Source organism: Ranitomeya imitator, chromosome 9 (assembly GCF_032444005.1).
Source record: "Ranitomeya imitator isolate aRanImi1 chromosome 9, aRanImi1.pri, whole genome shotgun sequence".
Taxonomy (NCBI): domain Eukaryota; kingdom Metazoa; phylum Chordata; class Amphibia; order Anura; family Dendrobatidae; genus Ranitomeya; species Ranitomeya imitator.
Genome location: NC_091290.1, coordinates 50,744,583 through 50,888,761, shown reverse-complemented (window position 1 = coordinate 50,888,761; position 144,179 = coordinate 50,744,583). Strand labels below are relative to the sequence as shown.

Genomic DNA, 144,179 nt, shown 5'->3' with positions numbered 1-144,179 from the left:
TCACTGCTCTTACAGTAAAGAATCCATAATCTCACTGCTCTTACAATAAAGAATGCATAATCGCACGGCTCTTACAGTAAAGAATCCATAATCTCACTGCTCTTACAGTAATGAATCCATAATCTCACTGCTCTTACAGTAAAGAATCCATATTCACTCAGCTCTTGCAGTAAAGAATCCATAATCTCACTGCTCTTACAGTAAAGAATCCATAATCGCACAGCTGTTACAGTAAAGAAACCATAATCGCACAGCTCTTACAGTAAAGAATCCATAATTGCACTGTTCTTACAGTGTCACACTTCTCTTACAGTAAAGAATCCATAATATCACTGCTCTAACAGTAAAGAATCCATAATCTCAGTGCTATTACAGTAAAGAATCCATAATCCCAGTGCTCTTACAGTAAAGAATCCATAATTGCACTGCTCTTACAGTAAAGAATCCATAATCGCACTGCTCTTACAGTTAAGAATCCATAATCTCACTGCTCTTACAGTAAAGAATCCATAATCGCACTGCTCTTATAATAACGAAACCATAATCTCACTGCTCTTACAGTAAAGAATCCATAATCGCACTGCTCTTACAATAAAGAATCCATAATCTCACTGCTCTTACAGTAAAGAATCCATAATCGCACTGCTCTTACAGTAAAGAATCCATAATCGCACAGCTCTTACAGTAAAGAATCCATAATCACACAGCTTTTACAATAAAGAATTCATAATCACACTGCTCTTACAGTAAAGAATCCATAATCTCAGTGCTCTTACAGTAAAGAATCCATAATATCACTGCTCTTACAGTAAAGAATCCATAATCTCACTGCTCTTACAGTAAAGAATCCATATTCGCTCAGCTCTTACAGTAAAGAATCCATAATCGCACTACTCTTACAATAAAGAATTCATAATCTCACTGCTCTTACAGTAAAGAATCCATAATCACACTGCTCTTACAGTAAAGAATCCATAATCTTATTGCTCTTACAGTAAAGCATAATAAGATCACTCTTTAACCTTTGTCTTTGACTGCTTTCTCCCTGAGCGGCACGACTCTTGTCCATGGGCTATTTCTAATATTAAAAGCTGAGGTCTACTCGCATAAAGTGAGCCGATCTGCAATGCCAATAACTTCCTGTAGATAAGAGAGGTGCTATTTCCACCACCCCCCAAAAAAATAATATAGCTTTACTTTTCTAATTTTATAAAAACCCTTTAAAAAGAGTATATACCCCAACCAACAAGATGAATAAGGCTTCCATTCACTTAAAAGCGTATTCCCATCTCCCAAGATCCCATCCCAATATGTAATAGCTATAATAATAATATTAGCAATGAAATTAGAAATGTAGCATAGTTCTTCTGATTCGCTATGTCACCTAGCCCATGTGCAGGGCATTGCAGTAGCTAAGGTAGCTATAGTTACGACCCCTCATATAGTGACAGTTGGTTGTTAATGAAGTAACCATGGCTACCTGAGGTACTGCAATGCCCTGCACATGAGGTAGGCGACATAGCAAATCAGAAGAACTATACTACATATCTAATCTTGTTGCTAATAATATTATATTTACTACATATTGGAATAGGATCTTGGAGATGGTAATACCCCTTTAATGACATGGGGTAGGCGACATTGCGAATCAGAAGAACTATACTATATTTCTAATTTCAATGCTAATATTTATTTTTATACCTACTACATATTGCAATAGGATCTTGGAGATGGTAATACCCCTTTAATGACATGGGGATCAGTGATTAGCATGGGGTGCAATGACTCACATATCTTTAAATAGAAAAAGTCATCTGTAAAGGGACAGCTGACATCTGCTCCAATTTTCTAGAGCCACGTTCTTACCTGGGTTATGCCTGAAAATATAGTCAGGACCGAAATTTGTATCTCTTAAAAGTCTATTCTTTGCACTGTAAGCACTCCTCATTAACGAGCACGCATCCATCACAAGATAGCATAGAAAGATGCAAGAATCGTGGCCGGGAAACTCCATATGCTCAGTATTATTGCCGACCCCGGCCTAAAGCACATACATAGAACTATGGTCAGTGGGCGATTTTTAAAGGGACTGTCCATTTTATCTTTATTTTAACAAATATGTTAAAAACCCAACAAAAAATGGACAATAGAGCTAAAAAATTGTATACATTTATTAAGAATAAATTAAAAATAAATCAGGTAAGCAATAATAAATAGCCAATGAATGGAGACACAAGAAATATTAAAAGACACAATAGATAAGATAAACAGGCAACACACTAATGCCCCGTCCAGGTGAAAAATGTCGCAGGTTGCAATCAAAGTAGCCACTTAATAAAGCAAATATGCTGCATATATAGTTAATCTCAAAATAATGTATAAAAAATGATATAGAAACTAGCAGTATTAAGTATGTAGGCTAACAGTTCATGGAAACCAGTCACCACCCTAATATCGGACCAAAATATCAATAACGACAAGATGAATAGTACCGGCAGCAACACAGTATCTATGGTTCCACAGCGAGACCAAAAGAATAATAAATGCGCCAAAATAAGAAATAGTACAATTAATAAAGAACACATGCAAACAAAAAAGTTGTAATGAATAATAATGGATGATATTTGTTGATACTAAATAGTTAATATATTAAATATAAAGCGCAAACTGCCAATAGTCCAATATAACTAACCCCAAAGAGTAAAGCCAGAAATAGCCAAATTCACATACAATATCCCCCAACCACAATGGTTGCTCAGATCAGTAAATACTTTAGGCTAACATAGATTTGACACATAAGAAGTAAGTCAGAGAAGGAGATCCAAATAGACACATGCCAGAAAAAGAAAGAGAAAACTACGGGGCCAAGGATGATAAGGGAAAATGACAAGAGCACATGAACGAACCTGCACCTGGACGCGGGAGGGGAGCCCCGACGCGCGTTTTTGCACATTTGCTTCCTCGGGGAGCGTAATGTCAGGGTCAGTATTACCGTCTTATATACCCAGTGATGAACTGAATGTAAGAGGCTGTAGCGGCAATTCCAATGGCGCCGCCGTGACCGGAAGCAGAGGAGTCGGCGTCCAACGTCACAGAGTCATGCCTCCCACTGGTTGGGTGATATTGTTCCCTATAATTTATTGCATTTTGCACTTTGCACTGTATTATATGATTTACTTACCCTGATCAGTTCTATATGCATTGGCCATTTATATACTCTACTAGATGGTGGCCCGATTCTAACGCATCGGTTATTCTAGAATATGCATGTCCACGTAGTATATTGCACAGTCCACGTAGTATATTGCCCAGCGACGTAGTATATTGCTCAGTCATGTACTATATTGCCCAGTCACGTAGTATATTGCCCAGCCACATAGTATATTGCCCAGTCACGTAGTATATTGCCCAGTCGTGTAGTATATTGCACAGCCCATGTAGTATATTGACCAGCGCGTGTAGTATATTGCACAGCCCACGTAGTATATTGCACAGCCCACGTAGTATATTGCCCAGCCCGCGTAGTATATTGCCCAGCCCGCGTAGTATATTGCCCAGCGCGCGTAGTATATTGCACAGCCCGCGTAGTATATTGCCCAGCGCGCGTAGTATATTGCACAGCCCATGTAGTATATTGCCCAGCCCGTGTAGTATATTGCCCAGTATGCGTAGTACATTGCCCAGCCCGCGTAGTATATTGCCCAGCATGCGTAGTACATTGCCCAGCCCGCATAGTATATTGCCCAGCCACATAGTATATTGCCCAGCTACGCAGTATATTGCCCAGCCACATAGTATATTGCCCATTCACGTAGTATATTGCACAGCCCACGTAGTATATTGCACAGTCCGCGTATTATATTGCACAGCCCACGAAGTATATTGCTCAGCCCACGTAGTATATTGCACAGCGCGTGTAGTATATTGCCCAGGCCGCGTGGTATATTGCCCAGCGCGCGTAGTATATTGCACAACCACATAGTATATTGCCCAGCCTGCATAGTATATTGCCCAGCACGCGTAGTATATTGCACAACCCGCGTAGTACATTGCCCAGCCCACGTAGTATATTGCACAGCGCGCGTAGTATATTGCCCAGGCCGCGTAGTATATTGCCCAGTGCGCGTAGTATATTGCACAGCCACATAGTATATTGCACAGCCTGCGTAGTATATTGCCCAGCGCGCGTAGTATGTTGCCCAGCGTGCGTAGTATATTGCCCAGCCCGCGTAGTATATTGCACAGCCCGCGTAGTACATTGCCCAGCCCACGTAGTATATTGCTCAGCCCACGCAGTACATTGCCCAGCCCGCGTAGTATATTGCACAGCCCGCGTAGTACATTGCCCAGCCCACGTAGTATATTGCCCAGCCCGCGTAGTATATTGCACAGCCCGCGTAGTACATTGCCCAGCCCGCGTAGTATATTGCTCAGCCCACGCAGTACATTGCCCAGCCCGCGTAGTATATTGCACAGCCCGCGTAGTATATTGCCCAGCCCACGTAGTATATAGCAATGTGGGCATCATATCCCTGTTAAAAAAAAAGAATTAAAATAAAAAATAGTTATATACTCACCTTCCGTTGGCCCCCCTGGATCCAGGAAGCATTTACCGACGCTCCTCGCGCGCTCCGGTCTCAAGAGTGCATTGCGGTCTCGCGAGATGATGACGTAGCGGTCTCGCTAGACCGCTACGTCATCATCTCGCGAGATCGCAATGCATGGACCGGTCACCGGAGCGTCGCGAGGAACGGTAAAGGCGCCGGAAGTATATGATGATTTTTTATTTTTTTATTATTTTTAACATTAGATCTTTTTACTATTGATGCTGCATATGCAGCATCAATAGTAAAAAAAAGTTGGTCACACAGGGTTAATAGCAGCGTAAACAGAGTGCATTACACCGTGGTCCATTAGCGCTGCCATTAGCCCTGTGTGAGCGCTGACTGGAGGGGAGTACGGAGCGGGCACTGACTGCGGGGATGAAGGAGCGGCCATGTTGCCGCCGGACTGCGCCCGTCGCTGATTGGTCGTGGCAATGGTCGTGGGCGTTTTGCCATGACCAATCAGCTACTTGGATTTACATGACAGACAGAGGCCGCGACCAATGAATATCCGTGACAGAAAGACAGAAGTGACCCTTAGACAATTATATAGTAGATGTGAATTTGGCTATTTCTGGCTTTACTCTTTGGGGTTACTTATATTGGACTATTGGCACTTTGCACTTTATATTTAATATATTAACTATTTAATATCAACAAATATAATCCACTAGATTGTGGCCCGATTCTAACGCATCGGGTATTCTAGAATATGCATGTCCATGTAATATATGGACAATGATGATTCCAGAATTCGCGGCAGACTGTGCCCGTTGCTGATTGGTCGAGGCAACCTTTATGACATCATCGTCGCCATGGCAACCATTATGACATCATCGTCGCTGTGCCCGTTGCTGATTGGTCGAGGCCTGGTGGCCTCGACCAATCAGAGACGCGGGATTTCTACGTCGATGCTGTGCCGGTCTCTGATTGGTCGAGGCCTGGCGGCCTCGACCAATCAGAGAGCAGGGATTTTCAGGACAGACAGACAGACAGACAGACTGAAAAACCCTTAGACAATTATATATATAGACTAGATTGTGGCCCGATTCTAACGCATCGGGTATTCTAGAATATGCATGTCCCTGTAATATATGGACAATGATGATTCCAGAATTCGCGGCAGTCTGTGCCCGTTGCTGATTGGTTGAGGCAACCTTTATGACAGTGTTCCCCAAGTCCGGTCCTCAAGAGCCACCAACAGGTCATGTTTTCAGGATTTCCTTAGTATGGCACAGGTTATGGAATTTTTGCCTGTGCAGGTGATGCAATTATCACCTGTGTGTGACGCCCAAGAGACCGGGGTACCCAGCACCGGACCAATGGGGTCTGTCTGTTGAGGGGGGTGTCACGGGTGGCTTGACCCGGTGCTGTGGCCTCAGGCAATGCACAGTGTAAAGGGTATCGTGAGGGAACAGGCACTTACTTGATCAGCAGCAGGTTCTCCCAGCGGTGATGATCCCAATCCTGGATAGATGGCTATTGTCCAAATGAAAGACTGAGGCACTGAAACGTTTAACCAGTTTACTTTAACAAAAAAGGATTTACAACCAGTCCTGTCACCGGAGTCTGTATGGGAACTCTGAGTTACTTTGACCCTGCCGGGGTCTTCGCCTCTTATTGTACGCAATATCTGTGTGGCCCTGCTGCTGTATGTGAACTGGCTGCCGGTCCAATCTGTCCCCTCCGGGTCCTGGTTCGACGGGCAACCCGAGTCCTTTTATCGGCTTACCCCCTCTGGGAGTACCGCTGAACTCTGTGTCTGTTGCTGCGTCCGACCCTAGTGAAGCTGATATCACCTCACGTTTTTCCGGTTGCTGTATTATATGTAATGAATACAGCCACGGATCCGGTATCCGTCTTTGCGCCTGTTCTGGGTAGTGATTAATGCTACCCGGTTCTCACAATGTCCTTTTTCTCTATCCCTCTTCTCCTCAGGCCGGTGATTTAGGCCTGGTAACAGTCACAGGGCTGTTAGAGATTCAACTGTATGACCTCTCACTTTCAGCTCCTTAGCCCAACTGCCATTTCTTCTCTCAGACCAGAATGGATCAAGGGGAGTCTCTGGAGCTCCCCCTTCTGGCCGGAGGTGGTAGTGCAGTCTTGCTACTTTAGTATTTGTATTTACTGTCAGTAACTATTTTTGTGGCAAATACCCCTAGGGGTGCCACATTCCCCCTTAGTTAAGAACAGTACTCCGGGACTGTGGGACAATAACATTTTGAAATAACAATTAATATGTACAGAGTCTTAAAAAGGAAAAGTTACAAAAACCACTCAAGGAAACAAAAATAGAGTTCTGTAAAAAGTCACTTCAAATAGCGTCCATTAATACAGTTCTATCCTTGAAGGTATTAGGAAAGGCACTGTACTTAGTGTCCAGGAATTTAGTACCATTTTTCCAACGGAGTTATCAATATAAAGTCTAAAGAAAGTTCAAAAAGAGCAAAAAGCAAAGTTCAAAAAGCAGTCTTTCCGGAGCTTTGATTTAGTGCCTCCGGGCTGATAAAAAGTTCCAGAATATGCAAGAAGTTCATACAGACAAGTCTCTGTAGGCACTGGGCTTAAACGTTGCAGACTGATAACAATGACTATACTACATTTTCTGTTTAACTATATACGGCATAACATATATACAATTCACATTATGAGCTTTATAGTTGGTAATCTGCATACCTGGCTGGTAATTGACCCTGGGTACTACGCTGTGATCTACGTAATAGCGGTGTCTCTTCATGTGGTGTACTACTGTCTACTGCGGATGTAGTATCTGCCCGCTCTGCTAAAGATAATTCCACGACTATGGAGTTGGCAAGTCCACCGTGAATGGGATTACTCTGACCAGGAATCTGTTCTTCCTGGCCTGGAACCTCCTGTAGTACGGGGTCAGCCTCTTCCTGTCTTGGGACTTCTGGTATTGGGTTCGGTGTTGGGTAAAAGGCCACCATGGGAACCACTACTGCACCATGGTATGTTAGTAGGGTTTTGGGAAAGTCTCCTATACAGGTGTGATACACTTCCTCTTCTTTTTCCTTTACTGGTTGAACCTGTATGGGTTGAATAACTTCTGGTTCTGGCTGGACAACGTCTGGCTCTTTCAATGCTTCCGGACACAATTTAAGATTGTCTCTTGACACTAGTACAGATGTTAAGCCTCCGTTTTTGCTAATGAGACACATTTTAGGATTATCCACTCTTGTTGGTAAAACTGTGTAGGGTACGGCTTCCCACTGATTGTCCAGTTTATTGGTTCGACGATTTCTCTTGAGCACTTGGTCACCCGGTCTTAATGGGGTCGCTAGAGCATTCTGGTTGAAAGTTCGCTCTTGTCTTTCTCTAGTTTGCTGAAGGCTTCTTTCCACACTCTCTTGCACTTGGCGATACTGCTTTTGCCGTATGATATCCCAATTGGAGTCTTGAACTTCCGCGTCTGGTTTCAGAATTCCCATTTCTAGATCGATTGGTAATTGGCCGGGTCTTGCACGCATAAGGTAAGCTGGGGTGCAGTTGGTGGAGCTCACCGGGACATGATTATACAGATCCACCAAGTCAGGCAATTTCTCTGGCCATTGATTCCTTTCTGTCTCAGGTAAAGTCTTTAGTAGGTCTATTACAATATGGTTCATCTTCTCGCATAAGCCGTTTGTTTGTGGATGATAGGCCGTCGTCCGGATCTTTTTGCAACCATACATATTACAGAATTCTCTGAAGATCTCTGATTCAAAGGCTGTACCTTGGTCGGTGAGAACCTGTTCCGGATATCCATGGGGTCTACAAAAGTACGTTTGGAACGCTTTGGCTGCTGTTTTTGCTGTCAGATCTTTTACGGGTACTACTACCAAGAAGCGTGAATAATGGTCCACGATGGTCAAGGCATAGACATAGCCAGACCGGCTTGGTGTCAACTTCACGTGGTCCATGGCTACAAGTTCAAGTGGTTGTTTGGTGATTATGGGCTGCAGTGGTGCTCTTTGGTTCTTTTGATCGTTTCTTCTGAGGTTGCACGGGCCACAATTTCTGCACCACTGTTCGATTGATTTTCTCATCCCGACCCAATAAAATCTTTCTCTTAGAAGTACTTCTAACTTTTTCCAACAGAAGTGACCAGCACCATTATGGTAAGCTTCGAGGACCATCTTGACATCTTGTTTAGGCACGATAATCTGCCAAACCAATTCATGTGTTTTCGGATTGGTGTACCTTCTACAGAGCTTCCCTTGATACAGGAACATTTTGCCTCTCTCTTTCCAGAGTTGATGCGTCTCTTCTGGGGCATCCTCATCGGGATATGCACTTTGCTCAGTTAACAGTTCCTTCACCAACTTCACAGCCGGATTGCTGTCTTGGGTGTCAGCCCATCTATGGTGTGCTAACGGATTTAAATTCACCTCTTGTTGTTTCTGATAGGTACTTGACTGATGATGTTTTGCCTTGGGATGATGGAAGGCTGGTAGTTCAATTTCTTCAAGCTCCCCCATTTCTTCTTCTACATCTCTCAAGTGTGGCATCCGGGATAAGGCATCGGCATTTCCATTCTTGCGACCTGCTCGATACTTGATCTTGAAGTTGTAATTAGATAACCGGGCTATCCATCGCTGTTCTAACGCACCTAATTTGGCTGTGTCCAGGTGGGTCAACGGATTGTTGTCAGTATAGACAATAAATTCTGCAGCGGCCAGATAGTGTTTGAAACGTTCAGTCACAGCCCAAACTACTGCCAGTAGTTCCAATTTGAAGGAGCTGTAATTTTCTGAATTTCTTTCAGTAGGCCGGAGCTTTCTACTTGCAAAGGCGATGACTTTCTCCCGACCTTCTTGCTTTTGTGACAGCACCGCTCCTAGTCCCACATTACTGGCATCGGTGTAGAGGATGAAAGGTTGATGGTAATCTGGGTATGCCAGAACCTCTTCTCCGGTTAGTGCCTTCTTTAGTTGTTCAAAGGAGTCTTCCCTTTCGTCGTTCCACTGAAAAGGAGGGTTTCGGTTTGAAGGTTTCTTCGTCTGCCCTACCAAGGTGTCTTGCAAGGGTGCTGCCAACTTGGTAAATCCTTTTATAAATCTGCGATAGTAACCCACCAATCCCAGGAATTGTCTCACTTCTTTTGCGCTGGTAGGTCTTGGCCAATCCCTTATGGCGCTTATTTTCTCGGGATCTGGTGCTACTCCCTCCGAACTCACGATGTGTCCCAGGTACTGTACCTTTGGCTTGAGAAGGTGACATTTGGATGGCTTGACTTTCATGCCATACCTGGATAAGGCTTCGAACACTTCTGCCAGGTCTATTAAGTGTTGTTCGTAAGTCTTTGAGTAGACGATCACATCATCTAGGTACAGGAGGACGGTCTCGAAGTTCTTGTGTCCGAGGCAGCATTCCATCAGCCGCTGGAAGGTACCGGATGCGTTGCAGAGTCCGAACGGCATGCGATTAAATTCACATAGACCCATTGGTGTGGTGAATGCCGTCTTTTCCTTATCTCGCTCAGCCACAGGGACTTGCCAATACCCGCTTGTTAAGTCTAAGGTGGAAAAATAATTAGCAGATTTCAAAGCAGTTAAGGACTCTTCTATCCTAGGCAAGGGGTAGGCGTCTTTATGGGTGATGTTATTAATCTTCCGGTAGTCTACGCACATTCTCATGGTTCCGTCCTTTTTTTTGACAATCACTAGAGGGGCCGCCCAGGGGCTACAGCTGTCTCTTATTACCCCAGCCTGTTTCATCTCCCTCAGCATATCTTTTGCACATTGATAGTGAGCGGGCGGTATGGGTCTATATCTTTCTTTTATTGGGGGATGGTCACCTGTGGGGATTGTGTGTTCTACCCCTTCTATCCGTCCGAAGTCCAATGGGTGTTTACTGAAGACTTGTTCATATTCCGTCACTAGCCTATACACCCCTTGTTTTTGATGGGTAGGTGTTGAATTTATGCCCACGTGTAGCTGTTGGCACCAATCCTCCATTTCTCCATCTGAGCCATTGCCTTCCACCTGACAGGTTGGTTCTAAGGGCTCAATGGTTGTGATGGCATTGTTGTCAACAGTATATAGCTTTGCCATTGTAGCATACCTTGGCAAAGTGACCTCTTCCTCTCCACAGTTCAAAAGTCGTACCGGCACTCGTCCCCGGTGTACCTCGACTATCCCTCGTGCTGTGAGTATAGTGGGCCTGCTGTCGGTGTACACTGGTTCTATTAAGGCTTGATAATCTCGTCCCTTAGTACCAATGGCTGCTCTACACCATACCAGCATTTCTGTTTTTGGTGGGATTACAATAGATGTTGGATCACTTACCCTCACACTGCCGATTTCTCCACCTGCAACTTCTACCTGTTGCCTTAACATCAATACTTTTATTTCCCTCCGGAGAACTCTCTGCTGGCAGGATTGGGCAGTTTCAGCAATTTGCTGTAAGACAGAAATGACTTCGGAAAAGCAGTTCTCTAACACATTCATTCCTATCAATACAGTTGGTTCACAGTTCCGCCGGTCAACATCAACAACAATTATACCCTGTTTCTTCAATTCTACTTTACCAATCTTTATGGTCATCTCCCTGAATCCTAGTTTCGGTACCAACTTACCATTACTGGCCCATATATCTAGTTCAACATCAGAGGGCCCATTATCAATATCTGCATCAGCCCAGTACCTCTTATAAAGGATATACGGTATAGACGAAATCTGGGAACCTGTGTCCAGCAAAGCGTTGAGGGGCATTCCGTCCAGCACGATAGGGATAATGGGTCGTCCTCCGATGTACCTGTCGTGCCAGGGTGTTGGGCCTTGAAAGTTCATTCCTGCGAAGCGGCCCGCATTCCCAGGGGATTCCCGTTTAAATCACAATCTCGTGCAAAGTGGCCTGGCTGCTGGCAACGGCGGCAAATGGGCTGTCCATCCGGTTGGTAGCGGTCGCGGGGTCGTCCTCTCCATGTCGGGTATCTCCGGGGTCTCATCCATGGAACACCTTCTCTACGGTTTGACAACTCCATCTTGGGTCCTCTCATCTCCTGCATGGTTTTAGCCATTGAAGCAACAACATCAGTTAAAGAGTCAAGCTTTTGTTGAAGAGCCTCATTAGTACTGGGCCCCAGGGGCTTAGCAATGGCCCCGGACATAGCTGATGTCACTGGTACTCCATGTTGTTGAGGAGCCTCTGCCATGAGTTGCGCAGGATCCTGATCCCGAGGTGCTTCTGCCAGCTGGAGACGTATAACGCTCTCCTTTAATTGGGCAAATGTCAATTCAGGGTTCTTAAAAACAAGCATGCTCACATGCCCCCGGTGAGAAGGGGTGTAGAGTCCCTCAATAAATTGATCTCTTAGCAGTTTATCCGCTCCGGTGTTAAAAATGGGTTCAGCCAGTGTAAGTGATTTAAGGGCTTCCTGCAGGTTTAAGGCAAAGTCTCTCACACCCTCATTAACTTTTTGTTTGCAATTAAAGAATCGTACTTTAGCTTTGCTGCTGGCAGTGGTTTCAAATGTAGCTTTTAATCCAGCAAATATGCGTTCAACAGTGCCTTTTAGATCAGCTGCCCAAGCTGTGACTTCTCGCTTAGCATGGCCACTTAACTGCATCATAAGGAGACTAACACGCTGAACTTCACCCACGGGGAACATGTCAAAATGGGCCAGCATCTTTTCTCTGAAATCGTCAAGGGTATTAGGCTCACCTTCATACATTGGAAGCCATGGGCCACCCGGGGTATATGGCATCAGCACCGGCATGATGGGCGCCACTCCTTGCACCGCTGCGCTACCGGACTCTCTATTGACACTCTGTCTTTCAGCTGCATTAGCGTCGCCGGGTGCTGCGGCGTCTCCGTGCTGCGACATACTGTGCCCCCTTAGTTAATCCGGACCCTTCCGGTCCTCCGCTTCCGTCGGGATAGTGTAGATTCGTTCCGCTGTGCAGCAGGATCGATTTTCCCCTTGCTCTGATGTCAGAGCGCTCAGCTTGGTGCCGCCCACAATGACACGCCCCCTGCTGCTCCCACCCACCGCGCTCTGTAATGGCGGATTCTGAAGTTTTTCAGTTAGACTGGGGCTCAGTTGATGGCGTAGCTCAATTAACAGTCTCGTGCCCAACGGTTATGAAGTGATTACCTCAGGGGATGGCGGCCATCTTTACTCCATTATAACCAATGGGGAAAAGTCACTTTCAATAGTTTTCAATGGAGAATGGATTTTTCTTTAATAAAGTCAATTTCAAGATTTTTCATCCAAGTTTTCACAGTTTTGGGCTCCAATCACGGCACACAATACCCGGTATACGGGCTGGCTAGATCCTGTTCGTGACGCCAATTGTGACGCCCAAGAGACCGGGGTACCCAGCACCGGACCAATGGGGTCTGTCTGTTGAGGGGGATGTCACGGGTGGCTTGACCCGGTGCTGTGGCCTCAGGCAATGCACAGTGTAAAGGGTATCGTGAGGGAACAGGCACTTACTTGATCAGCAGCAGGTTCTCCCAGCGGTGATGATCCCAATCCTGGATAGATGGCTATTGTCCAAATGAAAGACTGAGGCACTGAAACGTTTAACCAGTTTACTTTAACAAAAAAGGATTTACAACCAGTCCTGTCACCGGAGTCTGTATGGGAACTCTGAGTTACTTTGACCCTGCCGGGGTCTTCGCCTCTTATTGTACGCAATATCTGTGTGGCCCTGCTGCTGTATGTGAACTGGCTGCCGGTCCAATCTGTCCCCTCCGGGTCCTGGTTCGACGGGCAACCCGAGTCCTTTTATCGGCTTACCCCCTCCAGGAGTACCGCTGAACTCTGTGTCTGTTGCTGCGTCCGACCCTAGTGAAGCTGATATCACCTCACGTTTTTCCGGTTGCTGTATTATATGTAATGAATACAGCCACGGATCCGGTATCCGTCTTTGCGCCTGTTCTGGGTAGTGATTAATGCTACCCGGTTCTCACAATGTCCTTTTTCTCTATCCCTCTTCTCCTCAGGCCGGTGATTTAGGCCTGGTAACAGTCACAGGGCTGTTAGAGATTCAACTGTATGACCTCTCACTTTCAGCTCCTTAGCCCAACTGCCATTTCTTCTCTCAGACCAGAATGGATCAAGGGGAGTCTCTGGAGCTCCCCCTTCTGGCCGGAGGTGGTAGTGCAGTCTTGCTACTTTAGTATTTGTATTTACTGTCAGTAACTATTTTTGTGGCAAATACCCCTAGGGGTGCCACATGTGCAATACTAAGGAAATACTGAAAACATGACCTGTTGGTGGCTCTTGAGGACTGGACTTGGGGAACACTGCTTTATGACATCATCGTCGCCATGGCAACCATTATGACATCATCGTCGCTGTGCCCGTTGCTGATTGGTCGAGGCCTGGCGGCCTCGACCAATCAGAGACGCGGGATTTCTACGTCGATGCTGTGCCGGTCTCTGATTGGTCGAGGCCGCCAGGCCTCGACCAATCAGAGAGCAGGGATTTCCAGGACAGACAGACAGACAGACGGAAAAACCCTTAGGCAATTATATATATAGACTAGATTGTGGCCCGATTCTAACGCATCGGGTATTCTAGAATATGCATGTCCCCGTAGTATATGGACAATGATGATTCCAGAATTCGCGGCAGACTGTGCCCGTCGCTGAGTGGTCGAGGCAACCTTTATGATATCATCGTCGCCATGGCAACCATTATGACATCTACGTCGATACTGTGCCCGTCGCTGAATCAGAGACGCGGGATGTCTACGTCCTTTATGACATCATCGTCGCTGTGCTCGTCGCTGATTGGTCGAGGCCTGGTGGCCTCGACCAATCAGAGACACGGGATTTCTACGTCGATGCTGTGCCGGTCTCTGATTGGTCGAGGCCGCCAGGCCTCGACCAATCAGAGACGCGGGATTTCCAGGACAGACAGACAGACAGACAGACAGACAGACAGACGGAAAAACCCTTAGACAATTATATATATAGATTATTATTCATTACAACTTTTTTTGTTTGCATGTGTTCTTTATTAATTGTACTATTTCTTATTTTGGTGCATTTATTATTTTTGTGGTCCCGCTGTGGAACCATAGATACTGTATTGCTGCCGGTACTATTCATCTTGTCTTTATTGATATTTTGGTCCGATATTAGGGTGGTGACTGGTTTCCATGAATTGTTAGCCTACATACTTAATACTGCTAGTTTCTATATAATGTTTATATATTATTCTGCTGAGATTAACTATATATGCAGCATATTTGCTTTATTAAGTGGCTACTTTGATTACAACCTGCAACATTTTTCTCCTGGACGGGGCATTAGTGTGTTGCCTGTTTATATTATCTACTAGCTATTGAACCCGTTCTATGCCCGGGTGGCTAGCATTTATATTGGTATATGGTCTCCATCCTGGTATGTGCTGCTCCATCCTGCGTCCCCATCCTGTCATGTGCTGCTCCATCCTGCGTCCCCATCCTGTCATGTGCTGCTCCGTCCTGCGTCCCCATCATGTCATGTGCTGCTCCATCCTGCGTCCCCATCCTGTCATGTGCCGCACCCATCCTGCGCCCCCATGCTGACATGTGCTGCTCCATCCTGCGCCCCCATTCTGTCATGTGCTGCTCCCATCCTGCGTCCCCATCCTGTCATGTGCTGCTCCATCCTGCGTCCCCATCCTGTCATGTGCTGCTCCATCCTGCATCCCCATCCTGTCATGAGCTGCTCCATCCTGCGCCCCCATCCTGTCATGTGCTGCACCCATCCTGGGCCCCCATTCTGACATGTGCTGCTCCCATCCTGCGCCCCCATTCTGACTGTGCTGCACCCATCCTGCGCCTCCATTCTGACATGTGCTGCACCCATCCTGCGCCTCCATTCTGTCATTTGCTGCTCCCATCCTGCGCCCCCATCCTATCATGTGCTGCTCCCATCCTGCGCCCCCATCCTATCATGTGCTGCTCCCATCCTGCGCCCCCGTTCTGTCATGTGCTGCTTCCATCCTGCACCCCCGTTCTGTCATGTGCTGCTGCCATCCTGCACCCCCGTTCTGTCATGTGCTGCTGCCATCCTGCACCCCCGTTCAGTCATGTGCTGCCCTATTCTGTCATGTGCTGCTCCCATCCTGCGCCCCCATTCTGTCATGTGCTGCTCCCATCCTGCGCCACCGTTCTTTAATTTGCTGCTCCCATCCATATGCCCCATACACTGCTCCATAAAGGTTTATGGCCCCCATAAGTTGCTCCATGGTATTATATGCCCCCGTACACTGCTCCATTATGGTTGATGGCCCCATAAGATGCTCCATTGTATGCCCCTTATCAGGTGGCGTAAGTAACAAATAGCTGTGGCATGAAGTGCCACAGCCTCATGCCACAGCAATTTGTTACTTGCGCCACCTGATTCCTTTCCGCCGCCATTTTCTTGGTCCTCCTGCTGGCGGAATCGGTGCCTGCGCAGTCCACGCTTTCCGGCGCCATTTTCTTGAAGACACACTGCAGTGTGTCTTCAAGAGAATGGCGGCGGAAAGCGTGGACTGCGCAGGCACCGATTCCGGCAGCAGGACCAAGAAAATGGCGGCGGAAAGGAATCAGGTGGCGTAAGTAACAAATTGCTGTGGCATGAAGTGCCACAGCTTCATGCCACAGCAATTTGTTACTTGCGCCACCTGATTCCTTTCCGCCGCCATTTTCTTCGTCCTCCTGCTGCCGGGATCGGCGCCTGCGCAGTCCGCGCTTTCCGCTTTCTGCAGTGTGTCTTCAAGAAAATGGCGCCGGAAAGCGCAGACTGCGCAGGCGCCGATCCCAGCAGCAGGAGGACGAAGAAAATGGCGGCGGAAAGGAATGGCGTAAGTAACAAATTGCTGTGGCATGAAGTGCCACAGCATAATCAGGGCGCAAATATGTGCACGGTGTCCCCCTGCTCCCGCCAGTCCGCGCCATTTTGTTTTCCTGCATGCGCAGTCTATAAAGGCTTCGGACAGAGTGACGCTCCCAGCCTTATATTATAGATTGTGTCTTTTAATATTTCTTGTGTCTCCATTCATTGGCTATTTATTATTGCTTATCTGATTTATTTTTAATATATATATTTTTTATATATTCTGAATAAATTTATACAATTTTTAGCTCTATTGTCTATTTTTGTTGGGTTTTCAGTGTATTGATATGGCGGTGCTTATGTATTGCTTATGTATAAACTATTGTTTAGTTGGTTTATTAAAAATGTTAAAAAACCCATTTTGTGGCACTTATTAATAGTGAAGTATTACACGTTCTCCTCCCGGGATTTGTTGGTGTCACCTTCCTTACAGGTCTACTAGTCTGGAAATGGCTGGCGGAGGAGCATGTGACCCATCCATCAGCCTCCTCCAATTAAAAGCTCTGGTATTAGGAAAGCTGTTTTTCAATTGGTGGATGCTGATGGACAGATCTAGTCACATGATCCTCACATCAGCGGCCATTTTCTGGACAGGGGAGGTGTGCAATCTGTGGGGAAGTTACACTGCCTTGCGAAAGTATTCGGCCCCCTGGAACTTTTCAACATTTTCCCACATATCAAACATAAAGATACCAAATGTAAATTTTTGGTTAAGAATCAACAAGTGGAACACAATTGTGAACTTGAATGAAATGTATTGGTTATTTTACATTTTTGTGGAAATTCAAAAACTGAAAAGTGGGACGTACATATGGGGGTTGCAGGATTATGTGGGGGTACAGATGCAGGACTATGTGAGGGTACATGTGGTGGTTGCAGGGCTATGTGGGGGTACATGTGGGGGTTGCAGGGCTATGTGGGGGGTACATAGGAGGTTGAAGGGCTATGTGGGGGGTACATATGGGGGTTGAAGGGCTATGTGGGGGTACATATGGGGGTTGCAGAAATATGTGGGGGTACAGATGCAGAACTATGTGGGGGGTACATATGGGCATTGAAGGGCTATGTGGGGGTACATATGGGGGCTGCAGAGATATGTGGGGGTACAGATGCAGAACTATGTGGGGGGTACATATGGGGGTTGAAGGGCTATGTGGGGGTACAGATGCAGAACTATGTGGGGGATACATATGGGGGGTTGAAGGTAGTATGTGGGGGGTACATATGGGGGTTGAAGGGCTATGTGGGGGCACATATGGGGGTTGCAGAAATATGTGGGGGTACAGATGCAGAACTATGTGGGGGGTACATATGGGCATTGAAGGGCTATGTGGGGGTACATATGGGGGTTTCAGAGATATGTGGGGGTACAGATGCAGAACTATGTGGGGGGTACATATGGGGGTTGAAGGGCTATGTGGGGGTACAGATGCAGAACTATGTGGGGGATACATATGGGGGGTTGAAGGTAGTATGTGGGGGGTACATATGGGGGTTGAAGGGCTATGTGGGGGTACATATGGGGGTTGCAGAAATATGTGGGGGTACAGATGCAGAACTATGTGGGGGGTACATATGGGCATTGAAGGGCTATGTGGGGGTACATATGGGGGTTTCAGAGATATGTGGGGGTACAGATGCAGAACTATGTGGGGGGTACATATGGGGGTTGAAGGGCTATGTGGGGGTACAGATGCAGAACTATGTGGGGGATACATATGGGGGGTTGAAGGTAGTATGTGGGGGGTACATATGGGGGTTGCAGGGCTATGTTGGGGTGTACATATGGGGATTGCAGGGATATGTGAGGTTGAAGGGCTGTACACTATAGCTGACAACTTGCTGCATCAGCCACGATCAGTGTTTGCAGTGTCCAAATCTGTTTAGCCCCTTAGATGCTGCTGTCAATAGTGACTACATCATATAAATGGTTAGCAGAGTGTGGGGGCTTCCTCTTTATCCCAATTGGTGCCCTCAGATCACGATTGTGTGATCCTGATGTTTGCCATGGCAATTCATGACCAAATAACGACCTTAGAGTCTGACGGCTGTAGTAATCTGTTCAGAAGTTAGAGGCATTTAGGTGGTAAAAATACACATTTTCATTTCTGTCATACCACTTTGCATTAATTCCTGATAATCACCTGAAGGGTTAATAAACTACCTGACTGCAGTTTTCAATATGTCAGGGGGTGCTGTTTTTAAAATGGTATAACTTTTGGGGGTTTCCCAATATATGGGACCCCTAAAGTCACTTCAAACATGGATAAATTTCCTTGAAAAATGAAAAATTGCTGCTATATTTTTAAATCTCCTAAAATGCTAACAAAATAAAATAACATTTTACAATCGGTGGTGATGTAAAGCCGACATGTGGGAAATGTTATTTATGAATGTTTTGCTATGATATGACTATCTGGATTAAAGGGATAATCATTTAAAGTTTGAAAATTGCTAATTTTTTGCCATTTTCCTCAAATTTCTGATATATTTTTTTATAAATAAACACAAAACATACCAACCTAAATTTACCATTATCATAAAGTATAATATGTCATGAAAAAACAGTCTCAAAATCACTGGGATTTGTTGAAGCGTTGCAGAGTTATTACCACATAAAGTGACACTGGTCAGATTTAAAAAATGTGGCTGTCACTAAAGGGTTAATCTGATCCTATCGGCTGATCAGACTCGCTCAGGCCATTTTTGGGAGGGGAGAGGAGGGAAGGGGGATATGGGCAGTGCTGTAAACTACTGTGTGGGCTGTGCTGTATACTACTGTGTGGGCAGTGCTGTATACTACTGTGTGGGCTGTGCTGTATACTACTGTGTGGGCTGTGCTGTATACTACTGTGTGGGCAGTGCTATAAACTACTGTGTGGGCTGTGCTGTAAACTACTGTGTGGGCAGTGCTGTAAACTACTGTGTGGGCAGTGCTGTATACTACTGTGTGGGCAGTGCTGTATACTACTGTGTGGGCAGTGCTGTATACTGCTGTGTGGGCAGTGCTGTATACTACTGTGTGGGCTGTGCTGTAAACTACTGTGTGGGCAGTGCTGTAAACTACTGTGTGGGCAGTGCTGTAAACTACTGTGTGGGCAGTGCTGTATACTACTGTGTGGGCAGTGCTGTATACTACTGTGTGGGCAGTGCAGTATACTGCTGTGTGGGCAGTGCTGTATACTGCTGTGTGGGCAGTGCTGTATACTGCTGTGTGGACAGTGCTGTATACTACTGTGTGGGCTGTGCTGTAAACTACTGTGTGGGCTGTGCTGTATACTACTGTGTGGGCAGTGCTGTATACTACTGTGTGGGCAGTGCTGTAAACTACTGTGTGGGCAGTGCTGTATAATACTGTGTGGGCAGTGCTGTATACTACTTTGTGGGCAGTGCTGCATACTACTGTGTGGGCTGTGCTGTAAACTACTGTGTGGGCTGTGCTGTATACTACTGTGTGGGCAGTGCTGTATACTGCTGTGTGGGCAGTGCTGTATACTGCTGTGTGGGCAGTGCTGTAAACTACTCTGTGGGCAGTGCTGTATACTACTGTGTGGGCAGTGCTGTATACTACTGTGTGGGCAGTGCTGTATACTACTGTGTGGGCAGTGCTGTATACTACTGTGTGGGCAGTGCTGTATACTATTGTGTGGGCAGTGCTGTAAACTACTGTGTGGGCAGTACTGTATACTACTGTGTGGGTAGTGCTGTATACTACTGCGTGGGCAGTGCTGTATACTACTGTGTGGGCAGTGCTGTATACTACTGCGTGGGCAATGCTGTAGACTACTGTGTGGGCTGTGCTGTATACTACTGTGTGGGCAGTGCTGTATACTACTGTGTGGACAGTGCTGTATACTACTGTGTGGGCAGTGTTGTATATATATATAATCTGATTTCATATAGTTTAAAAATGTATGTGACACATTCCCTTAAAGATAATTAATAGGTTAGAGTAGAGTAGGGCCCTGCCAATAGAGTCTACCTTGTCGTGGTGACAGGCTTAAAAAATCTTTTGGTCAAAACAAAAGCTGATGGCTATGCATGTGATATGGTGTTAATGTGTGATTGGTGAGTACGTGGTGCAGAAGTGGAGATTTTCCAAAAAAGGGTGGAGGGACTGTGGAAAGTTTGCAAGGTGGAGGCGGAGCTAGGGTGGAGGCAGAACTGGGGCGGAGTCTCAAGGGGGCCCCGAAAATTTTGCCAGTATGGGGCCCCGAAATTCCTAGTGGCAGCCCTGCCTCTGAGCTCAACTCGTTTCTTACCTTGGTCCATGTGCAACATGTGTGATTCCTTTAGACCTCATCATTTCCTATAAATAAGACCCAATGTTACACAATCTTAAAAATAAACATACTACTATAGTACATGTGCTTTAATATTCTTTTCTCAAAACTAAGATGTCGGATTCAGTGACTTTTTTTTCTTAGAGGGTTTGGAATTCCACGTTCCATTTATTTTTCCTCGTGCACTCCACTGCTCCATTCATTCTGTAGGGACGGATGGAAAATGCTGAATGCTGAACTTGGCTAACTATTGGGATCAGTGGGGGTGCTGGTAGTCAGAGAGCCAAAAATCAACTAGTTTTCAGCTATCTTCTGAACATGGGAATAACCCTTTAACTGTTCTGTATCACCAGGATGCTTAACATTGCAACCATCACTTCTTTATATCATTTGTGGAAGATGTACATAAATTACACTTTGTGTCTTACAGAAGGTGGTGGTAGAACGTCATTACTCTTCGAGTCCATGATATTTCATGCCGTTATTTTGTCTGTGATCTACAAGTATCCACAGATCCTTCCATACAAGTGGCTCTCTTAGTTTTACTCCCACTAGAAAATATGTAATTTACATATTTTTAACAACTAGGTGCATAACTTTACATTTCTCCACATTGAGACATCTGCCAAGTGGATGCCCCAATACTCAGTTTCTACAGTCAGCAGGATTTTGTAATGTATTAACAGAGGCATGTATTCGTAGAGTAGCGACGTTCTACTGCCATTTTACAAAGCATTAGTGCGACCTCATCTGGAATATTCAGTTTAGCTCTGAGCACCAAATCATACAAAGGATGCCCTGGTGTCACAAAGGTGTCATGTCCGTCCCCCTGGAAGATCTGGAGTTAAACAGTCACGTTGGGTAATGAATCACAGGTCTTCTTTAGAGATGGTGTGATTTGTGTCCCATATTAAATGAATTTAGTTTCCTCTGATGCTGCTCAGAAGCATGCAGCTCAATTTCAGCTGCTTCTGATCTGGTCATTACCTCTTCCTATAAAAACTGGTCAGACCTTCTTGTTCCTGCTGGTGAAAGATTTTTCTTCCTGTGCTGTGTGCTAAAGCTAAGTGGTTGTAGTAGAGTTGTAGTAGTACTCTGTGGTTTGCTGTAGTACGTGTGTGTTTATCTCCTAGTCCCTGTTCCCGTTTAGTTTATTCCTCCCTGTCCCTATCCTCTTCCCTGTTGTTGGTTACTGCTTTTGTACGTTACAGATTCCTGTTATCCCTGTTTTTTATTGTTTATCTTACATTTTTGTCCCAGGACTCATGGGTTGGGGAGGGAACAGATCAGGGTTTAACAGCAGCATAGTAAGGACGGAGACTCAGGCCTCTCTACCTCCAAGAGTACCCCCAGTACAGGGATAGTTAGGGTCCCAGTTCCAGAAACAGTTTGAGACCGCCCCTTCCTTATTGAAGACAGTTACAGTGTGACAACTGGAGATAGATGAGATAAAAAGAGCCACAAAACTGATAAAGGACACAGAGGATGTTATTTATGAGGAAAGACTAAACAATTACATTTATTTTGTCTTGAGAAGAGACAAATAAAGGGTGACATGATTAACTTATGTAAGTACCTAGCTGGCCCATACAAGGCGAACCCTGAGTTACCCAGGCCAGGTGTGTTCCAGTGACATTTAATCATTGTATAGTTATATTAATTTGGTAATAATAATACGTGGGCATTATACAGAAGTATTATTTGGTATTGCCTAATCTCCAGCACAGAACACGTGAAAAAGAATCATGACTGTTCCCCAATAGCTATGATATTTTATAATACAAATGTGTTGGCACTGCAGTTTAAAGCTGTTCATATGCAGGTGGATGCCATCAGCAAGCAGGATAGTGCTTTTCTTATAGGTGCATTGTAAAGGGGGGCAATCATTGGCCGATCATCTTCTTTCGAATCCTTGAACAGGTGGGACCTGTACTACCATAACACAAGGAGTAAACTGTTGGAACAAGATGAACTAGAATTGTCAATGTATTACTACTAGACAACACACCCATTATTCATTGCTTTAACGAGAGACCATAATAGCAATTATACTCCTAAATCCACTAAAATGTTTTATGTTGTTGCTTTCTGCCAAAGACAATATATTTTGTTCTTGGACTATTCACTGGCAGAACATGAGTTGAATGGCCTCTTGGCTTGCCACTTTAATTTAGTCCAGTTAATTCAGTTTAGTCCCCATATATAAAGTACATTTGACGTTCTCTGTGGACTGGTGTAAATTCCTATGTTTACCCTTATTTAAAATGGTGCCCTTGTTTTAAATCTTATACATTGGCTATAATTGATCTCTTATCAACTTGAATAAGCGCAATACTGCATTTTACCACACGGTGGTGATGTTCAACAGAGGAATATCATACAATTCATTGCCTATGTCTGCGAAACAGCCTCTTCAGAGGGGACGAGGACTTGGACTCTAGTGCCACCTATTGGATGTAGCAATGCTAAAAGTCAATATCCATCATTCAAAAAGCCTTGTCACATGATTTAGGATAAGAAGCAAAACGTGAACCTCCATTTGCACATTTCTGGGTGTTTGCCACTCATCAGTGCAAAGCAGGAGGTCTGATTTGGTTGGGTGAGAGGCCTTTGACTGGGGGCGTAAGGGAGAACATTTCCCATTGTGCAGAATGTCAATACAGTGTAAGGGTACCGTCACACTATAACATTTCGATCGCTACGACGGTACGATTCGTGACGTTCCAGCGATATCGTTACGATATCGCTGTGTCTGACACGCAGCAGCGATCAGGGATCCTGCTGAGAATCGTACGTCGTAGCAGATCGTTTAGAACTTTCTTTCATCGCTGGATCTCCCGCTGTCATCGCTAGATCGGTGTGTGTGACACCGATCTAGCGATCTAGCGATGCGATCCAGCGATGCGTTCGCTTGTAACCAGGGTAAACATCGGGTAACTAAGCGCAGGACCGCGCTTAGTTACCCGATGTTTACCCTGGTTACAAGCGTTAAACTAAAAAAAAAAAAACAGCACATACTTACATTCTGGTGTCCGTCAGGTCTCTTGCAGTCTCTGCTTCCAGCACTGTGACTGCCGGCCGTAAAGTGAAAGCAGAGCACAGCGGCTGTGCTTTCACTTTCACTTTACGGCCGGCAGTCACAGTGCGGGAAGCAGAGACTGCAAGAGACCTGACGGACACCAGAATGTAAGTATGTGCTGTTTGTTTTTTTTTAGTTTAACGCTTGTAACCAGGGTAAACATCGGGTAACTAAGCGCGGTCCTGCGCTTAGTTACCCGATGTTTACCCTGGTTACCCAGGGACCTCGGCATCTTGGTCGCTGGAGAGCTGTCTGTGTGACAGCTCCCCAGCGACCACACTACGATTTACCTACGATCACGGCCAGGTCATATCGCTGGTCGTGATCGTAGGTAAATCGTATAGTGTGACGGTACCCTAAGAGGTGGAGAATCTGGGAAGCAGAAAGGCGCAAATATGGTCTTAACTGATAAACAGCAGGAATCAAGGGAAGTAATTACGCTCAACTGGTTCAGTTGCACCTAAGCAACATGTAAGGCGCATAGATCAAATGCTGCAGGACACGGGTCCAAAGATCAACGACAAAGATGAATCCAGGTATCATGTGTCACTTTCTGTGCTGCTGATGAAGACTGCCGGCAAGATGATATTCTTGGAAACTTTATTTAAAATAGGTTTGAAAGTCAATGCGTTTTTAAGTCACGCAGGACAAAACTTTTACTTTTTCATCATACCGCCGAACAAAAACTGGAATAGAACACGATCAAAAAGACAAATGTAAATAAAAATGGTATCTGAAAACATCATCTCACATACGGCTCCATCAGCGGAAAATAAAAAAGTTATAGCTCTCAGAATAAAGCAATGCAAAAAAAAATTTATTTTCTATAAAATAGTTTTTATTGTGTAAAAGCGCCAAAACATATAAAAAAAAAACTATAAAAATTAAGCTGCCTTATCAAGTTTATCACATGTGGAACGGCTTAAAAAAATTCCTGAATTACTGTTTTTTTTCATTCTGCCTCAAGAATCGGAATAGAAAGCGATCAAAAAATGTAATATGCCCTTGTCCTTCAAAAAATAAGCCCTCACATGACTGTCAGCTGAAATATGGAAAAATTATAGCTCTCAAAACATGGGATGCAAAAACTAGTTTTTGCAATAAAAAGCATCTTTTAGTGTACGACAGCAACCAAACATAAAAACCCTATAGAAATCTGGTACCCTATAGAAATCACGGACCACAAAAATTTGGTCTATTAGCGTACAGCCCAGCGGCTGAATTCTCATCAGGCCAGATGGTCCTTGTTCTTCTCCCGGTTCCACTTCACTCTCCATTATCTCGCCGGGGAGAAGAACAATAGTGCTGACGCTCTCTCTCGCTCCCTTGTGTCAACTGAGGAGGAGGAAGAGGAGCCTCGGCTTATTGTCCCTTCAGAGAGTCTGAGAACCGTAGCCCCGATTTCGCTAGAGTCTGTGCCTCCGGGTAAGACTTTTGTTCCCATCAATTTGCGACCGGAGGTGCTCTCTTGGGCTCATTCGTCCAGAGTGGGTGGACACTTTGGGGCAAAGAGGACATCTGAGTTGCTGGCGAGAATGTACTGGTGCCCACATATGGTTCGTGACGTCAGAGACTATGTTCGGGCATGCCTCTCCTGTGCCAAAAATAAGTCTCTCCGACAATGGCCAGCTGGATTGTTATATCCTCTGCCAGTGGCAGACAGGCCCTGGGATATGGTCGGGATGGACTTTGTGGTGGGTTTGCCCAAGTCACGTGGCTGTACCGTCATTTGGGTGATCACCAACCATTTTTCTAAAATGGTGCATTTGGTGCCGCTTCCTCGGCTACCTTCTGCACGGGCCTTGGCAGCGTTGTTTATTAAACATATCTTCCACCTTCACGGTATGCTGGACAAAATTGTCAGTGACCGGGGTCCCCAGTTTGCGTCTCGGTTCTGGAGAGAGCTTTGTCATCTTCTCAGTATTGAGTTAAATCTCTCTTCTGCGTATCATCCCCAGACGAATGGGTTGGTAGACAGAGCCAACCAGACCATGGTCACATATCTACGACATTTTGTCTCTGCTAGGCAAGATGACTGGGCATCCTTGCTATCGTGGGCAGAGTTTGCTCTGAACAATGCTGTAGCTGACTCCACTGGACAGACTCCATTCCTCCTTAACTATGGTCAGCATCCGCGGGTACCTGTGCCCATGCCCGTGTCTTCCGCCGATTCCAGGGTGGCAGACTGGGCTGTGGAGGCACGGGACATTTGGGATCGCACTCAGGATGCCATTCGGGCTTCCAAGGAGAGAATGAGGTCCTCCGCCGATGCACATCGGCGCCCCGCTCTGACCTTTGCTCCTGGCGACTTAGTGTGGCTCTCCGCCCGTAACATCAGGCTGCGAGTTGAGTACACTAAGTTTGCACCTTGCTACTTGGGTCCTTTTAAGGTCCTCGAACAGGTTAATCCTGTGGTCTACCGTTTAGCCCTTCCGCCTCGCCTAGGTATCACCGACACCTTTCATGTGTCCCTTTTGAAGCCCGTATACATGTCCCGGTTTTCCGAGTCATCTGCTGGGACATCGGGTTCGTCTACGGACGATTACGAGGTGAATGCCATTCTGGGGTACAAGGTGGTACGTGGCAAAAAAATGTATCTGTTGGACTGGAAGGGCTGTGGTCCTGAGGACAGGTCTTGGGAGCCTGCTGAGCACATTTGGGCTCCGCAGCTCCTTGCTGCCTTTGAGCGTAGCGAGGTCCAAGGAGGGGGGGCCCTAGGAGGGGGGTAATGTTAGGGGTCGAGTTCCCGCTTCTGCACAGGGGGAATCTCGGGCCGTTTCTTCTGCGGTCTCCCATTCTCCTGCCGCAGTGGAACCTGCTCAGCGGAGACGTCGGTCCTTGCGTCTGGCTCAGTCGCACTCTGTGCTTAGGCTTGCTGTGGCTTTTCCATCTTTTGCCATTAAAGCCAATGCTGGGCAGTAGCGACCGGACGCTTTTGGGACTAAGTCCTGCTTTTTCCCTTCTGAGCATGCCCAGGGTGAGATCTCCCATTGGAGATCGAGGGTCACATGCTCAGATGCTGCAGCGGTTCCCATTGGTCCTCCTGGAAGGTCCTGAAAGGGCTAACTTCTGTGGCAGCTGCCCATTGGTCCTTTATTGGAAGGTCCTGAACGTACTGCAGCTATATAAGCTTTGCATGACCGCACGGCCATGCGCTAGTGTACAATTGTATACGTGTGTTTGTTGTGAGTGCAAGTCGTTCATTAAATACCCCTACCCTATTGTATGACGGTTCGCGTAAGGTGTATGGCTGCTATCTAGCGCCCGACTAACCACTCAATGTGTTACACACGAATCAGCGTCTATTGCTGTGACCGCCAGTGCGGCGCCACACGCCAGTAGTGCGCATCCTGACCCACGTCTGGGTGCTTAGTGGTGTCTGCCAGCACGGCACAGTTCGCACTTCGGTGCTCTAACTATATCAGTTACCTCACACACCCAGTTGCGGTGTTGTGCGAAGGTAGTCTGAACGGACTTCAACCCTGAGTCTTGGGATTGAGTTCGCTGACTCCTTGCTTGCACTCATTAGTGCGGTATTGCGGACCTGTGGCTTTACAGGGTTCGCTTCCACCACCATATAGTGCTGCCATTTACTAGCAGCAGGTTTTCACCTGCACGGTGGACCCCGGACTGCGAATGCACCTATTAATATTTCATCTTATACTTGGTGCGTTCCGCCAGTCCTAACACCATGAGTCCAGTGAAGTTTAAATCAAACTCACCCGGCTGTATGATCATATAAAATACCAGCTGTAGGGATGTTTGCTTAGCCTGGGGTGTGGACTGGGATGATCCTCTGTCCTTTCCCGATTTTTCAGTGGAATCACTCATTTTAGAGGGTCCACTACTCTTTTTGCTAGTGTCACGTGCCGGTGACATTAGCTTCTCCAGTGGGCACGCAGTATTATCACTTGGGGATGACATATTGGCGCACATACTAACGCAACTGAGTGCTTTATATAGTGGAGGTGAACTCATATACCCATATTTTTTTTTTTTTTTTTTTAAATTACCCCAGCTGTTTATCCGCTCCGGATGGGACCGCCTTAGAACCGCCGTGCTATGTGCCCCGGAATAGTGTCCAAAGCAGCAAGTCAATCCTTCATTACAGCGCTCCCGGAAGTATACTCATCTACGTCTGGGGCGCACTCCTTACCGCGCATGCGTCCATACTGGATGTCGGCGCTATACAGCAGCTCCTCTTACCGGATCTCTACCAGGTACTTCTCGCGCTGCTCATGCACATCGCTCTCTCACCGCCGGGCCTCTGCCAACCAGGCTTGTCACATGCTGGTGCTGCGGTTACAATAGCGAGTCGGTCCTTCAAACAGAGTCCCAGCAGGGAGACTGTTGATAGCACATGGGAAGCCCTGTTCCTCATGTGTTACAGAGGAGCGGGGAGCCCGCAGGAACATTCCCCCAAACCTGTTACCCGCACTGGAGCCCCTGCCGCTCAGCCAGAACTGCACAGGTGGCAATCCAGGCGGGTTTTCCTCTTCAGGAATCTTCTCCATAGGTTCCCCTCTAGGAACAGGAAACCAACTGAGGAGCGAGGGGGGTCGGCCCTTTTATCTCTCTGTAGGTTTCCTGTTCCTAAGGGCGGATCCCCTCTCTCAGTGGGTGCAGTCGTGGCGAATAGAAAAAATATGTTTCAAAATTGTGTTGATGTAAAGTAGACATGTGGGAAATGTTATTTATTAACCATTTTTTATTACATAACTCTGGTTTAAAGGGGCATAAAAATTAAAAGTTTGAAAATTCCAAAATGTTCAAAATTTTAGCTAAACTCCTGATTTTGTTTTCACAAACAATTCATATCCAACTAATTTTACCACTGTCATGAAGTACAATATGTCACACAACTGTCCCAATCAGCGGGATCTGTACATTCCAGAGTTATTAACACAAAGTGACACTGGTCTGTATTGTAAAATTTGGTCTGGTCATGTAGGTGGAAACAGGCTTGGGGTATAAAAGGGGTTAAAATCTTGTCAATATGAATTCCCATACTGGTGCATTTTTATGCTCATATTTCAACTGTATGAATTGGTTAGATTAGCCTATAATATATCCTCCTCTTCTCACTTCTCTTTTAGCAGATGCCTTTTTTTTGTAAAGAAATTACTAAAATTGCGTTAAAACACAAAACATCGCCCACAGGTGCAGATTACACCCTTAAAGCAAGGTCAGAGGCATGTGGGAGTAAAACAAATGTAAGAGATAAACGCTAACTAGGAAACCACTGCCAGCCAAAAATAATAATCCATGTTCCACACATTATATAATAGGTAACCTAACAGCACAGGAGCCACGTAGCAGATTCCAGGCGACATTCCGGAGGGTGGGGGATCAGTCAGCAAAGTTCTAGGAAGGATTTATTTACTTCCAGTTAAACAAGAGTTTAAAAAAAAAGTTGCATTGATAACACATGGCAGGTCTCTTGGTGGATGAGCTGATCACATTATGTATTACTGATCCTTTTTGTATACTCTGTGTAATCCCCTATCTGCAATTATTACTCAACTATTTATCATTAACCCCGAAACAGCTGTCTGTGGATGGATACCATGCTTGGCATAGGTGGCTTTCCTTCATAGGATGCTGCCCTTCCCGTGGTTGTTCCTTCCCGGGGAAAGGCCTGGCTATTCACTGCTTGCGTCGAGAAACACGTGATGGTGTCTCCGCAGCTTCTTTACATGCATCTGCATATTTCCCATAAGGGATGGGGGCAGTGTTCTGGAATCACTGCGTTGAGAAACACGTGATGGTGTCTCCGCGGTGTTGGATGTTTTGGTCTCCCCGAGGCCAATCATCTGTGCCTTTATAGCCTTTTTACTAGGCACTGCTCCTAATAGCCAGATTCCTACTCCACACTGATGAGGGGCAAAACCACGAAACAGCTGTCTGTGGATGGATACCATGCTTGGCATAGGTGGATTTCCTTCATAGGATGCTGCCCTTCCCGTGGTTGTTCCTTCCCGGGGAAAGGCCTGGCTATTCACTGCTTGCGTCGAGAAACACGTGATGGTGTCTCCGCAGCTTCTTTACATCCATCTGCATATTTCCCATAAGGGATGGGGACAGTGTTCTGGAATCACTGCGTTGAGAAACACGTGATGGTGTCTCCGCGGTGTTGGATGTTTTGGTCTCCCCGAGGCCAATCATCTGTGCCTTTATATATTTATCATTAACATCGCATATTGGAGAGGGATTCATTACTATTCTGCTAAATTCAAGCTTTCATGTACAGTAATGGACAAGCCAATAGATATGTGATGTTAAAAAGCAAAAGAAAAAAGTGAGCCGCACAGCCTTCCTTCTTCCGGCAGATCAGCAGCAGTGAGTGGTGACAGACTGACTTCAGTATAGGGGGTGCTCGCATGGAAGATAGATGCAAACATGTAGATAAGAACAGAAAATGCGGCAGCACTCACCCATCTGTGGTCCAATTCTTTATTCAAAACATGAAAAAATACAGCCTTGCGGTCCGAGGGAGTGCAGATGGATGGGAGGTGAAGCGCTTGGATCAGCGCGAAACGGCCGTCGTCGTTCACCTGCTCACCTCCCGTCCATCTGCACTCCCTCGGACCGCAAGGCTGTATTTTTTCATGTTTTGAATAAAGAATTGGACCACAGATGGGTGAGTGCTGCCGCATTTTCTGTTCTTATCCAGATATGTGATGTTACCCTATGGCTATTTGTGAATGGTGCATCTATGTACACATGTTCCTGTGAAACTTTTTAGACTAGCTCACCCACCAATCTTTTTAGTTTTCTGTATATGTTTTTTCGGTGTTTGCTAAAATTGTATGATTTCTAAAAAAAAATAAAAATCAAATCTTTATTAACACATAGTTGCATTTTTGTTCCTGGTACACATTTCTTTGTTTTGGTTTTGTGTTCACAATAACTAATTTTTACCAGGGGTGTCCAAACTTTTACATGCCACTGTATGTGCAGCAGTCACCCAAATTTGTATCATCCCATTGCAAGTTTAGATACTTGTAGCGGTTTGAGTATACAACATATGCAGGCTTATGCGGTGGAGGGACTCCATATCATAAAATCACACTGTGTCTGCTGTAATGGAAGTTCTCAAAAGGAGACCTGACCTATAAAAAGTAGTCAATTTGATCGAACCGATCAGCAGTGTAAAGTATGGAGGAATGACTGTAGCATGCCGAGCTTGTGACTGAACAGGAAGTGGACTTTAGACTTCCTTTGCAAGTTACATTACGTACAGCCAAGTTACAGTCACTAATCAGATGTGTATCCTTGTTTTCTAAAGCAGATATATGTATAGAATTTATTTTTTGGGGGTAACAAGGCTCATCACTTGGGAGCGAGAAGAGGAACAGTTTCCATTTAAAGGTCCAGGTGGTTTATTTCTGTCCTCAAACCACATCACGTGAAAAATCATATTCAGCACTTGTCTGGCACACAGTGAAACAAGGTAAAAAGTCCATACAATAGTGCGGGTTCGGCCACTTGCGTTTAGAGTCCAGCTTCTTAGTCCTTTAGCAAAGGCACTCAATCCTGGAGGTCTGCACACCCCCACATGTGAGAGACAAAAACAGGCCTAATTTTTACAATGTGAACCACACCCAGGAGTGCAGATATTGTGATCAGTCGTCCCGCCTAAGAGTAGGTGCACACCTTCAGTAATTTGCAGCGCGTTGGATGTCCGTCTCCACAGGCAAGCCATGGGCATCGGTGCACGTATAGTGGACATGGGATTTCTTGAAATCCCATCCACTATGCTGTAACATCTGGAGGCTGCGGGTTGGACGCTGCGGAGGTGCGCAGCGCCCAACCCGCAGAGTTTACCCAAACTCTTCAGCAGCTCATAATCATCCCAGCCCCATTGTTTCTGATAAACCCCTCTTAGTACAATGTGTACTAAAGCATTACTTCAGATTTGTATCACAGAGGACAACCACCTTTATGATACATATCTGCCATCCACTGTGTGTCCAGCACGATTATGTCAGATTACACTTGGACTAAAAATACGCTGGTCTGCACCTGCCTATAGGAAAGCTCATTTCATTTCCAAGTATCGGCTTACCTAAACAGGCAGCAAAAACCCGACAAACGAGCAAAACGTTCGTGAAATTATTTTATGCAGCTTTAATAATCATTGTCACGTGTAAACAGGACAGGTACAGAGAAAACATTTTACCATATGGGGACAGAACGATAATCTTAGCCATCATTATGTGCACATAGGATGTTTGTGTCTGAACAAGCCGGTAAACAAAGACTTGCATGTAGCAGATCGGCTCGTGTTAAAAGGGGCATGAGGACATGTTCTCTCATGGACAATCTGCAGATTTTCCATTGTGGAATAAAACAAATTATGAGAACCACTGGTGGCCGAAAAAAAACCAAAAAAAACAATTACAATATGTATCTATGCAAGTAGCGGAGATTTGGTAAAAAGCTCACCAAATTCATTGGTGCTGTGGATTTTCTGCCCTAGGGGGAACATATCCTAAGGAAGTGACCAAACCGCGAGCCCATTCACAGCCGTTCTTCATTATGTACTCGAAACGCTAAATGGAAAAAGAATAAGGAGCCATCAGCAGCAACTTGGTGACTGCTGGCGGCAAGATTTTTATTTATGCATAAAAACTATAGGTCCACATATAGGACACAATGGAAAGAAGTAAACGATGCATAATTTTATGTAAATTAATTGAGTGCAGCCAGAATTTTATCTTTTCTCTCATAATGCGTTGTGTATTTTTTTTTTTTTTTTTTTACACCATTTTTTAGGGTTTACATTTGATAGAGACAAGACCGCCGGTGAGCAGCCGAATAGCGGGCAGATACGAAACAATCATTTTGCCTTTGGATCGCAGACATTAAATCTCTACAGGGAGCACACGTGTGTACTCTAGTCTTCACCTTCAGGGGATCCTGTCATAAGACAGGCCCAAGCAAGGCAATGGCATCTGAGAATTAAGATTCCACCTCCACCCAGGAATGTGAAGCTGGCTTTTTTTTTTTCTCTCTTTTTGGAGAGTTCCCACACTTAACCCCTGAAGGTCAAGTCACAAGCAAACAACGTCAGCAATAGAATTCGAAACGTTTATTGTTTACCGGAACACTGTGCTGTATTTTACAAGGATGAAACAGGAAGGAACAAAACACATTGGAAAATTGGAGCAAGTCAAGGACATAAGCAGAAAACATGGACATGACTACCCTGAGATTAAAATTAATAAAAAAAAATAAACAAAAAACAACAAACTACACAGTGTTTTCTCATTTTGCAAAAATCCTAGGGGAGGAAGGGAGTCTGACGCTCAATCTACCCACAGCTGCCCAGGCCACCCACACACACACACACACACACATTTACCAACATTTACCCTGGGAATTTACATTACTAACAGCCCACACCCACAAGAGCATTTTATAATATTTACCATCAAATATAGACCAAAACATATTAGGCACATGATTCAGGAATGGCTCCTTATAAACTAGGGCACTTAAAGAAAACAACAAAAACACTACAGCTATTTGGGTCAAGGTGTCAAAAATGTCATTCAGTAGATTTTTCTTATTTTAAAATGCGGGTAATCTTGGTGGTGACTAATTTGACCTCCAGTAGATCCACAGGGGGGTGGACGGTCAGCTTTACTAGTCTCCTCAATAGTATAAGTCTAGTTGTTAGACTGGTCATTACCAAGCTTTCCATAGAAAATTATATAACTTAAGAAGTAACCAGGAACTTCTATTTACTGCATTTTCCTCTACTTTGGCAGAAAACCTTCTTTGGAGGAGTTCTCTGATCTCTACTACAACGATATGCTTAGTATAGAAAATCTTTTCTTTTATTCCCCCTTTAAAAATGTATGAATAAATTAATTAAAAAGGGTTTACCCGCAACTTGAAATGCCTTAATAGGCCCAGGGAAGTATAAAAAAAAATTAGAATATAATTCATGCTCACCTCCTGGACTGGTACTGCGCCCATTGCCAGTCCACTTGGAGCAAATCTAGTGGGACACTTAACATGAGCGTTGCAGCCACTATGGAACAGCGGTCCCAATCTTTGTAGAGTACAGACCGGTACATATATTTTAACATTTTTCTTCCCTCCCTATTTCCATTAAATAGGGTTTGTCCAGTAGTGTAAACAGGGTGTATCCAACACCGATTGCTCAATATCAGACTATTGGGACACGTCACATTGACAAACTGGCATTTTGCAGTTGAGCATTAGCCAAAAGAGTATGTGTTACTGCTCAACAGTACGTGTTCGCATATATTTAATATACAAACCCAAACTTATCAAAAAGGTCAACTTTAAGTTTTACATAGAAGCCCATACATTAATTTCATTTTTTAATTTTTTTTTTTTTTTTTTTTACAAAATAAAAAGCAGACTAATCCATTTTTTTTTCTATCTAAATACAAACTGCCCCCACAAACACGGCTTTACTGTATTTAGAGTGCCAAAAATAAATGCGTGGTAGGGGAAGTACTCAGATAATCCATGTTCTCTTAGTGATCTTCTGAGTAGAAGAAAGTAGGCACTTGTGTAGTTGGCAGAAAACACATCATGGGCTTAGAAAGTCTTCCTTCCGGTATCCCTTCTGTGAAAGAAGAGCAAGACATTGAGAGGTGGCATATTTGGCATTTGACCAACCTGTAGGACAAAGAAATGATGGCATTACTCACCGCTTTAAAGTCACGGTGGAGCTTGCTGTACTGCCACATATTTGTAAGAAGACTGCAAGCAGCCCTGGAAGTCTTGTCACTGTCAGAACTAGAGAGGAGAGAAGTGTTGGTAACCCGACAAAACTATATAGATCGTCTGCAAGAAGGCAAGAATAAAAGGCTAAACCCCCCATAAACAGCCCAGTTAGCATTAGCAAAAGATTTTTAGGCCTCATGGACATAGTCTTACTGGAGTTATGGGCAACCTTCGAGCTGTAAGGAAGCAGATAATAAATTTAAGGCCCTAATGCACTTCTGTTGGCCTTCATTTTCATTCCCAGACTTTTTTTCTAGGGTCTTCTCACTAGAGACAGTTTGAGAATAAAGGGCTCAAGCACTTGCTGATCCTCACGCCAATACCTTGTGAACCTCATACCATTTGCCTTCTCCCTTAGGGGAGACAACGTACTGACCTCAACAGTTTCCTCCTTTGTTACATCCTCGATGAAAAACCCAAAACTGTCTATAAAGCTAAAATCCCTTCATCTGAACATTGATGACCAGGGAAAGCTCGATAATTTATTATTGGTGCCATTAAAATTCCCTTCTTTATTTCTGTAAGTTAAAGATGCATTTCAGACTCAGATTTTCATCAGTTTAATCTAGAGTTTAGCAAAAAGATTCACAGGATCCTGGACTAGTGGCCATGTTGGAAGTCCAAGGCCACCAGACCAGACATCTGCAAGCCTCATCCTACAAGCCAGCCTCCCCTGTCATATTCTGATTTGTTCACCAGATGCAATGTCATCATTGCATGCCTACTAGTCGGAAGAGGTGCCAAGGATGTTGGCAGGCAAGAGGAGGTTCGTAGGGCTCTGGTCCGAATGCAATAGACTACCAACATGGCAGCCGGACCAGGGTCCTTCCAAACTTTAGTTTGTGTGATAGTCGATGGAATCAGAGTCTAAATTTATTTTATTTCCTTGTAGATTGTAAGCTTGCGAGCAGGGACCTCACCCCTAATGTCATCCCAATGGATGTCCAGATTATTTACTCTAAAGTTACACCATATATGGGACACCGTGATGAAACATTCATAGAGTGATGTGACCACACAATAAATGGGTACATCGATTGCCTTCTACTTACCCATCTCTTTTCCTCTTTATGTACATCAATTTGCTGAGTCCATTGAAGTATACGATATCTCGGGCCGCCAGAGGTCCAGCTACAGTCAGGTTATTGAGGACTGCAATTATGTTCACTATGACCTCAGCAGGAGGACTCTTATCTGTACTTTCACCAGGAAGCTTCTCCAGAAGATGGCTTACAAGCTTGGTGGCTGAGGCATCGAGAGAAAGAGGAAAGAGAACATTTTATACACCTACAGTACCTTTATGGATAAGTATTCTAAATAGAAAGTGGAGGAAAAGTCGCGGGAGCGTCATATAGTCAGCACTCACACATCTCATCCTTGTTTTTGGCGTGTCTAGACAGGTTCCGGATAAGACCTGTGAGAGAACGCAGTTGGCTGTGATCTGCAGTCCTCAAGCGATCCAAAACTGGGTTTAGAATACGTTCCTGTTCCAATGCCACCTGGCTTAGAACAGCTGCCCACTGTGAAAATACAAAGACACATTTAACTACGGAGGGGTTTAAACATGGCTTCCAAGAAGTAGAACAAATACAACTGGATCAATTTATTGTACTTGTTCCCCTTAAGCTGGACAAACACTTAAGATCGCTATCAGACAGTTTCCCTGACTCTACACGCCCCGCACCAGATACGGCCAAGCTTGCCTTTTATTTAGGGCTCATTCACTTGGCAGAGAGGCTGTACGAGACTCCCTCTATCAGCCTTCAATGGAGAGTAGGTTTTCATTTGCACGGAGCCATTCTTCCTTAGAAGAAACGCTTCATATGAAGAGAGACCATTTTAGGGCAGATTCTTACAGTATTATGCCCAGAATACATCTTTATAAAATTAGAGGTATAATAATAATAATAATAATAATAATAATAATAATAATAATAATAATAATAATATTTTTATTATTATTATTAATAATAATAATAATATTATATGGGATGGGGGTGAGGTGCAGAAAGGGCCATTTTAATGCAACAGCTGATTAATTATGGCCACAATAGGGCACTGTGCATGAGCACGTCAATGTGTGTGGCCATCTTTAATGCTAGAACAGATGTACATTGCCAGATCCAATGAGTGGATTGGCAAAACTGCACAAAATTAGCATTAGGGAGACCCTTGCTATACTGTATAAATAGATTTTGCCATCTCAAAAGTGCAAAATTTTTGTAAAATTGTTGCTTTAACCTTGGATCATGAAAAAAAAAAAAAAAAAAAAAAGGTTTTTCTAGAATAAAACAAAAAAAAAAAAAAAAACGTTGTTACTTCCAAAAGCGGTGCCCCATGAGTCCACAACCTGTTTGTGGTACTCCAGCTCTGTCTCATTCAACTCAATAATGGGTGTGCAAGTTCACACAGAACCAATAGACACTGGCATACATGTAAAAAAAGGCATAATCTGGCCAAATATTTAGTGAACGCAGATCAACTCCACCTCTCAATAATTAATCAATTGACGCACCTTAAAGATAAACTTGGAGCCAAACTACAGCAGAGTGACTTTTTATAGAAGACCTGTGTCTAGGTAAAGTGTGTTTTTTTTTTTCTTTTTTTAAATCCGCCATACAGATTCAGAGATAGTGGCATTTATAAATAGTGTGTATAATATACAATTTTTTATGGTTTTTGCTATTTGAATTGAGCTCAGGGGAGCAGCGGTAATAAAATAAGAGAAAAAACTGGTCACTTGACCTGCTGACAGACGCGGTGTCAACAACTGTGACAAGACGGTAGCTGGGTCTGTCAGCACAGTGTGCAGAGCATGAAGCAAATACCAGGAGACAGGGCAGTACACCAGGAGATGTGGAGGGGGCCATAGGAGGGCAACAACCCAGCAGCAGGACTGCTACCTCTTCATTTGTGCAAGAAGTAATAAGAGGCCCTGCAAAATTATCTCAAGCAGGCCACTAACATCCATGTGTCTGCTTAAACTGTCAGAAACAGACTCCATGAGGGTGGTATGAGTGCTCAGTGTCCACATATGGGTATTGTGCTTACAGCTCAGCATTGTGCAGGGCGATTGGCAGATTCAACATTGGCGCCCTGTGTTATTCACAAAAGAGCAGGTTGACACTAAGCACATGTGACAGGCACGACAGTCTTAAGACCCCATGGAGAACATTCTACTGCTTGCAACATCCTCCAACATGAGCGGTTTGGCAGTGGGTCAGTAATGGTGTGGGGTGACATTTCTTTGGAGGGCCGCACAGCCCTCCATGTGCTCACCAGAGGTAGCCTGACTGCCATTATGTACCGGGATGAGATTCTCAGACCCATTGTGAGACTATATGCAGGTGCAGTGTGCCCTGTTTCTTCTGATTCATGACAATGCTAGGCCTCTTGAGGCTGAAGTGTGTCAGCAGTTCCTGGATAATGAAGGCATTGATGCTATGGATTGGTCAGCCCGTTCCCCAGACCTGAATTGAATTGAGCACATCTGGGACATCATGTCTCATTCCATCCACCAGCACCACATTGCACCACAGACTGTCCAGGAGTTTACTGATGCTTTAATCCAGGTCTGGGAGAAGATCCCTCAGAAGAACATCCACCTCCTCACCAGGAGCATGCCCATGCAATGTACGGAGGTCCTTCAGACACATGGAGGCCACCACTACTGAGCATCATTTCCTTTTATTGAGGCATTTTCACTGAAGTTGGATCAGCCTGTAATTTGATTTTCCACTTTGATTTGAGCACTACAAATCCAGACCTCCATGGGATATTAATTTTAATTTACATTGATCATTTTTGTGTTTTATTGTTCTCGACACATTCCACTATGTAATTACTAAAGACTTGCAATTGGAATATTTCATTCAGTGATATCTAGGATGTGGGATTTTAGTGTTGCTTTTATTTTTTTGAACATTGTATACTGTAATTGACACCAAAATGTTATCCATGCCCCCTTTTCTCATCATTTGTACGTTTTGGCAAAAAAAAAAAAAAATCATGTAATAAATGGCATAATACATTGATAAATCTGGCTTAGGTATTATGCCAATGAAGCATCATAATGAATAATGTTCCCCTCTGGATAAAAGCAAACATATGAGCTACATACCCTGCGGTCTCCGGCAGTGATGTTCTGTAGAGCCCCCGCGGCTGCCTCTGTGGTGTGCCGGTTTAGTTCACACTGCTGCAGCAGCCGGTTGTACAGGTTGACTATCTGTGGGTGCCAGAGCAGCTCCATTCCCTTTGGATCCCTCGAGATCTCCGCAAAGGTTGCAAGATCTGAACCCTGCTGCTGCTGGTGGACAGAACAGAAAAAAGCATACATATTATGCAATGGAACTGTAACAAAAAATACAAAAAAAGTGATGATACCGGTAAGTGACGATTATCACAGCTATACTCAATATATAGGGAACAGAGAATTACCTCTTTAAGTTTGCGGCTCTGAGGGGTGAAACAGCCCATGGCGTCTCCAGCTAAGGTCTTTCCTCGCTGGGCACCTTCTAGCCTTTGCAGGTAAGATGGTGGCATTTCATCATAAAGTCGGAAAGACAAGTTCCTCAGTACACACACTGCATTTTCCACACTCTGGAAAAAGATAAAAAATTAATTGCTTTTGTTTCTAGTCAAAGTTTCCAGATATGTCCTATGGAGGTATATTCTATTAACCTGCTCACAATGCCTCTCCGAAGGCTCCGTTACTAGGGCTGCTTGTTGTAGTTTTGATAAAATCCCCCATTCTCTCTGCTGTAGATCTAGCAGCTCTCTGAATGCTGAGCTCTGTATGACCCCGCCCACACCACTGATTGGCAGCTTTCTGTATACACTGGAGAAAGCAGCCAATAAATGGTTGGGATGTGGTTGGACTAACTGGCAGCAGGTTAACTAGTCCTCTAGTGATAATCTCCTGCTGATAAAACCCTGATTTTATTGAAACACCAACAAGCAGTACAGTAAGTGATACACTGCAATCAGGCTTTTAGCCTCTACTGTATATTATGTTGCTCTCCCATTAAATAGATAAAACCTGCTGACATATTCCCTTTATCCTACACTAACTGCCTCTCACCTTGTCTTCAGATTTTCCAGCTTGTAATGCCTGGTTTGTGTAGCCAACCAAGGACTCCAACAGACCAGAGCTGTCACGCATCTTCTGACGCGTCTCCTCACTGGCTGAGCTCAGGTTTCTACATGAGAGAAAGACAGAAAACTGACAATTTACAGCAATTCAAGCTTTCACAGTAACCTTACCCAACCATGCATCACCCTTAAAGAGGTATTCCCATCTCCAGCATCCCATCCCAATATTAGGTATAATAATAATAATAATAATAATAATAATAATAATAATAATAATAATAAATTAATATTAGCAAATACCTCCAATTACAAATGTAGTATAGTTTTTCTGATTTGCTATGTCTTTCGTCATGTGGAGGCATTACAGGACCTTAGGTATCTATGGTTACGACCACTAGCTGTCACTATGTCAGTGGTCATAACCATGGATACCTAAGGTCCTACAATGCCTGCACATGACGAAAGACAAATATAATCAGAAAAACTATACATTTCTAATTGGAGGTATGTGCTAATATTATTACACCTACCAAATATTGGGATAGGATCTTGGAGATGGGAATACGCCTTTAAATCCACAACTAGAGAGAAAAAAATAAATACAGCGGCTGAGGCTCTGCTTACATCCTATAATGGTACCCATGATGCAGTGCCAGATCCATCGTACGGCAGATACAAAAGACCTGGTTTCTTCCAATACAATAGAATCTACATTGGTGGCACTGAAGCTGGTGTGAACATAGCCTTAGAAGAGCTTATCAGAATTATTATTTTACCTGAGGAAACCAGTGGCATTATAAAATATCTCCGATTCTGACGCATTCTGTTGGATAAGAGCAGATCCTGGTGAGCCAGACAGTGGGGACAGCACACGGTCAGTTAAGGGGCCGAGAGTATCACGTGCCAGTCTAGATTTCAGGTTGTCACTTGATGACAGATTCCACAAAATTCCTGCAAGATGTGTGAAAAAAATTTTACATTTTTGAACACCACGTGAGTAGGTTTGCATCAGGAAGATCCATCAGTGTAACGATAGCCCCATGTACATGTACCCTCGTTTCGTCCAAGCGTGCATGTACCATCAGCAGAAAGAGGTAAATCAACTGCCAGACACCTCTGCTGCTTGTTTCTTATCTCAGGGGTGTCAAACTGCATTCCTCAAGGGCCGCAAACCATGCGTGTTTTCAAGATTTCCTTAGCATTGCACAAGGTGCTGGAATCATTATGTGTATTATGCAAAATCCCAAAACCATTGTGACAGTCTGGGTATGGGAGTACTAGAATAGTACACCCCCCGACAAACAAGTCCGCTCCACACAATACATATCAAAGGAGGAGAATAAGGAGCATATCATGGACAATATATAATGAAATCTTTATTAATACATAAAAATGATTAAAACACGATCAGTAATAAGTCACAGCGTATAAGTTCCAATGAAGGGCCGAAAGAGGAGAGTCCCTCCAAAATACCCCTAAACATATGATAGGGAGAGTCCCGCATATAATGGATAAAGCACACAATATGCTTACCAGGAGCACTATACAAGACAGGTAAGTGTCAGGTAGAGCAGTAAAGTCAATCTAGCTATTCAAAAGCAACACCCATGTGGGCTGCAGATGCATATGGTCAAATAATAGCGCAATACCAATGTACACTCACCAGACAGTGCAGAGGGGTGCAGAGGAGAAAGCGGCGTTGTAGTGCCGCGAAACGTGCGTCGGGGGTCTCTCTTTCCGGCTGTGTCTCCCCTCTGCACTGTCTGGTGAGTGTACACTGGTATTGCGCTATTATTTGACCATATGCATCTACAGCCCACATGCAAATAACGCAGGAGGCCATATACGTCCATATAGGAGCCATATCAAAGGGGTCATAAGCAGAGTGTCAGCGCTGTATGCATACCTGCTGGTAGGAGGATTTGCCTTGAGACAGGATAACCCCGACGCGCGTTTCGCAGCATGGCTTCTTCCAGGGGGTCGTAGTTATATGCACTGACACTTTACCCTGCACCTATGTGGTTACTTGATAGCTGGCACAGTCCCATACCCCTTGGCTACCTTAGCACCACATATAGGTATAATTACGTGGCCCCATATCTAATACATTATAGTAGCCTTCAGTAGGCATACCAACTCTTATTTGTCACCCATAGACACTTATGAGTTCTTTACCATATATATAGGTTGTTGAGATTTATCCCACTGGTTATGGTTGCATTTTATCTGTGGTCATTCATCTCTGTAATCCAGAGCTTGCTGGTGCATGTGCATTTAGTGATCAACTTTTTCATCCTCTTACATAGATTTATATTTTATGGATTGCTTTGGGTCCATTTTGCAGTGTTTCCCCTTGTTCTGTAAACATTTACATATGAGCTGCATTTTTGTCTTTTAATCATACTTAATAAAATTTCTTATATTTTATTCTTGGTTTGTTACTTCCCTTCTTGTTTGGATATTTATTTCCTAACATTGTAGAAGATATTCTATAATTTTTTTATGGAGGGATTCTAATTGTTAATTAGATGTTGGTATGTCCAAGAAAGCTATTCATATATCATCCCATCGGTAGCGTGTAGGCACGATTGTAAAGTAAGAAACTAAATGGGTATTTCCACCACCTACATTTATGGCATGTACACATGGTATGCCATATATGTATAGCCCTGTCAGTCCCAACAATGGGACTTGTAGTTATCTTGTGAATGGAGCCCCAACGAAGGCCTCCGTTTGTGAAGCGGTGCTCAGAATGCTCATACAAATGGGAATTCCAACCACTTTTCCATTGAACATGTACAGCAAGGAGTAACGCATAGATAGAACGTACCCGTTACATTCTTCCGGAGTTCATCATCTGGTTCTTTGAGTGCCCGCAGAAGCTCATTTATACCATTTTCTTCCACAAGTGCAATCTTATTATCTGCACTGTCGTAGATAAGGTTACGCATGGCCCCTGTGGCGTGACGCTGAACCTCTTGGTTTGGATTATTAAAGAGCTTCACCAGCATTGGTATAGCTTGGTAGCTCCGAGCCTGGGAAGGGTATAGAATAAAAAGTTGGATGGATAGAGCCAATGCTGAATTCTATGGACTGCAGCCAGAGTAGAATACACGCGTATTCGCCAATAGCTCACCTGCTTTTTGGCTTCTGCATCACTGTAGCACCGATGCTGGATGTAAGCTGCTCCCGTGACCTGTAGGTTTGGGTCCTCGTCAGCAAGATATTTCACAGCAGTTGGCATGTTCATGTCATCAAACCTGAACAGCAGGATAGTTTGCTTTAATTATATTGGTTAGGCCATTTGGTATTACAAATAACGCCAACTTTGTCTTCGATGAATCTGACTTTTCCAAATGGAAAAAGTGTGCACTCAAAAACCTTGTAGTGATAGTTGTGAGGAACAATCAAAGCACTAACAGTGGAGCTCTAGTGAATGGTGCCAAGCTACAATATAAGATGCCGCCTATAAAGAATGACACTGTTTCGTGGAGAAAGGAAGCCAGGCCATCTTCAGATCTCATACAACCACTAAATAAATAAAATATGTCTATATTAAATTTGTGCCATACATAGATTTTCTCTTTGACTTACCCACTTGCAAAAGAATGTTGACTCATCAAACTTTTGTTTCCATCAAACACATCCATGCCCCGGATTTCTTGCACTTGATGTGAAGACTCTGCCAAGCTCCGCACGGAGGGGGCCCGAGAGGTTTGTTCAATGACGTTACTTACATAACTAGAGCCTACAAGATTTTGCTGATGCTGTTGCATTTGCTGCGGGGCAACCGAAGCCAGTGTCCCATAAGAACCAGATGCCACACGAGCACGGTTGGAACTTTGGAAACGTTGTAAGGTGCGCATTGCAGGCGCACGGATCGTGCGAGTCTGTGCCACCTCTGCTCTTTCCACCCACGAGGTTCCACCATCCTGGGCGAGGTTGCCAGAGAGAGACCTTTGTAGCGTCGGTCCCGCACTTGCAGAAGACATTTGACGTGTGTAGTAGCCTGAACGGGAAGATCCCTGGTCATATCGCTCATCGCCATCGCCCATACGCAAAGACCTGAGAGACATCGTATCATATTCCCTTTTGCTTGGGTACACTCGTTCATGGTAGGAGTTTGGACGAGAGTATTGACGTTGTGGTTGCGGCTGTGGAGCTACGCTGATTCTTTGTGTTCCCCCAATATCCACAGCAGAGCGGGAAGAGTAGCTTGTGCGCATACCTCCCATTGTGCTATACCCAGAGGATCGAGCAGACTGCAAGAAACAAAGCAAAAAGTTGGGTGAAGCAAGCAACAGAAAATTGTATTAGTTCATCATGTTTAACCCCCGGGCCATTTTCACTTTTTGTTTTTTTCTCCCCTTCTTCCCAGAGCCACAACTTTTATATTTTGTGGAACGAGTTGTACTTTTGAACGACACCAATGGTTTTAACATATCGTGTACTAGAAAACGGGGAAAAAAAATCCAAGTGCGGTGAAATTGCAAAAAATGTGCAATCCCAGTGTCGCTTTTTTTTTTGTTTGTTTTCCTTTACCATGGTCACTAAATGCTAAAACTGACCTGCCAGTATGATTCTCCGGGTCATTATGAGTTCATAGACCCCAAACATGTCTAGATTCTTTTTTACTTAAGTGGTGAAAAAAAATCCCAAATTTTTGTAAACAAATGGAGCCATTTTCCGAGACAGTAGCGTCTCCATTTTTCCCAATTTGGGGCTGGGTGAGGGCTTATTTTTTGCACACCAAGCTGGACATTTTTTATCGATACCATTTTGGTGCAGATACAATCTTTTGATCGCCCGTTATTGCAATGTAGCGGCGACCAAAAAAAGTAGCTCGGGCGTTTTGAATTTATTTCCTGTTACGCTGTTTAGTGATCAGGTTAATTCTTTTTTTATATTGATAGATCGGGCAATTCTGAATGAGGCGATACCAAATATGTGTATGTTTTATTTATTTTTATTTTTTGAATGGGGCAAAAGGGGGGTGATTTGAACTTTTATATTTTTTTATTTTTTTCATATTTTTTAAAAGCTTTTGTTTTTTTTTTACTTTGTGCATGTATCAATAGTCTCCATTGGAGACTAGAAGCTGCAGTCGACCGGTCGGCTCTGCTACATACAGGCGATGATCAGAAATGTAGCAGAAATGCTCACTTGCTATGAGCACCGACCACGGGGTGGCGCTCATAGCAATCTAGCTATTACAACCATAGAGGGTCTTCTGGAGACCTCTGGTTGTCATGCCAACCCATCGGTGACCCACAATCATGTGACGAGGATCACTGATTGATGGGTGGGATTTCCAGCGCGCTTGCCGTAAGCGCGAGTTAAATGCCACTGTCAGATTGACAGCGGCATTTAAAGGTTTAACAGCCACTGGTAGATCGCGATTCCACCCGCAGCTGTTAAGAGGCACACATCAGCTATTCAGCGCCGCAGCCCAAATCAAAAGGTAGGGATTCCGACGTGGGCATGCTATTACGCCCAAAGTTGGAAAGGGGTTAAAAAATAAAAAAGGGTTGCCTCATTAAGATAATCCATGTCTAGTTCCTCCATTATGGAATATGGACATCCTGCACTGGGGTTCTCTTCTAGGAGCGAGGACAAAGAATCAATCTGTATGAGCAGCTCGTTTTTGCTATGTAATCTGACAATGACATGATGTAGGGACAAAGACCTTGATTCCAATGATGCATTGTTTAGTTTAGTAGGCGCAGCAGTTATGATACACTCACCGTTTCCTCTTCTGCAGATCTAGCAGAGCTCTGAATGCTGAGCCCTGTATAACACCGCCCTCACCTCTGATTGGAAGCTTTCTGTCCATATACAGTGTACACAGAAACCTGCCAAACAGTGCTGGAGGCATAGTTGGACCAGGAGGAACAAGACACCTAGTCCTGTAGTGATAATCTACTGCTGATAAAGCAATGATTTTATTGAAACATCAGAACACAGCCTAGTAAGTGACATCACTGGAATCAGGGTCTCTGCCCCTACATTGTTCGGCTCTCGGATTACATACCAAAAAAACCTCACCAGATTCATCTTAACCATCTGAACGGAGCAGGCAATACTACTTTGTTCTTGGCACCCCTGAATGTCATGATCATCAGGAGAATACCAACATTAGTACAACGGGGTCTAGTCTGATAAGCCATAAAACAAAAACCAGCTAGTATTTGAATTAGATCATGATTATATTACAGGATATTTGTGCTACATTTACAGAATCTCACCAGATCCCTCCACCGCCACTGGCTTCCCGTTACAGGCACTTACCGACATCTTTGGATCACTGCTGAGGATCTGGGAGCGGGAGCTGTAGGTATTTGGCACAGTGCCATACTGCTGGGATCGAGAGGAGGAGGAGTAGCTCTCTGTGAAGAGAAGGGAACAAGACTTGTCAAAAGAGAAAATGCCTACAATTAGAAAAGAAAACAGCACCACTGTTGACCAAAGGTTGTGGCTGGTACTGCAGCTCACACGGATTTCTTTAAATGGCTGAGTGCCTCCACCTGACAACTTATACAGAAGATGCCAACCCAAATACTGTTCTCCCAAATTAGTAATATCAAATAAAACCTGTACCATAAAGCCATTTATCCTGGATGCGTCACCTGCAGTCTGACAAGTAGCCATATTATTACTTGTCAATCACTTGTCTGGAGCGCCGTGGGAATGCTTACATCTAGATCCTCACATTCTGTGCAGTTACGAGGACTCCGCTTTGGGGCATGCATGCAGAGACTACTGTTTGGTTTACGGTCTCAAATAAGGACTACAACGTGCTGTCAGTCACGTTTATGGATTTACCCGAAAAAGAAGCGTTAACCATTTTGCATTCTTGATCTCTGACCGAAACGTCAGCAAATCCTGTATGCATGCATGTGAAGGCCAATTTTTTAAAAAAAGGCATACAAAAACTAAAATAACTACAGAATATTTTATTTTCTCTTTAGAGAAGTGGATAGAGAGTTGACTATACGTCCAGGACCAATTAAAGTTTTGTGAGAAAAAAAATTCAGTATAACCCATGTTTTTATCATTTAAACCGCTGCTTTTTCTTGGGTTTTCAATCCAGTGGGCGGGCCCATGAGTGATTGGGACCGCCCACTGGACTGTATGCGCACTTATACACAGAAAGCTGTCAGTCACTCATAGGACCGCCCACTGGACTGTATGCGCACTTATACACAGAAAGCTGTCAGTCACTCATAGGACTGCCCACTGGACTGTATGCGCACTTATACACAGAAAGCTGTCAGTCACTCATAGGACCGCCCACTGGACTGTATGCGCACTTATACACAGAAAGCTGTCAGTCACTCATAGGACCGCCCACTGGACTGTATGCGCACTTATACACAGAAAGCTGTCAGTCACTCATAGGACTGCCCACTGGACTGTATGCACACTTATACACAGAAAACTGTCAGTCACTCATAGGACTGCCCACTGGACTGTATGCGCACTTATACACAGAAAGCTGTCAGTCACTCATAGGACCGCCCACTGGACTGTATGCGCACTTATACACAGAAAGCTGTCAGTCACTCATAGGACCGCCCACTGGACTGTATGCACACTTATACACAGAAAGCTGTCAGTCACTCATAGGACTGCCCACTGGACTGAAAACCTGAGAAAGAGCAGAAGAATGATAAATATAGTTTAAACTGAATCTTTTCTCCATAAAACTATGTATTAATCTTCTTGGCTCCTTCTGCTCTGTACCATGATGCCTTCAGATGCATTTTCATGGTGACTGGTTTCCTTGAAATATTAGTTTGTTTTTGTTGATTTTTTTGGCATATCAACCTGTCCTAAAAATGAACAAAAAAAACAAAAAAAAGTACACACTTGAGATTTGGGATTTCAGGTAATCCGGTCTCTGAGAAGCCTTACTGAAAACTCTTAAAAAGTTGTCTAAAAAAAAAAAAAAAAATCCTCAGTTTAAAAAAATAAATCAATTAAAAAAAAAATGCTTTAACTAAAGATTGTGGTAGGAAATAAATACAGAAAAAAAAAACAAAAAAAAACACTGCCAACATTTTAGGAAAAATATAAAAGGTATTGAAGACAAATTATCAAACGTGTCCGACTCCAATTTTGTATATGATAAAAATATAGACGTACTGGATAGATCCATAATTTGGAGCAAAGCGACAGAGGGCTCAAATCTGGTATGGTTGACCGTAAAGCTGTTATTTAATGTGGCACACAAACATCATTATTATGGAAAAACATTCAGAAAATCTCGTTCACATAGTATCACCTCCATACGACATACCCCAATTACATATTGCATGGAGAAACACCTGGTCGATAGTCATTGTAAAACATTCATACCGTCTCCTCGGCACCGGATATGTCTTCCGGTTTTCTTTATCGCTCATCTACCCTAAAGGCACAGAGCAATTTACCTTTGCTTCAATAAATATGGTTCTCTCATAAATGAGATCCCTAGTTACCGTGAACACAGAAAACCAAACAAACTACAGAATGCAAATCATCTTCTCAAACTATAAGAGGTGGACGCTTTCCTTAATCTCCTCTGAAACCAGTACGAAAAAAACGTTCTAGAAAGACATCCATAAATCACGTACCATGCAAACTCTTCCCATGCAAATCCATCCATGCTTCTTCGGATTTAGGTACTTGGTCTACAAACTTCAGCATCTTAAGTGCACCAAACCTCCAAAGTACGGTAAGTGAGCTCCTCACCGAAGAAACCCTGGCCCTATGGAGTGAGGTCTTACTCTTATAGAAGGGACATCATCATCTACGTCCTGCCTGTGACAGCGTGCATGCCAAAAACACATAATACAAAATATTGCCCAAAATGGTGAGATCAGAGACCATACAGTGTCACCTCAACCTGAAACTGTACACAATCATGGGACAAGTTGCAGAGTGACTAATACAACTGAAATCTTTAGGTTCATGTGTAGAAAAACACCGGATTTTTTTATTTATTATACTTTTACAGCACCATCATATTCCACAACACTTTACAGACAATATCATCATGGTCCCCTAGGTTCCCCATCAGTATGTCTTTGGAATGTGAGAGGAACCAAACATGGGGAGAACATATAAACTCCTTGCAGATGTCGTAATTGGTGGGATTTGAGCCCAGAACCACAGCACTGTAAAGCAACAGCTTGTTGTTATATTGTTTTTGGTACCAGTTACATTATGACCCGGTAAATAGTCGTGCAGTAGATGGGGCAGAGACACGGACAAAGAGCATGCTTTACATATGTGGTGTGACAAGTCACTCGTGAAGTGATGGCGTCAGTGATGTATAACCAGAGTAGTTTCCTTCAGCACACTAGGTGTTGAGAGGATGAAATGAGAGTTCTGTTATAGGTTGGTTTTAGTGGACCTCCATAGAGCGGGTGGGAGGGGGTCCACCATATCTCCACATGAAGAGTCCTGACAGGACCGGTGTGATGTCAAGATCATGTGATCAGTCACATGATGGAGGAGTCACAAGTAGTGATGAGCGAATATACTCGTTACTCGAGATTTCCCAAGCACGCTCGGGTGACCTCCGAGTATTTTTTAGTGCTCGGAGATTTAGTTTTCATCACCGCAGCTGAATGATTTACATCTGTTAGCCAGCATAAGTACATGTGGGGGTTGCCTAGTTGCTAGGGAATCCCCACATGTATTCAGGCTGGCTAACAGATGGAAATCATTCAGCTGTGGCAATAAAAACTAAATCTCCGAGCACTAAAAAATACTCGGAGGACACCCGAGCGTGCTCGGGAAATCTCGAGTAACGAGTATATTCCCTCATCACTAGTTATTAACTCAATAGTCATAAAACTCAGACATATAAGTAATCTCTGTACCTGTTATCAGTGGTCATGCCTCAGAGCAGATGTCTGCGATGTATCATTTAGCCTTCTCAAAATTATCATACATCATATAGATTTTAAATCAAAACAAATTATATGTGGCATGTGGGTTACTGTTATGAAAGGTAATTTAGTACCACAATGGACATAGAGGTCAGCGCACATACAGTGACCTGGCAATAACCCAAAAAACAAGAACGAGCTCTGAGACGTGGGAACTCTGTTGATCGCAATCCCTAATCCTCTCCAACACACTAGAGGCAGCCGTGGATTGCGCCTAACGCTCCCTATGCAACTTGGCACGGCCTAAGAAACTAGCTAGCCTGAAGATAGAAAATAAGCCTACCTTGCCTCAGAGAAATACCCCAAAGGAAAAGGCAGCCCCCACATATAATGACTGAGTTAAGATGAAAAGACAAACGTAGAGATGAACTAGATTTAGCAAAGTGAGGCCCAACTTTCTGAACAGAGCGAGGATAGGAAAGGTAACTTTGCGGTCAACACAAAACCCTACAAAAACCACGCAAAGGGGGCAAAAAGACCCTCCGTACCGAACTAACGGCACGGAGGTACACCCTCTGCGTCCCAGAGCTTCCAGCAAGCAGAAAAAAACAAATTGACAAGCTGGACAGAAAAAAAAAACAGCAACAAATAGCAAAGAGGAACTTAGCTATGCAGAGCAGCAGGCCACAGGAACGATCCAGGAGGAAACCGGTCCAATACTAGAACATTGACTGGAGGCCAGGATCAAAGCACTAGGTGGAGTTAAATAGAGCAGCACCTAACGACTTCACCACATCACCTGAGGAAGAAAACTCAGAAGTCGCAGTACCACTCTCCTCCACCAACGGAAGCTCACAGAGAGAACCAGCTGAAGTACCACTTGTGACCACAGGAGGGAGCTCTGCCACAGAATTCACAACAGGTTACGTTACAAACGGTGTGGGTATGCACATCTGTAGTTTCTTATTTCCTTATTGCTTATAGCCAGCATCTGACAAACAGTGCAATTTTTGTGCCTCTTTAGTTGTATTTGGGTATATTTTTAGGCTAGTTTCACACTAGCATTTCCCTGATGTGCGGCGGGCTGCGGACTTCCTCCGTGAAGCCCTGCCCTCCGCCGCACCTCCGCTGCTAGCTCCGCCTACATCTGCATGCGGCCCGCATGCGGCCTGCGTACCTGTATTTAACATTAGGTACGCAGGTCGTGCGGCTGTATGCGGATGGTGCCTCATGCGTCGTTTTGACGATGCGGTGACCAGCGGAGAGGGGGCGCAAAGGGGGTGGGAGGGCGGTGTTCACATAGATCTTTATTTTAAACACAATTATTCATATCTTCTCTACAGCAAACGCTGCTGCAGGGAAGATATGAATCACGGCTTCAGCACCAGTGGGGGGGACAGCGCTTACTGTAGCGCTGTCTCCTGCATGGCACACGGACTGCACATGGACAACGCCCGTGTGCGGTACGTGTTTTACACGGACCCATTGACTTTAATGGGTCTGTGTAATCAGTGCGCTCCCACGAACACTGACATGTCTCCGTGTTTGGCACACTGAGACACGGTCCGCAAAAAATCAATGACATCTGAACAGATGCATTGATTTTAATGTGTCTACGTGTGTCAGTGGCTCCGGTACGTGAGGAAACTGTCACCTCACGTACCGGAGCCACTGACGTGTGAAACCGGCCTTGGGCTTACACTGGTTATGCACATGAGTGTCTGGCCAAGTGCCATTTCTCACGACTCCCCATAAACAGGCATGTCTGGCTCTGCGTAATGCATGTCTGGCTCTGCCTAATGTCAATGTCTATTTCATTGAGAAGAGAGAAATAAGCTGGTGCCAGTCATCTACACCAGCCTGCACGAATAAAGAATTAAGCATGTTGAAATCTGACATGCCCAAACCTTCTTGGCACCTACAATTGGGGAGTTACCGAGAACAATATGCATTAGGATTGCCACAAATTGGCAGGTTCAGCTGGTTTTGAGTTCATTTACATGGCCACCATTAGTTAGCGGAATAGATGGCCAACATGTGTTTGCAGTTAATTAGCATCTTCTCATGAAAATTCACTCTACCCCTGGCATTCTCTCATCCTCTGAAAAAAAAAAAAAAAAATGTGGATCAGAAAATTAAAGCGATTCTAGGAGACTATCCAAAGCATCATCAATGACCCATTAGTAGGCTTATCCAGTAGATCAGACACAAAAAAGGTTTGTTTTTTTAGGACAAGAGTAACACTAAGGCTGTGTGCACACGTTGCTGATTTTTCACGTTTTTTTCGCTATAAAACCACAAAAAAAGCTTACATTATGCATCCCATCATTTAGAGTGAATTCTGCAATTTTTGTGCACATGATGCGGTTTTTCAGCGAAAAAAACGCAGCATGTTCATTAATTTTGAGGATTTTTTGCGGATTTCCTGCTATATAATGCATTGGGAAATGTCCGGAAAAATCCGCAAAAAAACGCACCAAAAACGCAGTAAAAATGCGCAAAAAACGCATGCAGATTTCTTGCAGAAAATTTCAGGTTTTTCTCAGGAATTTTCGGCAAGAAATCCTGAACGTGTGCACATAGCCTAAAATGTAGCTTGCCTACGAAGTTCTACATCAACCGAGAAGCCTTTAGTGCTCGTTTGAGGCTCCTTGGATACCAGCTTGGTCAGTGATTTCTCTGAATACCCTGCAGTGGCTGGAAGAGTTATACAGGTCCTTCTCAAAAAATTAGCATATAGTGTTAAATTTCATTATTTACCATAATGTAATGATTACAATTAAACTTTCATATATTATAGATTCATTATCCACCAACTGAAATTTGTCAGGTCTTTTATTGTTTTAATACTGATGATTTTGGCATACAACTCCTGATAACCCAAAAAACCTGTCTCAATAAATTAGCATATTTCACCCATCCAATCAAATAAAAGTGTTTTTTAATAACAAACAAAAAAACCAACAAATAATAATGTTCAGTTATGCACTCAATACTTGGTCGGGAATCCTTTGGCAGAAATGACTGCTTCAATGCGGCGTGGCATGGAGGCAATCAGCCTGTGACACTGCTGAGATGTTATGGAGGCCCAGGATGCTTCAATAGCGGCCTTAAGCTCATCCAGAGTGTTGGGTCTTGCGTCTCTCAACTTTCTCTTCACAATATCCCACAGATTCTCTATGGGGTTCAGGTCAGGAGAGTTGGCAGGCCAATTGAGCACAGTAATACCATGGTCAGTAAACCATTTACCAGTGGTTTTGGCACTGTGAGCAGGTGCCAGGTCGTGCTGAAAAATGAAATCTTCATCTCCGTAAAGCATTTCAGCCAATGGAAGCATGAAGTGCTCCAAAATCTCCTGATAGCTATCTGCATTGACCCTGCCCTTGATGAAACACAGTGGACCAACACCAGCAGCTGACATGGCACCCCACACCATCACTGACTGTCGGTACTTGACACTGGACTTCAGGCATTTTGACATTTCCTTCTCCCCAGTCTTCCTCCAGACTCTGGCACCTTGATTTCCGAATGACATGCAAAATTTGCTTTAATCAGAAAAAAGTACTTGGGACCACTTAGCAACAGTCCAGTGCTGCTTCTCTGTAGCCCAGGTCAGGCGCCTCTGCCGCTGTTTATGGTTCAAAAGTGGCTTTACCTGGGGAATGCGGCACCTGTAGCCCATTTCCTGCACACGCCTGTGCACGGTGGCTCTGGATGTTTCCACACCAGACTCAGTCCACTGCTTCCTCAGGTTCCCCAAGGTCTGGAATCGGTCCTTCTCCACAATCTTCCTCAGGGTCCGGTCTCCTCTTCTCGTTGTACAGCGTTTTCTGCCACATTGTTTCCTTCCAACAGACTTAAGGTACTGTCACACTAGACGATATCGCTAGCGATCCGTGACGTTGCAGCGTCCTCGCTAGCGATATCGTCCAGTGTGACAGGCAGCAGCGATCAGGCCCCTGCTGGGAGATCGCTGGTCGGGGAAGAAAGTCCAGAACTTTATTTCATCGCTGGACTCCCCGTAGACATCGCTGAATCGGCGTGTGTGACACCGATTCAGCGATGTCTTTGCTGGTAACCAGGGTAAACATCGGGTAACTAAGCGCAGGGCCGCGCTTAGTAACCCGATGTTTACCCTGGTTACCATCCTAAAAGTAAAAAAACAAACACTACATACTTACCTACCGCTGTCTGTCCTCCAGCGCTGTGCTCTGCACTCCTCCTGTACTGGCTGTGAGCGTCGGTCAGCCGGAAAGCAGAGCGGTGACGTCACCGCTCTGCTTTCTGGCTGCCCGGCGCTCACAGCCAGACCAGAGAAGCAGAGCGCCGAGGACAGACAGCAGAAGGTAAGTATGTAGCGTTTGTTTTTTTACTTTTTAGGATGGTAACCAGGGTAAATATCGGGTTACTAAGCGCGGCCCTGCGCTTAGTTACCCGATGTTTACCCTGGTTACCGGGGACCTCGGGATCGTTGGTCGCTGGAGAGCTGTCTGTGTGACAGCTCTCCAGCGACCAAACAGCGACGCTGCAGCGATCCGGATCGTTGTCGGTATCGCTGCAGCGTCGCTATGTGTGACGGTACCTTTACCATTGAGGTGCCTTGATACAACACTCTGGGAACAGCCTATTTGTTGAGAAATTTCTTTCTGGGTCTTACCCTCTTGCTTGAGGGTGTCTAAGATGGCCTTCTTGACATCTGTCAGGTCGCTAGTCTTACCCATGATGGGGGTTTTGAGTAATGAACCAGGCAGGGAGTTTATAAAAGCCTCAGGTATCTTTTGCATGTATTTAGAGTTAATTAGTTGATTCAGAAGATTAGGGTAATAGGTCGTTTAGAGAACCTTTTCTTGATATGCTAATTTATTGAGACAGGTTTTTTGGGTTATCAGGAGTTGTATGCCAAAATCATCAGTATTAAAACAATAAAAGACCTGACAAATTTCAGTTGGTGGATAATGAATCTATAATATATGAAAGTTTAATTGTAATCATTACATTATGGTAAATAATGAAATTTAACACTATATGCTAATTTTTTGAGAAGGACCTGTAGGTAGTTTCCTATGTGAATGAGAATAGAGGTTAATTGGCATTTATGGGGCAATTCTTGGTCTTGTGCACATGAATGAGCAAATTCACTGAAACCCCGACTAATCTGGGCAGCAGGGTATAATCCATCAGAATTGGAAAGGAATTTGTGTTTTTCCAATATGCGAGTGTTGAAATGTAAAATAAAGTTGGGTTAGGGGATATTGCATGCAATCGTCATTATTCAGAAAGGAAATCCTGCATATGTGCATGCCCCAAGGCCTCCGGTGTCGCTCTATGTACTAGACTCAAACAACATTAATATCTAGCAGTAAGGCAGTGTTCCCCAACTCCAGTCCTCAAGAGCCACCAACAGGTCGTATTTTCAGGATTTCCTTAGTATGGCCCAGGTGATGGAATTGTTGCCTTTCTAGATGATGCTATTCTCACCTGGGCAATACTAAGGAAATCCTGAAAACATGACCTGTTGGTGGCTCTTTCTATCTTCAGTACTAAAATGGCTGGACTTAGACATAGGGCGCGATTCATCAAAATTTTCAAGACAGAATTGGAGTGCAAAAACATTGAAAAATTGCAAAATTTAGACATAACTCAGAATTGCCCCAAAGTTTTTGGACTTGGTGTCTTGATACCAGCTTCGCTGAAATGCCTCGTGGGGCGTAACGCCACAGCTCCTATAATTTGTGACGAGCACTGGTGTTCTGTAATCCAGAAATTTAGCTTTAGTCCATTACTGGGTTAAGATCTCTGGTGTAGCACATGGAGACGTGCACCACTCAGTAGGCGCTCCAGAATCCTGAAGGGGCATGCACTTCTTCATGAACTAGGAGCATCTGACTCAAGCATACCCCCTTATCAAGACCAGCGTAAACAATGCCGGTCTTGATGAATCAGGCCCACCTCCGTGATTTTGCTTGGACCATTCAGTTTGCAAAATTTACACACGTGTGAACAGCCCCATAGAATATCATAGCAAGATGCGCAAAAAAACTAAACGTGTGAGTGAACCCCTAAGAAGAGACTCACAAAAGGTGTAGAGCACCACAAAAGAACAAAATGGTTTCTTTTTAACAAAAAGACTCCACCAAACACAATCTCCTATTGTTTAAGAAGTTCCCCAATGATAAGCTATATAGTCCCTCAGAGGAGAAAAATCTACAACAATAAGTGGAGGCAGCCTGGCAACAAGTATAGACTTAGTCATGCCACAACAGGCGAAATAAAGGAATACAATATTCACATTGAAGGTAAGACATACTCACCAGTGCTAGGTCTCCCAGGTAGAGACAGTGTTTGTAACAATTCCATGCTTTATAAATCAGGGTGGCAAGACAAAAATAAAAATCAAGAAGGTGCTGAGAGATTTAGTACGCAGAGAAATAGTGGAGATTAGATTGATGTGACATGTATAGGAGACTGTGCTATTTTGCTTGTGCTACAGACTAATGGCAGGCACATCAGTGTAGGAAAGAGATATCCAAAAATCCTAAAAATTGTCAGCTGAAACCGAAACAGGAAGCAAGAAAAGTGTGCATGGCTAGTGGTATTTTCATCAGCAACAAAAAGTGTTCAGGACAAGGTAACACTTTTCTGGGCTCTAGGGGCCACTTTTCAACAGAATAGCCAAAACCAGGAGTGGAACAAATAGAGGAAAAGTATAATAGAAACATATAGAAACATATGCACCGCTTCTGTATTTATCACCCACTCCTGGTTTTGGCTTACAGATACTGATGTAAAATACTGACCAAATACTGTGAGTGTGACGGCAGCCTTAAGATGTTTGGAAATATTCTGACTCCGTAACTTGGCTGCGCGTGTGGGGCACTTGAGACACTGTTTCTGCAGATGTCTCCATGAACCAGTACTCATGAAGAGATTTCATCAGATACAGTAGCGTAGCTACCGGGGGGGCAGAGGGTGCGGGCGCCCCGGGCCCCGCGCTCTGAGGGGGCCCACCCGGAGCTACGCCACTGTAACTGCATCGGCGCGCGCAGCATGCCGATACAGTTACATTCTGCGGCAGAGCAGGGAGAATCAATCTCCCTGCTCTTCTGCTATGGGGCCCCAGAACAGGCGGGGAGGGCCCGTTGCCAGCAGTGCGTCCCCCGCCGTAATCGCATGGTGAGCTGTATCAGCAACTAGTCGATACAGACCACCGCTCCTTCCCCCATCACTCGCAGACGCCGACACTGAGTGGGCGCGGTGACGTCACCGCCCTGCGCCCGCTGTCAGGACAAGAGCGGGAGCAGGGAGCGCCGCTGGAACAAGGAGGAAGAGAGGGGAGTATTGTGGGGGTTTTTTTTTATGGGGGCTGCTGCCTAATACACTACAGGATCTGCCTATGGGGGGTGCTGCCTAATACTACAGGATCTGCCTTATATACTACAGGATCTGCCTATGGGGGGGTGCTGCCTTATACACTACAGGATCTGCCTATGGAGGTGCTGTCTTATACCACAGGGTCTGCCAATAGGGGTACTGTCTTGTACTATGTTGAGGACTATCTGGCATATTATACTATATGGAGATTATCTATGGGGCCATCATAAAGTGTGGGCATTACAGTGAAGGGGCCATTATACAGTGTTGGAGCCATCAAACAGTTTGGAGTCTACTAAGGGGTCAGTATACTGTGTGGGTGGTACTACACAGTGAGGGAGCATCATGTTGTGTATAGGGGAGCTATACAGGGGGAGACTCTGGACATTATTAAATGTAAGGTGGGCACTTGTTATAGGGGAACTCGGGTTACTGTGATTATCAAAGGGGCACACAGGGCAATATTACTTTCTAGGGGGCAAAATATGGGCAGTGTTTTCTAGGGCACTTGCACCTGGCATCACTATATTATAGAGGGGGTGCTATAGAATTTACACAGCAGGTGCAGTAATAGGGACACATACGGCAGCAGCGGCTCAGTATTGGGGTATCAGGTGCAGTAATAGGGACACATACGGCAGCAGCGGCTCAGTATTGGGGTATCAGGTGCAGTAATAGGGACACATACGGCAGCAGCGGCTCAGTATTGGGTACCAGGTGCAGTAATAGGGACACATACGGCAGCAGCGGCTCAGTATTGGGGTATCAGGTGCAGTAATAGGGACACATACGGCAGCAGCGGCTCAGTATTGGGGTATCAGGTGCAGTAATAGGGACACATACGGCAGCAGCGGCTCAGTATTGGGGTATCAGGTGCAGTAATAGGGACACATACGGCAGCAGCGGCTCAGTATTGGGTACCAGGTGCAGTAATAGGGACACATACGGCAGCAGCGGCTCAGTATTGGGGTATCAGGTGCAGTAATAGGGACACATACGGCAGCAGCGGCTCAGTATTGGGGTATCAGGTGCAGTAATAGGGACACATACGGCAGCAGCGGCTCAGTATTGGGGTATCAGGTGCAGTAATAGGGACACATACGGCAACAGCGGCTCAGTATTGGGGTATCAGGTGCAGTAATAGGGACACATACGGCAGCAGCGGCTCAGTATTGGGGTATCAGCAGGATGAGGAGTTTTTGCAGGTTGGGAATAGATGATGATGGGGCTGGAATGTGAGAGGTGAAATGTGTCCTTGTTGTATTCTCTGCAGACGAGTCCTGGCTGGAAGAAGTGGTCATGTCGGTCTGGGCCAGATGGAAAAGATGGGAAAAGTGAACAATTCCATCAGAAAGGACGTCAGTGGTAAGACATTATCTATAACTGTGCTGTGATCTCTTATATGTTCTGTAGGACTGTATTTACCACTGACCGTATGGTGGTAATATCTATGTTGGTCGTTGTATAGAGATTATCTTCAGTAACAGCTGTCATCTGCAGAGGTTCTCCTCCACTTTTAGGGCGCATCACCGAGCTGTAATCAAGGTTACCTGGTTAGGGGCCCACTCAGACGCTTGCCCCCCTGAACCAAAACCCTAGCTACACCTCTGATCAGATCGCTTAACTTGATGGCAGGAGTCACGTTTGAAGATTCCATAATAATAAATTTTTTAAGCAGGACACAGTTGGCCATAGACAAATACGTTGCTTCTGCTTTTCCTAAACAAGCAAAGACCAGTCAGGTTGAATTGGTACCCTAAAATACCAGACAAAACACTGTCCTAATAACGGATCCCAAAAGGGCCAGTAGAAGAATCCATTTGAAGAGACTTTATAGCCAACAACTAACCCCACGCATCATATCAATTCATTTATAATCTTATACGTTTGTTTGATCAACGTATAATACAAAGATTGTGAATGTGAGTGTGTGCAATTTCTGTAGAGATGGAGATATTGTCCCCCTTTTTTAGACCGACTGGCCGCGGATTTCCTGAATCAAACTCGATAGCCTCATCTACTATATAATTGTCTAAGGGGTACTTCCGTCTGTCCTTCTGTCTGTCTGTCTGTCACGGATATTCATTGGTCGTGGCCTCTGTCCATCATGGAAATCCAAGTCGCTGATTGGTTGCCACAAAACAGCCACAATCAATCAGCGATGGGCACAGTCCGGAAGAAAATGGCCGCTCCTTACTCCCTGCAGTCAGTGGCCGGCGCCCGCTCCATACTCCCCGCAGGGTCCCCGGCGCCCGCTCCATACTCCCCGCAGTGTCCCCGGCGCCCGCTCCATACTCCCCACATTGTCCACGGCGCCCGCTCCATACTCCCCGCAGTCAGTGTCCCCGGCGCCCGCTCCATACTCCCCTCCGGTCACCGCTAACACAGGGTTAATGCCGCTATTAACCCTGTGTGTCCCCAACCTTTTACTATTGATGCTGCCTATGCGGCATCAGTAGTAAAAAAAGTAATGGTAAAAGAACAAAAAACCTGCTATACTCTCCCTCCATTGTCCGCTGAGGCGCTCGCACCTGCCGCCATCTTCCTTTCCCAGCGATGCTTTGCAAAATTACCCAGAAGACCTAGCGGTCTCGCGAGACCACTAAGTCATCTGGGTAATTTCGCAAAGCATCCTGGGAACGGAAGATGGTGACAGCCGCACGCCCATCGACACAACGCCGTTGGATCCCAGGAGGTGGAGAGACAGGACGCTGAGGAGCAGCGACCAGAATGGTGAGTATGTTCAACTACAAGGGGCCCTCGGATCGTTAGGCAAGTATGTTTATTTTTTATTTTTTAACCTGTAACATACGTGGCTGGGCAATATACTATGTGGCTCTGTGCTGTATACTACGTGGCTGGGCAATATGCCACGTGGCTGGGCAATATGCTACGTGGCTGGGCAATACACTATGTCGCTGGGCAATATACTACGTGGGCTGTGCAATATACTATATGGCTGTGCTATATACTACATGGCCATGCATATTCTAGAATACCCGATGCGTTAGAATTGGGCCACCATCTAGTAGGTATATATGAGGTGTCTGGGTTTGGAGACCTGTGACCAGTCCGTACATCACAATCCATACATGCACCATGTTTTTTCTAACTTCGGAATTCGAACATACACCTAAAATAAAAATAGCATGATGGTTAACCAGTAGTAATCTTGCTCCATTCAGCCATACATATTTTATTCCATATTGGCCCTTGCAATTGCATATTAAATTATTAAAATTAAATAGCACCAGGCAAACGATGATCGATCATTCTTGGAAAAATCATTTCTGGACTAGTGACTATTTGATGAAACTGTTAAATTAAAACAAACATCTGACAAGATGATGACTGTACAGTCACTGGTCACCTTCGGGAGGGAGTGAGAGGGGCCCGATGCTGCATGGCACTGAGCTCCTCTCACTCCCGCTCGTAATCTTGACTCGGTGGTCCTATAGCGGCTTCATACTCTACCACTATGGGCAGTACACCCCTGCCTGCAGGGGCACCCCTCCACCTTTGGCCCCGATGCCGTTGCACCAGCAGTATGTCCGCTCCTGCCTACTTCATAGACAGCACACAGCACCTGTTGTCAAAATGACAGATGGAGGAGCACATGACCAGACTTGTCCATCAGCCTCCTCCAATTGTAACAGAACATTTGGTAAAACATTTTTGTCTATTGACAGAGGATAATGTACAGGTGCGGTCACCTCCCTCCACGAGCAGCCAGTTTGTGGACAGAGAGCGGTTTGTGAGGAAGCGAAGGCTGCGCTAACAAATCCAGGAGAACTTGAAATCCTGATATATTAGTAAATGCCACAAAATCATGTAAAGTTGAGAGGACAACGATCCCTATATAGAGGTTGTGAAAGGCCGGGTTACCGAGCACTCGAAGATACGCAAGATCTTATGTATTCACTGTCGTCATGGAAATCATTGAATACATTGCGCAATGTCTGGAGAATTCCCACAACCCCCTTCTGTTTTTCTCTCGTCAACCAGAGCAGATTACTAATCCGTATTATCCTCTAGTGCTGAATCAGCTAGAAATATTCCTGCAAAATGTCAAATGGCTACTAATGCACTAGTCACACCGACCAAACCAGTTAGACAACCTTAGCCGCAAACCGGAGCGACTAACAGAATGCCGACCAGGAACATTACCAGAGTACGCTTGGGTGCACAGGACATAATAAAGTAAGCAGATTTATTTTATGCCATAATGTTAACATCTCTAATCTTTTTTAAGTAATAAAATATTTATTGTTTTATAAAAAAAAGGAATAGAGGATTCCAATAAAGCTGGAATGGCAGCTTGCCCAAGAAACCACTTCTACACGTCTCAACAGAAGTTTGGACTGCATGACCAAAACAAATAAATCTAAAAAAAAAAAAATAACCCAATTCAAGAATATTTACTAGCGATCTTTTTTTGTCCAGACATGCTCTGTAATAAAACATACAATTGTGGATGGTGCAATCTGCCACAGCTTCTATTGAGGTCACGGAAAACCCTGAAGAAGCAGCATTATTAGACGGTAAGAGGTTTGCACACTGTTTTTGCACCGAGCCCTCTGATCCTCAAAAAAAGAAAAAAAGTATGCATTATCTACTGCACTCAGGATTCAAAGATGATCACAACGCGTCAGATCTCAGGACGGGCTGTGTGAAGCACGAGGCGGAGATCACGTTAGAGCAGCGTCCTGTTAGGCATCATGAACGGGTCATTCCCTATCCACAGGAGAGCTTGCTGATCACTGGGAATCTGACCGCTGGGTCCCCAAGAACAGAGATTTTCAGCTGTATTGTGAGTGGAATAAAAGGTGCGTAAGTTCGACCTCTGGTCCATTCAATGTCAGTGGAACTGCCGAACACAGTGCCGAGCTTTCTCCAAGAGTTTCATAGACCATGAATGCGCATGTCACCTCTATTGCAATCATGATGGTTTAGCAGATCGATGACGGTCTCAGAGGTAGGACCTGCAGCCATCAGCAAGTTATCAGTTATCCTGTAGATTGAGGATAAATTGTTTTTTGGGGGGAAATAAAGATTTAAATCACATATTGTTTATAGATCAGTCAGCAGCAAGAAGTATGATCACCGTTTTCAAATTGCCTCTTCAGGGAAAAAGAGGACTTGAACTCTATAGCGCCACCTGTTGGAAGTAGCGATCCTACAAGTCACAATCAACTCTTTAACGAGTCGTGCAATACAACTTAGGATAAAAGCCAAATTAGTATCTCAATTCGCAGACACGGTGTTTCGGGCTGTTGGCCCTCATCAGTGCGAAGCATGAGAACTGATTGTTATGACCTGGTGGTCAGGACAATAATGGACCTGGTGGTTAAGAACACACGGAATGACCTGATAGTTACTGATAATAAAGTCGAGCTCTGGGATGTGGGAACTCTGCTGACCGCAATCCCTAAACCTATCAAACACACTAGAAATAGCCGTGGATTGCGCCTAACGCTCCCTATGCAACTCGGCACAGCCTAAGAAACTAGCTAGCCCTGAAGATAGAAAAATAAAGCCTACCTTGCCTCAGAGAAATTCCCCAAAGGAAAAGGCAGCCCCCACATATAATGACTGTGAGTAAAGATGAAAATACAAACACAGAGATGAAATAGATTTAGCAAAGTGAGGCCCGACTTACTGAACAGACCGAGGATAGGAAAGGTTACTTTGCGGTCAGCACAAAAACCTACAAAAAGACCACGCAGAGGGCGCAAAAAGACCCTCCGCACCAACTTACGGTGCGGAGGTGCTCCCTCTGCGTCCCAGAGCTTCCAGCAAGCAAGACAAAAAATTAAATAGCAAGCTGGACAGAAAAATAGCAAACCAAAGAAATACAAGCTGGAACTTAGCTTCTGATGGGAAGACAGGTCACAAGAACGATCCAGGAGTGAACTAGACCAATACTGGAACATTGACAGGTGGCATGGAGCAAAGATCTAAGTGGAGTTAAATAGAGCAGCAGCTAACGAATTAACCTCGTCACCTGTGAAACTCAGAAACACCCACCAAAGGAAGTCCATGGACAGAACCAGCCGAAGTACCATTCATGACCACAGGAGGGAGCCCGACAACAGAATTCACAACACTGATTTGGCTAGGCGAGAGGCTCTGGACTGGGGTCTAAGGGGTATCGTTTCTCCTTATGGAGAGTGACATACCATCTCTGGCTTGTCAAGGTAAGGAGGCTTATTCGCCGTGCAATGCTCCTCTAGGAAATATAATATGCAAATTGCCTCTTCTGAGAAAAAGAGGACTTAACTCTATAGCGCCACCTGTTGGAAGTAGCGATCTTACAAGTCACAATCAACTCTTTAACGAATCAATAATTTGGGTTTTATCCTAAGTCATATTGCACGACTCGTTAAAGAGTTGATTGTGACTTGTAGAATTGCTACTTCCAACAGGTGGCGCTATAGAGTTAAGTCCTCTTTTTCTCAGAAGAGGCAATTTGCATATTATATTTCCCAGAGGAGCATTACACGGCAAATAAGCCTCCTTACCTTGACAAGCCAGAGATGGTATGCCACTCTCAATAAGGAGAAACGATACCCCTTAGACCCCAGTCCTGATCACCGTTTGGTAATTGTTGGAGGTGGACCCTAGTCAAGCCGGATCAGAGGACTTCAAATTTTCTACTACCTGTTGATATCTTCTCTAGATTAGTAGGCCCAGACGTCTGTCGCAACTGCAACGTAATGATGTTACAGGGGCCTGCTTCTTTTTTTTTTTTTAAAAGAGGTACCCAGGATGCCGGAAGGTAGTAGGAAGTTCACAGAGCTCTGGTAGAGTTGTCGCGGAGTACCGGCATGGTCGCTGAACCAGAGTCCTCTGAATAATAAAATACTCATTTAGTCGCCATCCTTCTAGATCCACTTTGTATCCCATCTGGACTTACCCAACCAATAGCACTCACGGATCAGTACATTTTATCAGACTTTATGTTTATTCTACCCATGAACACCCTCAAAAATTGAACAGAAATACCCCTTTCAAGCAAATTGCGGCAAACTAATCCAATTTGTAGTCGGATCTGATTGAGTGTCATATATGGGCTTCTTTGAAAGTATAATATTTCTGTAAAAGGTAATGGTGGCTTCACTTTATGCTTTTGGAAACGCGCCTTCTGTTTTGATTAAGATTTTGAAGCCCAAGCTAGTAACTGATCTAAAGGGTTGGCAAAGTATAAAAGACTAACTATTATTTTTTTTTTCCTGCTAGATCCATTTCTGGCTTGGATTTAAAAAATAAAAAAATAAAATAATATAAAAAAACATTGACGTGATGTTTTTCCCATAAATGTTGCATGCAAGTCCAACCAGTTGCAATAACAATCAAGTTCACCATTGCATCTATGAGAAATTTGAAAGTTGGACATGAGAATTAAATGGGACAATGGTCACAAAAAGTTCTGTAATGTGATCAGCCATTCAAAATGTCCAGAATGGTCTCTGACGGCATCATTTGCAGCCAGGTACATCCCACGGCTGCCTGTAACTTGTGTCAGTCTTTAGCATTGTTCTAGAATTCTGTTCATCAACTAGCAGGATCAGGGTTATAGTGCTATCCTATAAGTCAGTGTTCCCCAAGTCCGGTCCTCAAGAGCCACCAACAGGTCATGTTTTCAAGATTTCCTTAGCATTGCACAGGTGATGGAATTATTGCCTGTGCAGATGATGCAATTATCACCTGTGCAATACTAAGGAAAAGCTGACAACATGACCTGTTGGTGGCTCTTGAGGACCGGAATTGGGGAACACTGCTATCAGTGTTTGGACTAGATTGTGGTTGGACAGATAACTGGAAGAACTTTTTTTTTTTTTTCAAAGTGAAGAATGTGATTGACTAAGTAACTCAACAGCTGTGGCTGCAATCTATGGGGTTTCCATGACCTTACAGTAGTTTCATGTTATTCCTGGGCGCAGTAATAAAAACTTTGTCGTTAGAACAGAACAGTGATGTTTGTCCCTTTAGCCTACAAGATATTGAAACATGATCTGTTTCTGTGATGTCTACACAACACTGCTGAATAATACTATGCAAAAGATTCTAGGGAGAAGGTGACCTAGCAAGACTCATTTTACATATACAAAACAGCAAAAAGTGATCTATCCGGAAAGATGAGATTGTAAATAGGATCTGGAAATGATGAAAATAAAAAATGCACGAGATACAACTTATAGAATATTTACTTTGTTGTGTTTGTTCTCCATGCCAATTAGAAATGTAGTACAGTTCTTCTGATTTGCCGTGTTGCTTACCCCATGTGCAGGGCATTGCAGTAGCTTAGGTAGCCATGCTTATGACCACTCAGTGACAGCTTATTAGTGGTTAATGGTTGTAGCCATGAATACCTAAGCTACCACAATGCCCTGCACATGGGGTAACTGACAGTGAATTGGAAGAACTATAAAACATTTCTAATTGGAGGTACTTGATAATATTAATACTACACCTACAACATATTGTGATAGGATATTGGAGATGGGAATATGTATCCCTTTAAATGTACTACAGCTCATTACAAATTATTTACCAAACTCACAATTTTCTTATTAATGTCATAGTAGTACCATGTAGATACAGACAAAATAGGTATCAGAGCACCACTGTCCACTGGGGCTCCTCCCATGCTGCACCCATTTTTATTTAATAAAAACCAAAAGGTAGAGTACATTACTTTTACAGTGCTGTCAATGATAATGCAAACATGCTCCCTTCACCCCTCCGCCATCAGAGAAGAGTATAGACCCCACCATTTACATAAAATGGTTGAATTTAAACAATAAATGCACACAGTCAATGGCGTGTCCGAAAGAGCAAGAGTACCACCACTTGGATTTGGTCAACAGCAATTGGGTTGCCGACTGTAAACATGAGATTGCGCAGCACGGTGGCTCAGTGGTTAGCACTGTAGGCTTACAGCACTGGGGTTCTGGGTTCAAATCCAACCTAGGACAACATCTGCAAGGAGTTTATAATGTTCTCCACATGTTTGCGTGGGTTTCCTCCGGAACTCAAGACATAATGATGGGGAAAATAGATTGAGAGCCCCAATGGGGACAGCAATGATGTCTATTCAGAAGCAGCCATATTTCACCGACTCCGCTATAGCTTGTCGAATAAGCCATGAGCCAACAAATGCTCTCATCTCTACACAAGAACGCTTGGCGGAGCTGAGCACTCATGCGCTGTCAATAGGGAGGAGAAAACAGCCGTCAAACATTCCTGCCTTACCTCCCCTGAAACAAAAGGTTTTTAAAATTCCAACTACCAAGGAAGTCTGGAGACCTCCATACCTATCAGATGGTCCTCCATATTGTCAGGTCAGCAGACTCCCCTAACATGCATGGAGGAGCCATCCTGAGCGTCACATCAATGGGCCATGAGGACCATATCATTCTCCTGCCAGGCGGCACAAGTTGTCATGTAGCTGGACCCTACGGTGTATTGTAACAAGAAGACTTTCATGCATTGCCTCTATACTGTATGTACAGAAATACTACCTTAATTATTTCGACATATGCCAGTAAGCCAATGCTATAAGTGAAACCTCCCCTGATAAGATATCACATAAGAATATCACATATCCATGGCGGAGAACCTGCTCCATCATGTGTAGATAAGAACGAGCTACCTACAACTTGTTTAGATTCAAATAGTTGGAGCGATCTACCAGTCTTTTCCGGTCCACCATTTCCACCACACTGCGGCCGACCCTACATATACAGACTAATATACATGCATGATAGAGGATACAGACTTTGCATGATTTATACACACACATTCAAAGACATATCCATAGTGACTTCCACACACACCCAAACACTCCCTCAAACAGCTGGGTGCAGACTTTGCCTCTATTCATGGGGGAGTTTCCCAGAGAACAAACTCAAAGCTGATAAACTAGTGAATGATTTGTAAAAGGCGGGATGGATGGAGGGAGGCATGGAGCCTCTGCGTGGAGGTGCACAATCAATCAGAACAGTAAAAACGGCAGGGCTACACAATTACTCTCCCCTCTCTGTGTAGTATGGGAGACGTATTAATACAATATTTGTTTCCGAAAGATCTTCTGGCCAACAACTACCAGACTCTGCTGGTGCCTCCTTTGGATCCAGATTAATTACCAATGTCAGGCAGTAGGATCCGACGTGAAATACGTAATGTCTATGGGCAGATTAAGATATTGCTGCACATGCTCTCTTGGAAAAAGGTGCTTTCATATAGCATTCTGGCACATGTTCGGTGGCCCCATCGGGGCTTACATCTGACCTCCCTTCAAAATGGGATTCAGATGTATGCGCCAATGACGGGGCCATAGACTAATGGTGCCTGCAGAGTGAATGTGTCATCTCCCGGGCATCATTTTTGAGCATGTACACCTACTGGAGGCATTTTTGCTGTGTAGCCATACATATACTTAAGTATAGCCATGCTCTGCACCCAACCAGTTCATTCCATTTTGGCATGAAGCCACCAAAAGTTGCAAAATGTGCATTGCGCAAAAGTTTTGTAACTTTTCCAAGCATTTTCACCCGTATACTGCCATGAAAGCTTTGATGAATCGCAACCGATGCCTCTGCACATAGATTCTGCCTAAAGTGCTCCACTGACACTGTAAAGAGTAACTAAACTATTTTTAGTCCAGCATGGAAAGTTATGCTTTTCCACAGTATTTGCCTTTCTTCAGCTGCATGGATATCGGAACGTACTCATTTGGAGCACAGGTGATGGCAGTGAAAGGGTCAGCTTAGCACCTGTGTCTTACGACCTTTGGGGATCAACTGATGCAGGAGATTGTTCTGATGAGTACACATCACTGTCATCACCCATACTCCAAATGAGTCGGTTGTAATACCAATGTAGCCAAACGCAGAACGCAAAACTGGGACGATAAAGAAATAAGGTAGAAGAAGAATCAACGCCTTTGAATTGTGGTGCTGGAGAAGAATGTTATCAATATAAGAACAAACAAATCAATTTTGAAACAAATCGAGCCAAACATGTCACTCGAAGGTAGGATCACCTACTTTGGACATATCATATGAGGACAACAATCACTGAAGAAAGACATCATGGTCAGAAGAATAGAAGGAGCAAGACGAAGAGGAAGAGCAGCAACCCAATGGCTTGATACTATCAAGTCAACAGTGGAGAAGACCCTGGTGGACATACCTAGGCTTGCACAAGATCGATCTTCCTACAGATCGTTGATCCATCAAGTCGCCATGGCTTGAGATTGAGCCGACAAAGGCAGATAAATAAGACTGGGGAAAGGCAGGGGTTGGAAAGCCTTTTGAATGCAATTTTATTTTTTACAGAAATGAAGTCAATTTTTTTTATTAAGTGGTTTGTGAAGTTCCATAATTTTCCATTATAGATGAGATTATTAAAAAAAAAACAAACACAAAAATGAAAGTTTAGTTGCACAATGGGAGGGAGAGGATTTGCCAACATGAAGCGAGAAGCTTTTTGCCAGGTATCGGCAGATCTTTTGCACCCTCAGCAGATATTGTACAATACTGCGGCCTCTTTTTTCAAAATAATTGATAAATGGTATAGATAAGCAATTTGATTAATACTGCCCAGGTCTATTGTCAAGTTCTTCATGGCTAGGCATTCAGCCGGCATCTTTAGCATTTAATGGACTCTGCAACGTCAGAAAGCCATGTGAGGTCTAGTGAGCACCAAAGATGCCAGGAATGGACGCGAAGACCTCCTGCCACGGAAGACTGGACACCAGACAAGCACTGAGTGAATAGATTTCTCTTTTCCAGTAAATGGACATACTTTTGAGAAATGTAATAGAGTCATAAATGAGGTTGTCTGTCTCTAACCCCCTGCTGTCACCACCCAAACAGCTGGAAGATGAGAGGCCCCTTAAATTAGTGGTACATGGGAGCGCTCTGTTGTTGGTGTCCGCTCCTGGTGCACAGGTACCGTAGTAGTTGCCAAAAGGAGCCCAAATGCACCTCTATCAAATAATAAGGTGCCAGGAACATGGTAGGTGGAGACCTCATTATAGATTTTTGTTTGAGGCCCAGAATCTTTACGTTGTAACTCAGTTAAAGGACTTGCGTTATTTTTCAACGGCCTTTGGCTCGATCTTGAGCCATGGCGACTTGATGGATGGACAATCTGTAGGAAGATTAATCTTCTGCAGGCCTAGATAGGTCCACAAGGGTCTTCTACTCCATTATCTTGAAAGTATCAAGTCATCAGGTTTCTGGTTATTCTTGTTCCTTCTATTCTCCCAACCATAATGTCCTTCTCTAGTGATAAAGGATTTGCATATAAAACAAAAATAAACAGGACTCCTAAACATCTGGTATCTGGTTTCAATGCAATGCTGATTTACTGTACACAAAAACTGCAATACAATAGGCGATCAGCTATCCAAAGATTCTAGTGAATGAATACTGGTTCGGTTTCCTAGCAGCCTCCCATAGGTTTCATTGGTATTGTCTGGGGATGGCAAAGAACAAAGGAGACACAGTAGTGCGATTAGTGCCAGGGTAAAGGGCAAGTGAGCAGAGGAAGTGATAACAGCTCTCCAGCCGCACCCTGACTGATCCCAACAGACTGGAGAGGTAGGGGAGCACAGTGGTCAGACTGCATGTGAATAGGGTTTTACAGAAGTGATCTGCATGGAGAGCTGATTTTTATTTTTTAATGCAAATCTGTGGTAAAATCCACATTGAACATTGGATTTTTCCACGGAATTCAGAGGAAATATTTGACCTTACAAAAAATAAAAAAACAAAATCAGACCATGCTATATACATTTTAGTTTAATGAATATTATTATGCCACTGATATTTAATGATAGAGTCTTGTTAGGGTATGTGCCCACAATCATTAAATGCTGCAGATTGGACGCTACGTATGTTAACGCATATTATATAGGATTTGAAGAAATCCCATGTTCACTATGCATCTAGAGACGCCCGCAGATTTCCCACGGAGTCGGACATGTGGCGTGTCTCTTCAGACTGCAGCATTTAAATGACTCTTGCAACGAAATTTCACCCGTACAATATATTTGCCACCGTGAATCCGCGCACTTCAGTGAACACATGCGGATTCACCTGCATTCAATAGACGACAACGCTTTGGACGCAGCGGACATGCACTGCGTCCAAAGCGCTGCCAGTTCGGCTCGTGTGCACATACATATTATTTGGTTACCTCTGCTTAGTTTTCTGGTCATCTTTTAGGTCTGTTTTTTTTTTTAAAGTGTGTTGGATTAAAAATAAATGTAGTAATGAATCAGCACCAGCTCATTATTATTTACTGGTGTAATTAGGATGTTTGTGTTAGGGAGTGGTTAGACAGCCATAAAAATTGGACCAGAGTCCTGGTACGGTGTTGTCCGGAGGAAGAGGTCCTGCATGACCTCGAAATGCGTTGACTTTTAACCTGTTTGAAATAAAGCTTTGAAGATCATCCGCCGTTCATCTTTATCAGCATCGCAGATTTGGACACATGCACCCAGTTTCACCATTATTCTTGTCTCTGGACCCGTGTCCTGCAGCAGCTGATCCATGCTTGTTACATGCTGCTTTGTTGCAACAAAACAAGGCGAGCGTAGCTTTCCCTGATGCACCCCATGTTTTTAACCAGTTTTAACCCTGTTTGTGCTTTATTTACGCTCCAGATTATCTACTCAAAATGGAACAAACAGAAGCAATGTCCAAGCGGAAGTGTGAACAGAGCCCAAATCAAGAATTCTCCCACGCATCACCCGTACTCTGGAACTCTCTACCCCAACATAGACTCTCGCCTACCGTGGAAACCTTCAAAAAGAACCTGAAGATCCACCTCTTCCGACAAGCCTACAGCCTGCAGTGACCACCGATCGACCAAACCACTGCACGACCAGCTCTATCCTCACCTACTGTATTCTCACCCATCCCTTGTAGACCGAGTCCTCGCGGGCAGGGTCCTCTCTCCTCCTGTACCAGCCGTGACTTGTACTCTAAGATTACTGTACTTGTTTTTTATTATGTACACCCCTTCTCACATGTAAAGTGTATTATTATTATTATGTCTATTTAGGGTTGTGTTCCCAGATCTCCTCTCTGTGACAGAGCAATTTCCTAATATACTCTAGACTAAAATTATGACCTGTATACCATGTGTTGCATTGAACTACATTGGTATGCACAGGCTTATATTAAATATAGTGCAAATAAAAAATAATAGAATTATTCTTACCGTTAATTCGGTTTCTAGGAACCTTCCACGACAGCCACTTCGGAGGTTGTCTTCCCCGCCCTAATAGGGGACAGGAACACAAGAGGTTAAATACCCCTCCCCTTCCTGCACCGCCAGTGTTTTCCTGGACACAGTAGCATGTATAGTTACCACAAAAGTGCAGGAATCATCCAATAAGAATATCAGGTAGGGAGGGAAATTAGTGCTGTCGTGGAAGGTTCCTAGAAACCGAATTAACGGTAAGAATAATTCTATTTTCTCTAGTCACCTTCCACGACAGCCACTTCGGAGTAGTACCAACAGCTAATTTCTCTAGGGAGGGACTACAGCCTGCAGAACAAGTCTGCCAAATGTTAAATCCCTATTGAAATTTAGCCGGTAATGTCTGGTGAACGTATGGATGGACGACCAGGTGGCGGCTCTGCATATCTGCTCTGCTGAGGCATTCCCCCTCTCTGCCCACGATGTTGCCATTGCTCGGGTAGAGTGTGCCTTCAGAGAGGCAGGTGGATCTAGTCCCTGCGATGAATAAGCCAAGCAAATAGACTGTTTGATCCAGTTTGCGATGGTGTTTTTTGCCGCCTTCTTTCCCTTATTTCGTCCGGAGAACTGAATGAATAAATTTTGATCAATTCGCCAGGCTTCAGTTTGTTGTAAGTAAAATAGAACCACCCTGCGAACATCCAAGGTGTGGAAGGCCTGTTCTTTAGGGTTGGAGGGGTTTGGGCAAAAAGAAGGAAGTAGAATGTCCTGATCTCTGTGGAAATTTGAGACCACCTTGGGTAAAAAGGATCGGTCTAGTTTTAGTACAATGCTATCCGCAGTGACCGTTAAATAGGGTTCCTGTATTGACAGGGCCTGTAATTCACCAATACGTCTAGCCGTAGTGATTGCGACTAGAAAGATTGTTTTCAAAGTTAAGTTTTTTATGGATATAGCATCCAGGGGTTCGAATGGATCCTGGGTTAGTGCGTTAAGTACAGTATTGAGGTCCCAGGAGGGTACCCTAGTACGGAGTGTAGGACGAATTCTGGATGCGGCTGTCATAAATCGCTTGATCCAGCGGTGATTGGCTAAATTTGAGTCAAAAAAGCTACTAAGGGCCGATACTTGTACTTTGAGTGTGCTAGGGGTAAGGCCTATATCCAAGCCCTTCTGTAAAAATTGTAAGATCCTTGCTATATCAGGATTGAAGGGGTCTGGAACTTCTGGGAAGCACCAGGACGTAAATTTTTTCCAGACCTTAGTGTAGATGGCATTGGTTACTGCCTTTCTGCTTTTTTGAAGGGTCTGGATTACGTCATCTGAGAGTCCTTTAGCTTTTAAGATTGTGGCTTCAGTAGCCATGCAGCCAAGTTCAGTCTGTTTAGGTCCGGATGTAGTAGAGGACCCTGGTGTAGGAGATCGGTCTTTTGAGGTAGAAGGCAGGGACCTTCCAGGGCCATATCTAATAGGGCGCCGTACCAACTCCTCCCGGGCCACAATGGGGCAACCAAGATTGTGGTCACTTCGTCTGTCCTGATTTTTTGCAGGGTTTTCGCCAGCATGGGAATGGGAGGAAAGGCATATGCAAGGTTGAATTTCCACTGGTGTGAAAAGGCATCTATTCCCTGTGCCTTGTCTTTGTAATGAAGGGAGAAAAATGTTTCCACCTTCGCATTTTGCCTGTTGGCGAATAAATCCACCTCTGGAGTACCCCATTTTTCGGCTAGGGACTGAAATACTGCTTGGTTTAGGGACCACTCTCCCGGATGAACGTCTTTCCTGCTGAGGAAATCCACCTGAGTGTTGTCCAATCCCCTCAGATGTACTGCTGTGACCGATAGAAGGTTCCTCTCTGCCCAGAAGAATATTCTTGCGGCCACTTCTTTTAGAGAGGCATACTTTGTCCCCCCCTGATGTCGTAAATAGGCCACTGTGGTCATATTGTCCGAGTAAATACGAACGTGATGATTTTTGATCAGTGCTGATGATGCCTTTAGGGCCTCCTCCACAGCTTTCAATTCTCTTAGATTCGAGGAGCTGCTGCTGATGTCCGATGTCCATTGTCCCTGAAAGTGGAAACCCTCTACCACCGCACCCCAGCCTCTTTTGCTGGCATCTGAGCGGAGTGTTTTTAGGGGAAGGTGGTCCCAGCTGACCCCTCTCTGGAGATTTTGATAATCTAGCCACCATTTTAGCGCCGATTTCACATGGCCAGGGAGAAGAATCTTCTGATTCAATGGAGTCTGTCGTCTCCTGGAATGTAGGAGAACATAAGTCTGGAGAGTTCGTGTGTGAGCCTGGGCCCAGGAAACCGATTGTATACATGCGGTCAGGGACCCTAGTACAGACATCGATTCTCTGAGGGTCGGTGCACGCTGGCCTCTGAATTTGGTTACCTTGCGGACAAGGTTGATTTGATGATCTTTGGGTAGAAAAGATGTTCTTACATCCGAGTCCAGTAGCACCCCCAGGAATTTTCTTCTTGTGGAGGGATGGACCTCCGATTTCTCCAGATTTGGGATCCAACCCAGGGTTTGTAATATCTCTAGGGACTTTGATACGTCTGTTTCCAGACGGGAGGCAGATGGAGCCATGATAAGCAGGTCGTCTAGATACGGGACTATGCATATTCCCTGCTGACGGATGAAGATTATCGCTTCCGCCATAATCTTTGTGAAGACCCGAGGGGCCGAAGAGATGCCGAAGGGGAGAACATTGAACTGAAAATGTTTGATTTGGTGACCCTTGGAGACTGCGAACCTGAGGAATTTCCTGTGCTCTGGATGGATTGGCACATGGTAGTACGCATCCCTCAGGTCCACAGTCGCCATCATCCAACCCTGACCGATGAGGGGAATCACGGATTTGACTGTCTCCATTTTGAATCTCCTGTATCGGACAGAATCGTTTAAGGGTTTCAAATTTATGATAATTCTGTTCTTCCCCGACGGCTTGGTTATTAGAAAAAGGCGTGAATAATGACCACGTCCTTTCTCTAACTTCGGCACCTGAGAAATCACATTTGATTGTATTAATTTTTGTAGATCTTGTAACAAGGAGTTTTGGAGATCTGGGTTTTGAAGGGAGGTTATCTTTACGCAATGTGGGGGTGGTCTCACGAATTCTATTTTTAATCCTTCTTGAATGGTACGAAGGACCCACTGATTTGTGGAGATGTTTTGCCACTCGGTGAAAAATCGTGAGAGTCGACCCCCGACCGGAGTACAGTCATTGTTTATCTGGGGTTTGCTGGGCCTGAGGGGCCAGGATATTTTTTCCCCTGCCTCCCTTAGGATAACTCCATCTTCCCGTTTTGCCTTTTCCTCTCTGTGAGGTTTGATCACGGGAGGGACGAAAAAAGCGTTTTTTTGGGGTCTTTTGCTCAGGGAGAGATTTCTTTTTATCTGCCGCCTTATCCAAAATATCGTCCAGGACGGGTCCAAATACATTATGACCCTGAAAGGGTATGCTACATAATTTGGACTTGGAGACAAAATCGCCTCCCCAGGATTTTATCCAGAGTGCTCTCCTGGACGAGTTAGAGAGAACGGCAGCTTTCGCGGCTACTCGAACCGATTCAGCAGATGCATCGGCTAGGAACCCTGTAGCTTTCTGTAGTAAGGGTAGGGAGTCTAAAATCTCCTCTCTTGGGGTGCCTTGAGTCAAGTGATCCTCAAGTTTGCGTAACCAGATAAATAGAGATCTGGCCACGCAAGTAGAGGCTATATTAGATTTTAGCAGATTTGTGGAGGTGTCCCAGGACTTTTTTAATAAACTCTCTATTTTACGATCCATCGGATCCTTGAGTTGCGAAGAGTCCTCAAAGGGGAGGGCAGTTTTTTTAGTTACCCTAGACACCTGAACATCTACTTTCGGGGTCTCCCATAAGGAGTTATCCCCATCTAATGGGTACCGGTTTTTCAGTTCCGATGGTATAGTCAGACCTTTTTCAGGGAGGTCCCATTCATGCAGAATTAGATCTCGTAAGTTCTTATGCACCGGGAACCCTTTTTGGTCTTTGGGTTTCAGACCCTCAAACATCTCATCATGTACTGTGAGTGTAACTTCTTCATCCTCTACCCCCATGGTGCTTCTTACTAAACCGATTAGTTCACTCATGTCCTCAGAACTAAAATAATATTTTTTGTTTTCTGATCTACAGGTGGGGGTAGAAGTGGAGCCTTCGTTTTCCCAGTTATCCTCTGAACCTGAGGACTGGATTTCTCCCGAGTCCGGGTCGGATTCTACTGGGGCTTTTTTCCTCTTTTTTGGAGGGGGTGGCTGAGGCACCGACATCTGCGAGAAGGTAGCCATAGAAGAATGGACCTCATCTTTAATGAGGGATCTAATGCTATCCAACAGCGAGGGTTGTTCGGCGCGCAGGACCTCATCCGTACAGGATTGGCAGAGCTTTTTCCCGTATGTTGATGGGAGTTTGGCCGTACACACTTTGCATTTGCGGCTTGACTTTTTAGGGTCGGAAACCTTTTCTCCCTAAGAGAGAGAGAGAGAGGGTTTGCTAAGCCACTTAGAGGAATATCTATATATACATATATACATAAAAGCACATATGTATATAGGGGATAGCTGGGCCCAACACCTGCTACTTACTTTGGTAGGAGGGGGAACGCTGGCATCTGCAGATGCAGAGCAAGGGGGTCTGTCACTGTCCATGTCCGTTAGGTTGCTAACAGTCAGACAGCTTACCTTGCTACCCGGATCTTTTTATAAGGATCGGTGGTCCAGCGTGCAGTGCTCCTCCCCCCCACGTGTGGCCCGATTGGGGTAGGTCCAAGAACGCCCCCGACGCTGTTTGTATGGCGTGCTTCTGCTGCTGGACGCCATTGCCGGCCGGCGTGCGCTCCATGGCACGCTTCCTGGTTGAACCGGAAGTGGCGCGCTTTAACCCGGAAGTCATCAGGCTCTCCGGCCCCAGCCCGGGACGCGCGCCACCTCCAGCGCTGCAGCTGTGGAGGAGGGAACCGGGGAGCTGCAGGAGGCCCCCGGCAAGCACATCACCGCCCCGCATTGCCCCCAAAGGGAGCGCCGGAGGGGCGGGAGGGTCCCGAGTCGCTCCGAAGAGAGGAGACGGGAGCGGCATTATCAAGGAGGGAAACCCGACCTTCATGCCGCCCGGCTTCTGGGTAAGTGGAGCTCCGTCGCCGGCCACGGCAGCCCCTTCAGAAACTCTTCATGCCCCATAGGGGACAGGAAAACACTGACGGTGCAGGAAGGGGAGGGGTATTTAACCTCTTGTGTTCCTGTCCCCTATTAGGGCGGGGAAGACAACCTCCGAAGTGGCTGTCGTGGAAGGTGACTAGAGAAACAACAATTAAGGTACCGTCACACTGAACGATATCGCTAGCGATCCGTGACGTTGCAGCGTCCTGGCTAGCGATATCATTCAGTTTGACACGCAGCAGCGATCAGGATCCTGCTGTGATGTCCTTGGTTGCTGCAGAAAGTCCGGCACTTTCTTTGGTCGCTGGACTCCCTGCAGACATCGCTGAATCGGCGTGTGACGCCGATCCAGCGATGTCTTCACTGGTAACCAGGGTAAACATCGGGTTACTAAGCGCAGTGCTGCCCTTAGTAACCCGATGTTTACCCTGGTTACCAGTGTAAAAGTAAAAAAAACAAACACTACATACTTACCTTCCGCTGTCTGTCCCCGGCGCTGTGCTTCTCTGCACTGGCTGTGAGCGCCGGCCAGCCGGAAAGCACAGCGGTGACGTCACCGCTCTGCTTTCCGGCCGCTGTGCTCACAGTCAGTGTAGGAGGAGTGCAGAGCACAGCGCCGAGGACAGACAGCGGAAGGTAAATATGTAGTGTTTGTTTTTTTTACTTTTACGATGGTAACCAGGGTAAACATCTGGTTACTAAGCGTGGCCCTGCGCTTAGTAACCCGATGTTTACCCTGGTTACCGGCATCGTTGGTCGCTGGAGAGCTGTCTGTGTGACAGCTCTCCAGCGACCAAACAGCGACGCTGCAGCGATCGACATCGTTGTCGGTATCGCTGCAGCGTCGCTCAGTGTGAAGGTACCTTTAGGCAGCTTCTCAATAAATGTTCCTCTTTGTAGAAGAGCATGACACTGCACCATCAGCTTTACAAGGTGCCTTGGCACAATGCCAGCTGAGCAACTTTTGCTACCTTGGTCCAGATCCCGCTCAAGTAAAAATCAGCTCTGTGTTATGGCTTGGTGAGCTAGACACCTTTTCCCCAATTGCTTAATCTTTCTCAAAGCTACCTGAAATGGGTCTCAGAACAAACACTGTACAACAACGAGTTTGACTGCATTGTTGAGATTTGTCATTTTAGCTTAGAAGAAAATCTCTTAAAACTGACCCTGCCTTAGGGCTCACCATTGGTCTCCTGACCCCAACTGATAACCACGTATATACCCATAAAACTGGAAGTTTGAGTCAGGAGACCGACTGTCAGTCAGGTATTGTGATGTTCATACACTGAAATATGGAAGTCTGAATCGGGACTCAGGGTATGTGCACACGATGCGGAAAACGCTGCGGATCCGTAGCGTTTCCGCAGCTGCAAGTCCGCAGCAGTTTCCCATGAGTTTACAGTTCAATGTAAACCTATGGGAAACCAAAAACGCTGTGCACATGCTGCGGAAAAAACTGCGCGGAAACGCATCGGTTTACATTCCGCAGCATGTCACTTCTTTCTGCGGATTCCGCAGCGGTTTTACAGCTGCTCCTATGGAAAACCACAGTTGTAAAACCGCAGTGAAAACAGCTGTAAATCCGCTATAAATCTGCAGCAAAAACGCAGCATTTTTGCCCTGCGGATTTATCAAATCTGCTGCGGAAAAATCCGCAGCGGACAAGAATACGTGTGCACATAGCCTTACAGCATGCCATCAAGGGTTAGTATATTGTCGCTTAGGACCAACTATAGCAAATTTCCTTCAACCTTTGGGAAATCTGGGTGATAACCAAGGCAGATGCCACAGACATTGGAAGCCCCTTCCACTAGTGGCATATACACATCAGCCACGATTCATCATCGTGTTTTTGAAAGAAATCTTGCATAAAACTCTAATAAGTGGCAACATTTTTGTGCAAACATTTTGCATCTTTTGGACTATTCATTACAGTTTCTCCCAGCACTGCCAAAATGTGACTCCACAGCCAGAGATCATAACATTTGGAAGACCAGCTCTCCCATCATGTTTATTTTACTCAGTACTTAAAGTTTTCATAAAATAATAATTGAACAGTCTACAGCCGGGATCTCAAACATGCAGATACATGAAACTTTTAGTGCCCACAGCAACTTCCAGCATTTCTTGTCCCTTCCCTTCTCCTTCCCTCATTCATTTTATGTGTGAGACATGTAATGACCGACAGTCTGCTCTCCTAATCTATATGTCTCACACTAGTAACTCCCCATTTCATGTAAAAATCTCTGGAGACAGATTCTCAGGGAGATCTAGGTCCGGTCCATAGATCTTAACAGCTTACTTACATATTAAGGAAACGTATTTCTCTGGAATAAGACATTGGATCACAGATATAAAATATGTCATTTTATGCAGCTTCCTATGACCTGTATGCCCATGTAGATGACTTAGGAGGGTTGATCCTACTGACAGATTCCCTTTAAATGACTATCAGATACTGAATTTCCAATGCAGCAGCTAGGGGTTGGAGAAGAAGGCACTGTAGCACACAAGGTTGGCTAGAAGTGAGAAATTCATGATTTCGATTTGTGGGTAAATATTGGATCATAAGCAGTCTTGCCAATTAGGATGGAGCATCCCTTGTAAAGGCTTCCTACTGTACTGGATTCATGGATTAATTGTAGGCAAACTACACTCAGCTATGTCATTTTCTAGATTTTTGCAGAAAATATCGCTTAAGCAAGGAATAAATACCCTGCAGCATTTTAAGCCCTCCTCATTGTGTCTTGTCAACGGTCTTATTACAGGGAATCACCGTGCTTTTAAACATTTGTATAACTATCAATGACAACTTAGCCAAAGGGAAAGAGATTCCTGATGAAGAATTTCCTCCCTACGGATTTTGTACCATGTTTTCAATAGCAGACAAACCCTAATATTTGGCAGTTCCATATATAGGGATGACATTTGTCAAATTGCTTCAGAATTATGATTAGAATGTAGTTTAGCTTGTACATTTATTAAACTGGCCGACAAAATTCGATTAAAAGGGCTTTCGAGCTATGATCACTTCATTTCAGGTTGCAGTTCCCTTCTTGACTGTGAAGTTCCGTTTAAACCACCATTGATCTGCTGCTCGTTTTCTGGTCAGCGGTCATTTAATAGCCTGTTAACACAGGCCAAACACCAAGGGAGGACCGACAGAAGAGGGCTTCTGTGCAAGAATACTATATGCAGGTATGGACTGGGGCTGAAATTCAGCCCTGGCATTTGAAATCACACAGGCCCATGTTATCCCCCTCCACCAAGAACCAGGTGGGATATATCACTAATATTACCCTGGAAGAAGGAAAGATTTACTACAAGACCAATATTTCAAGCGATACCCGTGGCCTGCTGGGGTAAGTGACGGAGTCAGCGACTTTGTGTTCCATCACAACTCTTTACAGTATGGGTATCTTGAGAACTCCGATTCTGTTAACAATGTAGCAGACAAGGCAGCCCATGACCAGACAGGCCCTTCTGGCATTTGCCAGAATTGTCAGATTGCCAGTCCGGTCCTGACTATATGGACCCTCTGCAGTCCAAAAGGGTGTCTAACAGCTGTTGCTTTAGAGATGGTAGTGAGCCCCTTTCCACTTGTACAGGTTGCCCCAATGGTGTGTGTCAAATCTCTGCCAACCGTTCAAGCGTACACTGTACAATCTGTAATGGATCCCTCAGTGCACATAGGCAGCCATTGCTCTGGGCAGCTCAAGTGCACAATATGCTGTCGGGAAGGATCTTTTTGTGCAACACAAAATGGACGTGGGTTTTGCTAATTCACAGGGTGATCAGCGGCATGTTTAGATTACAACGTTATCAGAAAACTAGCTACCCTAGTTCACGATAATTTCCCTCGGGATCAATAAAGTGTATCATATTGTATGATCTTGATGCGTAAATGGTTCTTAGGCCGGGGTCACACTTGTGAGTGCAATGCGAGAATCTCGCATGAGTCTCTTGCATCAATACCCGGCACTACCGCCGCCACGTGACCGGAGTGTGCGGCTGCATGCATTTCTATGCAGCCGCATGCTCCGGTCCCAAGTGCCGGCGCCAGTTCTTGGGTATTGATGCAAGAGACTCATGCGAGTTTCTCGCATTACGCTCGCAAGTGTGACCCCGGCCTTCCAGAGTTTTGCTTTCGAGAACCTGTGATCAGATTTTTGTGACTGCTGAAGTTTCAGGTTTATTCTGTTTGACCAATAGCATCATGTATAAACTATAATGTATGTATATACACACACATATGGTCTCTTGGGCGATGAGAAGATCAATAGTAATAAAGATAGTTGGGGGACTTGCTGGGCATTGGGGCCTATGAGTGTCATGCACTGTCATAGCTACTCTCTTAGATGGCGCTATTTTTCAACCAACCATTAGGCTATGTGCACATGTTGCGGAATGGGGTGCAGAATTTTCTGCACAAAATCTGCATCTCCTGGCAGAATCCGCAGCTGCCGATTTGCCGTGGTTTTTATGCGGATTTGCCGTGGAATTTATGCGGATTTTGTGCAGATTTTCTGCAGTTTTTCCCACTGCGGATTTCTATCGTGGAGGGGTGCAGAAATGCTGCAGATCCGCACAAAAGAAGTGACATGCACTTCTTTTAAATCCGCAGCATTTCCGCACAGCTTTTTTTTTTACCCATTGATTTACAACGGGTAGCACGGTGGCGCAGTGGTTAGCACTGCAGCGCTGGAGTCCTGGGTTCAAACCCCACCAAAGACAACATCTGCAAAGAATTTGTATGTTCTCTCCGTGTTTGCGTGGGTTTCCTCTGGGCCCTCCGGTTTCCTCCCACATTCCAAAGACATACTGATAGGGATTCTAGATTGTGAGCCCCATCGGGGACAGTGATGATAATGTGTGCAAACTGTAAAGCGCTGCGGAATATGTTAGCACTATATAAAAAGATTATTATTATTTTGTACTGTAAATCACAGTGTGGATCTGCAGTGTTTCTGCGCAGAAAAATCCACTGAGGAACCGCACTAAATCCGCATCGTGTGCACATAGCCTAAAAAGTGTCCAAAATTCAACCTCTGAATGCATAAAAAAAAACCTCAGACATTTCCATTTACTTTTCTTTTTTTTTGTTCCTTTTTAAATAATTTAGTCATTAGTTCAGGCTTTAAACACTATTAGGGCTTGTCAAATGTTCCCGTTTATTGGACAGGTAAACGATAATTAACGATAATAAAAGGTCAAAAAAATACAATCTATAGGAGATCTTACAGGAACCACATGGAGGAAACGTTATAAAAATACTATATCCACAGTAGCATAAAACTACAAATATAAGGCCACATTGTACACATAGCTGATACATAAATATATCACTCTAAAGGGTGGATATACCTTTGTTGAAGTTAGGGTGGAGAAAATTATTGTAGGAGATTACAGAAACAAGAGTGCTCCGAATAAAAACAGCACATGGAAGGGGCAGCCCCAAAAATGTATAAAACTGCTACACTATGCAAGAGGAAGAGAAGGAGCCAATGTGACGCAATCATAGTATTAGAGCACGCTGAACATGCTCGGATAACACCTTTTCTGAGCTCGCTCGCTCTTCGCCAATGTTGAACCATTCCATGCTGTATGGCAAGCCAAGTATTTCCTGGAATAAATTGTGGTGCCCTACAACTAACTACAATTATGTCCACGAATCCTGGAATACTGACTATGTATCTTCACATATATGCTAGCCACCTTTTTGGAAAGCATCCACTATATGTATCTTCAGTGAGCTAACTAAAGAAGAGTGAGATTTTTCAGTCTATTTCATAAGCGGACATATTACTGCTCATTAATGGATTTTGGAACTACAACAAATTCTTCTACGCCAAGGTTAAAAAAAGGAAATTATTATTTGGAAATGGTGTACTGGTTGCTGGAGAATTGTCTAATTCTCACCCTTTCTAATTAGAAATTATGCAAATTTAAAACAGTTAAGGTACCTTCACACATAACGATTTCGTTAACTATATCGTTGCAACGTCATGCTTTTTGTGACGTAGCAACGATCCCGCTAACGATCTCGTTATGTGTGACAGCGACCAACGATCAGGCCCCTGCTGGGAGATCGTTGGTCGTTGGGGAATGATCAGGACCTTTTTTTGGTCGGAGATCACCCGCTGTCATCGCTGGATCGGCGTGTGTGACGCCGATCCAGCAATGTGTTCACTTGTAACCAGGGTAAATATCGGGTTACTAAGCGCAGGGCCGCGCTTAGTAACCCGATATTTACCCTGGTTACCATTGTAAAAGTTAATTAAAAAAACAGTACATACTCACATTCCGATGTCTGTCACGTCCCCCGCCGTCAGCTTCCCTGCACGGACTGTGTCAGCGCCGGCCGTAAAGCAGAGCACAGCGGTGACGTCACCACTGTGCTCTGCTTTACGGCCAGCACTGACAGTCAGTGCAGGGAAGCTGACGGCGGGGGACGTGACAGACATCGGAATGTGAGTATGTACTGTTTTTTTAATTAACTTTTACAATGGTAACCAGGGTAAATATCGGGTTACTAAGTGCGGCCCTGCACTTAGTAACCCGATGTTTACCCTTGTTCACCAGGGGACTTCGGCATCGTTGAAGACAGTTTCAACGATGCCGAAGTCGTTCCCCTGATCGTTGGTCGCTGGAGAGAGCTGTCTGTGTGACAGCTCCCCAGCGACCACACAACGACTTACCAACGATCACAGCCAGGTCGTATCGCTGGTCGTGATCATTGGTAAGTCGTTTAGTGTAACGGTACCTTTAGCAGCCTGCTAATACCAGGCTAAGGACTGAAAGTGATAAGGCCTACAGCCTGATGGCCTTGCTCCTGTAGGAAGATTAATTTACCAAGCAGTAAACTAGACAGAAGAAGATTCGACACCTTTGGAATGTGGTGCTGAAGAAGGTTGTTATCAATACCATGGATGGCAAGAAGAACAAATCAATTTTGGAACAAATCGAGCCAGACATGTCACTCAAAGCAAGGATCCCCAAGCTATGACTTGCCTACTCTGGACATTTCATATGTAGAGAGCAATCACTGGAGAAGGACATTATGGTTAGAAGAACAGAAGGAACAGGTCCAAGAGGAAGATCAGCAACTCAATGTCTTGATGGCTCATCTCGGCATGCTTAGCGTGTCAACCTCTTCAAGGAGAAATTATACTTCTTGGATGCCATCAAGATAACCGTGCAGAAGACCCTGGTGGACCTATCTAGGCTTGCAGAAGATCCATGTCCATCAAGTCGTCATGGTTCAAAATCAAGCCAAAGGCTGTAAAAAAAAAAAAAGAAAAAAAAACCTGTAGGCTCAGCACTGTGTGTGCTCTTTGGATTAGGCACAAGTATGAGATTGTTTAGCCCATTGGTACATGAGAAGCAGCCTATAAAGAGACTTTACTCAGCAGGCTAAAAATATAGCCATCTTCATAAAGTTTCAATGTACTGCTAGATATCTGGGGAAAGTGTCAGAACACTGCTAAATAGCAAAGTCCTTCAAGTATCTGGTTACTGAGTGTGTAGACCTCATGCATAGCGACACATTCTAGCGTCTGCTGAAACTCTCCAAATTTGGGCTTTTTTCTCTTTAGACTATCTAGGGTGGCCGAACATTGCAGGAGCCAGAATAAATCGGACGCGTGCCGTCTGAGTTTTGATCGAATAGCAGATGGGGAGCACACTGTTCCATGTTCTTGAATAGGGTTGTTCAGATTAATGATTTTTTTCCCTTGGTCAGACTGTCCATGAGGAAGGTGATTGCAGCATGCACTATCAGGCTATGTTCACACTTTGACAACAAGAAGGAAACAATGGAGTGAAAGTCCATAAACAATATTTATTATTTACAACAATTGGCAACCATAGCCAAGAAGCATACAGATATCGTAATTCAAATAGACATTAAACATAACTGAAAAGGAGGATGAATAGTAGCAAAAGATGGAAATAGACACCATGTGGGTAATCCTGATACCAACTTTAATATTAATAAAGTGCATAGTGCCACAAAGTAACCGGGAAAAGGACCAGATGATATAAACATACCCCTGTAAATCTACACTAATGGCTGTATATGCATATAACTAGCCCTGCGCACAGGCTAAATGACCACTGAATCTGGTCAATAGTCAAAGGCCAAAAAGAAGAGGGGAAAAAAACGCCATAAATGAACCCTATTGATCCTTACCCTAAGGTTGGTAACCAGGATGACCCACGCGGTGGCCCCAACGCGCGTTTCGCGTCAGCTTCGTCAGGGGGCAGCGGAAACGCTGCAATTTAAAAGTAGCATGTCACTTCTTTTTTGTGAATCTGCAGCGTTTTTGTACCCATTCCATTATAGAAAATCGCAGGGGTAAAAAATGCAGCAAATCAGCAAGAAAACCGCAGCAAAAACGCACAAAAAACGCTGCGGAACCGCACAAAAAACGCGACAAATCCCTAGGTGCGTTTTCTGCCAGGAGAGGCAGAATCCGCACCAGAAATTCCTAAGCCTAATCCGCAACCTGTGCACATTAAGCCTTAAAGTCTATGGGTGTGCAAAAAAAAAAACATCCCACAGACCATCCGAGTGACATCTGATTTTTATGCATACATTTCTGCAATAACCCTAGGAAACTGCATATTTTTTTTAAATTTAGATGCATTAAAACAGATCACACATGGAAGATAAAAAAAAAATAATAATGTTTTCTGGGTGAAACTCGATTGATTTTTCATAAGCTCGTCTGCAGCCTTCCTATATCCGCTTTGTTTAGGAATGTGGAAGGGTCACTATAGATGTTCAATATCGCATGGCAGCCTGCAGATTTTTCTGTGGGATCATAAGGGAAAAATCATGTGGCATCATGTACCCCCAGATCTGGATTTATGAAGGTTTTATTCTATATATATATATATATATATATATATATATATATACACATATATACACACAGAGAATATTGAATAATTTCAGTTCAAGTTATCAAAATTCAATTTTTAAATGTATTCCTTTTTTTTTTCTTATCTGAGATCTATTATTATTATTATTATTATTATTATTATTTTTATACACTCTCAAATAGTAGAATGAGACACTCAGACTGTACTCTAGTTTGGACACGAGTAGGCGCCTTTCTCTCCTGTCAATCTTCCTTACTAGCCTGCAGTAATAATGGGGAATGCTGATGTAGAGACAATACAGCGTGCTGCCATACCAGCCTGGGAAGAGATTGATGAAGTCGCCAAACAAGATTGAAAATGGAGACAGAAAAACACAAACTGGAAAAAAAAAAAAAAAAAAAAAAACTCCCTACCAAGTCCTCATGACTGTGTTAGGTGATCAGATAGTAAGGCTATATGCACATGTTGCAGATTTACTGAGGATCCGCAGCATTTTTTACCATGCACAAACGCTTGCAGATCCGCAAGTACAGTACAATGTAAAATCAATGAAAAAAAAAAAACAAACAAACAAAAAAGAGCTGTGCTAATGGTGCGGAAAATTCCGCACAGAAAAGCTGCGGATTAAAAAAAGGAGCATGTCACTTCTTTTGTGCGGATCTGCAACATTTTTGTACCCATTCCATTGTAGAAATCTGCAGGGGTAAAAATGCAAGAAATCCGCAGCAGATCCACACAAAATCCGCATAAAAAAACGCAACAAATATGCAGCTGCGTTTTCTGCCAAGAGATGCAGAATCCGCACAAGAAAATCCCGAGGCTATTCCGCAACGTGTACACATAGCCTAAAAAGGATCGTTAAATAATTGGAAAGAAGGGCTCGTTAGAATGCTCAATCACTACTTATTCAACAGTGTACACTTCAGAAGAACGAGCAAAAACCCGTTTGTTGGGCATTTTGAACACTCAGGGTAGCATTAAAATCTTTGTAAACAGGAGTATATTCTATGCACACCAAATGTCGGATCAAAATTGACAATACAAGTCTATGGGTTCATGAAAAACATTGAGTCACCCGAGTACAGTCCATTTTTCACGAACTGAGACTGTAGAAACTTTTTATTTCTCTCCAACTGCGAGGAAAAATGTGATCAGAATAATTGGACCATTTTTCTCGACTAGAGAGAAGAGGATTGTGTGACCCTAGGCTTAGAGTCAATATTGGGCTAGAGATGCGAGAATCGATTTGCAGAATTCTAGTCCATTGGCCCGGTCAGTACTACATGACCGCTAGACGTGGGACCTGTGACTCTCCCATTTATACGAATTCTTAAACATTTCCATTTTTCCCCTGATCATTTTGCAAGACTCAGTAAAAAGGTCAAACATTGACTTATTGGGTAGCTACTTATGAGATACGTTTGCTCGGTCTCCAAACAAGTTAGTTGGGATAGTTTACAGGTGCAAACAAATGTTCTAAAGTAAGAGTTCGGTGTTGACATAACGAAAATGTGAGAAAAAAGAAAAAGTAGAATCGCTGTCAAAAGAAGCGCTATTGAGACTGAAGATAAAGTTCAACGTCTTTATTATGATGATTCATTAGGACAATGCGTTTCGTGATTGGTTTGCAGTCCAAAGGGTGAAATGTGGGGATAAGTGGTATCAAATTCAACAACAAAATAAGCGCAATTTGGTGCCGATTTTTCTGCTGTGGAAAACCCGTACCTTTAGACTGCACTAATAAATGTGGGCCAAGGTTTCCTCTACCATTCCCAATATGAGTTTTTGTTATGATTGCTGTTACGTACACATTCAAAACATAAGGCCAGGTTTCCAGATGTTCGGGTCATCCATGTCAAGATGTTGTCCTTCAACTAACGTCAAAACAGCATCAGTTGTCATTGGTGATGGGATAAGGCGTTATCCGAGCATGCTTGGATGCTACAGAATGTCTTCGGCGTGATTTAATAATACGTTCGTGTCTTCGCGGCTGCACGTCTCTCACAGTCGCAACACATGCTGAGCCGTATCGAAATATGCAACACGTTTTCTGACCCGACCCTTACAACTGATGTGCCAGATGAATGTCAAATGATCCAATAATACTATGGGCTCCATTTTCACATCTTTATAGGATAGGTGGCACCATGGTAGAACCTAAGAAGGTGGAAACAAGGCCTACTCAGATAAAGGGCATCTTAAGTAGGTCAGATAATAAAGTAAATGCTGATCACCATAAACCTAAAGAATTTCCACCTTGTTAGGCCTCTTTTCCACTTGAGAGAAAAAAAAAAACGGTCCGTAATCTGGACCGAAAAAAAGGGATGAAAAAGTATGCTTTTTTTCATGCGAGTTCAATGCGATTTTTTAATCGCACCATCCATTTTACATCCGTATGACATCCGAATGCAATCCGTTTTTTTTCTCTGCAACTATTTTTATACAGTCATTTACAGGACTATTTACAGCGTTCTATGCCACAGAATGGTAAGGTATCTGTAAAAAACGGATGGAATACGGATGGTCCGTATTCCATGCTTCTTTTTTTTTTTCTCGCCCCCATTGACTTGCATTGGCCAGTCTCGTCCGAGACTCGCAGCAAATCGCAGCAAATAATAATATAATAATAATAATTTTTATTTATATAGCGCCAACATATTCCGCAGCGCTTTACAAATTATAGAGGGGACTTGTACAGACAATAGACATTACAGCATAACAGAGATCACAGTTCAAAACAGATACCAGGAGGAGTGAGGGCCCTGCTCGCAAGCTTACAAACTATGAGGAAAAGGGGAGACACGAGAGGTGGATGGTCACAGCATGCTGCGATTTTTTTCTCAGTCCGACTTCAGCTGAGGAAAAAAAAATGGAATGTCACCTATTGAATAACATTGGTCTGAGTGCAATCTGATTTTTTATCGGATTGCACTCGTCCGTTTTTCTCGCAAGTGGAAAAGAGGCCTTAATCTCACATAGGCGTAGTAGGGTGACACCGCACAGACGTGGCTATATCCGCCTTGTATTGCCTCGTCCTACTCATAATGACTACTACAGGTCTATACACATAGCATCCGAAATTCAACACCAAGGCGAAAAGCATGTACACGCCCTTATAACAGCGACAACAGAACAGGGAGGGATCGCACACCCGTCCCAGCCCGAGGGCCACAAGTCACTAGCTATAAAACTGCAGGAATGTGTACTACGCCATGTCCATGAGTAATGGGCCAGAGCTTCTCCATGCACAGGGGAAGCAGGAGCGCTTGCCAAATGTGTCCCCCACGCCACCCAATGTCACACAGTAGTCAGAGACTGGCGGATGATTCATCCAGATATACTCCACTATAAACCAACATGAACTCCGTCTGATACTGGACGATGAGGGTTGTAATTCACCAAAGTGTCATGCACATTTGAATTAAAAAAAAATTGTGAGTCAGAAGGAAATGCAAAAATGTGCTGTTTAGAACTGAGGACATTCTGTTGTATAAGGCCACGGGCACAAGTTGAATATTTGGTGATTTTTTTACCTCAGTATTTGTAGCCAAAACCAGGAGTGGGTGATAAATACAGAAGTGGTGCATATGTTTCTATTATACTTTTCCTCTGATTGTTCCACTCCTGGTTTTGGCTTACAAATACTGAGGTAAAAAACTGACCAAATATTCAACATGTGAACTTGGCCCAAAAGGTGTGTTCACAACGAGTCTTTTTGCTGAGTTTTTTGAAGAGCCAAAAAAATTAAATCAGCAAAAAAGACTTAAGTGTAGTCTTCATGCTAAAATGACTCTTTCCTCAATATGAAATGTAGTATGAAAAGACTGCTTCAAAACTAAATTGTTGATCCAGGAAAGTGGAGTTGATATATCTTGGGAGGTTATTGGTTACTTGGGACTTGCAGTACCACAAGTCACACACCTAGATTTACAGACAGATAATCAGCATGTTATAGGAATATTATAACTTGAAGCATTTATCACCGATGGGGCTCGTATACATCGGACGAGTGCTGTGCGATGTTTTAATCGGGCAGCACACAGACAAATGTTATACCATGGGGCAGTGCTGATCTGCATTTTTTTTTTCTTATACAGATTCGGCATGAGAAAAACATATTGCAGCATGCAGTGCAAATGGGATGCCACTCACCCATTCGTGTGTATGGGCGCGTGGGAAAAAAAAAAAATCAGACTGCAATTGGATGACATCTGAGTGCAGTCTGATTTCTACAGAGTCACAGAATGGAGAAGTCTTGTTCTCCATCTTCTCCGCACCTGTGCTGTGATTCTCCCTGATCAGAGTTTGGGCAGAGAGTCAATAACAATCAGATTGTACATGACCACTGCTCCATTCAGTCTCCTCCTCAGCTACAGGATCCTGGCTTGGACAGGGTGGTCTCTGTTTTGTTGATCGGTGGGTTTCCTGGGGTAATACCATCAGCACGCAGTGGATAAGTAATATATGCTTTTGGGGAGAGGGGAAAATCTTAACATATGAAAGCAACAGCCCCATGCTTCCAATGACTAGATACAACTTTGCAGGGACCTTGAGACTCTGTACTATGGACTGCACACATTGCATCATACTGAGCGCAGCCGGCTGGCATCTGTGCACGCTCTTATGCCATCTTCAGTGTACATCCACTTTGGCATCCAATAATTAGTAACATGACAACCATTTATCAAGATTTTATTAACGGGTTCATACAGGATTAGAAAAATTCTAATATATAATTATTATTTAAAAAAAAAAAAAAAAAAAAAAAATCGCAGGCTCAATTTATGGGGAGTCCAGGAAACAAAGTGTGTGTGTGTAAATAAACAAATATATCAATAAGATGAAAAAAAAAAAATATATATATATATATATATATATATATATATATATATATATATATATATATATATATATATATATATATATATACATTTTTTTTTTTTTTTTTTTTTTTTTTACACATACTATTTCCTCAATTCCCCAAGAATTGTGCCTGCAATTTTTTTTTTCTCACTTAAATGTATGCAATTGGGCTAAAAATCATTTTTACTACTGGGTTTCATTACAGATTTTGCACCATCTTTGCTTCCCTGCACATTCAACTTTGATGTGGTCTGAGCTCAGAAAAAAGAGACAGATAAACGTTTTTCAAAAACTCCCCATCTTTAGAGAAATAAAATGCAGATCCCTTTTATAATCCTGGACAACCCCGTTAATCAAAGTTACCAGATGGTCAAATTATTGACTATGGTGTTCCCAACCAGCAGCCAAAGGTAACGGATACCCCAGTACTTGACATGGGTAATTTTCAAAATGAACACTAAGACCTATTCCGAGGTCACTAGAAGTCTAACCTGAAGATCCAGGGCCCCAATGTTATAGAGGTTGCCCAGGATTACAACAACATGGCTACAGTCTGCTAAAAACAGCGCCGCTCTTGTCCACAGGTTGCATCTGGTATTGCAGCTCTAGTTTAGTGAATTGAGTGAAGCACACGAAATAAGAGCTGTGGTGACATATTGGGAAGGGAGCAGCCATGTTTTTCCAATATTGGACATCCCCTTTTCATCTATATCAGTGCCCATGTACTAGCATCTCCTTTGTCAGATCAGCCTTTAGGACCCTTTAAGCTTTGTGCATTGGGACACTTTATCACAAGGCCAGGGCTGACACAGAAGCGGAGAGATGAATGCCATAAAACCTCCCAACAAGCACAAAGGATCAGGGCTGAGTAATGCGACAAATCTTTAAAAAAAAAAAAAAATCACAACGTCTAATTTTTATTAGGATCCTCAGGAAGTTGTAGGAGAGGAATCCATAATTAAGGGATGAAGTAATTGATTGATGTGCACTGTGTACAAGCACACACTGCCCTGTGAGTAATGGGACGGCGTTATGCGGAACACCCGAAAGTCCCTCACCGACAGGGGAGCCACTCATCCTACAAAAGTCAATAAGAGCATAAAGATAAATCTAATCTGTATCTGTATCCATATCTCGTTACATTGTTCAACATTCTAATCGTTTGTTACATTGGAAAAGTTATGAGATGTATCAATAAGTTACCAAACTTCTACATTTCACGTTGAGATTTCCATCTACTAATCTGCTTTTGGCAAAGCTGGGTGACAACCAATATGGTCGTCATTCTAGATCCTGCGAGGGTCGCAACCCAACTTTTCCGGGTTCCCAAATGGGAAATTTGGCAATGCATTAATACATCCACAGATTCTCTAATGCCGCATGATGGGGTAGATTTGACATTCAGAGCCTTATTAAAGTTGGGTGTTAAATATTGGGTATCACTTGGCTTTTCTAGGGATGCCGACCCACGAATGGAAGAGGAATATAGAAGCATTGCAACCGACAAAAGTGGAAAAAATAAACTCGCCTTGGGCACCTTATTGACCAGGTGTTGAGGTTTGCTTTTTAGTATATTGACGTGTGGTAACTAACTGGAGGTTGTCATGTGTAGGATAGCCTCGGGCGGTCAGCCTAGCCTTATTCATGCCAGTGAGAGCTCAACGTTCACGTCCAAACAAGGCGACATGGATAATCGGGATCATTCGTTTTTGGGTTTTATAACATGTAGAAGTGCCCTTACCTCCATAACTGGCGTTGCTCCTTGATGAGCTCTGTCCCTTTTGCATCATCCGCGCCCGGACTTGTTCCTGAACTCGAGCATTGCGTAGCTCCAGGCTCTCGTCGCGCAGTCTCCGGTCCAGTTGGGAGTCCGTCGGCAACGCCAATGAGGTGATATCGTTGTTTGGCTGCAGGGCCGACATAAGGAAGTGACCATCCTGCATTTTCAATCTTTGTGGGTGGAAGTGCAATCTCCCACACTTCGAACCTGGCTATACTCCGCGTCCGGCTCACCGTAGGCGCCCCACCTGTATGCTATGGGTGGCACTCTCCTCCACCTGTCGAAGAGGACCCCCTCCTAGACTGATTCCAATCCTAAGCTTTACACGGTCTATGGCTTCTCAGTGGCCTCCTCTCCACCTTCTCAGCCTGTCTCTACTTCCATGCCCCACCCTGCCATTACCTCAGCACTCCTACCTGTCCCTGCTTCTCTCTACTCCGCCCTGTGACCTAATACTTATCCTGCTGTCACTCTGTCCCTGTTCTCCTACAATATCCTTTTGTCCCTAGATTATTCGCAGCCTCTGTCTCCTTCACACCTGTGTATGTTCTGCAGATCCCTCACACCTGGCCATGCACCTTGGAAGCCCTAAGATGTCTCCAAGAAGCACACACACAAGGCTGTACATGCTCTGTCCTTGCACTCTGGCTGCCTCACACCTCACTCCATACAGGAATGTAACATCCCCCTCTCAGTGTCCGAAAGGAATCTTCCTCCCTTTCCCAACCCCTTGCTGAAAAGCACCATAGCAACTCCTGGACCCCTTATCTTGGCAGAAAAGCCAATGGGGCCCTGTCCAAATCACATGTATGGTCTATGGTAAAGACTACACTCTTCTCGACAGTATATATATTTTTTTAAGTACAGCAACGTATCCAGTAATGGGTTAAATGTACACTTTTTAAGGGCTCTTACAGCTTTGTTGGTTTTTTTTTACAATTATTTTCTGCCCAGTATTTTTTTTTTTTAATCTAAAGAATGCTGGGTTTTATTTTTTTCCCAAAAAAAGGTCACTGACCCCCAAGTATACATGAAAAAAGCAGAAACTAAAACATCAGGCCCAAGTCAACATTTGGATTTTTTTTTTCCCCAGGTCAATTTCCTTTTTTTTTTTGTCTTGCGAAATTAATCAACAATTTTTGAGCCAAATTCTTCAAAAGGGTGCTAAATAAAAAATGCGCTTTATTTTTGTTTATAATCTTTTCTACTAAATCGATGCAAAAATTTAAGGGATTCATAACATCGCTGCAGAGGGGGACTTGAGTGTTTTTGGGCAAAAAAAAAAAAGTGACCTTTTGAAAAGTCACAAGAATCAGCCGAAAACATCTGACCATGACAAATCTAAAAAAAACAAAAACAACGGGAAACGTAAAATAGGCTGTAAAAAAGTGAAAATTTAAAGAAGAATAAGAAGCAAATGGAAAGCCAAAGTAAAACGGGAAAAACTAGGCAAAAGCGCGAATAAAATAATGAACTGAGACCTTTACATTTGTGAGTTTTTGAAGTTGCACCATTTTTGCATCCATTTTGTAAATTGCGTTACTTGCATTTTTACGTGTGTTTTTGATGCTGCAATTTTTGGCTCTTGTTGGTGTGTCAGGGATGAAAGGGGTTTTCCACTACTAGGACAACCCCTTCTTGATCTAAATGTTTTGTCCTCGATAAAATAAAAAAAAGCTTATACTCACCTCCCGTGCCGGTGTTGGCACTCGTGGTCCCGGGGCTCTAGTGCGATTTCATGACACGACGTGGTGCCCGGCACCCAAGAAGCACTGGCGTCATTGACCCCGCCTTCGTAGGAATTGAAGATGGAGGGGACTTCCTGTTCATGTTCAATCCATACGAAGGCAGAGACAATGACGCCGGCAATGATTATGTGCTGGGCACGGTAGACCCGGGACCGTGAGTGCCGATAACGCTAGAATGTCGTTGGCTCGGGAGGTGAGTGTAAGCTTTATTTTATCCCCATTGACTTGCATTAGATATGGAAAATCCTCAGGTAAAAAGACCTTAGTGTATTTCCACTGAGGAAACGGTTCAAATATGTATTTAATCTGCACACGACCGTATCAAGAAATGTTGTCAAAACCAAATACCGGAAATTATAGAAAAACAAACATCTTTATCTAAAGCATGCCACACCAAGAAGAGACAAAAAATGAAGCATCAAAACTCTGATAAAAACGGCCACAAAAGCACAATAAAAAAAAACCTCAATCAAAATTAGCTAACTGATGCCGACATGCTGCACAAAAACTGCAACATCATACACACCAATAATCATTGTGGGAACTTAGCCTAAACAACCTGCATATTTTTTTTTTTAACTAAAAAAAAAGGGAAAAAATATACAGTAGTGAACAATTCACTGGCTAGAGTATTCGGCAAGTCTGTGCATTGCGATCTGACATCGGACCGATCATCACGGACATCTGAATGAGCGCTAAGACTGGTTTTTTTGTGGAAACGATGGTAAAATGGTTGTGCTGTGGCTATTCATGCCCCTAAGTCCCACCCAGTTTTTAGAAAAGTAAGGGAAAAAGAGTAAAAAGTTTCAAAATGTTTGTGAAAATAAGCCATACACCAAATTTTGGAACTTTAAAAAAAAAAAAAAAAGCAAAATACAAACAAACAACAAAAAACGAATGTAGATGCAATAGTAAACTTCTACCATACCTTTTAAATTTTCTTTCAAACATTTAACTACTGTACCTTTCTTTTCATATAAATATGCATTTTGTTCTGTCATTTTTCAAGTCTTTTAGAGAAGCTTATGAGATTAATCCCAGAAAGAAAACGCCCTAGCGGCGCATTTTACATTTTTAAAAAAGAAAAAAACACTCGAAGATGTTCCTCTGACCTGCCCTCCAAAAACACGGCTTAATGTGTAGCGTTTCATAATGCACTCTAGACTTATAAAGTGACTCCAGAAATGTGACCGCGCGTGAATCCAATGTTTTTCTTTCTTTTTTTTTTTAATATTGCTGCAGTTTTGTGAGCCAAAGCTCCCTAAATTTTGTATTTGCTACAATAAAGAAACAAGTTTTTCACACGAAATGCACGTTGACCAAAAACACAGCTGTCTGTTCCTTGCCTAAGGCCGGGGTCACACTTGCGAGTTCAATACAAGAAACTCGCGCATCAATACCCGGCACTGACGCTGGCACTCAGGACCAGAGCATTCAGCATCATAGTAATACATGCAGCCGGTCCCGAGTGCTGGCGGCAGTGTCGGGTATTGATGCGCGAGCTTCTCGCATTGAACTCGCAAGTGTGACCCCGGCCTTAGGCTTCATTCAGTTGTCAGTACGTTTGCTGGTACTCAAAATAACGTCTCATTTTCTTTAGTGTTTTGGATCCTATTTTCATCAGAGTTTAGTCCGTGTTTCAGTTTTTCCTCACTGATTTTCTCATAAGGAAAATGGAAAAAAAAAATCCAGAGCTTCTCCTATCGAAGTTAAAAACCAACAGCACATGGATTACGCATGGATGTCATTGATTTTCTCGGATCCACAGAATTATATAGGTAATTTTGATCTATCACTTGGATCAAAAACGGAACATTTTTCTGTTGACACATGGTGTGTAAACCCCCCCCCCCAAAAAAAAACACAAACATTTGAACAGCCCTGCAGATTACAATGGGTTCATGTTCAATATGTGGAAAACATGGATAGAACACAGGTCCATTTGAATGACGCCTAAAGGCTGAATTCACATGTAAGGGGGTTTTTTTGTCTGTAAAAAAAAAAAAAAAGTTTGTTTTCGCCTCTCTCGTGACAGCACCTGAGAGTGTAGGATCTTCCACAAGTGCACAAAATAAAAAGGCAACTCCCACTTCCTACTTCAATGTGGTTTCCTGTCCTTTGGATGTAGGAGCCTTAAGCACACGGCGGGAGCAGCCATGAATTATGGTACACCATAGCGTGTTCTATAGCAACCTTAGTGAAAAAAATAGCATTAAGTACCCCCACATGTACTTATGCTGGCTAACAGATGTAAATCATTCAGCTGCGGCGCTGAAAACTCAATCTCCGAGTACTTACAAATACTCTGAGGACCCCCGCGCGTGCTCGGAAAATCTCGAGTACCGAGTATACTCGCTCATCACTAATTCTCACACATCTTGGACTGGGTGTATTGGTTGTAGCCTGGTTGTGGGTCCTCCAACCTGTGTGTAGCCTACAGCCTGGCTGGCTTCATGGCTTGTGTAGTGAACCTGCTGCCTCAGGTCTGACTTTGTGGCTAGTGTGTTGAGCCTGCCGCCGAATGTTTGGCCGCATATCCTGCGTGTGGGGCCTGCTGACTCATGTCTGCCCTCAGATCGTGTGGGTTGAGCTTGTAGACCCGTGTCTGGCCTCAGGTCTTGTGTGTTTGGCCTGCCGACTCGGGCAGAGTCTCTTGTATTATGTGGGGTTAGTCACCTGGGGTATGATCTTATGTGCCATGCCTCTTCATATCTGGTGTTGGGCCTGCCTGAAGGTTTGGGATGCTGCATAGTTGTGGAATAACCTGTCACCGTATGTCTAGGATTTTCTTTGTCTGTCTTTTGCCTGTTCTAGTCGTATTAACTTTTTGTACGTGGCTGTGATGCAGTAACCAGAAATTCCCCAAGATATTAATCTCGAACTATAGGTGTCCGTTTTGGCTTAAATACATTTCTTAGGAGAACGTAATGTTACACCCCAGAGGGCACAAGGGGATAAATAAACAAAAATAAGATTGTTAAAGTCAGATTATAATAAAGTACTAAATATTCCTGCTGGTTTCTGGAACCCCTTTGTGCATCCCAGAATGCCAACCTACACTTAATCACATAGTGGTGGGTAGATATTGAGTCATCAGATGATCATGGACACTAGAAGGGTCGTGTGGTCAACATCTAGCCTTGAGGGGGCCTTCAATGGAAAAGGTCAACAATATTGGGGTAGAAACCCTAGTCAAGGCCTTGTTAAGGTTACCAGGGTCCTTAAGTCATTTAAACTTCTGCTTCCGTTAACATGCTAAGTCTTATTACCAGCTTCTATACATTTCACTTGTTTGTAAGGGTTTTTGAGTACAGAATATCTAAATAAAATCCGAGGAACATAACCAACCATACGTATATGTGAAGTTACGGTAATTCTATTTATACCTTTGTTGGCGCTTTTTTTATTGGTGCATTGATATCGTTCAATCAAGGTCATGACTAAGACTTTCACAATCTTCCTTTTCTGAAGCACTATCCATTGAACTATGATATTCCGGGGATTTCTTAAGATGTAAGATCCTAATTTGGTTGACTCCTACTTAACGTCCTGGAAACCACAGTGAAGGAGGAAGTGGGAGTTGCCTTTTTTATTTTGAGCTCTTGGCTTCCTGTCCAGTAATAGGTGCATCTCCTACTTTCTCAGGTGCTGTCATGAGTTTCAGGATAATTACGGCAAATTACTGGTAAGTAATTATCATTTTTCCATCAGTGTGCTGGATCAGATTGTCATCAGTGTTTCATCAATGTATCCATTTTTACCATTAGTGTGCTACAAGTTTTCAAAATGGGGGGTGGGGTGGGGAACTCATGGAGATTTCACAAGTTTCTTCTAGCATCCAGTCATTGTTGTGGTGTTCAATAAAATGTCGTGTTATATTTTTCATATCATATGGTTGTGCAGACCTTGTTTAGTCCATTCTTTTTCTTTCTTTTTGTTATATATATTTGTGGACTAGGTTTGGCACCCGCTTTATATTCTAGATACAGCTAGAGTGCACCCTTTGCCTATATATCTTACGTTAGTTGTTTAGCCCTGTGTTCCAGGGCGTTCTCTTAAGGGTTGCACACATCTATCTATGGTGGTGCTGTCATTTTATACAGTGGGGCAAAAAAGTATTTAGTCAGTCAGCAATAGTGCAAGTTCCACCTCTTAAAAAGATGAGAGGCGTCTGTAATTTACATCATAGGTAGACCTCAACTATGAGAAAAAAAAATCCAGAAAATCACATTGTCTGTTTTTTTTAACATTTTATTTGCATATTATGGTGGAAAATAAGTATTTGGTCAGAAACAAAATTTCATCACAATACTTTGTAATATATCCTTTGTTGGCAATGACAGAGGTCAAACGTTTTCTGTACGTCTTCACAGGGTTGCCACACACTGTTGTTGGTATGTTGGCCCATTCCTCCATGCAGATCTCCTCTAGAGCAGTGATGTTTTTGGCTTTTTGCTTGGCAACAAGGACTTTCAACTCCCTCCAAAGGTTTTCTATAGGGTTGAGATCTGGAGACTGGCTAGGCCACTCCAGGACCTTGAAATGCTTCTTACGAAGCCACTCCTTCGTTGCCCTGGCGGTGTGCTTTGGATCATTGTCATGTTGAAAGACCCAGCCACGTTTCATCTTCAATGCCCTTGCTGATGGAAGGAGGTTTGCACTCAAAATCTCACGATACATGGCGCCATTCATTCTTTCATGTACCCGGATCAGTCGTCCTGGCCCCTTTGCAGAGAAACAGCCCCAAAGCATGATGTTTCCACCACCATGCTTTACAGTAGGTATGGTGTTTGATGGATGCAACTCAGTATTCTTTTTCCTCCAAACACGACAAGTTGTGTTTCTACCAAACAGTTCCAGTTTGGTTTCATCAGACCATAGGACATTCTCCCAAAACTCCTCTGGATCATCCAAATGCGCTCTAGCAAACTTCAGACGGGCCCGGACATGTACTGGCTTAAGCAGTGGGACACGTCTGGCACTGCAGGATCTGAGTCCATGGTGGTGTAGTGTGTTACTTATGGTAGGCCTTGTTACATTGGTCCCAGCTCTCTGCAGTTCATTCACTAGGTCCCCCCGCGTGGTTCTGGGATTTTTGCTCACCGTTCTTGTGATCATTCTGACCCAACGGGGTGGGATTTTGCGTGGAGCCCCAGATCGAGGGAGATTATCAGTGGTCTTGTATGTCTTCTATTTTCTAATTATTGCTCCCACTGTTGATTTCTTCACTCCAAGCTGGTTGGCTATTGCAGATTCAGTCTTCCCAGCCTGGTGCAGGGCTACAATTTTGTTTCTGGTGTCCTTTGACAGCTCTTTGGTCTTCACCATAGTGGAGTTTGGAGTCAGACTGTTTGAGGGTGTGCACAAGTGTCTTTTTATACTGATAACAAGTTTAAACAGGTGCCATTACTACAGGTAATGAGTGGAGGAAAGAGGAGACTCTTAAAGAAGAAGTTACAGGTCTGTGAGAGCCAGAAATCTTGATTGTTTGTTTCTGACCAAATACTTATTTTCCACCATAATATGCAAAAAAAATGATAAAAAAACAGACAATGTGATTTTCTGGATTTTTTTTTCTCAGTTTGTCTCCCATAGTTGAGGTCTACCTATGATGTAAATTACAGACGCCTCTCATCTTTTTAAGTGGTGGAACTTGCACTATTGTTGACTGACTAAATACTTTTTTGCCCCACTGTATATATTTTCTATATCTGTAGTTGCCTTTATACCGGTGGTTGTTATCATGGATTGGGAGGCTAGGGAGGCGGCGTGGTTGGCCAAGTCCTCTAGTGTTTTTGGGACGGCAGGGGTTGTTGTACCCCATATGGACAATAATTTCTCGGCACTTTGTTCTGATTTGACCAGGGCCCACAAGACAGGTGTTAGGCTCTGGTGGAACATGAGGAGTTTGGAGGAGTATATTACATCTGGTTTTATTCCAAGGGGTCTCCGTATATCCATTTTCCCAGCCTGGTAGCCCTCTGATGCTTTCAAACAGCTTTGGGAACAGGGACTCACTCGGTGCTCGGGTATTTTGATTAATTTGCTACTTGAGCACGACAGAACGCTATTTTCCTCCACTAAGGTCTCAATTAAAGAGCTGGAGACTAAATTGGCGGGTTTCGAGGAGGGTCTTGTTACACCTTTTAAGAACAAATTAAAGGACACTCTTGATAAATATGAAACCGAAATCATACAACGTAAAAGCAAAAAATTCCAGAGGGATAAAGCTGATTTTGAACAGGGGATGGCGTACAAATGGAGACACATGGGCAATGCCCGTCGGCCTAAATTCAATAGGAGTAACCCCCCTTTATCAGCCCCGACACTTTCATCTAGGGAAGAGTTCCAGCGATTTTTTTTTGTCCTCCGCCGGGAGCGAGGTCGATCACGGACCAGACAGGGGGGGAAACACAAAAAACGCAACAAAACGATTCTCGCGGCACAAGGGTTACACCCCTTCGCCACAAATATGCCACCAGGCGGAAGTAGAGGACGTGGTGACTGGCCATCAAGATACGTCTGTACCTGTATCTACATCTGGTCCAGTAACACTACAGGTTATAAACCTTTCTAAACATGTCCTTACACCTTTTGAATTGTCCGTGCTCCAGAAGGGTTTATCTTTTGTCCCCACATGTGTTGCAGATAAGTTTACTCTTATAAAAGATATATATTTGTTTTGCAGAAAGTTAACCTTCCAGGTCATGTACAGAAGACCCGATATTCTACAGACTATTCCTATGGACGAACGTCAAACATTTCAGGATCTATTGGAGCTATTAGAGGAGAATGAGTCAGGCTCCAACAGAAGGAGGTTTCCATATCGGAACAAGTCACTCAAAACTCCATCTTTCTCCCTGGTACCGGCCATCAAGATTTTTTTCGAGGTGGTTAAGCAAGACATCATGGCGATGCCTATCCGGGTAGGTGGTCCATCTAATTTGAGTTTAGAGGAAAAACGTGCCCTCACTGCCCTACAAAACAACAGGGAGTTCACCATCAAAGAGGCGGATAAAGGGGGCAATGTGGTTTTGTGGTCTATTCAACTTTATGAGGCTGAGGCAAGACGTCAGTTAAATAACGTGCAATACTATCAAAAGCTTCCCTCTGACCCTACCTCTATCTTTCTCTCTAAATTTGAAAAACTACTATGCAGAGCTTCACAGCTGGCTATCATATCCCCGCAAGAGAAACAGTACCTGTGGGTGGCCAATCCAGTAACAGCAACATTCTACATGCTGCCGAAAATTCATAAAGACAGCTCAAGGCCCCCTGGTAGGCCTATTGTGTCCAGCGTCGGCAGCATGTGCGAAAGAGCAGGTGAGTACTTGGACTTCTTTCTCCAGCCTATTGCCTCATCTCTCCCTTCGTTTGTCCGTGATTCTTCACACTTTATTGACATCTGTGGTCGGGTTACACTCCCCACAAATTTCCTACTTGTTACTTGTGATGTAGAATCACTTTATTCGAACATTGACCACAAGGACGGGTTGGAGGCGATAGCTTATTTTCTGGATAAGAAGCAATCTACGGATAGGGGCCATGACTCGTTTCTCCTCGATCTAATGTCTTTTCTTCTCCATCATAACTTTTTTCTTTTTGATAGGGTCCACTATTTACAACGATCAGGCGTGGCGATGGGCGCGAAGTGTGCACCAGCCTATGCTAACACCTTTTTAGGCTGGAGGGAGGATAAATTTGTTTATTCCTCTCCACTTTTCGCTGCCCACGTACACGCCTGGTATCGTTTCATAGATGATGTCTTCATGGTCTGGACGGTACTAAGGAGGAGTGTATCGTATTCTTTGATACTCTAAATTCTAATCCTCACAATATCTTCCTTACATATTTCATCTCTGCTAGCGACATCACCTTTTTGGATCTGAGGATCTTTCAACACGAACAACATCTGGCGACGAATCTTTACCGAAAACCCACGGCAACAAACGCGCTCCTGGAATTCTCCAGCTTCCATCCATGGCACACAAAGGTGGGTGTACCCACAGGACAATTTTTACGCGTCAGGCGTAACTGCACCCTTGATTGTGACTTTTCGACCCAGGCCCGTGAGCTTTCGGATCGATTTTGACACAGGGGTTACCCTCGACGTGTCATCTCTACAGCCTATCAAAGAGCGAGGGGACAGGACCAGAATTCTCTTTTATCTTCTAAAAGACAGAGCCAGGAGTCACAGACCAGATTTATTACTGATTTCAACAGTAACTGGAAACAGGTCAGTGACATTTTTTCCAAACACTGGCAGATTCTTCGTGCTGATACACAGACTTCAGAGATCACGAGTAATAGACCCCTGTTAACAGCTAGACGGGCACCCAACCTCAGGGACCTCCTTAGTAGGAGTCACTTACAAAGACCTACGGTGAAACTGAATAGAGGCATCACCCTGAGGGGATCTTTCCCATGTGGGGATTGCAACATTTGTCCCCACATGGCTCCGACTCGTGTCATTTTTGTGCATCCTGTCCTTCTCAGTAAACATCCCATTAGGACATATATTAACTGTAGAACTAGGGATGTAGTTTACGCCCTCATCTGTCCTTGTAGGATGGTTTATGTCGGACAGACCACCCAAGAATTAAGGAAGCGAGCCCAGAAACACGTCTCTACAATTCACTTAGCGGCATCGGACCGGAGAAATGGCAGGGCCCTCACTCCGGTAGCTGAACATTTTTTGACCAAACATGGGGGCTCCTCGTCCAATTTGGAGGTGGTGGGTTTGCAAAAACTTGCACCCAATGAGAGAGGGGGAGATAAACGTAAACATCTTTTGCAAATCGAGTCTAGATGGATCTTTCTACTTCAATCAGTAGCCCCTTCGGGCTTAAATGAAGAACTCCTTTTTACGGGGTTTTTGGGTTAATTTATCCATTGAGTGATCTTTTCGTTCTTTTTTGTTATTGTTTTTATATTGGTTTGTGATATTTAAGACTCCCCCTTCTTCTCTCTTCCCCCTTTTTCTTGTTTCCAGTTACCCATTGGGTGCGGGTCCGCCCTTCGGCACTATACAGCCTGGCATCAAGACGAGGGTCGACTTACCTCGTTTTCTCCTACACTCTGTGGTTGGACATGTATGATCTACTCCTGCCATAAATCGAAGCCATTTGACTAGGGGATTTCTCCCATTTATGAGAATGTGGCTATTGGCACATGCCGCACATGAGGTGCTGGACCAGGATCTGACTAATTGGAATCGGACAATTCTTCATCATTACTACAAATGGATCAGTGGGCCTCTTCTGTACATGACCTGTTCCTCCCCCTTGCTGCACCATGAATAGACTCTCTTTATATTTTCAGAACTCAGGAGGAAAAAACGAAGAACATTTATGTGGTGTAGCTTTTTCTGGAACCCTAGACCAAGTTGTCCGGCCAGAATATGGAATGGAAAGGGAACATTGGCCTTATCGATGCTCACACCTGGCAGGGCAAATGGGGCTTCCTATTTCGTGTACTGGTGGGCCTTTGGAGCCTCTCTGGACTCATGTGATTTATGTTAATAATTTAAATATATATATTTTTTCAGCATTTTATTGTGCTTTTTTCTCCATGTCCAGAGTGTACAGATGAGTTCTTTTGTTTTCTGAGCCTTTTTGTCTGGGTCCAATGCGGATGGATCCCCTTTAATTGGAGATATTTCTGTAACGTACATTGCATGATATTGTGTATCTAACATTTCTTTTACTCCATAGGAACCACTTGCTATCGATCCTCCGTATGTGCATTTCCCCTATTCTTTTGTCCCTTTTTCCTTTGGGTCTTTGTGTGTACTCTCCGGTCCCCCGTCCCTAGTATATGGGCTTCTTATGCCCAGCGCTGACGCAGCTCGGCTCTCCCCGGCTCTCTGTCCCTACTGTGTGATCTATATATGCCTGGAGCATGCGCAGCGCGTCTCTCTGTGTGAACCGCGTTTGCGCATGCATGAACTTTTGTCCCACGGAGGCCTCCGTTGATTTCATCTTGATCCCTCCTCTCCCTATACGTGCGGCTGCACGATACGTTCGCCGCCCCTCTCCCTCTTGGGAGCAACACACCGGTATGGCATTTCATTAATTGTAGCCTCTATTTACACGCATGTGGTTCACCACATACCCCACTTCCCCTGACGAAGCCGCTGCGGCGGCGATACGCGTGGGGCTTCTCTTTACACCCCTTCCATGCTACCTGCCAGTCACTTATGACACACGTATCTGCAGCGACATCTTAGCCTTTTGGCTTATGGACTTTCTCCTACTCTACTTCAGATCTAGCTGAGTATTTGATGGTGTAATGCCGCTTTTTCCATGAGTAGGGGCGTCCTGATTTTCTTTGTTTTGGGCTACATTCTACATATGCTGTATTCTAACAGCTGTACCTAGACACCTATGTGTCAATAGCTCCAAGCACATATGTGTTCTCTTATGCTACTCTAGGTATATTGACTCACCATTTATCTATTCACCATTTGGTGAAGTGGGTATTACATTGGCTCCTTTAGGGTCCTTCGCCTTATTGTACATATGTAGCACCATATCTATTGTCTTGCTGCTTAGGGCGTCCATATATTGGTTAGGATATGTATGTTTATAGTAGATTATAGGTGGATTTTTCTATGTTATTGCTGCATACCTATTTGAATGTATAGGGGTGTTTTACACATTGCTGTATTTTAAGTGTTTTTATGTTTATTGTTGTGGTGTTCAATAAAATGTCGTGTTATATTTTTCATATCATATGGTTGTGCAGACCTTGTTTAGTCCATTCTTTTTCTTTCTTTTTGTTATATATATTTGTGGACTAGGTTTTGCACCCGCTTTATATTCTAGATACAGCTAGAGTGCACCTTTTGCCTATATATCTTAGATTATAATAAAGTACTAAATATTCCTGCTGGTTTCTGGAAACCGTTTGTGCATCCCAGAATGCCAACCTACACTTAATCACATAGTGGTGGGTAGATATTGAGTCATCAGATGATCATGGACACTAGAAGGGTCGTGTGGTCAACATCTAGCCTTGAGGGGGCCTTCAATGGAAAAGGTCAACAATATTGGGGTAGAAACCCTAGTCAAGGCCTTGTTAAGGTTACCAGGGTCCTTAAGTCACTTAAACTTCTGCTTCCGTTAACATGCTAAGTCTTATTACCAGCTTCTATACATTTCACTTGTTTGTAAGGGTTTTTGAGTACAGAATATCTAAATAAAATCCGAGGAACAAAACCAACCATACGTATATGTGAAGTTACGGTAATTCTATTTATACCCATGTTGGCGCTTTTTTTATTGGTGCATTGATATCGTTCAATCAAGGTCATGACTAAGACTTTCACAATCTTCCTTTTCTGAAGCACTATCCATTGAACTATGATATTCCGGGGATTTCTTAAGATGTAAGATCCTAATTTGGTTGACTCCTACTTAACGTCCTGGAAACCACAGTGAAGGAGGAAGTGGGAGTTGCCTTTTTTATTTTGAGCTCTTGGCTTCCTGTCCAGTAATAGGTGCATCTCCTACTTTCTCAGGTGCTGTCATGAGTTTCAGGATAATTACGGTAAATTACTGGTAAGTAATTATCATTTTTCCATCAGTGTGCTGGATCAGATTGTCATCAGTGTTTCATCAATGTATCCATTTTTACCATTAGTGTGCTACAAGTTTTCAAAATGGGGGGGGGGGGGGAACTCATGGAGATTTCACAAGTTTCTTCTAGCATCCAGTCATTGAAACACGGAGAGTAAAGTGCTGCAGCTAGGATACCATCAATGTTCTATCCATTTTTTTCATGATATTTTCCCTTGGGTGAGGTTTGTTTTGCAAAATCGATTCAGAATAGGACTTGTCTCCGTCGTTCAGCAAGTCAAAATATTGACGTGGGAGTGGAAAACAGAAACAACATAGATGCATGTTTATGTAGTGACACTATTAGGCCACGTTCACACATACAGTATTTGTAAGCCAAAACCAGGGTAATAACTATAGAAGTGTTGATGTGTTTTTATTATACTTTTCCTCTGATTGCTGCACTCCAGATTTTGGCTTACAAGTACTGACTAGTGATGAGCAAGTATACTTGTTGCTCGGGTGATCTCCAAGTATTTGTAACTGCTCGGAGATTTGGTTTTCCTTGCCTCAGCTGCATGATTTATGGCTACTAGACAGCTTGATTACATGTGGGGATTCCCTAGCAACCAGGCAACCCCCACATGTACTCAGGCTGACTAGCAGCTGTAAATCATGCAGCTGAGGCAAGGAAAACCAAATCTCCGAGCAGTTACAAATACTCGGAGACCACCCGAGCGTGCTCTGGAAAACCCGAGCAACGAGTACACTCGCTCATCACTAGAAGTGACCAAATACTGAACATGGCCTTAGGGTACTGTCACATGACAGTCTTCTCCACATCCAAGAAAATCGGTCCAATTATTCTACTCAGTTTGATCAGAGTGGCATCAGTTTTACTCAAAAGTGGTGAGAAAAAAAAAAATCATGTCATCTGAGTGTGATCAGATTTTTTTTAACGGACCCATAAATTTGCAGTGTCTCTGAGGAAAAAAATTGGACGTGCACAGCCCCATAGAATATCATAAATACGAGTGCTATCCGTGAAAACCATGGATATCACTCGTCTGAGAAAATCGGTCGTGTGGATGAGCTCTTATACAGAAAATATTAAGATGTACACTTTTTATTAAACCAATAAAGTAGTGCTTATTAGAGAGGGAAGAATCAATTTTCAGGACTCTGATGCATCAGCCATGTCAGTACTTTGTGACGGCTGGATAGGAGCTCTGCCAATCTCCGCTTATGTCCCAGCATTCTTGGCACTACCAGGAATGCTGAGATGTGTGCAGCGGCCACTGAATGTTGGCATGGCCAACAGTATGTTGATAAGCGAATCGATTCCCCCACCTCTAGGCTCCTCTACCTTTCTGTACACCTAAATGGATGTTATTCCTAAAACTACTGACAACTGAAGGGAAAATCATTGATTTTCTCATGACAGAGGCTTCTGTCAACTGTGACATGTATAAGATGCATTATCGCATTCTCTTCATGGTGCAGATTTTTTGATGCATATTTGATCGCCAAATGTTTTTTGTTTTTTTTGGCCAGAACATAACAAAGGCTAAATCACATGTGAGCCCTGCTTTGGGCAGCATGCGAACAGTTCATCTTGTGGGTTGTTCCTGGAATGAATGAAATTCACAAAGGAGAAAGATTGGACTACAGACTATGTGAGTAGCAGAAATTTCTTGAAAAGTTAATAATGGCTATGATAGAAATGTATCAGAATACACATCACATCACAGCTTGTGATGTATGTGGCTATGTAGCTGAAGACTAATCAAGGTGCCCATGCTAACCCTCTCTCCACTGTCAAAAGTGCCTTGAATGGACACAGTAAAGATACAGTGGGGCAAAAGAGTATTTAGTCAGTCAGCAATAGTGCAAGTTCCACCACTTAAAAAGATGAGAGGCGTCTGTAATTTACATCATAGGTAGACCTCAACTATGGGAGACAAACTGAGAAAAAAAATCCAGAAAATCACATTGTCTGTTTTTTTAACATTTTATTTGCATATTATGGTGGAAAATAAGTATTTGGTCAGAAACAAAATTTCATCTCAATACTTTGTAATATATCCTTTGTTGGCAATGACAGAGGTCAAACGTTTTCTGTAAGTCTTCACAAGGTTGCCACACACTGTTGTTGGTATGTTGGCCCATTCCTCCATGCAGATCTCCTCTAGAGCAGTGATGTTTTTGGCTTTTCGCTTGGCAACACGGACTTTCAACTCCCTCCAAAGGTTTTCTATAGGGTTGAGATCTGGAGACTGGCTAGGCCACTCCAGGACCTTGAAATGCTTCTTACGAAGCCACTCCTTCGTTGCCCTGGCGGTGTGCTTTGGATCATTGTCATGTTGAAAGACCCAGCCACGTTTCATCTTCAATGCCCTTGCTGATGGAAGGAGGTTTGCACTCAAAATCTCACGATACATGGCCCATTCATTCTTTCATGTACCCGGATCAGTCGTCCTGGCCCCTTTGTAGAGAAACAGCCCCAAAGCATGGTGTTTCCACCATCATGCTTTACAGTAGGTATGGTGTTTGATGGATGCAACTCAGTATTCTTTTTCCTCCAAACACGACAAGTTGTGTTTCTACCAAACAGTTCCAGTTTGGTTTCATCAGACCATAGGACATTCTCCCAAAACTCCTCTGGATCATCCAAATGCTCTCTAACAAACTTCAGACGGGCCCGGACATGTAATGGCTTAAGCAGTGGGACACGTCTGGCACTGCAGGATCTGAGTCCATGGTGGCGTAGTGTGTTACTTATGGTAGGCCTTGTTACATTGGTCCCAGCTCTCTGCAGTTCATTCACGAGGTCCCCCCGCGTGGTTCTGGGATTTTTGCTCACCGTTCTTGTGATCATTCTGACCCCACGGGGTGGGATTTTGCGTGGAGCCTCAGATCGAGGGAGATTATCAGTGGTCTTGTATGTCTTCCATTTTCTAATTATTGCTCCCACTGTTGATTTCTTCACTCCAAGCTGGTTGGCTATTGCAGATTCAGTCTTCCCAGCCTGGTGCAGGGCTACAATTTTGTTTCTGGTGTCCTTTGACAGCTCTTTGGTCTTCACCATAGTGTAGTTTGGAGTCAGACTGTTTGAGGGTGTGCACAGGTGTCTTTTTATACTGATAACAAGTTTAAACAGGTGCCATTACTACAGGTAATGAGTGGAGGAAAGAGGAGACTCTTAAAGAAGAAGTTACAGGTCTGTGAGAGCCAGAAATCTTGATTGTTTGTTTCTGACCAAATACTTATTTTCCACCATAATATGCAAAAAAAAAAATGATAAAAAAAACAGACAATGTGATTTTCTGGATTTTTTTTTTCTCAGTTTGTCTCCCATAGTTGAGGTCTACCTATGATGTAAATTACAGACGCCTCTCATCTTTTCAAGTGGTGGAACTTGCACTATTGCTGACTGACTAAATACTTTTTTGCCCCACTGTATATATCTTAGTACCGCATTAGCCAGTAGATAGAAAAACAGTAGGTATCAACCACTGAGGACTCTCAATTCTAAATATTTTTGAATGGACATACGAACATCAAAATTGGACCATGAACTAATGGAAGAAGGTGGGCTTATTTGATCACATGAATGGCCAGGTTGTTGTGCATCAACTACCTGGAGAAGAGATGTCACCCAGATGTATGAAAACCTACAGACGCAGTGTGATGCTCTGGGCAATGTTCTGCTGAGAAACCCTGGGTCATGCAATTCATGTGGATGGTACTTTGATACAGATCAATGCCTCACGTTACGACTTGTAAGATTTAGGCTATGTGCACACGCTGCAAATTTTGCTGTGGATCCGCAGCAGATTGGCCGCTGCAGATTCGCAGCAGTTTTACATGCGTTTACAGTACCATGCAAACCTATGGAAAACAAAATCTGCAGTGCACATGCTGCGGAAAAAACCACGTGGAAACGTAGCGTTGTTTATTTCGCAGCATGTCAATTCTTTGTGCGGATTCAGCAGCGGTTTACACCTGCTCCATAATAGGAATCCGCAGGTGGAATCCACAAAAAAAATCGCTGTAATTCCGCAGGTAATCCGCAGTGCGGTTTACCTACAGATTTACCAAAATCAGTCTGGAAAAATCCGCAGTGTAATCCACAGCATGTGCACGTGGCCTTATAGGATCTGCTGTTAGCATTTTGGAACCAGGTTCCACAGGACAACAATCTTGTTGAGCCCAAGAAGACTCGAAGGGTCAGAATTGTCTAGGAAACCTAAGGTGGGCCTGCTCAATATTAGGCAGGCAATTTTAAATGATAGTATAGTCTATTGCCATTTGATGGAAAATATGGTGCTTGAAACACATTCCATATTTGTCAATGTATTGTGCGTGCCATACTTCACCATCATAATAACTGTTTTGTGCTTTTGTTTTTTTTTTTGTCTCCACCTGAAACTGACAAAAATTAGGTCAGACAGAGCACAAAGTGACTCCGTTGGCTTCAATAAAGTCAATAGCCCTATCGGTGAGTCCACCAGAATCACCTATTTCTGGGCTTGAGACATAAACCCTGACCAAGCCATTGACATGTCGCTAACTCATGACGTGAACCCAGCCTAAGTTATGTGACAGTCGAAACAACAAGCCAGGTTTGCCGCTGCAATCAGGCTATTAGCTGCCGTTCAAGGCCACAAATGTTACAAGTGAAAGCACCCTTAGGCCGGGGTCACACTTGCATGTGCAATGCGAGAAATTCGCATCAATACCTGATACTGCTGCCGGCACTCGGGACCGGAGCGTTCAGCTGCATAGAAATACATGGAGCCGCACCTCCAGTCCAGAGTGCCGGTGGCAGCGTTGGGACTTGATGCGCGAGTTTCTCGCATTGAACTCGCAAGTGTGACCCTGGCCTACTCTTTCTTCCACAGATCAGGCCCTGAAGATGTGAGTATAGAAATGTAACATATACCCAATTAAATTTAGCAATAAAAATATTCCAGGTTGTCATAATTTACATTTATTTTAAACAAGAAGTTTGAGCTATCCTTCACATACACTTTTTTTAGCCTTAAAGAAACTCATGAAAAAATGCAGATGGGTTTGCAAGTGCTTCTCTTCTGGTATTTTTCACCATTTCTTTTTTCTTTTTTTTTTTGTGTGTGTGTTTCAGGACTCACAATTTCTTTTGTTGTTGCGTTTTTAACATTACAAATGAAGCGATTTATAGCTCAGTCGATTACAAGATCCATCAGGATTTATAGTGTCAAAATTGTAAAAACAAAAAATTATAGTCGTATTAACACAACTTTTTTTTAACATAAAAAAAACTAAGGCCTATGGTTGATTTAAAAAAATAAAAACAACTTTCCAGGTTTTGCTTGCAAGAAAAACTAAAAAAAAATTGCTTGTGCCACTAAAAACACCTTAAAAGGATATTTAAGGTGTTTTCAAAACTGCAACATGTAAACTTCAATTGAATGGACATTACACAGAACCATCCCTTATAATGGTAATTTATTAAATGAAGATTTATCCTGCTGCTGGTCTGGGAAAGCGGAGGAGAGGTTGATCTATGGGGTACATTATAAAAAGGCCTGTAGAAAAGTTCAGGGGTCGGAGGTTTCTGTTTTGCGTCTCCTTTGCTTTCTCACAAAGGATGGAATTTTCTCAATCCTCCTCACAGCAGAAGCTGTGTACTTTCATCAGCAATTAATCTGACTGACGTCCTTTTGTTAGAATGTCGCATCCCCATAAAACTGTGAGTAACACAATTTAAAATCTATTATGTCATGTAAAAAAAACAATCTCAGGATTATCCTATATTTTGATTTTCGAAACTTCCCGAATGTTGTGTCTAGCTACATATCTTACTAATTCCTATAAAACGAAGCTGCGTGATTCACTGAAACTACCAGTTATGACACTTGTATATTAAATGCCTTCATCACTATATTCAATGACAGATGAAATGTTTAGGGATACCATAAATTCTCTATCAAATGTCCACAGCAGGAAGTGCACTGGTTAATGTTGGTCCAAGAAATCCTAAAACAGTTTAAACTGCGCGATTATTCATATGGAGGACTTATCCCCTAGAAAAAAAACTAACTGTATAATTCTGTCCTATTTTACAAAAAAACACTTGTTCTTTCCCATATGTTAATTAGGATGCTCGGTGCACCCTGGGCGTGGCTGAGCAGTTTCACTGCACCATTCCACCCCACGGATTTGGACACCCCCACTTCAATTTGTGGTGAACTGAAGGTCGCAGAGGAATGATGGAGTATGCTGGTTTTGTTGGCCAGGTTTTGCTTGACCATGTTTAAAAACTTTTCCTTCCTTGTCAAAAATACCTGGTCATCAGGGCCGGATGATGAGATGGTGTGATGAAATTGGCCCAGGCCTTTGACAGTGTACTCCTGTCTGTGTCTTCCTCGCCTCACCTCCATGGTTGGGCAAGGAAGCTTTCCCCGTGCCGCTAGTGTCACGGGGTTACCGCGTCAGTGTGGAGCCAGAAGACTGCAGCGTCTGATTGCTCCTACTCTGGCGCTGAGAAGAATCACTTCTCCTTTGTTTTAAATGTGTTTATTCCTTCTGGCAGAACAGGGGTTAATCGGCCAGGTTGGAAATCCCTTTGCTAACAGTTGAGCTTGGTTAGCCACTCCTTTCCCCTTTATAATCTGGGCTCTGTTACAAATCCTTGTCAGAGCTAGAATTTCCTGCATGGCTAATGGAGAGAGAGGAGTTCATATGAGAAGGAGAGTTGAGAGTTGAAGGAGTTATCGGTGACTGTTGCTTAGGCTGGTTTCACATTTGCGGATGGAGGTGCTGTGGAGGGCTGCGTCCGTCCTCTGTGAAGCTCCGCCCACAGCTGCCCCCTCCTCCGGTCAGCTTCGCCTACGTCGGCATGCATACCCTATCTTTATCCTTAGGTACACAGGCTATGCCGATGCATGTGGATGCCTCCACATGCGTCGTTTTGATGGCGCGTCGACCTGCGCCGAACACAATGAGTTGCATTTTGGTGCGGTCGTCGCACCGTCAAAACGACGTATGTGGAGGCATCCGCATACATCAACATAGCCTGCATACCTAATGGTAAAGATAGGGTATGCACGCCGATGTAGGCGGAGCTGACCAAGGAGGTGCAACGGTGGGTGGAGCTTCACGGAGGATGTACACAGCCCTCCACAGCACCTCCATCCGCAAATGTGAAACCAGCCTTAGTTTGTATGTGTGGTAATACCCTATTCTTCTCTATTTTGCTTTATTCCCCTAACTCATGAGATAAGTCAAGGGTGGAGGCCCCGGCATCTTCACCTTCAGAAGTATCCCAGGGAGTAGGGCGAGCTAGGGCGCCCCCTACTGTTAGGGATAGGGAAGGAGCCCCTGGTCCCAGGCATCACTTTTTAAAAAAGGATCTGGTGAAAAAGCATCGTCGGGGAGGTAATATGCTGCATCTACACTAAAAAGAACTGGGCACTTTGTAAGTATATTAATTTACTTCGACTTTATCTATTTCTCCCTGCATTTGTTTCAACAGCATTTGAATCATGTCTTTAGCTTTAAAAATCATACACATGCACTTTATAGTTAAGGTATGAGCAACCATGTATTTTTTTTTAACTGTGACTTGGGTGATACAAAAAAATCTTTTTCTCAAATTATGTTTGTTCAATTCAGATGGCTAATCAACTTTGCCCTATATGAAAAGCTCTGTACAGGATGCATTCATTTTGATAATGTCAGTATTTTACTTTATGTTCTACCTGCTTGAATTTTTATTATAGTTTTAATATAATTCAATAAAAATGTAAATTTTAAATTTTTGCAATGGACCCTCTTTTCGCTAAACAAATATTTATTTAAGGGATGTGTTGCTATATTTAATCTTAGGTAATTTTTTTGCCTTTTTAAAACACAGACCAAATAGAAAAATATTTTTTGAAATCCCCATTTGGTGCAGACTCTGGCGCTGATAAATACAGCTGACATGTGCCCGCAACAGCCGCGGGTGGAATCGCGATCCACTCGCGGCTGTTAACTAGTTAAATGTCACTGTCAATTTCTGACAGTGGCATTTAACTCGTGCTTACCTGAAGCGCTTTGTAAATCCTGCCCATCAGTGACCCCGTCACATGATCATGGGTCAGCCTGACAACCAGAGTCTCCAGCAGGCCTCTGTTTGTCATTGCTGGCAAGGGAGCATTTCTGCTACACACAGGCGATCTGATCAAAGTACTGCAGCTTCTAGTCTCCCATGGAGAATATTGAAGCATGCAAAAAGTAAAAAAACAGTTTTAAAAAATATTTTAAAAAATAAGTTCCAATCACCTCCCTTTCACCCTATTTAAAATAAAACAATAAATATATATATATATCTACATTTTGTTTCACCGCATTCAGAATCGCCCGATTTTACAATATAAAAAAATAATTAATCAGATCGCTAAATGGTGTAACAAGAAAAAAAAATTCAGACCTCAGAATTACGGTTTTTTTTTTTTTGGTCACCGCTTCATTGCAATAAAATGCAATAATCTACACCAAAATTGTATCAATTGAAATGGCAGCTTGACGCACCAAAAATAAGCCCTCACTCAGCCCCAGATCACGAAAAATAGAGACGCTACAGGTCTGGTGCCTTTTTTTTTTTACCAGTTAAATAAAAAAAGAACCTAGACATGTTTGGTGTCTGTGAACTCCTAATGACCTGTAGTATCATAATGGCAGGTCAGTTTTAGCATTTAGTGAACATGGTAAAAAAAAATTAAATAAAATTGTGTAATTGCCCTTTTTTGCAATTTCACAGCACTTGGATTTTTTTTTTACTGTTTTCCAGTATACAATATGTTTAAAACCAATGGTGTCTTTCAAAAGTACAACTTGTCCCGCAAAACACAAGACCTCACATGGCCATATTGACTGAAAAAATAAAAAATGTATGTCTCTGATTAAAAGGGGAGCAAAAACGAAAACACAAAAATGAAAACACCTCTGGGCGTGAAGGGGTTAAGATTAAAATACATTTTTTGTTAAATAGGTCTCAGAAAAAGTATTCAGGCTGTTTCATTGCTAAGAACATCATAACTAGTTGCAATGTGTGGAGGTAGCGGGTCACATTTTAGTGTAGTAGAAGACCGTCACCCAACATAATGACAAATGGGAATTAAAGGTAGTTTGCTTCCACGACAAGCCCCTTTTGGTTTAGAGCATTGGTATCTCACCCTATCAAACCATGAAGTAGTGGATGCTATCATACTTAATACATCGTCCTTTTTTTAACCTCTAAGGAAAAGTAGATGATACGACTCTTTTTGGCTCTCGTGCATGGTGAAAATGGCTCATCGGGGGAGGACATATTTAACCAGCCAACTTTTAGCCCTTGGACAGGCATATAAGGAATCTACTTTTGAGCACAAATGTCCTCTCTATTTCAGCATTAGCAGAACATTTCAAAGAGGCTGTGAATGTAAACTGTTTCATTGGGTATTTACTCCAAGAGTCATTATTACTAATTAGTCAGTCATACTGCAATTTACGAACACGCGCTGACACTTATAATAAATTATAAACCCAGAATCTTTGACCACACCTGGCTTTGGAATAATATTTGCCTACTTGTCGTCTCATGGACAGTTTATGATAATAAGATCATAATTGCCTCTATAATCCATCCTTACTTGTGGTTGTCAGCAATCAATCAACCAACGGTCAATTATGGGGAAATGTCCCATCTTCTTACACCTTCTGCAGAACCTTTCCGCACAATACTATTTCCCTTCCTCTCTCTTTGCCCCACTATATTTCATATTCCTTAACCTCTTTGCAACTACTTCCCCCATCTCAAGTTCTCCAGAAGCCAGAATTAAAGAGGTTGTCCACTATTCGGACAACTCCTGAATCCGTTGCTCCCCAATAAAATACTAACACTTATACTCACCACCGGGGCTATTCCAGCATTGTCAGCACTGGCTCTTCTAGGGCTCACATGACATTGTTATATCATGCGATCCCTGCAACCAATTCGCACTGACTTCTCCTTCGGACAAATCGCGACATCTGAACAAATTGAGAGCTGCTCCTTCAGGAGAACCAGTGCCGATAATGCTGGAACTGCGCTGGTGGCACCAGAGGTGGGTATAAGTGTTATTTTACTGAAGGTAACATATCGAGATTCAGAAGGGGTTGTCCGAGTAGTAGACCACTCCTTACATCACAGATCTCACTTTGACTATGACTCTTTTTGGCCTCTAGTAGATTTCACACTTCGGCTTAGTACAGTATTACTTACTTTTATGTCATACTTCTGTTTTTAAAGCACTGATTGTCTTACTTTTCTTGACTTTATAGTCATTGAGAAAAACTTTCATTTGTAGTGCTATGCTTATTTTAGAGTTTTGTCATAAGTAATAATCAGTGGAGTAACTTGAAGCTCATGGGCCCTAATGCATAACCTCCAACAGGGACCCAACTGTCATGGGTCGTCTGTAATAGTATTATTGGTCTTTAATATTGGGCAAAAATACCATTTTTGGCAGCTTAGGCTCCAGGGCCTGAATTCGGACTGCAACCCCTGTACTTATTATTGTTACGCCCCTGCCCATACTATTATTGGGATAAGGAGTCATCAATAGTGAACCTGGTTTGTAGTAACCACATTATAGGGACCACTATATTGGCTGCATGGTGGGCAAACGTCAAATATTTTTGCTATATAGCTCTTTTATGTCCCTGATGGTCAAGCAGTTCACTGTGTTCTCCTTGAACCTGTTGCTTATAGGGGTTAACCAAACCTGAATGGGAGGTAAACTGCAGTACTTGTTGCCAGACCAGTTTTTAGCTGATAGATGAGGGTGTCGGAAGTCAGCCCCTCACCGATCTCATCTGTAGTAACAATAGTACAGGCCTGGACAATCCCTTTAATGTAGCTGCAGGTGATCTAATAGATAACAAGCCTGCAATTCTGCTTTACAAAATGCTCTAATTCTGAGAAAATGGCCTTACACTGACAAAACAATCCAGGTTGATTTTATGGGAATTCCTGGTGGTGAATTAATGGTGTCTTCTCATTGTTTTGCATGTCAACAGTAAGAACTGTTGGTGCACCAGTAGTATTGTCATCTAATACACTAGTGAATTGTACTCAAAAAGCGAGATAGTGGAGCATCAAGGTGCGAAACAAGAAGTGGGATTGAAGGGCTATTGCCATCTTAGGCATTTATGGCATACCCACAGGATAATCGTATATCAATATGGATAAGCAGAGCATACACAGTATCTATACAAAGACTGGAAATGCTTCTTTGTCTTTCAGGATCCATAAAGTGTCACTTGACCAAACCATTGTAACCACAATGTAATTCCTAATGAAAATCATGATTTATTAAAAGTTACCGTATATACTCTTGTATAAGCCAAGTTTTTCAGCACATTTTTTTTTCTACGGAAAAAGCCCCCCCTCGGCTTATACTCGAGTGATTGTCCCAGAAGATGGAGGTGAAGCTGGTCACAGGAGGCAGGAGCCAGCTGCTACAGCTAAAGGGAAATGAATATTCACTGCACTCGCAGTGAATACTCATTTGTCTTTAATAGTGGGCACAATAGTTGCAGCCGTCAGCTTCCTGGAGCTGCCAGGTGATTATGCGTGCCCGCTTCATAAGGGAATGAATATCTACTGCCCTCCACGGGCATGGGCATGGAATGCAGTGAATATTCATTCTCTTTAGTAGCGGCCACACGTGATCGCCCTGCACCTGCTGGCATCAGAACAAGACACTGCGATGGAGAGCAGGGACAGTGAGTAGGGATGAGGAGGCCATGCAGACCAGGATAGGGATGAGGGGGCCTTGCAGACCAGGATAGGGATGAGGGGGCCATGCAGACCAGGATAGGGATGAGGGGGCCTTGCAGACCAGGATAGGGATGAGGGGGCCATGCAGACCAGGATAGGGATGAGGGGGGCCATGCAGACCAGGATAGGGATGAGGGGGGCCATGCAGACCAGGATAGGGATGAGGGGGGCCATGCAGACCAGGATAGGGATGAGGGGGGCCATGCAGACCAGGATAGGGATGAGGGGGGCCATGCAGACCAGGATAGGGATGAGGGGGGCCATGCAGACCAGGATAGGGATGAGGGGGGCCATGCAGACCAGGATAGGGATGAGGGGGGCTGTGCAGACCAGAATAGGGATGAGGGGGGGGGCATGCAGACCATAATAGGGATGAGGGGGGCCATGCAGACCAGGATAGGGATGAGGGGGCCATGCAGACCAGGATAGGGATGAGGGGGGCCATGCAGACCAGGATAGGGATGAGGGGGCCATGCAGACCAGGATAGGGATGAGGGGGGCCATGCAGACCAGGATAGGGATGAGGGGGGCCATGCAGACCAGGATAGGGATGAGGGGGGCCATGCAGACCAGGATAGGGATGAGGGGGGCCATGCAGACCAGGATAGGGATGAGGGGGGCCGTGCAGACCAGGATAGGGATGAGGGGGGCTGTGCAGACCAGAATAGGGATGAGGGGGGGGGGGCATGCAGACCATAATAGGGATGAGGGGGGCCATGCAGACCAGGATAGGGATGAGGAGGCCATGCAGACCAGGATAGGGATGAGGCAGGCCATGCAGACCAGGATAGGGATGAGGGGGGCCATGCAGACCAGGATAGGGATGAGGGGGGCCATGCAGACCAGGATAGGGATGAGGGGAGGCATGCAGACCAGGATAGGGGATGAGGGGGGGCCTGCAGACCAGGATAGGGGATGAGGGGGGGCATGCAGACCAGGATAAGGATGAGGGGGGCCATGCAGACCAGGATAGGGGATGAGGGGGGCCATGCAGACCAGGATAGGGGATGAGGGGGGCGATGCAGACCAGGATAAGGATGAGAGGGGCCATGCAGACCAGGATAGGGGATGAGGGGGGCATGCAGACCAGGATAAGGATGAGGGGGGCCATGCAGACCAGGATAGGGGATGAGGGGGGCATGCAGACCAGGATAGGTGATGAGGGGGGCCATGCAGACCAGGATACGGGATGAGGGGGGCATGCAGACCAGGATAGGTGATGAGGGGGGCCATGCAGACCAGGATAGGGGATGAGGGGGGCCATGCAGACCAGGATAGGTGATGAGGGGAGGCATGCAGACCAGGATAGAGGGATGAGGGGGCCATGCAGACCAGGATAGAGGGATGAGAGGGGCATGCTGACCAGGATAGGGATGAGGGGTGGGCCATGCAGATCAGGATAGGGGATGAGGGGGGGGCATGCAGACCAGGATAGGGGGATGAGGAGGCCATGCAGACCAGGATAGGGGATGAGGGGGCCATGGAGACCAGGATAGAGGGATGAGGGGGGTATGCAGACCAGGATAGGGGGATGAGAGGGCCATGCAGACCAGAATAGGGATGAGGAGGGCCATGCAGACCAGGATAGGGATGAGGGGGGTCATGCAGAGCAGGATAAAGATGAGGAGGCCATGCAGACCAGGATAGGGATGAGGGGTCATGCAGACCAGGATAAAGATGAGGAGGCCATGCAGACCCAGATAGGGATGAAGGGGCCATGCAGACCAGGATAGGGATGAGGAGGCCATGCAGACCAGGATAGGGATGAGGGCGCCGTGCAGACCAGAATAGGGATGAGGGGCGGCATGCAGACCATAATAGGGATGAGGGGGGCCATGCAGACCAGGATAGGGATGAGGAGGCCATGCAGACCAGGATAGGGATGAGGGGGCTGTGCAGACCAGAATAGGGATGAGGGGGACATGCAGACCAGAATAGGGATGAGGGGGGGGGGCATGCAGACGATAATAGGGATGAGGGGGGCCATGCAGACCAGGATAGGGATGAGGAGGCCATGCAGACCAGAATAGGGATGAGGAGGCCATGCAGACCAGAATAGGGATGAGGGGGGCCATGCAGACCAGGATAGGGATGAGGGGTGGATCATGCACACCAGGATAGAGATGAGGGGTGGGCAATGCAGACCAGGATAGGGATGAGGGGGGCCATGAATACTAGGCTTATACTCGAGTTTTCCCTGTTTTTTTTTTTTTTTTTTTTTTAATTGTGCCTCGTCTTATACTCGGGTCAGCTAATATCTGAGTATATACGGTAGTTAATATTACTGGAGTCATTGGAATTGCATAGACTTGTACGAACAGTCATGAAAATAGCAAGTAAACAGTATATGTATTTAATATATTGTATACCCACATCTACTATTAGGTCATTTATAGTAAAGTGATCCATCTGAATGTGCACTTTCATGACCTTTCCCTCAAAGTTGATCGATGTAATTTGAGTGGTTGTGATGACCAACACCCGCTGTCCTTATCTGAACTGTTTCTTTTCATAGTTGACTTCTATATTATTAAATGAGCCTTTTATCTCTCTGACATACAGGAGTAGTATAGCATTGTACAAATGTATGAGGATCAGTCCAAAGACTGTTGTCTCATAATTGATTTAGGTACAACAATGCGGACAGCTTTCTCAGGCTAATACCAGAAACAATAGAGATACAATAGATCCTTTCAAGTTCCAAATTGAATTTCAAAATCAATAGCAGGTAACTCCCTAGTATAGTACCTAATACATGGTCCTAATATGGGGCAGAAGAAGTGCGCTCCGTCTTTTTTTACTTCAAAGTAGAAGAAAGGAACATTACTCTTCTCGGTTCTGCTGAAGAGAGAACAGCCATCATCCGCCCTTAGTGGCACAAAGTAAATCTGCTTCATGAGCAAAATTGTCCTCCTCACGTCATCGTTACCACCTCTGTAAGAGGCTAGAAGTGTAAACTGGGATGTTACAGGGTATTTACTCCAATAGTAATTATTACTGACCTGAGCAGTCAAAGCTATTCGGAAAATTTTGAATATATTCTGGATTCATAAGAAACTATAAACCCAGAATTCATGGTCAATCGTGGATTCAGAGTAGGATTTTCCAAATTGTCTTGTCCATGACAAATACAGTAATAAGGGTCCGTATAATCTATGCTTAATTTAAACCTCAAAAAGCCAGCAAGTGACCTATGAATAGTTATCCCATCTTCTTACACCTTCTGCAGAACTTTTCCATAACTTAACATCTCCCCATCTCTCAACTACTTCCTCTACATAATGGTCTCTAGAGCAGGGGTGTCAAACTGCATTCCTCAAGGGCTGCAAACAGGTCATGTTTTCAGGATTTCCTTGTACTGCACAGGTGATAATTTAATCACCAACTCATTATTTGTGTAGGTGATTAAATTATCACCTGTGCAGTACAATGAAATCCTGAAAACATGACCTGTTTGCAGCCCTCGAGGAATGCAGTTTGACACCCCTGCTCTAGAGGACTACCTAACTCACATATTTCAGTTTTGACTATCTCTCTCTTTGTGGCCACCATTAGATTTCAGTTTGATACTTGCTTCTACGTCATATTGTTTAGTTTTTTTTAAAGCATTGTTTTCTTGCCTATGCTTTGTTCTAATTATGACATGTTTTTGGAAAATCATTGCCAACAACTAGTTCATGGAGGTCCTGGATGCCGTTCTTGCTAAATATGATATTACAGGTTGTGGATACTAGATTCTGTGATGAAAACTAGTCTTGATTGCCTCATGTAGAGAGGGGAAGATTTTTTTTTCTCTAATATGGGGCATTTAGCATCTGCCTCAGTTTTTTTCAATCCTTCGAATCTAAATGTTAGGATTATAAGTTGAACTAATTGGAGTTCTCTCTTCTTTCAACTATGAGATAATATACCCATCACTTTTACCTTTTATAAATATGAACCACCTACATACACTACCAATCAAAAGTTTGGACACCCCAGTTCATACAGTTGCTTTCAATGTTCTTATTCGATTGTGCACATTTTAGATTCAGACAGAAAGCGGCAAAACCACAAAGAAACACAAATGGAAAAAAGACGTAAAGAAACACTTGTGAAACAAACCAAAATGTGATAACTATTTAGATTCCCCAAAGTACCCCTATTTTACTCTGACGGTATTCTTTCAAACAGCTTCATCGGGTAGTCACCTGGAATGACTTACCAAAAGAGGTGTTGAGCACTTGTTGGCTGCTTTCCCTTCACTCTGCATCTAAAGGTACCGTCACACTAAGCGACGCTGCAGCGATACCGACAACGATCCGGATCGCTGCAGCGTCGCTGTTTGGTCGCTGGAGAGCTGTCACACAGACCGCTCTCCAGCGACCAACGATCCCGAGGTCCCCGGTAACCAGGGTAAACATCGGGTAACTAAGCGCAGGGCCGCGCTTAGTAACCCGATGTTTACCCTGGTTACCATCGTTAAAGTAAAAAAAACAAACGCTACATACTTACCTACCGCTGTCTGTCCCCGGCGCTGTGCTTCGCTGCTCTGGCTGTGAGCGCCGGCCAGCCGGAAAGCAGAGCGGTGACGTCACCGCTCTGCTTTCCGGCCGCTGTGCTCACAGCCAGAGCAGAGAAGCAGAGCGCCGGGGACAGACAGCGGTAGGTAAGTATGTAGCGTTTGTTTTTTTTACTTTTAGGATGGTAACCAGGGTAAACATCGGGTTACTAAGCGCGGCCCTGCGCTTAGTTACCCGATGTTTACCCTGGTTACCAGCGAAGACATCGCTGAATCGGTGTCACACACACCGAATCAGCGATGTCTACGGGGAGTCTAGCGACGAAACAAAGTTCTGGACTTTCTTCCCCGACCAGCGTCAGCACAGCAGGGGCCTGATCGCTGCTGCCTGTCACACTGGACGATATCGCTAGCGAGGACGCTGCAACGTCACGGATCGCTAGCGATATCGTCTAGTGTGACGGTACCTTAACTCATCCAAAATCACCTCAATTAGGTTGAGTGATTGTGGAGGCCATGTTATCTAACGCAGCCCTCCAGCACTCTTTCACGGTCATATTGCCGTTACATAACCTGGAGGTGTGTTTTGGGTAATAGTACAATTGCAACACAAATTATGGTCCCTCTAATTGCAAACCAGATGTGATGGCATGCCGTTGCAGAATGCTGGATGTGGCGTGAATTTGGAGTAAATCACCAGCAGAGCACCCTGCGCCATAACACCTCGCCTTCCGTGTTTCTCAGTGGGCATTGCTCATGTTTAAACCATTAGCTCTCCTTTCCGCATCTCACAAAGGCATGGCAGTTTGTACTGTGGCCTGACAAGTCAAAATTTTAGATTTATGGCACAGATTTCCACTAATCTAATGTCCATTCCTTATATTGCTTGGGTCAAACAAGTCTCCTTTTCTTGTTTATGGTCTTCAGTAGTTGTTTCTTTGCAACAATCTATATATATATATATATATATATATATATATATATATATAATTGTCTAATGCCCACTTCCGCCTGTTTGTCTGTCTGTCTGTTTCTCTGTCACAGAAATCATGCATCGCTGATTGGTCGCGGCCGGCTGGGCGTGACCAATCAGTGACAGGCACAGTGCGGCCGCGAATTGGCCACTCCCTACTCTTCTCCAGTCAGTGCTCCCTCCATACTCCCCTCCAGTCAGCGCCCACATAGCGTTAGCAGTCCGTTAAACGGACTGCGTTACACTGCGGCATAACACGGTGTAACGCAGTCCGTTAACGCTGCCATTACCCCTGTAAGTGTGACCAACTTTTTACTATATACTGCATGGCCTGTGTTATATACTGTGTGGCCGGTGCTATATACTACGTGGGCTGTGTTATATACTGCTTGGGCTGTGTTATATACTGAGTGGGCTGTGCTATATACTGCGTGGGCTGTGCTATATACTGCATGGGCTGTGCTATATACTGCATGGGCTGTGCTATATACTGCATGGGTTGTGCTATATACTGCATGGGCTGTGCTATATACTGCATGGGCTGTGCTATATACTGCATGGGCTGTGCTATATACTATGTGGGCTGTGCTATATACTACGTGGGCTGTGCTATATACTACGTGGGCTGTGCTATATACTACGTGGCTGTGCAATATACTACATGGCTGTGCAATATACTACATGGCTGTGTAATATACTACATGGCTGTGTTATATACTACGTGGCTGTGCTATATACTATGTGGGCTGTGTTATATGCTACATGGGCTGTGAGACTCTTTCACCTGGGGCCCTCAAAAACCTGGAGCCGGCCCTGGCTTCACTAATTGGTTGCGCCCGGCCGGCCGCAAGCAATCAGCGACAGATGCAGTCCGGCCGCGAATTGGCGTGGGATTTGAACCACGCTTTGCTAATTGGTTGCAGCCAGCCGGCCGAATCCTGTGTATTCATTGCCTTATTCTGAAATCTTCATAAATAAGCTACATACATATCCTAGAATACCCGATGCGTTAGAATCGGGCCACCATCTAGTTCAACTATAAAAGTCTGCAACTCCTAGTGTCCTTTGGAAGGTTAATGTTGAGATGTCTGCTACTTGATGTCTGTGCATCATTAACCCCTTCACCCCGCAGCCAATTTCCGTTTTTGAGTTATTCCTCCCCTTCTTCCCAGAGTCATAACTCTTTTTTATCTTTCTGTCCACATAGACATATGAGGGGGGGAAAAAAATACCACAATTTTGACATTGTTTTTTGGGAATTGTTTTTATGGTGTACATTTTGTGTTAAAAATTACCATGCAATATGTTTCTCTTCATCAATACGATTACGGCGATAACAAAAATGTCCAGTTTTTTTTTCACTACTAAAATAATCATAAGTTTGCAAAAAAAAAAGTTTTTAAGATGTTGCCATTTTCAGAGACCTGGAACATTTTTATTTTTCATACGATGAAGTGGTGTGATGGCTTATTTTTGGCGGGACGAGGATACGTTTTTAATAGTACTATTTTGGGAGAGATCTAACATTTTGATCACTTGTTACAGCATTTTTGGGGGAACTGCAGTGACCATAAAAAATGTAATTTTGGCGTTCTTGAATTTTTTTCTGTTTACGGTGCTTACCGATTAGGCTAATTGTTTTTATATTTTGATAGATTGGACTTTTTCAGAACATGGCGATACCACGTGTTTTTTTTTTTTAATATCTCTTTATTTTTAATAGGGGGGGAAAAGGGGTAATTTGAACTTTTATTTTTATTTGTTTATTTTTTTACTGATCTTGTTAGCCCCTCAGGGGGCTTAAAGATGTGATCGTCCGATCGCTTGTGCTCTAATGGAACGGATATCATGAAGGGGGTAAGAACTAATATCTTAGTGCTATCAATTTTCAGTTTCAGAGTTTGTTAACTCTGATGAACTTATCCTCTGCAGTAGAGGTAATTCTTGATCTTCCTTTCTTGGGGTGGTGCACATGAAAGCCATTTTCATCATAGAGATAGATGGTTTTCATGATGAAGATATCTCCACATTGCTAGTAAATTTCCAGACTGACTGACCTTCATGTCTTAAAGTAATAGTGGACTGATGTTTCCCTTTACCTCCTGCCACATTCTGACTAAGAACAGTTGTGGAATAGGACTTGACACTGTATGGATCTTCCTCTGTTAAACACATCTGATGTTAACCATATTTTCTGAAGGCTGGTGACTGTCACAAATGAACTCTTGATGAGATCTACCTGTTCATTGGAGGCCATTTCAGGTGACTACCTGATGAAACTGAGCGAATGCCAGGGGGGTGTAAAGTGGCATACTTTGAGGAACATATTGTGGTTTTTCACGTGTCTTTCTTTTCTCATTGTTTCCATATGTGTTAATGCATGGTTCTGCTAACTTCAATCTGAATCTACAATGTGCACATTCCAGTAAAAGCAAAGAAAACTTTGCATGAAGAAGGGAGGCGATCAAACTTTTTAACAGTACTCTGTCTCTGTACATGCTGACACATAATATAGATAGCAACATATTATTTAGTCCATGATCTACCTATTGCTAAAGTCCTTTTTGCACATTAACTAGTCTGGGACTTGCCCTTTTGACCTTTATTGTTAATAAGTCTAATTTATATGACAATGGCAAACTCATTAATTATGGTTTCTTCCAATGAAACCTAATACGTCCAAACGTCCATACGTACCAAGTGCGAGCAGGTGCGAATAGCCAACCCTTAATGAATGAAAGGGCACCAACTTTACATATCAACTTTTGACCATTAAGGAACTTTAACATGGGGTGAAGATAGCCTAAATGAAGCTTTGTGTTCCTTGCCCTGTGAACTTGTCGAATAATAAAATGACAAAACTCTTCTTTGTCATTCATTGTCATCTTTTATGTAAGCATTAAATTTAGAGTTCATCAGCAACACATGCTCTTGTATAAATCGGCAATGTGCTGTAGACTAAAATAAATGTGATGGGGAGCTATTGTTTTTCATGAACCCTATTATGATCAATGTTTCTTAACTGTGACAGCAAACGAGGGGTGAACATGCATGCTTGGCCAAAGACATCATGCATGCTAATTTGGGAGTCGTAGGAGATGGCTGTTGGCCAACTTAGACGATTTTACCATACAAATAAATATGGCGTTCTTCTTCCAAAAGCAGTGCCACACCCGTCAACAGGAAGTGTGTGGTACTACAGTTGAACTCCAATTAACTCAGTTGAGCCAAAATCCTGGACATACCTCATGTGCAGTTTGATGAATAAAGCAGCCATGATTTTGCAACCCTGGACGATGCCTTTAAAGGAGCAACTATTGACATACCACTATTGTGACAAGAAACCGAAAGATTATGCATAACGAAGAGTAAGCCTCCTCTAATATTACAGGGATACACCCACATTCTAAATTTTGCCCACAAAAGTGAAAACCCTCTTTTCAATAAGCTTATGAGAAAAAAACCAAGTCTTGGCCAAGTGTTAGGTTTTGTTTGAAATTTTGGAAATCTATATATGAGAATGCAAGTACATTTCTTTAACATCCCCTGGGGCTTTACTTAATTCTAGAAGAAGCCATGTACAGTATGTGTAGTCATCTGTCCATCATAATCATTGCCAGGTCAACAGTATAAGGCTAGGTGCACACCAGCGTATCCTCTCTTATCCAAAGAGTATGTGGTCGATTGTGCTAATCAAAGTCTGATCAGAGTGTGATCCGATTTTCTCGGATGATGAGAAGATGGGGGGGGGGGAATGTTTCTAAAACTTCTCCATTCTGTCAGTCCATGAAAATCGGACTACACTGAGATGTCAGCTGAGTGCATTCCGATGTTTTCCATCGACTCATTGACTTGCATGACTGAGTGTGATCCAATAATCGGATCCAACTTAGACCTGCGGTAAGCATCACGGTCCGAGGAAAAAATTGGACATGTGCCTGGCCTCATAGGATAACATTTTTCTGAGTTCGATCCAATGTTTTGTTGGATTGCGCTCGGACTGAAAATACGGCTGTGTGCACAAGCCCTAAATGTCACACAGTGGACAGAGTAATATGCTCTAAAAGCATGGTGGATCTTCTCGTCAATGGAAAAACGTTGGCAGATTGTCCATTTAGCTCTTTAACTGATCTAGAAGCCTTCAGGGCACAGTAAAGAGAATGCTGCTGCGTGGGCTGAGCTATCCGTCCAGCTTTGTAGTGGAACATACCGTACATGCTGAGCTGAAATATTCCATGCAATAGAATTTATTTTTTAAAAAGGTAAACAACGTGGACCCAACTGGATGGAACTGTTAGCTAAAGAGCAGTTCTCGCAGTGAAATCTGTATCAAGACAAAGTCCAAAATGTTGAATCTTCTGATTATCTGTAATGTAGACCCTTCACTACATTACATGCCTACCCCCCACCTCTTTCCGAATCCCCAAGTCCCAGATCTGTGGGCTAAAAGCCAACCACCAGACCTCAGAATCTGAAACCTCTATAGGCAGTTACACTTCTTCCCTCTTGTAAAATCTATGACCAAGCAGATCTCCTAGCTTTGCAAGAAGTCCCGCCTAGGCTGGGGGCTGTCTGATTTTGGAACATACCCAAAATAAAGGAACTCCCCAAAAAATATGCTTTTATCTTGTGAAAGAGATGACTCTACCAAAAGATCTTATCTGAAATGCTACTACTATGAGTAGTCAATTCTTATTTTGCGTAGGTATTAAAATGACTGACCCTGCTTTCTTAATAATGTTTGATTCTAGCAGTGGTCTCCAATCTGGGCTCCTCCAGCTGTTGGAAATCTACATCTCCCAGCTTGCGTAGAATCGCAAGTTGTAAATCCATTGGTCTATGAAGATCTGAGCTAGAGCCTGACCTTCACATATATAGTCATGTAAAGTTGTAAAGTAACACCAGGGTGTTGACCCAACAAACTTTTCTAGATAGATAGACTGAGATGCCAACTGCGTCCTGTCTTCTGTTTCATATCATTGCCATTAATTCCTCAGTTGCTAGATTTACAAAGTTGAATGCACATTGTACAACATATCCAGGATGTGATACTACAACGCTTTGCATCGGTGGGACATGGATTGATCTGCAGAACATAACACTAGTAATGTACACCTGTCGCACTATTGTCCCTCCAGATCTCCCATAGTAAAAACTATGATGTGGCTTCTAAATGACTCATTTCTTCTGCTAATATCTTCCTGAAAACTGCAAAAAGCTAAACTACATTGTCTAATAAATTGCTCTGCCAAATTGCCTACCTGCCTTTCTTGTCCATGCCCCAATACCTGCCATACGCTGCCATAAATATGCCCAAGGAGTCCACCAGTAGACCGACATTAACCTTCTTCTCGCTAAACTCAAATTTGTCTTATCAGTCCTCCTCCTTGTAAACATTTAACCCCACTTGTGCTGCACATCTGTAGACATAAGCTAGGCGCTATTGGAATTTTATATAACAGTCCATACCTGAGACAGCAAAATGGGGCCTCGGCTCATCATGGTGCTCAGAAATGCGTCTGCAGTGTGACTGGGGCGTGAGAAGTTTTAGAGGTAACAACCCAAATTGTGTCAAAGGAAGAGAATGGAAAGTGTATCATCCCGTGTGTCGTCACCGGACCTGTTGATGCACCAACGCCCTGAACAATGTTAACCCTTTAACTGTCCAAATTGATTTAAGAAAAAAGGTAAAATTCTGTTGCCTACATTATTGTTGTTCTAAGTTTTTGTAATGTAAGAGAGTGGGAACCGCTCTAGTGACTTAAAGAGAAGGACAAAGGAAAGGGTTTGCAGGTGTGAAATGGAAAACTGCAGGTTTATAGTAATTAGAACTTTGCTAAATGTGTCATAGGTAAAGTCCTCCAGTCCAGGTCAGTACTTCGTGTAAACATTTCTAATGACCCGGAGGAGTCACCTGTAAGCACGATGCATGCTGGGATTTGTAGTTTTACAACAGCTGGATCTATGTAGGTTGCAGATTACTTGTTTAGGGCAGCTGTTGTTGTTTCATTTAAAGGGACTGGCAGTTAATAACTTAAATAAGAAACTTTGAAAGTCTATTTATTCCTTAAAGGGGTTGTCATGTATTAAAGGGATATTCCCATCACCAAGATCATATTCCCATATGCTGTAGGTGTAATAATAATATGATTAGCAAATACCTCAATTTAAAAATGTAGTATAGTTCTTCTGATTAGCTGTGTTGTTTACTCTATGTGCAGGGAATTGCAGTAGCTTAGATATCCATGGTTACAACCACTCATTTATTGACAGTTGGTTAGTTAGCTGATAGTGGTCGTAACCATGGATACCTAACCTACTATATGCTCTGCCCATGGTGTAAGCATCATAGCTAATCAGGAGAACTCTACTACATTTCTAATTGGAATTATTTGCCAACCTTATTATTATTACACCTACTACACATAAGGACAGGAGCTTGGAGATAGGAATACCCCTTTTAAAGCGGTCCCAGGCTATACTCCTTTCCCGTTCCAGCAGGGTCAGTATTCGAGGTCTCGGGGCTCTCGTACAGTTGCATGACACGTGGTGCCCGGTGTCTAGTTAGCGCTGGCATCACTGTCTTCGGACAAATCGATCATGAAGAGGAAGTCGTGCAACTGAGAGAACTGAGACCGTGGGTATCGACTAGTGTTGAGCGATACCTTCCGATATTTGAAAGTATCGGTATCGGATGGTATCGGCTGATACCGGCAAAATATCGGATCTCGCCGATACTGATACCCGATACCAATACAAGTCAATGGGACACAAAAATCGGAATGTATCCTCGATGGTTCCCAGGGTCTGAAGGAGAGGAAACTCTCCTTCAGGCCCTGGGATCCATATTAATGTAAAAAAATAAAGAATAAAAATAAAAAATATGGCTATACTCACCCCTCCGACGAACCCTGGCTGTCACCGCTGCAAGCGTCTGCCTCCGTTCCTGAGAATTGCAGAGAGTGAAGGACCTTCGATGACGTCGTGGTCAGGTGACCGGTCACCTGACCGCTCACCTGACCGCGACGTCATCGAAGGTCCTTCACTCACTACATTCTCAGGAACGGAGGCGGACGCTTGCAGCGGTGACAGCCAGGGTTCGTCGGAGGGGTGAGTATAGCCATATTTTTTTATTTTTATTCTTTATTTTTTACATTAATATGGATCCCAGGGCCTGAAGGAGAGTTTCCTCTCCTCCAGACCCTTGGAACCATATGCACCGCACACTCTGATACCGATTTCCGATATCACAAAAATATCGGAACTAGGTATTGGAATTCCGATACAGCAAGTATCGGCCGATACCCGATACTTGCAGTATGGGAATGCTCAACACTAGTATCGACACAGGAGGTGAATCCTAGGGTTTTTTTATTTTATCAGGTCCAAGCATTGGGAATGAGAAGGGGCTGTCTTAGTGGGCAACCTCTTTAATCTACAAGTCTGCAGTAACCCTATATGACTGCAGACTTGTAAATCGAAGAAATATTTAGGAAACCATAAACTTGTAGGGTTTACCATTAGTGATGAGCGAGTGTACTCGTTGCTCGGGTGATCTCCGAGTATTTATGACTGCTCGGAGATTAAGTGGTCAGCTATTAGCCAGCTTGATTACATTTGGGGATTACCTAGCAACCGGGCAACCCCCACATGTTCTCAGGCTGGCTAGTAGCTGTAAATCATTCAGCTGCCGTGATGAAAACGAAATCTCCGAACATTAACAAATACTCGGAAGTTACCCGAGCGTGCTTGGGAAAACCTGAGCAACGAGTATAGCTCATCGCTATTTACCATTCAAAAGGACTAACTAGAAAAAAAGAGAAATTTTTGATGTATGAGATAAAATTTAACTTTTAATACATATACGGTAATTAAAAAAACAAACACCAATAACCGTACATGTATATCGTGCTGACTACATCCATTCTATAATAAATCCCCTAAACTCCGTGCCTGCCTGTCAGCGGTGGTTGGCACCCCTGCCCTTGGGGCTCAGTGAGCAGAAGCAAAAGAGGGGGGTGCCTGTACGGGTCCAGGCCCCATCCTCTTTGCTTCTGCTCACTGGGCCCAATACACCAGTAAGGGTAGTAATGAAGTCATGGTGGCCCTGAGATCATGTGACCGCAAGTATGTGATAATGAATACCACCGGTCACATTATGATTAGACTGTTTCTGGCCTCTCTCAATACACTTGAATTGAGCGAGGATGGACACATCTAGCTGGAATGTGGTCGGGAGTATGCATATCATATACCTGCGGTCACGTGACTTCCTGCTCCCGGCAAGGGAGAATCCTTGCAGTGTGCACAATTAGAGGATTCTCAAGTCTGCAGTCACATAAGGTTACTGCAGACTTGCAGCTTAAGACTGGACAACCTCTTTCATTTCAATTTGTTAAAGCTTAAAGGATATTCCCATCTCTTCCAATTATTGCACATTTATGGTATAAAAGTATTGCAGGCACGGGTTCTAGCAATGGGACCCAGCATCTGTTCCGAGGACCAGTCCCTGGAATGCACCACTGTCAGTGGTCGAGATACACATGTATTGGAATTCCATTCATCTTCATGGACAGTGCCCCCAGCAATGATTGGGGCCCCAGGCGTGCGGCAGGGCCCCGTTCTTGAGATAAATACCAGTCCTATTGGTAGGACCTATATTAATTATACATTTATGACCTATCCTGTGAAAATATCATAGATCTGTGAGATAATACTGCCACTTTAATGCTTCCTGTATTAAAGAGTCATTCCATACTTGCCAGCTCTCACAGAATGTCAGAGAGTCCCCTGGTAGCAGTGGAGACCATACAGACTCTCCACAAAGTTGGCAAATCTCCTGTGCAGGGAGCATTTTCCATTGTAGTTGTGTCCTTCGGATTCAAGTTAAAAGTTGAGGAGGAGCAGAAATCCAATGACTCCATTACACGCTACTTACCATGGAAGGCCATAGGTCTGGAGCAGCAAAGGACGTCAGGTGGCGCCATGTCTCTTCATCATGCCGCCCGCATTGGACTGCAGACTACAGCGAAGAAGAGTGGCAATGCTTACCAATGCATAGACAAACTGTGTGGGGGCACAAATGGGAGAGATATTATGTGGAGGCACATTTACTATCCGGAGGCAAACCATGGGCACCAATACAGTGTGAAGGCAGAGAGAGCACATTATTACCATGCATGGGCACAGATTTAGTACAGTTACCATGTGGGGTCAGAGGAACAGTATTTCCAAGTGATGGTACAGAGTGGGGCTACTTTTATTTGGGGGCACAGGTGTAACACTGCTACCACTATGGGTGGCACAGAGTGGCATTTTTACTGTTTAATGGCACAGAGGGTGCATTGATACAGTAAGGGTATATAAAGAGGCACTAATGCAGTGTGGAGGTACAGAAGGGGCACAATATGCGGTGGAAGAGAGTGGCACTATTTCTGCAGCGCCCCAGAGACCTGGTCGTTGCAGTAATGTCACTCTGCCGCTAAGGGGAGTGATGGTACGTCTGATGGCACTAAAGGAGTTCATCTGACCAGGTATCACCAGCACACATTACACTTCACACTCCGGCCACTAGGGGGAGCAAAAGGCCTATTTATTAGGTCACTCCTCACACTGGTAAAACTAGGGGTTGGATAGGAAGTTAGTCAGAAGCTGACTGGGTTTTGCCCAGCCAACATCCCGTGGCAGGGGGTGTTGCGGGGAAGATTCAGGGGGGTCCCTGTCAGGCGTGGGAACCTGGCAGGCACCTAGCGACAAGGACAGATCGTTACAGAGCCGCGCCTGCACTACCTTGCGGCGGCATCTAAAGAAAGGACACGAAGCGATGGATATTGTGGACACTGAGAAACGAGATCAAAACACAAAGGAAAGCCAGTAGGAGTCGTGCCCCGAGAACGGCAACATCCTACTGAGGCGCGTAGCCAGTGACCGGAACACCGAGGAAGTAACTGACTTTATGCCTTACTTCAAATACCGCAGGACAGTTAATTATATTTTGGCTGTCTACCTTACATCACCTAAGCAGACATAGGGAGCAACCGTGGAGAGGGGCGTCTCTAGGGTCCCGGAATAGCTCCGAGCCTACCCGTCAAACGGGTGCGTCCCAGCCATAACAAACCTGGGGGATGGAGAATAGAAACAACGAGAAAGAACTAGAAAGAACGAGAACAGAAGTTGTGAGGACTATCCCAAATGCTCAGCAGGGAAGCACTACAACACACAGGCGCTAGTGGTAGGCAACAATTTCCACCTGCAAAGGGAACTCTGGATGTGCCTTCGGACTGGCCGGTCTCAGACAGCCCTGTTGACAATGCTCTGGATTGAGGATCCTGAAGCCTTCAGTAAAGAGGTAAAGAGACTGCAACCCTGTGTCCTCGTTATTGATTGCTCCGCACACCATCGCCATCTACATTATCGGGACATACTTCACCTGTGGGAAGGTACACCATCTAGCTGCATTCCATCACCCCAGTGGACCCCGAAGCAGCGTCGGTCACCCTGACCGAACACCACAGGTGGTGTCACGAACCTTTGACAAACTACCATCAACCCTTTCATTGGACGCCCCTTAGCAGGGTCATGGACCGGGTCCCGCCACCGTGACAACCCCAGAACTGAGACAGAGAGTACCGGTACCGAGTAACCTGTGGCCCTGTGTCTGGGGGCACTCCATTTCCATGTGGGGGCAAAGAGGAAACACTATTACCATGTTGGGGCACAATGTGACTTAGAGAAAAAAACCAAAATCACAATAACCGAGGTCTAATATTCAAAAAACGCAAAACCAAAAAACTAACGCAAGACCTAAAACAATCAATTTTAATGTAATAATTAAAAAATAGCAATAATATCACCTAGACCAGTAGGAGAGATCCTGCGGGAAAAAAGGGTCTCTGGTATATATAAAAATGCCAGAAAAAATATAAAAATGCAAATGTACAGGAAAGGACTAGGGAAGATAGACATGCCTATCCCTACAAAATTCCCTTCCTGACAGCGGAGGTTGGCACCCTGGGATACGATGTGGTGCCCCCGCTCAACGTCAACTGACCCTAAAATCCCTAAAAGGAATCCCTCAAAAAAGCCACCACCAAAAATAACACCACAAAAAAGAAAAAACAAGTGATATAAAATAACAGTGCTGCTAAATGCTGGCTATAGATGCAAAAAATAGCTCAATTCAGCTGGTATACATGAGCTCTGGCGTATAGTGTGAGCTAGAGATAAACAAACAGTGCTATGAAAGGTAGAAAAAAGTTGTTGTAAAAGATGTTTTACACTGAATACTCTATTATAATCTGTAATGGTGGTACTATAGAGAGAAGAGTCCTTTCCTGTACATTTGCATTTTTATATTTTTTTCTGGCATTTTTTATATACTGGTCTATGTGATATTATTGCTATTTTTTAATTATTACATTAAAATTGATTGTTTTAGGTCTTGCGTTAGTTTTTTGGTTTTGCACAATGTGACTTATCATGTGGAGGCACAGAGCGGGCACTACTACTGTGTGGGAACACTCTTATGTGGAGGTACTTTTACTGTGTAAAGGCACTGAAAGAGCATTTTTACTATACTGAGGCTCTACTACTGTGTGGGCACTAATACGCAATGGTGGCACAGTGGTGGGCACGATTACTATATGAAGTCACAGAGGGGTGCACAACTACTGCATAGAGCCACAAAAGGGTCACTACTATTAAATGGAGGCATAGAGGAGGGACTGTTATAGCGTGGAGGCACAGAAGGGGCACTACTACTGAACAGCAGACCGCAGGATAGAAGACGAGTGACACCACTAATTCTGGGAGGAGGGTGAAGTGAGTTTTAATTTATTTTCATTGGGCACAACAGAAGTTATTATTTGGAGGCAAAGAGTGAATATTATTCTAGTGTAGGGGCACTATTACCATGAGGGAGCACAGAGTAGCACTATAACTATTGTGGCCCATGGAGAGCACTATAACCATGTGGGGGCACAGGAGGGACACTGCTACTATGTTGGGGGTTCAGACCGACAATAATAGCACTTAAGAGCACCATTAATGTGTAAGGGCATAGAGTTGGCACTACTACAATTTGGGAGACTGAGGGTCACTATTACCACGTGAAGACACAAATGGGATATTATTACCATGTGAGGGTACAGAGAAGCAGTATTACAGTGTAGGAGCACAGAAAAAACACTTATGGTGTAGGGGCACAGAGAGGACACTGCTATGACATATGGGAAGCATGGTGGCTCAGTGGTTAGCACTGTGCAGCCTTGCAGCACTGGAGTCCTGGGTTCAAATCCCACCAGGACAACATCTGCAAGGAGTTTGTATGTTTTTATGTTGAGGTGAAAAGATGGTCAGAATTAGACAGCAGACCTAGATCTGCTATGTAATATTGTGACGCCCCAGGGTCCTGGTCGTCACAGTGCCATTGCTTTCCCCTTGTGGAGATTGATGTCATACTTGGAAGCGATGAAGGATAACTTTCACCAGGTAATCACTTACATACAACACGTTTATACTCCAGGCCAGAAGAGGGAGCTCTGAACCCGGATTAAGGGGAACTTCCCTTATATATTCTGGCTAGAGAGGAGGTTAGGGAGGATTCTGTCAGAGGACAGAGAAGAGAGCAGACAGACATAGAGTGTCGGAAGGTCTGAAGGAGCCGTGCAGTCCGAGGTACTACAGCTCCTGGAGGAAGAGAACAGAAGGAACGAACAACTTGTAGAAAGAGTGCAGGAGGGAGAAAGCGCAGGAGAATAACACCAGTGGAGCAGGGCTAAGAAGTGGCTACCACCCTGGCTAGTGCAGATTCCGGTAGCCAGAAGACCGTGGCCGTGCTGAACTCTATAGTGGCATAGCTGAAACCGGCACCTGTCTGCATTGATACCCAGGAGACACATGAATATCGATAGAGCCCGAGTCATGATAGACCCTGTAAAAAGGCCCAATTCACCTGTTGTGTCCTCCTAACCTATATGGAGGACAGAGAGGAACTGTGAGGACCTTATTAGAAGCTTTAGGCAGTAAAGGACTACAACACTACCGCACTTGGAGGAAGGGCTTTGATCTCCACCTGGTAAAGGGGACTCTGGATTCGCTTCTGAGCCGGGCGGACCCTGCCTGCCCTGTGATCTGGTGCCCTGGACTGTGGCTGCCTAAAGTCATCAGTAAACAAGGTGAAGAGACTGCAAACCTGTGTCCTCGTTTTTTACTGCACCATTCACCATCTTCCATCTACACACCGGGAGCCCTGGGGATATACCTCACCTGTGGGAAGTTATACCATCTAGCTGTCATAACATCACCCCAGAGGACCCCTTTAAGCAGCGTCGGTCCCTACTGACTGAATACCACAGGTGGCGTCACAAACACAAACTTTATTCATAAAACCCCTAAAAGACTTTTCCTTTAATTGGGCACCCAGGGCCACGGACCGGGTCGCAGCGACCGTGATATCCCCTTTAAGACCGGACACGGCACGAGTACCCCACGGCCCTGGCGGGCGACTCAATATGGATTAAGAACCTTTACCTTTTAGTTACTGGGTCTTAAAAGTGAATGATTTTTGAGAGTGAGAGACTGCGTGAAGCAAAACATTGCTGGTCCTTGTGAGGTTGATATAGACCTGATCAAGAAAATTACACAAACTGTTTTATATTTTATTAATGTGGTTTTTGTCTGCAATGTTTAAGAAGTGTCATAAATCAATAGGATGAGTGAATATAAGAAACTCTGGAAACTTCTTTATTAGAGGGAAAAATATGTTTTCTATACAGCAAAGCAAATTAAAAGCAAACCTACTTTGTGACCAATAAATTAAAAACATTGTGGCTCGGAAAATGGTGACATAAGCATTTTTTTTTTTTTTTTTTTTTTTTACAAATTATCAATTTTTTTTACCACTTAAATAAATGTATTAGGCTATGTGCACACGGTGCGGATTTGCCTGTGGATCCGCAGCAGTTTTCCATCAGGTGTACAGTACCATGTAAACCTATGGAAAACTAAATCCGTAGTGCCAGTGGTGCAGAAAATACCGCGCAGAAACGTTGCGTTGTATTTTCTGCAGCATATCAATTCTTTGTGCGGATTCCGCAGAGGTTTACACCTGTTCCTTTATAGGAATCCGCAGGTGGCAAAATGCAGGTGAAATCCGCACAAAAAATGCAGGAAATTCGCATGTAAAACGCAGCGCGTTTTACCTGCGGATTTTTCAAAAACTGAGCGGAAAAATCCACACAGAAATCCGTAACGTGTGAGCATAGCCTCATACTTAAAACTGTACATGTTTGATATTGCCCTAATCCTATCGACGTTGAGAATCATCGTGCCAGGTCATTTTTACTGTACAATGAAAATTGTAAATAAAAGCCCCCAAAACAATTCCAGAATTGCACTTACAGTATTTCATTATTTTGCCACACTTGTTTTTTTTTTCCTGATTTCCAGTACATCATATGATAAAATGGATGGTGTCATTACAATCTACACCTTGTCCCTCAAAAAAAAACAAACAAGCCCTCACACATCTATATCAATGGAAAGATAAAAAAAATGAGCAAAAAGTTTTGCAACACCCTGGTAGGGCGACCACATTGGTAATCCATGGCCGCCAGACCAGAGTCCTTCCTGTGGTCCTCCTCCTGCCTGCTGTCATTCCCTGTGACTCTTCTGATTGGACAGCCCAGTGATGAGGCACACGCACTACATAGCGCTAATCCTACTAATAAGAAGAGGCGCCGGAGAGGCCAGCAGTTTGGAGGAGGTACCCATGCAGGACTCTGGTCCAGTGGCCATTGACTACCAGAGTGGACCAGGGTCTTGCAAATCATTTTTGCTCAATTCTAGCTAATAATAATAATAAAAAATACAATTCACCATACATAAGTTTTGGAGTAATATTTAATGTGAGAGTTGGTGATGAATGAACGTGCTGGGATAAGGTGTTATCTGAGCATGCTTGGGTGCTAACCAAGTGTCTTCGGCATTCTCATAAAATATTTTCGATTAGGCTACTTTCACACTAGCGTCGGAATCTCCCTGTCGCAATGCGTCGGGCAGAGATTCCGATGCTAGCGTTTGACGCACTGCACAACGGGTGCAGCGGATGCATTTCTCCGGCGCATCCGCTGCCCCATTGTAAGGTGCGGGGAGGTGGGGGCGGAGTTCCGGCCGCGCATGCGCGGTCGGAAAAAGCGGTCCGTCAGGAGCAAAAAATGTTACATGTAACGTCTTTTGCTCCCGGCGGTCCGCCACAACACGGCGCAACCGTCGCACGACGGTTGCGACGTGTGGCAAAGCGTCGCAATGCGTCCCTAATGTTAATCTATGGGGCAAAAACGCATGCTGCAAACAACTTTGCAGGATGCGTTTTTTGCCATAAACGACGCATTGCGACGTCTGGCAAAAAACGCCAGTGTGAAAGTAGCCTTACCCGCAGATGCTTGTCTCGCATCTGTCTTGCAACCAGATAATCCCTGCATGTGTTCCGGCTGTCGAACAGCTGTGAGACATGCAGCCACTGGGACTCGAACATATTATTCAAGAATGTCGAAGACACTAGGTTAGCGCACGAGCATGCTCCGATAACGCCTTTTCCGAGTACGCTCGCTCATGACTAGTGAGAGTAATACAATCATTATGCAATATATTATATAAATGTAATAATTGTGATTCAGCAGCGGCAAAGTAATAATATATTAATTATATAATACTAGATGTAATATTGATAATCACAATAGTAATGATTTATGGAATCGGGAGGCATAATGTTGATCTTGCACTAATCTAATAGCAATGCATAGTAATAATGATGTAGTAGTGATGCCATAGTAGGTCTTATTGTGATATTACGGCTTCTGGTATTTGAAAATGCTAAAGTAAAATATAAAAAATAAAAACTGGCATAAGACGCTTTGAAAAGTTACAACATTTTAACGGATTTGTGCGGATGTTGTTTGAAAGTCTGTTGCGGAGCGAAATGAGCAGGTAGGCCGATAAATAGGAATGATGGAGGAGATGTAGGAGGGCTGCACTGTGGAGATCGTTGTGGGTGAGAACAAGCAGTATAAATTGGATCCTATAATGAATGGGCAGCCAGTGCAATGACTGGCACAAAGTGGAGGCATCCGAGTACTCATTACCCAGATGGACGACCCTGGCTGCTGCATTAAGGATGGTCTGGAGAGAGGAAAGTGGAGTGAGGGGGAGGCCAATTAATAGAGCATTACAGTAGTCCAGGCGGGAGTGGATCAGGGCGACAGTGAGGGTTTTTGTTGTTTCCTTGGTGAGAAAGAGGTGGATTCTAGAGATGTTCTTCAGGTGCAAGCGGCAAGAACAGGCAAGAGATTGTAAATAGTAGGTGAAGGAAAGATTGGTGTCCAACATTACACCTAGACAGTGCGCCTGCTGCCTGGGCGTTATTGTGGTGCCATCGACGGACAGGGAGATGTCAGATTTGGGGAGGTTAGTAGATGGCGGGAGCAGAAGAAGTTCAGTTTTGGAAAGGTTGGGTTTCAGACAGAGTGAACATGATGTTGGAAACTGCGGATAGGCAGTAACTGGTGTTTTGTAATACAGTGGGGGTAAGGACAGGGGATGACATGTATAGCTGGTGTGTCATCAGCATATAGATGGTACAAAAAGCAAAATTTGCTGATGGTCTGTCCAATTGGGTCCATGTAGAGCGAGAAGATAGGAGGACGAAGGACTGAACCCTGAGGTACCCCGACAGCAAGAGGAAGAGGAGATGAAGTGGAGCCAGAGAACAGAACACTGAAGGAGCGGTCAGAAAGATAAGAAGAGAACCAGGAGAGAGCAGTGTCCTTAATGCCTAGTGACTGGAGCCTAGAGAGTTTGGAGAGGGTGGTCAACAGTGTTGAAAGCTGCAGAGAGTCGTCACGTTTCCGTTTTGCTGTCAAAAGGTCATTGGTTACTGAGTGCAGTTTCCATAGAATGTAGGGGGACTGAAGCCGGACTCTGATGGATCTAGAAGAGAGTGAGTGAAGGGGTAACAGGTAAGGCGGGAGTAGACTAGGCGCTCCAAGAGTTTAGAGATGAAGGGGAGATTGGAGACTGGTCTGTAGTTATTTGTGCAGGATGGATCGAGAGAGGGTTTTTTTTTTTTAAAGAGAATCTGTCACCCCTTAAGACACTTATCGGCTATTACTATGAGGATACAGGTAAAAGAAATGTTAAGCTAGTCTTACCTGTATGCCTCATAGTTGCTGTCTAGATGTGGAGAAATAGATTTTTTTTTTCATTATATTAATGATTTCTTCCAGGCTCTGGGGTGTGCGGTGCCTGGAAGAAAACTCTGCCTCCTCATTCATTATACTATCAACCCCCCCCCTCCCATGCATGTCACACTGACCTGTGACGTGCAGTTGTGGCTCTAGAATCCCATGCATGCGCCCTGCACTCGCTCAACAAACTGTACCTTTTCTTTCTCTCTATGGTTTGTGTATTCAGTGTTCTTGTGCACCTATGTGGCACCCCAGGAGCCCGGTAGCCACAATGGCGTTGCCTTCCTCATGGGGGATGGGGGATGTCATGCCTGGAGGTAAGAAGGGATCCACTTAGCAGGTAACACAAACAAACAACACCTTCCTAACTCCAGACCAGAAGGGGGAGATCTAAACCCGGTTTCAGGGTAGCTTCCCTATAAGTTCTGGTCTTGACTCGGGATTAGAGAGTTCCCTGTGAGACAGTGAAGAGAGAGGAAGCGCGTGAGGAGAGAGACTGGGAGTAGAGCTGTGACTGAGCTCTTCCCAGGATTAAGCGCAATGGAAAACAGAGTCCATGGTTGCACGGGTACTAAAGGCCCAGCAAATAGAACCGGAGGGCAGGAGATTGCAGATCTCGAGGCCCATCTAACACCTGGAGGTACCACAGCAAGTCAGGAGCCTTGGGCTGCCAGTGAGAAGACAGTGCCCATGAAAGGTTCATGTGTCAACCATACGAGTTAGGAGAAACAGACACTAAAAGGAACTTGTGTAAAGCTTCAGGCAGAAAGGGACGGGGAGCACAGCGCAAAAGGAAGGCTTCTGAACCCACATGGCTAGGTGAATCCCAAGATGCTCCCAGGCTGCCCGAACCCTATCAACACCTGTAACCTGTCCCCTGGACTGCACCTGCAATTTCACCAGTAAAATGTAAAGGAAACTGCAATACCTGAGTCCTCCAATTATTTCCTACACCCTCAGTCCTGCACCCCACCATCTATCATCCCTTACCAAATGCATCTGGAATGCCCACCAGGGTCTAGGGGTACTCGGCACCGGGTCCGGTACTTTAAAGGGGATGAGTCGCGGCGACCCGGTCCGTGGTCCTGGGCGCTCAAGTAAAATTGAATGTCCTTAAAGGGGTTTGGTGAATAAAGTTTGTTCAGGACGCCACCTGTGGTTCTCAGTCAGGGATGACCGACGCTGCTTAAAGGGGTCCACTGGGGTGATGTTATGGCAGCTAAGATGGTATCGCTTCACACAGGTGAAGCTGGGTCCCCAGGGCTCCCGGTGTATAGATGAAGATGGTGGGTGGTATAGCAAGAAATGGAGGACGCAGGTTTGCAGTCTCTTTACCTTGTTTACTGCTGAATTCAGGCAACCACAGTCCAGGGTACCGGATCACAGGTGTCAAAGGTCCGGCCAGCTTGGAAGCGAGTTGGGAGTCCCCTTACCAGGTGGGGTTAGAGGCCTTCCTTCTAGAGCTGCGGTGTAGTCCCTTGCTGCCTTAAGCCTTTCACAAGCTCCTCATGTGCTCTCTCTGTCCTCCAGGTTGGTAGGACACTACACATACGACAGGTAGCTCAAGCCTTTTTACAGGGTCTTTATCATGACCCAGGCTCTATGTGCTACTGTGTCCTCAGGTGTAAGGGCGGACAGGTGACTTGTAATCCAGCTGTCCTGCCGGTTTCGGCTGTGAGACGTGGAGTCCCTCACAACCTCGGTCCTCCGGCTACCGGTGTCTACGCTCTTTAGAGAGTTCGCCCAGTCTCAGCTATTCTCCACAGTTCTCACACTCCTGCGCTTCACTTATCCTACACGCTATCTACAATCTGTTCGGCATTCTCTTTCTCTCTTTCCAGGAGCTGCAGCACTTCTCGTGGCTGCACGGCCCCTCTGCTCCCTTTTCCTCTGTTTCTGACAGGAACTAACTGACCTTCCCTCCAGACCAGAATATCTAAGCTGGACCAGAGCTCCCCCTTCTGGCCTGGAGTGTGAACATGTTGCATGCTTGTAAACACCTGATAAAGAAGATCCTTCCTCGCTTCCAAGCGTGACATCACTCTCCCTGTGAGGAAAGCAATGCCACTGTGACAACCAGGAACCTGGGGTGTCACACATCGGTAGCCCTGGGGACTAAGCTCTACCTATGGGGAGCTATACCAACTCTGCTTCAACACCAATCGCCCCAGTGGTCCCCTTTAAGCAGTGTCGGCTATCCTTGGCCGACTATCACAGGTGGCGTCACGAACATGTCTCCATAGACTTTATTTGCCACTTCATTATCTTTAACTGGACACCCAGGGCCACGGACCAGGTCACCGCTGATGTGACCTCCCCTTTAAGTAACGACGGACCCAGAACCGAGTACCCCATGGCCCTGGAGGGCGCTCCACCTGCGCACAAGAACCGGTCAATAGAAAGAACAAAGACACAGACTGCCGAGGAAGTGCAGGGTGCATACACGGTATTCAAGTACCACAACTGCACGTCACAGGTCAGTGTGATGTGCATGTAAAGGGGGTGATAGTATAATGAATGAGGACGGACGCCCCAGAGCCTGGAAGAAATCATTAACATAAATAAAAATCTATTTCTCCACATCTAGACAGCAGTTATGGGCATACAGGTAAGACAAGCTTAACATTTCTATTAACTGTATGCCCATAGTAATAGCTGATAAGTGTCCTAAGAGGTGACAGATTTCCTTTAATAATGGAGTAATGATAGAATGTTTGAAGGAGGAGGGGAAAATATCAGAGGAGAGGGAGAGATTGAATATTTTAGTTAGGTGAGTAGTGACGACTGGAGTAGGTGTGAGGGAATGCGGTCTGTAGAGCATGTAGTAGGATGAGAAGAAGAGAGGAGCCTGGAAACACTTTAACTCTTGTCAATAGGTTGTGTCTAGATAGAGTGCAATTCCAGACACAGCCAATATACAAGAGTGGCGCTGTTTATAGGTGTAAAAAAGCTGATCCATTTTTTACCACTCTCGTATAACAACGCGCTTCATTTATCATCCACTGATTATGGTGGCTGTATCATTCATGTAGGGATTGACAGACGGCTTTCCCAGACTACTGTACAGTAACAATGGCGAGCTTAGGACTGCAGAAGAAAGCGAGGTGGATAATCCCAGCAGGTATTACCGAGGCTGCTAAGCACCTTGGCTGTCTGAAAGCCCCTGCGGGAAACTCAAGTTCAGCCTTGTTTTTTGCTATTCACAGGGTGTGGAGGAGGATAGTCATTACCTTACTCCATAGCAGGTATAAGCTTGTATGAAAGGTTATTATAGCCACACCCAATTCTCAATGTATTCTCCACCCAAGCAACTCCCATACCGACACCAAGAAAATCCCTCAGTGAGAAGCAATGGGGATATGTTCAGATCTCTATCTATCATCTATCTATCTTCATATCTATCTATCGCTAAAAAAAAAATGGAGTGCTGACATTTTTTTGCCATATGCATATCTTACTGTTAATTATCATTGACATGTTTCTAGCATCTGATTTGCACAAATATCCTTAATAGCCATTGCAAATGACCTTAGAAAATTTAAAGGGAGTTTGTAACTCCCAAAATGCAAATTCCGTAAGTTAAACATTTACGTAGGGGATTTAGGCCCTATAAAAATCATACCAGTGACATACATTTTAGTGTTTTAGTTGCCAAAATATTAATTTTTCATTCATATGCAAATGAGGGTGCTTTGGTGCACCCTTTGTTAGGAGTCGAGTTTCCTCTGCTGCACAGGGGGAATCTCGATCCGTGTCTGCTGCGGTCTCCCATTCTGCTTCGGCCGCAGTGGGCTCTGCACAGCGGAGACGTCGCTCCCAGCGTCTCGCTGGGGCTGATTCGGTGCATAGGGTCACTACTGCCTTTTCTGGCTTTCCTATGGTACCCTGCACTGATCTGCGGCGAGCGAGCCTCTCTGGGACTAAGTCCTTGTTTACTCACACTGAGCATGCCCAGGGCAGGGTCTTCCATTGGAGGTCGAGGGCCACATGTTCGGTCACATGCTCAGGTGCTGCAGTACATTCCATTGGTCCTTCTGGAAGGTCCTGAAAGGGCAAAACATGCTCAGGTACTGCAGCACTTTCCATTGGTCCTTCTGGAAGGTCCTGAAAGGGCAAAAACTTCAGTAGCAGCTTCCTGTGCTGCAACTATATAAACTGCGCATGACCGCACGGCCATGCGCTAGTATTGTCTTATGTTATGTGCTTTGCGCCAGTGTGGTCACATGTATGTGTGTTCAGGGACCCGGCTGAAATAAGCCCCTAGAATGCTGGCTCCTCCGGCGAGGAGATTGAGTCTGAGTGTATTCAGGGACCCGGCTGAAATAAGCCCCTAGAATGCTGGCTCCTCCGGCGAGGAGTTTTGTGTGTTTGTGTAACCACTGACTGCTCTCTGTTTGGGCAGTTAGCCTGTGCCTCTGTGGAGTCTAACAGGGCACAGTGCTTTCCTTTCACGGCTACTCAGTGAATTAACTGAGTTAGTCTATACCGCCATAT

General features: G+C 44.2%; 1 protein-coding gene across 3 annotated transcripts; it reads right to left on the bottom strand.

Annotated features, from left to right (window-relative positions):
• Positions 1-32,868: 32,868 nt before the first annotated feature.
• Positions 32,869-128,028, bottom strand: PKP3 (plakophilin 3). Of its 3 annotated transcripts, XM_069740366.1 has the most exons (14): positions 127,912-128,028; positions 91,794-91,959; positions 45,939-46,036; positions 43,245-43,912; positions 42,787-42,910; positions 42,481-42,685; positions 40,427-40,601; positions 39,640-39,757; positions 38,997-39,158; positions 38,680-38,865; positions 35,926-36,079; positions 35,612-35,804; positions 34,484-34,571; positions 32,869-34,398 (listed from the first exon to the last, which is right to left on the bottom strand). In XM_069740366.1, the coding sequence occupies exons 1-14, from the start codon at positions 127,942-127,944 to the stop codon at positions 34,363-34,365; spliced, it is 2,406 nt and encodes an 801-aa protein (XP_069596467.1). In that variant the 5' UTR covers positions 127,945-128,028; the 3' UTR covers positions 32,869-34,362. The 3 variants fall into 3 exon arrangements, with proteins under 3 accessions (XP_069596467.1, XP_069596469.1, XP_069596468.1); XM_069740368.1 differs by lacking the exon at positions 127,912-128,028 and having other exon boundaries at positions 91,794-92,494; XM_069740367.1 differs by lacking the exon at positions 127,912-128,028 and having other exon boundaries at positions 38,680-38,862; positions 91,794-92,134.
• Positions 128,029-144,179: the final 16,151 nt, after the last annotated feature.

Excerpts from the sequence above, each read along its gene's own strand:
- PKP3 (XM_069740368.1), bottom strand. The coding sequence starts at position 91,995 with ATGCAGGATGGTCACTTCCTTATGTCGGCCCTGCAGCCAAACAACGAT. Across the intron at positions 43,913-45,938 it reads GCAGTGATCCAAAGATGTCG|TCTGCTCGATCCTCTGGGTA; the intron begins GTAAGTGCCTGT and ends TGTTTCTTGCAG. Across the intron at positions 42,911-43,244 it reads CAACATTCTTTTGCAAGTGG|GTTTGATGACATGAACATGC; the intron begins GTAAGTCAAAGA and ends CCTGCTGTTCAG.